The 118,100-nt window shown below is 39.0% G+C and overlaps 2 protein-coding genes across 3 annotated transcripts; one reads left to right on the top strand and one right to left on the bottom strand.

Annotated features, from left to right (window-relative positions):
- The first annotated feature begins 9,890 nt into the window (after window positions 1-9,890).
- DNM1L (dynamin 1 like) lies at window positions 9,891-48,044 on the top strand. 2 transcript variants are annotated; one of them, XM_062590061.1, is made up of 19 exons: window positions 9,891-10,118; window positions 21,963-22,110; window positions 29,219-29,265; window positions 29,896-29,967; window positions 30,532-30,618; window positions 31,475-31,637; window positions 33,420-33,540; window positions 34,188-34,319; window positions 34,617-34,823; window positions 35,039-35,159; window positions 36,441-36,596; window positions 36,784-36,873; window positions 37,910-38,002; window positions 39,577-39,633; window positions 40,693-40,770; window positions 42,628-42,795; window positions 43,456-43,565; window positions 46,014-46,173; window positions 47,166-48,044. In XM_062590061.1, the coding sequence occupies exons 1-19, from the start codon at window positions 10,017-10,019 to the stop codon at window positions 47,220-47,222; spliced, it is 2,169 nt and encodes a 722-aa protein (XP_062446045.1). In that variant the 5' UTR covers window positions 9,891-10,016; the 3' UTR covers window positions 47,223-48,044. The 2 variants fall into 2 exon arrangements, with proteins under 2 accessions (XP_062446045.1, XP_062446054.1); XM_062590070.1 differs by lacking the exon at window positions 40,693-40,770.
- A 760-nt stretch (window positions 48,045-48,804) lies between these two features.
- YARS2 (tyrosyl-tRNA synthetase 2) lies at window positions 48,805-60,372 on the bottom strand. The gene is made up of 6 exons (XM_062590085.1): window positions 59,599-60,372; window positions 57,901-58,068; window positions 55,750-55,905; window positions 55,236-55,406; window positions 54,614-54,798; window positions 48,805-51,526 (listed from the first exon to the last, which is right to left on the bottom strand). The coding sequence occupies exons 1-5, from the start codon at window positions 60,366-60,368 to the stop codon at window positions 54,639-54,641; spliced, it is 1,425 nt and encodes a 474-aa protein (XP_062446069.1). The 5' UTR covers window positions 60,369-60,372; the 3' UTR covers window positions 48,805-51,526; window positions 54,614-54,638.
- Window positions 60,373-118,100: the final 57,728 nt, after the last annotated feature.

Genomic DNA, 118,100 nt, shown 5'->3' with positions numbered 1-118,100 from the left:
AGCAATAGGTCTGTAGGGAAGTATTCTTTGGATAGGATTTTTAATCTGCTAGTCAAATTGTTGCCTAAATCTTTCTCCTGTAATAGAACATAATGGTAACTTAATGCATATGTATATATTTTTGAGACTATTATAATATAGAAATGACTTGTTTTGGGCAGTACAGCAGTATTTTACAATCAGAAATACACTGTGATGCATTTAAAATATAATCTATATTGACAATGTTGAGTATACTTTTCAGGAGTAAAAAATCAACAGAAGTGGACCTACTTTTGTAGCATGTTTACTATTTCCAACTAATTTTTAAAAATAAGCTAAAATTCATAAGGCATTCAGTCTGCTTTCTATAAAACCTCTTGATTAAATTTATCCCCCAACTTACCCATAGCATTTCACTTTCTTCCCTTCTTCCTAGCACAAGTGAATGTAGACTGTGTTTTTCTCTACTAAAATCTTCAAGCAGATTTCTATGAATAAAACATGTTTTTCAGCTAGTGTGTAACACCAACCTACTTCAGTTTATAGTTCAGTCTTGTAGATTCATTAACTATTTATGGTGAATATTTACAGAAAAGGAGGTAACTGTGTCAAAGCGTTTTTGCATGTATGTGCCCTAGTATTATTCAGAAACGCAAATTTGTTACGTACAGGGAATTTGCAATAGAAATTTCATATTTTTTACTTGTATATTCTCCATTCAGCAGCCTTCAAGGAGGATTAATACTTTAATTGTAGCGGGAGCTGAATCAGATGTAGTATGTGACATCAGAATTGTAGGCTATGCACTGTAATTCCTCTTCATTATGAAAGCATTATTTCTGGTTTTAATTTGAGAAAACATATTTTTTGTTTGTAAAAGTACTAATATTTTGAAGAGGTGTAAATTTGTTCTGGTTTTGCAATAAACTGAAGAATATTAAAAACGTGAAATTTAAACGCCATTGTAACTTGTGCAAATGTAAGTGGTAATTTTTATGGTCAAGAAATATGAATGTAAAATATTTGCAGATATTGTATATATTTTCTGTAATATATGTATATGTGGACATAAAGTGGGAGTTGGAGAATTGTAAAAATTAAGCACTTTAATTTCTGTTGAGTACTTAAAAAAAAATTTGTATCCTGTAAAATAAAAGCATCATTAAATAGGTATTGCTGGCTAACTTTTTTGTCTGTTATTTACTTTCCACATTCATGAACTTTTTAGAATGTATTTTTAATTGTGTAAGTGACTGCAAGGACCTATCTGTCTTGGAACTCAGGTATCAAATTTGCTGAAGTGCTGGCTACTCACAGGTGTAGGATATAGTCTGAATATATGAAGGCTTACATGTAATGCCATGAGGTACATATAGTGCTGTATACCCTGAAGATTAAAGTTTGAGACATCTCAAATTGGGCAGATAAAACATGGGGCTACTATAATCCTTCACAATTTAGATCCAGATTTCTGTAATGGGAATAATAATGTGCTGTCACCTGAATATGAAAGTATTTTTGAAACAAATTGACTGCTACATTGCAAGCATTATAGGAAAGCCTGTAAGGAAATATATGTTTTCAGTGTAGCACCGCATCTTTCTTACTGTTACTCAAGCCCTTCTCTGAACAAAAGGATAAAACAAAGCATTGAGCAGTTGCTCAGTCTAAGTAAGCTCTTGTGTACTGAATTAAAGTGGTGCTGTAAGGCAAAAATGATCAGGTATTTAGCTGTATCATAATCATAGGGACAGGCAGCTTTGATTCTTTAAATCTGTTCACTAGCAAAACACATGCTGTCTGTAGAAGTACCATTTAAACTTCAGCTACTCCTTTTATAAGTATCATTTAACAGACAGAACCATCTGTAGTAGCCTTCAATTACTATCCTATATGTACAAAGTAAACCTGTTTTGTTTCTGAATTATTCTTTGTATTCTGCAGGAAGAGACAATGTTACAAAAAAGACTTCCCTAAAAATGGAAAAATTAATGTATTATTTATTAATATCTGTCTGGAAGGAGCTGAGTACAAGAAGTTTGTTTGGTTTCTATTTTTTCCTCCCTTTGCAGAGAAAATGAATTAGTCTTTCTTTGAAATACTTAAAAAAACACTTGTGTGTTTTTACTTTCTAGTAATGTTTCTCCCTCCATTTACACAAATTATCCACTAATTTTTTGTGTTTTTTTTTCTCCTCCTGAGATTAACTGTTCCAAAGCCATGACTTTCCTGTGGTTAAACACATGCAATGCCTTCCACATGAAGATGAAAATAATAGATTTTCCCTAACATGTTTTATTAAGAAAACACAATTATAAAACTCTGCTGGAAGTCCATAATCCATTAATTTCATTATATCAGCAGGTTTAATAAGCACAGACATTCCTACTTGGTAGTGAATTGTTCAGGAACTATCAGACAGATAAGCGGTAGGCATACTATCCTCTAGTCTGGATCTCCCTAAGAGCCAGATTCACACTGCCTTGTTACCACAGAATTGTTCTTGGCATTGTGTGAGCTTTCTGACATGAGAGGAATTTTATGTCTGCCTTTGGCTAATAGAATCCTATGAGCTTTAAAAAACAGTTGCAGGGATCTGTGGTGTCTAATGAACAAGAGGAAGGCTCCTTGTGATTGTGGCTTTTGTCCTGCCTCTGCCTCCTTGGCTGTATGCACCAAGTAACTAAGATGACGTTAAGCCCCATCAGGCCTGGCTGATGTGATAAACCAGGATACATCGAGCAGCCTTTATTTGCTTGGTATCTTCCCTGTAACTGTGTTGCTATTTGCTGTTTCTATCTTAGAAACACAGCACTCTGATATCACGAACAGGATATGCATGAATTTTTTTAATTACCTTAAACTATTACATTTCTTTTTGTTACAGCATATTTTTCAAGTGACTTCTGTCCTGATTTAAAGTCTTAAAGTTATGCAGAATCCATCATGAGCCCAGATAAGTTTCCAGTTGTTAGTTACCCTGACTGTTTGGGCTGGGTTTTTTTTAATGATTGTCTTATCACTATCAAGATCTCATCAAGAGAATTCATCAAGGATTTCAACTGTTATATCTCAATATATCTGTGTTTGCTCAATGTAGTAAATGTCCACTATTAAAAGCATCTTGTTATGTATGGAATATAGCCTTAGCTAAGAAGCTAGTGGTTTGTAGATGGATATCTGGATACTATACTGCTGAACCTGAAGATTCTGTAGGTGTCTAGGCTTTGGTTTAAGCATTTGTAATATTAAAGCAGCAAGAAACAGAAATCGTCTTGGGAGCAGAATCCAAGATTCTCCTCTCTCCTTTCTCTAGCCTCTTCTAGCCTTACGTTCCCTTCTGCCCCCTCCTAATCTTGTCTTAAGACTGAGTAGTCTCAGCACGTTCTTTTGTGGGGAACATATGGATATGAACTCTGTCTTGGGTCTGCTGGGTATCAAATTCGTCCTTCAACTTCATCAACTAGTGTTCTAAAGTAAGGCTGTATGTTTGAGGATTCTTCTGGGCATGTTTCATAATAGTCCAACTCGTTATTCCCATCTCAAGATATGGGTCTCTGCTTGAGGAAAATGGTTTTGGATCCTGATTCCTACTGGATAGAGGAGCAATCCCACTCTATGAAGTTAAACTACACAGTGATAGAGGAAGATGAGATTTCAGCCATAATTCCATTTAGAGCTATTGCCTATATAACTACATATTTAGCATGTTCTGCAGTACTGAAGTGTCATAAAAGAGAACCTAAATCTCTTAACTCAAGGCTTTGGGAAACGAGGATTTACAGAAGGCCTACCTTACCTATACTGTATTTTGGCATTTTATTTCAGGCTAGTACTAATAGTCTAGTCTCATTAACTGAATTCTCCCTAGTGGCTGATGTGCATCTTTCATTTCATATGAAAAGGCTGCAGTCGATGCACTTCACAATAGCTTCATGAGGCTAACTAAAGCATGGTAGGTAAGACAAATCAAATCTTTACTTCTAAAGTGCAATGCTGACATTAATTAAAATGCTAATGTAGACATACTTTGAAGTATCCATTAGTTTTATACAGTTTGTGACTGTATTGAATTTGAACTTAAAATAGTGCCAATCCTAATGCAAAAAGCAATGTGCACAAGAAAACAAGTATTACAAAAAGAAGTAATAGTCTCAATGTAGTATTTTATCTTACAACATGGTCAAAAGAGACCACAAGTAGATAAACTTAGTCAGAACACTAGATCTAGAAGCAGAAGATAAAAGTTCAATTGCTATTGAACTGCTAGTGAGTTCACTGCTTCTTCCTTTCCAGTTGGAGAAAATGCATTCCAACTGTGTATTTTGTTTTCTAAAAGAAAAAAAAAGGGGGGAAGGAGGGGATTTCCTTGATAGCAGCCATGCATGCTACTGCTTTTATTCCCCAAACTCTGGTTCTTTAAAGTAAAAGCTCTTCACCTTAAAACTGAGCTACAGACCATTCCTTATGCAAGCAGCAATGATTTGATATTTTCTTTCAAATTTACTGTTGCTGATTGGCATTGCTTTAAGAACACATCTGACTGACTCTGTGAGAAATTTCCCCAATGCATACTTCCATACTTAATATTACTTTTTAAGGTCTATTAGGCAATATGTGATCCACAAGACTGCTAGAGCTAAGTGAGTAAATCTCCCAGGGAAGAAATCCTCATGTTTAACACCACCCTCTGTTAATTCCTCTGGTTGTTCAGTGGTACGTGGTGTATACAAGGAACAAAAGATAAAACTGAAGCATTTACGAAGATTGCAGAAATATTGAGAAATTTTCTGAATTTAAATTTTCTACACTTGACTGTCTTATCAGGCTGTGAAAGGGCTTATTTGTAATATCTTTTGTTTGACTAATGAAGCCCTGTAGCATGTTCAGGTCTATTGCTGGTGAGTTCACCAAAATACGTATGGAAAACAGAAATTTGTTGTGTAGAAATTAGAGGTGATAGACTAACTACTATGCTTCAGACTATATCATCAGTCAAAACCCAAGCTGATTCAAATAATCTCAGTAATGTACCTTCCCTAGAGAAGAAGTGAGCTATCTAGCTGAGATGCATCTAGCTGTTCCGTTACCACTGGAGGTGCGAAAATCAGTCATTGAAGCAACTGCTACTATTCTCTGCTATTCCAAGAAGTCTGGCCATCCCAAATGAGGCAATGGGGAGAAGCATTATTGTACAACAGTACAGACTGATATAAAGATTATTTTCATCTCCAGGGAAAGCTTTTACCTCTACTGGCCTTTTCAGAATGCTTATGTCTTACAAACACCTTCCAGAAGGCTGTGTTACTGACTGATGAACTTAGAAGGCTCTGCTTGTCCTGCATCTGTTACCTTCTATGCCCTGCCCCTTCATTAACCTGAAATCAGCCTTCAGTTCTGCCAACATGCTTTATGAGAGGCTATCTGACATCCCAGACATTCATTCAACTAATTTAATTGGCTAACTTCCCAGTGGATACCATGAGAGAATATAAGTTTGGTACTACAGTTTAGTACTACAATTAAGTCTAGCGTGGTTGAATCCCTGCCCCAGAATGAGTTTATTTTGCCAGGGACTGGGTCTCAGTACAGGTAATGCATAACCCAGGACTACTATCAGCACTGTGACCTTCTTACAGCCAGCTGATACATTCAGGAGAGCTCACTCACTTCATCAAGTCAGTAGGCCCCTCAGACTATGGATTTGAAACCTCCGATTTCTGTTTCTTCTGGAATAAGGCCAAGGTTTAGGATCTAGCAGCTTGGAAAATTCATGTACAACATCCAAACCAATGGTCATTTTTTTAAGGGATTTGAAGAATTTATTTATCTTAGCTTCTAATGATGTTTGCTGAGCAGATGTCTGATAGATGTGCAATGAGTGTTGTAGTTACATCTGTGATGATATTGCTCTAGGGGATACAAAAACACTATTCAATTTGACTTCACATAAAAATCAGGCTCTGACAGACCACCCATATGATGTCTGTATTACATGGTTCCAACAGGTGACATTGTAATTAAGGAATAATTTACAGAAATATTTTGCCAGTACTTTTTGTGCAGTATACAGAAGTATGACTTGTATACAATGCAAATATTAAGTTTGTTATACACTTGATAAATTGAAGTGTGCTGGTCAAATATTTTTCTTTAGATAAGTATGACGGCACAGAAATATCCTTTATTGAGGTCATGGCTTGTGCTCTCATTGTCTAGCATGAATTCATTATATGGTAAGTGACTTACCTACTATGATCAGACTCCACATGTCTAAGTAAATGGAAGATGAAGATGATGCAAAACCATATAAATTCATCCCACAGAGAAGAAATACTGGCAATTTTGTTCTTCTGCCTTCAAACTTGTTTTCCTACAAAAGAGGGTTATAATGAAATTAAAAGATGACAAATTCAAAACTGAAACTAAATTAGTTTTTTGCACTGCGCATGATTAGATCATGAAACTTGTTAGCATGGGAAGTCATTACGGCCAAGAATTTAGCTTGGTGGATGAAAAATTGTTATATGGTATCTGAAACAATCTAGTTTCAAGTAATGTTGATAAAATGGACAGAATATTGAACTATTTCAGAGCTTTTAGTAATATCAAAATTACTTAATAAATAGTACTGAGATCAGAAGATCTTATTACTGCATTTTTGTATTTTTCTTGGCGCATTGGTGCTGTACATTCTTAGAGATGAGATTCTCAGATAGATTGATACCAGGTTAGATTCAGTGTGCCAGTTGCTGTTTTCTTATGTCAATTGCTTTTAGTAAATAATCAACCTGACTACTACTTTTATCACATTATTGAGTTTCTTGCTCAGTACGAGTCTGAAATAGAAAGTGGACAGTTAAAGCTACAGATGATCCTTGCCCATTAAAACGATTATTACTTTGGCACAGTACTCTAACTGGGATAAGGTGAGCACTGCATTTCATAAGTTGAAATGCAAAGGTATTTCCAGCTCCCACTTTTTAGCCAGAAATGTTAAAATTTGCATCCTGATGTTTCCTAATCTTGTATTTTCTTTAGTCCTTTCCTCATGCTTCACTTCATTAAATCACTTCCTCCATTTGAATTGTGCTGCTCTGTTTTGGTATCCTTCCCTCCTTCCCTTGATAGTCTTTTTGACATCTCTACTGGGTAGGGCAGGGTAGCTTAGCTCAGTTCAGCAACTGATATTTTTTATGTGTGCTTCTTCAAAAATTATACTGTTAAAATGTCAAGAATGGCCATACTGGGACAGATTAATGGGTAGGCATACATAGTATTTCTCTTTGATACTCTCCCAGCCTTCAAACATTGTCGGCTCAGAAACTTCCAGAGCTAGATGCAATTTATACCCAGGTATTTATTTAGAGCTAGATGCAATTTATACCTAGGTATTTATTTATATGCAATGCATTTCTCTTCCTTAAACTTGTTTGGTCTCCATTTCAATCCATGTAAACTTTTACTGTCCGCAGCATCCTTTGGCCAGGACTTCAACAGGTTAGCAACCCACTCATGAGGGCCCACTATCGTTGTTCTGTTCTGACCTGGCACCTTCTTGTTTCATTAGATGCTCTCATCATTCCTATATTGGAGGAGAGAGAAAACAAATTGATCCTTTCCACCCACTCCAGGCCATTAATGATTATACAGATCTTAAATCCTTCCTTCCTCATTATTTCTTGTGTAGAGTGATGACTCCTAGCTTTCTTAGTAGTTTTCCATGTCGAAGCAGTTTCACGCCTTTCATTGTTCTTGTTTTCCTCCTCTGAACCTTTTCCAATTCTATATCCTTTTCTGAGATGTCCCACTTTAAGTCTAAATTAATACATGAAATGGACTGTACTTGCTCCATTTCACAGTGGTGTCTATTAGGTCATGTGACAAAATGAAAGCAGCAAAGACAACGACACAGAGAAATTTGTCATCTACCCACTTTGGATGTCAGCAGCTTCCATTCCCATGCAGTGGAATGGGATGTCTTCTCTTCCTTCCTTCCTTCCTTTCTCTCTTCCCTCTCTCTCTCTCCCTTCCCCCTCTCTCTGTCCTTCTCCTCTGCCCTCTCTTTCTCTTCCCTCTCTCTTCCCTCCCTCTTCTCCCTCCCCTCTCCCATCCTTCTCCCTCTCTTCCCTCTCCCTCTCTCTCCTTCTCCTTCCAGAGCCTGAGGAAGGACATGAGATAAGGTTCCATGATGGAACTCAAATCAGGGCACTGCAAATGCTTTAGAAAGTGTATCACTGTGTCAGCGTATACAACACAGGAAACATTCACTATTGTCCTGGAAGCAGGAGAGACAGCTCCTGAAAGGCATCCTGGTATTGACAATCCTAATGTCTCTTAGACCAGTCACTTTCATCGCACTGAAAGCTAATAGATGAAATCACTGGAAAATCATGGCAGATCACTACATCACTATGATAACAACTCCTCCTACTTTCTTTCTCATCAACAAGTTATTTAGGCTCTTCTTCACTTATTTTTCCAAGTTTAACTAGTTGTTTCTCCCTATGCTGCATACAATAATTTGACTGTTTAAATTTGCTTAACCATCTTTATGCCTTTGTCAATGACATATCAGTTCTCTAAGAAGCAGTGTGACATTCACTGGGTAAGAATGATAAGGTGTGTTGAAAAGATACATAGGCAAGGACATATTCCCCTTGTATGTTCTCCCCTTCATCATTTGATAATTTCAAGAAAGGAAGAGCAGAAAAGACTTGACTAATTTGGACTGAATAAGAATAAAGAGTCTTATGTTATCCAGAGATTAGAATTTTCAGAAGCACTTATGTTCAGCTTGCTAACAGGAAGGGACATAGCCAGAATTCAATTCAGCACCTCTACATATTCAGAATTTATCTTCAAGAAAATGCATTCAAGGGAAAGATATTTAAACGCCAGACATCATATTTAAAGATCTTGCATAACAAGTCATTCTCAGGTTTTAATCTCTCTTTTTCTAAGACACAGGTGAACACTAGATCTCAGTTTTCTGCTTCCCCAGCCTCACCAGAGACCTTACCCCTACTATCATGCATCTGAGCTGGAAAATTTCAAATGGCGAGATCAGGTGAAAGACTGACATTTAAAGCAAAACCATAAACAAAAAAGCAACTAGAATAAATGTAACAGAATAATGATTACTCACTAAGAAAGATCTTGAAAGAGATGAGATTTTGAAACAGAAGTAAAGCATCCTATCTGGAGACTTTCTGAACATGCTCCCAAGCCAGAATATTGAGCAAGATGGGTTCAGCGCATTTAGGTACTCAGAGAGAGCAGACAATTGCAAATCGACCCTTTTCTGAACGTAGCTGAGTATCTAGGTATGTAGCTACCTCACCTACACTAACAGGTTTTCAGAATGTTGCTGGCGAGGTCAAGGCTTCTTGGGCTGCGTATAAACAACAGGGGAAACATGAAGCGCTTGAGGAGGCACCACAACGGCTGAACTGCTTAGAAAATGTAAAAGGCTGTGTCTTGACAAAGCTCCTCTCTACTTTTCTTTCCTTCAGTTCCCGCTGCCCTGTCAAAAGCAGTTCTCGGTTCGCCCGTGCCTCGAACCAACGCGGCCTGTCCGCTGGAGGGGGTCCTGCCTCCCCCAGGGAGGCCCGCGTTGCCTCTGAGGATCCCTTAGCAGCTGGGAAGCTGCGACTCTGCGCTCCCAGCGCGGAGTGGGACACGCAGACGGCCGTCGGGAGAGTACGCGAGTCCCCCCCGCGCCTCGCGACGGGCCGTTGCCGGCCCCCAACGGCCGCACCCGCCGCGCGGGCAGCCCCGCCCCGCCCCGCCCCGCCCCGCCCTGCCCGCCGCGCCCGGCCGGCACTACAGCTCCCGTGGTGCCGCGCGGCGGCGGCGCCGCGCCCGCGGGCGCGCGGAGCCTGCTGGGGGCCGGGCCGTGCGCGGGGGCTGGCGCCAATGGCGGCAGGCGGAGGGGGCGGCTGACAGGAGCCGTTGCCCGTCGCGCCCATTCATTGCCGGCGCCCGCTGCCCCCCGGCCCCGCTCGCCCCGCCCGGCCCGGCTCCCCGCCGCTATGGAGGCGCTGATCCCCGTGATCAACAAGCTGCAGGACGTGTTCAACACGGTGGGCGCCGACATCATCCAGCTGCCGCAGATCGTCGTGGTGGGCACGCAGGTGAGGCGGGGGCGGCGCGGGCGGCGGCGCCGGCCGTCCGTCGGCGCCCCGCGGCGGGAGGCGCCGGCCAGGCCGCTGGGGGCAAAGTCGAGGCGTCCGCCGGCGCCGCGGCTCCCGTGCCGCCGGCCCGCGGCTGCCTCCATCAAGGGCACGGGGGGACACGGAGGGCGGCGCGGCGGGCCGGGCCGGGCCAGGCCGGCCGCGGCGGCAGCGCTTCTTCCCCTTCCGCCGCCCTCCTCTCCTCCCCGCCCCGCTCCTCGGCAGCGGCGGGGTGAGGGGAGCGGCCGAGGGGGCTGCCGGCAGGCGCGGCCCCCCGGCGCGGCCCCGCGCCGCTTGAAGGCCGTCGCTGGTCGCAGGCGGTGGTTTCTCCGCTCTGTGCTGCGGGCGCGGGGCGCTTCTCCCTCCCGCGGCGTCGCCTCGCGATTCCGCCGCTGTTCGCCCGTCTGTGTCCAGCAGCGCTCTGGAGCGAAAGCAGAAAGTGGCACCAAGCAAACCTTTCCGGCTGAAGCGGTGGCGCCGTGTGCATCCCAACCGGGTTATAGGCCAGTCCGGGCTCTTCCAAAAAACGTGCAAATGCAGCGTGGTTTTGGGACTGAACTCCCCACAGCAAAGTGTGCGCAACCAAAGCTGTCACAGTTGCATGCTGAAAATGAAGCATTAAGCAGAACTACAGCAGCCCAGGAGGGAGTGCTTTTTTCATTTTTAATTTGGAGTTAATGGGTCTTGTCTTTCTTTCTGTGAAATTAACAGTGCACATGAATATTTGATGTTACTTGACAATAGCGCGGCTGCATAAGAGAGAGCAGTATTAACTCTTCTGCGGTCAGTTTGAGATGTCACTGTATGGCTTAAAACAGGTACCACGTGTTTAAGGCTTATACAGTCCTGAAGCATAGACCAGGTTTGTACAAAGCTAATTACAGTGTAGAAGTGATTGTAACACAACCAGCTGTCATTCTATTTTACCAGTATAAAACAGATAGATTCCCTGACTTTGTATTGGTTGCTTCATAAAACAGATCTGAAATACTTGCATGGTGTGGGAGAGATTTTGCACTGACAAGTTACTTTGGGTTTTTTGCTTTCCTTATAGCTAAAAGGAGTCCATCACCTTGTGAAGACATTTAGTCTCTTACATTAAAAATCATACAAGCAAGTTGTATTTTTCTTTAACTTCTATAACACAAATAGATGCAAGGTAGAAATGTTCCATTTTTCTGTATAATGTTAATGAAAGCATTCTTTTATGTTTCACTTTACAAAACACACTGAAGTGACCTTTTATTTTTTGGATTATCACTGTTCTGTAACAACTTTATCCCAGTTAACTGTCCATAAGTACATAGAGTAGGTGATGCGTGTTAAAATTATACTGACATGCATTTGACTTGAACAGTCTACCCTTGAGTATTAACATCCATTCAATTCCATATTCAGTTTACTCATTAAAAATTATGGAATAGGTAAATTAGTATATTAGTATGCCTTTTAGCACGCCAAGACTAAAGGCTTTATAGACTCTAGGAAAAATACAGCAAAATGTCTGTGAAATTATATTCTCTCTCTCTTTTTTTTTTTTTTTAAGTCAGGATTGTTAGAAGAAAAATGTCCTCACTGAAACAGTAAATACTTAGATGTTTATTTTACTTAACTAATTTATTTTCAAAACAATTTTATTATTTTACTCATTTGAATTTAGTTTATTGGTTTATCAGACTTCTGCAGATGTCTTATAGGGACTTACAGAGAATTGCATTACTGCTGGTGCTTTGCTTCTGTGTGTGTTTGTGTTTTTTTTGTGCTGCCTTAACAATATCCTTTGGTCAGTTCCTTGAGTTGTTTTTGGTTAAGTACTGTGTAGCCCCTAAATTTGTTCAGATGGTTAATTTATCTGTAGCCTACTGACATTTGCAGTCTTTGTTTGTTTTCTTGTGTAATATTCACAGCTGTTTCTGAATTCAGTACCTTCATTTTACTTTGTGGAAAATAAATGTTGTTAATATTTCTGTAACTCTCTAGTCTTTTTTTCTAGTTTGCCTGTTGCTTTTCTTAAATGGCCTTTTTTATATTCAGTGTGGAGATGAAAACTTTTTTTAAAAATGGTTTCACTGTTCATTTTTTTTTCACCTACATTCTGTATCTGTTCTGTACCTTTTACTTTATTTTTTGTATATATGTCTGTCTTCAGTTCTCATTTATTTCTGCTTCTGTGTGCCAAATCATTTTTTAACTCTTTTAGGGTATGTAGAATTAGAAACTGCTTATAATCCTTAAGGTATCGTTAGATATTTTCTGTTTCTCCATGTGCCTCTTTTTCTTCTCTGTTGTTTTGAGATTTGTTCCCTACCTTGAAAACGCGCTCTGACCAACTAATATGTCCTAATCTTTTGCTTTTGTAGATGGATTTTGGTGCTAATTACAAAATATATCTTGGTAGATTTTTAAATGGCCTCTTGCTCTTTTTCTAGTCGCTTTCTTGTGACTCAGTTATATGAGAACACTTTCTCATTTTCTACTTAAACACTGTGTAAGTTATTTCTGTATCCTACTAGAGTCTATTAAGAAAATTGTCTCGGTTTCCTATTAAACTCAGAACTTGGAGAATGCCCTTGGAGTGCTAACTCTACATCATTATTATAGATTTTTTTTTTCTTGACATTCTACAGTAGGTTTTCTTTCTCCCCCCCCTCAAATTCTGTATTTCAGTTCCCTTTTTTACAATTTTACAGAAGTATAAAAGAAGGTACTAGCTGAGAATACTATATAAACAATGTATATGTGATAAAGCTGTAATACCCAACCTTCTGAAGCATTTTATACAAGTGTTTTGTTTTGTGATCAGTATTTGTAAGGGATAGCAAGACAGTATTGAATTGCCTCAAATAAACCACATAAAACACCATAGTAAAAGGAAGGGAGGGGAAGGAAATAAGTGTGATTAGTTATGACCTTCTTAACGTTTTCAGGGTATGCAGATATTATCACAAGAATGAAATACCACACTATGAAAGTGTGCATGAGTTTGCGAATAAAGTAAAAAAGCTTCAACAGAATCTTTGTGCCTAGAGAAGTTATATGGAAATGAATTAGCTGTATTTTCCCAGGTTATTAATACTTGGAATCTGTTTTGGGTTTTTAGAAATGGTTGATCTCGGTAAGTACAAACTCTAGGGTTGGGTTTGTAGCAAAAGAGTTCTTCCAGCCATGTCATTCAAAAGAAGTTGTGGGTTTTATTTGCATTTTGTGTTGTCAATTCTTGCAGAGATCTTACTGTGAAGTTGATTTAGCAACAAATTAAATTTATGAAGAGATCTTAAATTACTGTCCAGATGTGCATGTGTGTACTTAGCTTGTTTGGTCTTCAGTTGCTGCTATTTTAGGTCATAAAATGGGAAAGTATGTAAGTGTAATTTACAGTATTTAACATAGAGATCTATTGGATTCCTCTGAAAGAGCTGTTTTGTAAGGATCTGTCATTGGCTCACAGATTTGCATTACATTTATTTCTTTTCCTGTTGTTTGGAGTAAGTGTCATGTTGAATAGCTCAACACAACCTGTTTTTGTTGTCAAGGAGGAAGGTTTCTAGATCTGAGGTAACAAGTAGGCTGCACATTTCAATATGTATGACTAATATATATATATATATAGCTGTATGTTTTATATGTATAGTCATACATATTCAACTATATATGGTTAGACAAAACAGTTGGGATGGTAATTTTCACATGAAGAAGCTGAAACAATAGAAGCTGATGTATAGTCCTGTCTAGTGGAGAAAAAGCTAGCAGATACTGTAACAAGACATCCCGTTAGAGGGACCTGCCTCAATGTCTTAAACTTGAGATGCTCCACAGAGCTCTTGTGACCTTCATTGTGGAAATGGAAATTTAAGCCACTTCAGCCCTCACTTAGTCACCAGTGTGCCCACACTAAGGTCAAAAACCAGTTTTTGGTGAGAGGAAACTTCAGTTTGTACCAGGTGACTAGGAAAACTGCATGCCAGGGTCACTTCAGGAATGCCCTTCGTCCTTTTCACTTCATTTTTCAGTCCAGTGGTGTCTCCTGGGATTTCAAGTGGAAGTAAAATACCTCGGTGATTACACCTGCTGTCATACTTGTGTTAGGAGTTTGCCCAAGCCCAGCTAAAGGAATGGATGGCAGAAATAGGATGAAACTGGAGCATACCTTCAGTGTGGATGATACCTGCTGGGGAAGAGTGTGTTTTTCTGCCTACTTGTTTAGCAAACTTCCTGGTTTTTATTTTGATATCTGACATTCAGTGTATCTGTTTTCAGGCATAATTGTTTTCCTTTTTGCCATCCCTTCCTCCTGTCAAATCATACCCTGACTGTTCTGGTGTCTGTTTTGAATAAGAGCAGCAAAATGAGGCTGACATTAATTAGCTGTTTACATTTACCAGGCATAATATAAGCTTTGCTGCTAAAGTTAGAATGTGGAAATAGCATTTGGTGTTATGCTGTTTCATTGTAGCGCTGATAGGCCCTGTCAGTATCTGTACAGATATAGGGTTGTAGGTCTTGAAGCCTTCTCTGATTGGAAAGACAGTCTTTTTGCTGTGTTCATCTACAGACTTGGTATGGTTTAAAATAAAATCAAAGGTGTAATAACGGTGAGGCCTCCTCATTCTACCTTTAATCTGTACAGATTTTTATGATGAAAGCAACCATTTAACTGAAGATACCTTGTTGTTTGCTGTTTGAGCAAGTGCCTAGCTAGTTTGGAAGTGAATACACAATTGTAGAATGATGTGAATGAAATAGTACTTTCCCTCGCCCCCACTCTAGTTTTGTATGCGTGCTGCCCGAGCTCGTTTTGTCTTGTGATTGGAAACTACAATATAATTCTTAGGGAAGATTTGCTCATATAATAACCAGCAGGTTCACTGGCTTTCCCTTATCAAAGTATCTCTGTTGTTTAGGACTTCTTGAATTTGAAGATGCAGATTAGTTTAATTTTGCTTTACTTCACTGAACAAGTAATGAATATAGTAGTTTAAGCAATACTATGTAAGGTCATTCTGTACTGCTTTGAAACATGGATCTTCAAGCATCACAATTCAATGAAGGAGCTTGGAAATGTTCAGTACTGGTTGTTTCTAGTTATATAAGATAATTGTGGCTCAGGTGAAGTATTGGAGGACACTGAGAATTGATACGTTGAGAAAAAACATGCAAATCTTATCTCTTTGCTATTGTTTGACTAATGTTTAAATTCAAATTTGGTTTAAATAGAGGATTTCTGAAGTATTTTTATTGAGCTGTTTAAATTTTGCCTTTCATTACTACTTGGACATAAACCCTTTTTCATGGAGGGAGATCTGTGGATCCAGGTTTCTTCCTAATGATTTAGGAAAGCTCTGTATTTTGAGGACTAGCCTGCAGGAATAACAGATCTATAATTCAGACAAGATCTTTCACAGAGGAAACGTGTTTTGGAACCAGTAATGTAATTTGTTGGTTGCACTGCTTTCTCAAATTAGGAGCCTGTTAACTTCTGAATCTTTCTTAAGCATAATTTCATTGTAAAGAATGTTTTACAATAATTCATTAGGCCTGCTAACAACTTCAAAATTATCTTCTAATTAGTAAATACATTTTTAAATTTAACTATTTTGAACCAGCCTAGCATGGAGTTAATTCACACAGGAAAGTTCTCCCACAATAGCTATTATAGCCAAAGACGTTGTGTTGTCATTGCTCTGCAGCTACATCTGAGTTGACCTCAGCTGTCTTGCTCCTAGATAGTTACTACATGCTGAACACTTTCAGGATAGCTACTGCAGAATGCTTCTTTTCAAACTACTTATCTAGGTAATATCCCTATGAGTGAGGCCTCAGCAAAGATGCATTAGCTTATGTTTCCCAATAATAGAATTAGAATTTACTAACTCATGTACATATGTCTTACTAAGAGCATAATTTAGCCAGCAGGACCTTCACTATTGATTTTTTTTGTGTGACAGAATTTGCAGAATGGCTGCTGTTCCATCTCAGATCCCAAAGTAGAAGCTTTGATTTTCTTAAGAGAATTCTTCAGAAACTACTACATCTTATTGTGAACTCTCTCATACCTCACAGTTCCATACTGTCATTCTCAAATGTTCAGGATCATTGTGCCACTGAAAATGCTATCAGAAACCCCGACATTGCTGCCTTCATCTTGTCTTGTGCTGTCCTGCAGCAAATCTATACTATGTTCCAGCTCTTTGCTGCTTTTTCCACTTTGAGCAGATAATGGAAAAATTTATCCTTTGGTCTATCAAAAGCAATGAATGAAGATTGCACTCATTTCAAGCAATATTTCTTGTATTGGAAGTTCCTCAGTAGTTTGTTTGACATGTTTCCTTTTTTCCATATATTTTTTTTATTCACATTGGCTCCATAGAATGATCATAGAAGCTAAAAGTAGACTTGAAAAATGGCAACAGATTCTTATAAAATGACTTGAAATTTGTTGCAGCCAGTACAAGCCTATTATCATTTTAATAACACATGAAATAAAAATTGCAACAATCTGAACAAATGACCATAAAATCTCACGGCTCTTCTGCATCAGTGAGTCTTTAACTGAGTCTCTGTGTTCACTCCCTTCTTGCTGCCTGGACTTCATGAGAGCAGACTTTGACTCATTCATTGAACTGATTGGTGGGATCTTTTGAGAGGCAGGGCAGAGTCCTGGCATGTTTATAATGACAGCCTCCTCCAAGCACAAAAGAGTCCATACGAACATGCAGGAAACTGAGTAGTTATGTAAGGGGAATGGTGTGGCTAAACAGGGGGCTTGTGACTCTGCGTCAGTGCAGAAAACATACAGGACATGGGAGTAAGGGCATGCTTCGAAGGACATAAAAATACTACCTGCATATGCAGGGATGATATTAGGAAAGCCTAATAAAAGCCTAACTGAAATTGAAACTGGCAATGGACATCAAAAGACAGGATGCAACCCTGACTAACATGCTCTAGGTGACCCTGCTGAGCAGGGAGGTTGGACTAGATGATCTCCAGAGGTCCCTTCCAACCTTACTGATTCTGTGATTCTATGATCAAAAGGTAGTGGGAGGAGCTTCTACTACTGCATTAGCAGTAAAAGAAGAAAAAAAGAAACAAGGGAAATGGGAGCTTGCTGCCAAATGGGCACATGATTTAGTGACAGTGGATATGGACAAGGGTAAGTCGGTCAGTGCTTTCTTTGCCTTGGTCTTCACCAACAGAGTCTTCTAAGCCTTTGTGCCTACAAGCAGGACTCAAAGAGGAGGGGAATGATGGGTAGTGGAAAAGGATTGAGTTGGCATCTCTTATGGATCTGAGAACATAAATGGAGAAAGCATCTTTGCACTCTGTTGTGTATAGAGCACAGGCCTCCTAAAACTAGGAGTGCTAATGAGGCACTATGGACGTGGAAATTGAATAAGAAAGCCAATTTGTGATGAACATGAATAGTTGTTTATAGTGATACTTCAGAATTTTCAATATGGGGCGTTTTCCATTTGGCTTGTGAACAACCCTAAAGCATTTTAAAAATAATGTCTCCTGTTTTTAACAGAGCCAAACAGTTATAAAGCTGTATCTTGGTATCTGCTGCTGCTGAATTCCTGAAAAGTCTGGCTACAGGTCATGAAACAAATTTTTCTGTAAGAATTAATGTAATGGGTGGGAGCAGCTTTTTGGAATGGATTACAGTTCTGACAGATCTTGAGTGCTTAATTTGTGAAACTAATCACTCAATCATTTCCTGATTTTTCTGTCCTTCATCCTGGGTTGTTCTAGAATTGCTGAAGATGACAGCAATGAAGAGAATGTAGCTCTTTAGGAGACAGCGAGACAGCAAGACAGCTGCTAAGATTTACGTTGTATATACTGTCGATATGTATTTAAATAATGTATTTCCTAATCCCTGTGTGCATTTCCTCCTCTTACCATAGTACTTCTGGAAGAAACTATTTTGCTCTCTGTCAAACTCAGGTGCTCATCTGAGAGACTGATTATGGCTAATAGAGCAGAGCAATGGAAGTTTGAAACAACAGCTAAAAATGCAGCAGATTGATCAGAGATAAGGGCAGATATAACATTGTTCTGTCTACATAAAATTCTTTAGTCATTACATCTAATTAATATTTCAAATTAGAGTCAGGTCAAGGTCCAGAGGAAGAGCTGGCTGACATATCACAGAAGATGAGAATTTATTGATACTTTTCTGGATCATCATGAAATGACCTTATGCATTTCAATCCTTGCTTTTAACTGAGAGAGTAGTTCCAGTGCGATGACAAAACAAGCATCATGCTGCAGTGAGCTTGTTTCTAAGAATTATGAAGTACATGTAGTTAGTGGTGTTAGTCCCTGCCTACATTTGTTGTATGCAGGTCTGGCTGAACTGAACTTAAATTATCATAGAATCGGTAAGGCTGGAAGGGACCTCTGGAGATCATCTAGTCCAACCTCCCTGCTTAGTGGGGTCACCTACAGCATGTTAGACAGGATTGCATCCAAGCGGGCCTTGAAGATCTCCAGAGAAGGAGACTCCACAACCTCTCTGGGCAACCTCTTCCAGTGCTCCATCACTCTCACAGGGAAGAAATTCCCCTCACGTTCAGGCAGAACTTCCTGTGCTTCAATTTCTGCCCATTGCCTCTTGTCCTGTCACACGGGACAACTGAAAAGAGTTTGTCCCCATCCCCTTGACACCCTCCCTTCAGGTACTTGTACACATTGATAAGATCCCCCCTCAGTCTTCTCTTCCCCAGGCTGAAGAGGCCCAGCTCTAACAGCCGCTCCTCATAGGGCAGGTGCTCCAGCCCTCTGATCATCCTGGTAGCCCTACGCTGGACTCTCTCCAGTAGTTCCATGTCTCTCTTGTCCTGGGGAGCCCAGAAGTGGACACAGGACTCGAGATGAGGCCTCCCCAGGGCTGAGTAGAGGGGCGGGATCACCTCCCTTGAGCTGCTGGCAACACTCTTCCTAATGCACCCCAGGAGACCACTGGCCTTCCTGTCCACAAGGGCACGTTGCTGGCTCATGGTCGATCTGTCATCCAGCAGCACTCCCAGGTCCTTCTCTGCAGAGCTGCTCTCCAGAAGGTCAGCCCCCAGCTTGTACTGATGCATGGGGTTATTTTTCCCTAGGTGCAGGACTCTGCACTTGCCCTTGTTGAACCTCATGAGGTTCCTCTCCGCCCAGCTCTCCAGCCTGTCCAGGTCTCTCTGTATGGCAGCACAGCCCTCAGGTGTGTCAGCCACTCCTCTCTTTCCCCATTGGCTGAAAATGATCATCTTTGAGTTTACTGCTTTTCATATTGTATTCTCAGATAATTCTTGATTATGGATGTGTATGTGGCCCAGATTAGGGAGTGCATCAATAAGATGTTGTATTGTGTTCCAAGAACAGATTGGTTTAATCAGAAAAATCATTTCAGATTGCATTATATTTTCTTATGTGCAGAGTATTGTAACGTCCAACCTAATGAATGATGGCTGACTTCACAATTGTCATTTACTAAACTACTGCAAAGAATCCAGGTCATTCCTTGTACATCTGAAAGTAACTGGACTCTGGGGACCTATGCAGGACGTTGTGCTTTGGTCCCGTAGTTTCATATGTACCAATTGTGGCTTCCTGCGATTCCATTATTTTTGAGAAACAAAACAGTGAGCAGTAAAGTGCAACAACTTGTGCAATGCTTTATTGTTTTCTAGTCTTCATGAGGTTCTTGGTAAGGACCTGATCTGTTTATTACTATCCCTTTTCTTCTACTTGAATTGTGTTCAAGAGGCGCCACTTCATGTCAGCCTTGTCTCCAACATTTTTAGACTGAATGATCATTGTACCAATTTATAAGAAATCTTACTCAGAGATGTTCAAAATATTTTTGATAAAGGAAACCCTATTTTTCAGTGTAACTAATGAACCTTTATCACGTTTCACTTTTATGGATATTCCACTTGTTTTAAATTATCAAGTTTGTCAGAAGTGGTCTGTTGCTTGTTTGTTCCTGTATTTTCACGTTCTCTGATATGTAGGCTGCTGAAGCGTGCTGTGACAGAACTCTCTAAGGGAGGCTTGCAGAGCTTTAGCCAAATGGTTCTTCAGTTATTACTGGATAAGATTTCAGTGCTCCATATTCTGTCATAGGTTGCTTGCATGAAACCGAACTGATGAAAGAAGATGAGTTGTAGATGAAAATTATTAATTACTTTTTAGGGAGAGCATGTTGAAGCAAAAATCTTACTATGGCTATCTTTCAGTTTCCTCTGCTCTTCTTCTCCTCACTCTTTCTGTTTGGTTCATGTCACTGCCACAGATGTTGACTGTGTGTATTTTCGAAAATGTATCTGTATTGCTTTGCTGTGCATATATTGAGACAAATGACATTGTAGATAAATCGGCATTTTTCTGTGCCATGAAGCATAGCTATTGCAAAGTGTTAGAGGGCTTTTATCTAATCAAGATCTCTAGGGTTTGGGCCTTGTTTTTTTAACATTTATTTTGTGCTTCTGCGTACAAGTCCCATTTTGACAGTTTCTAATGCTGTCATGTAATACGCTCCTGTCTTGTACTACTGCAGTAGAACATGGGATACCTAACTGCGATGTGTTGCTTGATACCTACTCATCTATTTTTTTCATTTTTAGAAAAACCATGTAATTTGTCACTATGTGGGTGATAATTCAGAGTATTCAACACTTTTTTTTTGTGTTATGCTAGGCTATGTATTCATTTAATGGCTTATGTGAAATCTCTGATTTGTACTTTCAGAACTGTTATGAAGCCAAATTGAGGTTGTATCATAGTAAATACACATTCTAGCAGTCAGAAGCATGTATTCATTTTTTTTAATTGCTTGGTGATAGATAGCATCCATGTAGAAAGAGTTACTAACATACTATGATTGCCAGAGCAGTCTTTCTCGTGTTGAGTGCATGTTGACTTCCAGCTTCAGAAAAATGAGAGTTTAATACAGCTCTGTTTAAAAAAAAAAAAAAAAAAAAAAAAAAGAAGAAGAAAGAGCACCCTATCAGTCAGACTTTCAAAGCATTGTGTTGATATATCTAGTCTGTTGTTTGGTTTCTAATTTTTAACATGGCACTAATCCTGAACCACTCGCTTATAACCCACGTGTTCAGTTATTTGACCGACCATCTAAGGAAAACTCTGCTTTTTATATCAAAGAGCTACAGGAAAATGTTTTAAATGTAGTCTCCTGAAGGGAATTCTGGATTTTACAGCCTTTAAGTGTTTCACAGCTTCTAACAGTTTGCTATTGTGTAGACAGATGTTTGCAGTCAATTCAGTTACATATTCTTTTAGAATGTAAGATGGTGTTCGTGTGTAATTGAATTTGAGGTAGCATTTTTCCTGCTCATCTATGAAGCTGATGCAATATGTTATACAAAAAATATAAACTGGAAAGAAATTTAAGAATACTTCCTTACACATATCCAAATGTACATGTTTAATATCTCTTTGTGTGACCACATTGTGGTCCCATGTTACCACTAACAAGAAGTTAAATCCCATAGTGTAAACATTTAGAGTAGAAAATGCTGGAACTCATTAGATTTTTACTTGTTTATTTTAACCTTAAGAAATGCAAAATACATCTGTCTCCATGCCCTTTAACTGTCAAGGTTTGGACAGTTACTGGATTATAGCAGAATTGTGTTCTATATTGTAGTGGTTATATGGTGTGATGTTGGTCTGTTAGACACTTAGAAACTATATAGCAGAAAATGGACTAGAGCGTTGTTTACAGGAAAGCTGAAACTAAAATATTACAGCATTGTGATGTTTAAGAAAATCATGTAGCTCTATTCCAATTTTCAGAGCAGTGGAAAGAGTTCTGTGTTGGAAAGTCTTGTGGGGAGGGATCTGCTCCCACGAGGTACTGGAGTTGTCACCCGGAGACCCCTTATTCTGCAGCTGGTGCATGTTTCCCCAGAGGATGGTCGGAAAACAGCTGGAGATGAAAATGGTAAGTGTGATCCAAGACTTGGTATGTTTTGCCTAGTAGGAAAATCTTTCCTGTGTGTTTAAGACGACTGAAAAGCAAGTTGTCATAGTCCTAAAATTCAAATATGCTATCTCTTTTTATTTACTTTGGGGGAGGGGAGGGACAACCCCACAGCTGTTGTCACAGCTGTTCTGTCCAAGTAGCAGATGTTGTGAAGCCAAAATCTTTTGGTTATTCGAAGTGTCTTTAATATTTTAAGCTTTCCTGTTTGTTCTTGGTAAATACTCTTGAGAAAAGCAGGCTGAAGAAACATTTTAGTTATGATAATGATTATTTATGATGTTGAGAGCAGAGTTTTCTTGTATGTGTTTTCTTTTCCTCCTTTTCTGATTTAAATAAGACCTTTCCTTGAGAGGATGAGGATGTAACTTTGCAGGAGGAGGTTAAGAAATAGATAAGCTCTGGACAAAGTGCAAGGAAGAGAAATTAAACTAAGCAAAGGACCCCCTGATAGATGCAAAAAGAATTTTTGAACATGTTCTGTAGCTTACACCACCTTACTGAGCTAAAATACAATAGTTTAGATGTTCTAAAGCTCTCTAGTTTGAAGCTTTTGCGTTCTGTAATGTTTCTATATTATCTTTCACCAAATCAATGTTACCTCACTTGTCCTTTGGGAGTTTGAATGCTCATTTTATGCTAACGAATGATCTTGATCTTATGAAAGAGCAGTAGGGTTATGTCCACCTTCTGATCATAAGATATATCTCTTAGCTTTTTGATTTAGACCATAAAAGTATACAGGCTTTTGATGACATGATAAACATGCAGCTATAATTATTAATTCACATTGTGTTTTAAATTCTTCAGAATTTATTTGTAGAACTAGTAAGTCAAGGTTCTGGAAGTTCTTTACAGTTCTTCATGTAATATTTGTAGCCTTTGATTACTAAAGAAGTTGTTAATATTGTGCAGTTTGAAAGATTAAAGCTCCAAATATCATTACTGCTGCAAGCAGAAAACACAATTCCAGTTCATAACAATTACAAGTTTAGTATGCAGTACGCAGTCTGCCATCCAGGCTGTGCTGCATTATGAGAGATCGTGGGATAGATAATTCAGGTTGAAAATGACCTTGTGAGGTCTCTAGTCCAACTTCCTCCTCAAAGGAGGGTCAACTTTGAGATCAAACAAGGTTGTGCAGGCCTTTATCCAGTTGAGTCTTAAAAACTTCCAAGAATGGAGAATGCACAGCTTCTCTGGACAACCTGTTATGAAGGCCACTTTTTTTTTTCTTTTAGTAATGTACTTTCATGTTACTTGCATTATACTGTGCTCTTCAAAATGCTTTGATTCTGAGTTGTAGGATAATTGCTTTGTTGTTTTAATCTGCAGTTTTACAGAAATAAAAGTTGATTTTGTAAATAGAGTATTGAGCCAAAACAATGGAAGCTTTCTACCATTCGTTGCATTTGATCTGTGAATTTAGTTTTTAAACTTTGAAATGGGATAATGATACCTATTGTAAAGGATGTTGGGCTAAATTAATATTTATAAGATTCATTAAGATATTCAGAGAAAAAAATGAGATGTATATGTTATAATCGCTTTCATGTTGCTGTAAAAGAAGGGTGGGCTTGTTTAGTAAAAACAGACAAACTTCTATGGCTTTTTTCATTTGTGCTGGAAATTCCTCTCTCTTCCTTCCAAAATAAGACAAATCAGTCTAAATGATTTTCATTGACCTGGTTTAGCATACAACCCTGTGTACAGATTGTGTTGTTTCAGCTGAGAAGATGGGATCAAGTGGCTTGGAAAGAAAAGGAGGGGGAATCTTTTACTTTGCCTTTGCTGTCTGAAATTTTAACAGGGTGACACACTGTTCCTGGTCGTATTTTTGTTTGTTACGAGTTGGATGCTGAGGTAGGGTTGGGTGTGTGCTTGGCATTTCCCAAACAGAAAGTAGTTATACATAATATCGCATGAAGGGATTCTCCAGGTTTCTTCTATACATATTGAATCTTAGAAAAAGAACATCAGTTTCTGCACCCATATAGCATACTGCTTTTCCAATGTGCTGGTAATGAACTCTTTGTGCCAGATGCTTTTATTCATAAAAGTATCTCCTTATTTTGTGATTCTGTTGACCTAAAACTTTATTACCTTTATCCATCCTAATGTTCGCTACAGAGGTGTACTAGAGTCACATATGAATATATCCATTGAAAAGTAGTACTATTCTATGCGGTTTTTTTTAAGCTTTACTTTTAGATCAAGATGAGTGTTTACATCCAGAAAGCTTCACTATTTTTAACACAAAGCCCTTTGGATTGCTTTGGTGTTTGTTTAAATGTAGAAAATTGCCTTGCCTTTGTGACTATAAAGGGAAAAGATAGTTTTTCCAATAGTTTCACTTGGACATCTGAAGCATATCCACACAACCTGCCAAGGAACATCAATTCTTACTAGTTTAGAGTGTTTTTTTTGTTGTTTTGTTGTGTTTTTTTTTTTGATTCATGAGAGCGCATTGTTGTGTGAGATTTGCAGCCAGCCATTTGAACTAACTTCTGATTTCCTAACCTGCAACAATAAGGATCTTCCTTCCTGCTCCTTGGGGTTACTGATGATCTCCAAGTGATCCCCTTATACAGTGGCCACTGAAATAGATCAAAATAATCAGAAAATAGAGAGGAGAAAGAAGGAGGGACAGAGAAAGAGAGAGGAGAGAGATTAGTTTTCCATTAAATATGAAGAAGTACTGTGTTTTCGTAACGCCACTATTCCACACTGATACGTATATTCCCTGGAGGTGTGCGTGCTTTGGTCTGAAGGAAATGTTCTCATTATGCCTTTGCTGTCTGCTGTTGTCTGGACTGGATTCAGCACACGGTACACTTGATGCGGTGATACCATGCTGCGGTGTCCTCTTATCAAATTGCAAGAGAAACGGCGTTTGAGAGAGCTGTGCATGGATTCATTAATTATTAAATTGGTCTTGTGGCTATGACTTACTCTGATAGCTTATCCATTTATTAGGGCACAGAAAAGAGGAGGGAACGTAAGAATGGCCAGTTTGCAAGTGTTCATAGGTGCTTTCTGAACTGGGACAGGAAGCTAAGCATTGTTTAGATCCCAAGCAGTGAAAATTGGTTTGGAGGACAGGAATGGTTAGTGCAGATCTGTTGCTTGCTCCAACAGCATCATTTTGTGAGCTTTTTGCCCTGTACTTCAGGTATAGGGCTGTTATCCGTAGCTCCCAAACAGTAACAGCTGCCCCCTTGTACTTAGCTTTGTACGAGCACAAGAGAAAAGAACTTTCACCCAAAAGAGTTTCTCATCTAGTTAGGATCAAGGATGGAAAAAATGGTGCAACATACAGAAGGGATTAGACAAAGTGGGCATGTATTTTCGTCAGTTGGATTTGTTTTTATTCAGAGGGAGCTTGGAAAGGATGAAATGATGAAAAAACAGGGTTCAGATGGTAGTCTGCTGAGCTGTGAAAGGTGTGGGAAGTAGAAACATGTAGGAAAACAGGTAAGGGATTTTGTGTTTTTTGGTATATGGGAAGTTCTTGTTGCCTTGTTGCTAGAAATTTTCCATGGTGGTAGCCTTTTATGACTGTTTTTTCTGTGCTCCTGTAGTGTATGAAGAACATTTTTAATGCTTAGGGATGGAGAAGAGATGCAAGAATAATTCAAGTGAATTAGTGTTGTTCAACACTAATGTTGAACCAACAGTGAACCAACAGTTCAACTAATGTTGAACCAACCAACAGTGTTGTTGGACTTTTTTTTTTTTTTTTTTTTTTTTTTTTTTTTTAAGAAGCATTGCAGTATAGGTAACACAAAGCAATAATTTGGTAGAGAACAGTCCTGAGAGAAATAATACAAGCAGGTTCAGTTTTCCAGTATGTTAAAGTTTTCAGCTCTTGCTCCAAGATATGAAAAAACAGAAAAGCAAGGAGATAGTTACTTTTTCTGGGAAAAGTGTTTTTTTGTAAGACTGGATCAGTTTGCTCTTAAGAGTGGTTATTTTAATAATTTCTTTTCATCCTCTCTAAGAATGAATTTTGTAGTGACTGAGATGTCACTTCTGGGCTCTTCTCTTTAACATTGAACCTGGAATGTAATCAAGTGATTAATTCATCTGAAAGTTTTGCCTGAGAAGCTTACAGGAAGTAATATAACTGGAGGAAGACTGATTTTTACATCACTAGTTTCACTGGTAAAATGTTGTAGGTGTAAACCGGAAAATATTGGGTTGTTAAAAATGTAGATTGGTCACAGTATTTCTCCTTGCAGTCTGAAAAATGATGCAAACCCTTCCTTTCTTAAAAACTTCTTTGCATTAAATTAGAGCTATTGGAAATTTATCTTCTCAAGTCTTACGTGTGTGTCAGTATCGACTCCCTTAGAAGAATAAAGGAAGAGTTTCCTGCTTTATAAAAAAAATAATCCTGAAAGGAAAAAAAACTTTTTTTTTTTTTTTTTTTAATATACCTAGATATAAGCTTAATACCTAGCTGCTGGTTACTGTCCTGCATATAATTTAAGACTAAACCAGCATGTCTCAGGAGGACATCATCTTTCTAGGTAGGAGAGTATTTGGTATTTGGTCCATGTCTTTCAAATGTAACATTGCAAGTATTCTGCTCTGTCTTCCTGGCTTTATGCCTGTTTCCTGTCTCAGTTCCATTTCTGAAAAGAGGCAATGAGTAATATAATTCTGCAGATACTGTAGTTTCTTCATAATGAGTCTGTATTTTGCTTTATTTTCTTTGAACTGTAAATAAGCAATCTGTTTAATAACCTGGCGTTAATGAACTTCTTCACATAGCACATTTTTTCTGAGACTTTTATGTAACTTTGCTTGTTTATCACCTGATAAAGCAACGACTGCCTCCTGATAAGAATTTTTTCATAGCTCTGAAGTGCCTGTAGTTGTTTGTGCATTCTCAAAGAACAGTAAGGATAAAGTCGTCTTTTTTTTTTTTTTTTTTTTTGGTAATGTATCCAGTCTATATTTCCACTGAGGATAAAGCTTTGACTTACCCACCAGAGCAAAATACTAAAATTAACTATCCAGTTTTATTAGACTTTTCAAACTGATAAATTGATTCTTACTGTACTACTTCCATTTTGTGCTGAATAGGTAAGTGCAGCAAAAAACACTTTACAAGCTTGTTTGGATTCTTACCCCTGCATCGTGCTGTACTGGCATCACAGGAGAATATGGAGCTCTAAACTTGTGATCCTTTAATAAAATATTTTCTTTTTTTTTTCTTTTATTTATTTTTTTTTGTAATAGGGTTTTCATAAGCTTTTTTTGAGAAAATCAAAAAGTGAGGATAGTGTTAGTTGGTGCTGTCTCTTCTTAAATCTGTCTCAGAATTACTGTAATTTCTTTTTTCTTTTTTTGTCTGTGCAATTTTTTTGTGTTAGAAAGACTGATGCAGAAACTTAGGTTTCTTTCCAGTGCAGTAATATTACCTTTAGTGATGTTAAAAATGCATTTGGTTTAAGACTTGTTCTTGCCATATATAAACTATGAGAAACATGTTTCGTCAAGGAAGTTCAGCTTTACAGAACCTAATGGTGCTATTTTCTGTGCTCAGGTAAAAATATTGTAAGCTGATGGAGTGAGGTGAACAGCAATAATAAAGTCATCATCAAGTAAACTTCGTAGTATAGGATATCTGATTAACTTGCATCATTATTAGTGTTCAGTTAAGATTTTATTGCTGTGTATATTGTTAGTATGTTACATACTCTCATTAATCGTAGAATAGCATGCACATCTGTCTGCATGCATTTGTGATCTTTGTAGTATGATCTAGTACTGAAGGGTAAAGTATATGCTTTGTTATGTATGACAAATTTTAAACATCGTTCAATGCTGTTTCTCTTTAACTGCAGACCCTGCTACATGGAAAAATCCAAGACACCTTTCTAAAGGTTGCCTTTATCCACTTGCTTTTTCTCCCTGTTCATAAAGTGCATGCTTATATACACTAACCATATACATTTCATGCCACTTTATTGTTGATTATACTTTTACTTTTATACATTGACTACTGTGTTGATTGATTATTTTTCTGAGTCTTGTGATTTTGTTTTTTTTTTTTTTATTTTTCTGAGTTTGTTGTATTAGAATGAGATAATTTTTGCTTTTCTTCTGTGTTGTTGCTGCTTCATATACCTTTCAGCATTTTTAATTCCAAAATCTCTTAAAAATCTGTATTGATAATTATCTTTTGGAAATTCAGTGATAGTGGAAGTAAGTTTTGAATGATGACTTAATTTTAGATAAATGGTGTGGTTGTCAAATAGCCGGATTTCTTGTAGACTATTTTTCTAGAGTAGATTGCTGTATTGGGCAGTGGAGGAGAAGCGATCATAGAATAAAAATTTGGAACTCAATATATTGCTAAATACTTGGAAACCTAGTTATGGAAGTGTGTATCTTGCAGCCTGACTCAAACTGCCCTCTGCTCTATTGGAAAAATTGGAATTGACAAAAGCTCCTTTACTGTTTCTGGGTCTGCTCAAGCAGTCCCAAGTATTTCCCAGACATCAGTGGTGACTGACAAGAGTTAAGATGTTTGGTCCTTGACAGATTTGGGAAGAGACATGTTTTCCTAAGACTTTACTGTTAAGTTTTCCATTTTCTTGTTTTTGGTTTTACAGGTTTTTCTAACTTTTTCTTTCAGCTGCAGTTTGATCTCACTTGCATGGGAAAAGAAAAGATGATAAAAGCTGATCTATTTTTGCCTTTTTTTTTTACTGTTGCTAATAATTCTTTTATTTTCTGTTGCAATATGATGTTTAAATGGACTAGATGGTTTCTGAAATATGGTAGGATAGCTGACTGGCGCAGCTCACTATTCGGGCAGTGGGCATTGCCTAAGAGAATGACAAATTAGAAGGAGTAACGAGATATATAAGTTTCATGATAAGTATGAATGATAAATATATTTGTACTGAACTGCTTAACATCTAGCAGTAGAAAGCGGACTGTTTTATCTTGCTGCTTAAAAAAAAACACCCTATAGTTTTCAACAAACAGATTCTTGGGAAGGTGCAATTGAAACATGTTTCCATTTCATCATATATCAATCTTTTGTTTTCAGAGATTGATGCTGAAGAGTGGGGTAAATTTCTTCACACCAAAAATAAGGTATGTTTACTCTTGTGGTGGAGTAGTGGTGTCATAAACTCTTTATCACACATAATTAATTCCCGATCTCTCTTCTATACAGTGCTAGAAATTGAAGGAGATCCAAAGAGGATGGTGCAGAGAATCTGTGGATGGGTAGCTCTGTGCTAATTTATTTTGGCTTGGTAGAAGGAGAACAGACTAGACAAGAATGGAAAAAATTTGAAAGAGGATATTGTCCAAGTTCATTGTCCTCCTGATGAGAAAGGGTTTAGGCTACATTATGTATGTTAACTTCAAAGTGCTACAACTTGATTAGAAATGGAATTAAGGATTTGAAATTCTCTTATGGTGTGTTTTTTGTTTTTTTTTTAAACCTTGTCTGACTTTGAGATGATTATAAAGGCTAGTAACTACCATCTTGCACTGCAGTGGATTAAATAGCAAGATTTATGTTTCTTTAATTCATTGCACTGATGCTTGCCATTAGCATTAGGTTCAGTGTTATTAGTCATTTTTACTTTTTTTCACCTTCTATATGCATAGTTACAGAATTTTCCACTGTCTCTTGGAGAAAATAGCATTCTTTTGCCGTTTTAATAAGTGTATGTGATCTTTGATTTAAAATTTTTTTTTTCTATTGTACTTCAGGTCTATACAGATTTTGATGAAATTCGTCAGGAAATAGAAAATGAAACGGAGAGGATTTCAGGAAATAATAAGGTAGATGTTGAACTGTCTAACTTGACCCTATTGTAGATTCTCTTGTTGTTTGGAACCTTCTTAAATAGTCTTAGCAACTGGAAATGAAAAGCATTGAAGAATTCTACTGAAGAATATAATGGAGCTGCTTATCACTGAGGTTTTTCACTGTGTTCTTGAGAAAGCGTTATAGATTAAGCAAGAAGAAAATGAAGACATTTGGTGGTGTTTTACTCCAAAATTTCTAGAATAATCCTACAAGAAGTAAACTGAGTTGAACTTGCATAATTTCTACATACATCACTTCTGTGTAAATTATAAAATCAAGTGTAGTATTCTTGCACATGTATGTAATGCTGAAGTGTAAGAGCTTTTGTGCATTTTATTGACAGGAATGCAGGGCTACTTCCAGAGACAAAATAATTATTTAACAGATGTGATTGACTTTGTTTCTCACAAAGCAGGTGTAAAGGCATATGATGGAAGAAAGGATTTTTTATGTTAGACTTAAGATTTTGGCTTTCTAAAGGGTGCAGTTAACTAATCCAGAACTGTAATTAATTTTTATTATTAACATATTCCTAGGGAATCAGTCCTGAACCTATTCATCTTAAGATTTTTTCATCTAATGTTGTAAATCTGACGCTTGTGGATTTACCAGGAATGACAAAGGTAAGATATGGAATGGTTCTGTTCTGGTTTAATGCAAATAGTGTTTTGAAACAAGGAGTGTATGTTCACTTTTTGGCATTATCCTGTATTGTTAGATAAACAGTCTTTAAGAAATGAAGCTATACGCTGTTTCTCAGGTTGAGTAGCTGGTTATATGAATTTGAGATGTCACTGTCTTCTGATAAAAACTTTGAATCTCTGATGCTATTCACTATTAAAAGAGAATTAGATTTGCTCAAGTTCTCCCCCTTCCAATATACAACAGAGGAATGAGAACTGTTGAGAAAACAGCTTTTTTTCTTTTTTTTTCTTTTTTATTTTTACTTCAATAGAAGAGGTAGTACTCAGTTTCACAGCAGTACCTGCAAATGAATGGTCACTGACAAACTGGAAAATACTTTTCTCATTGCTTCTCTTAACAGAAGTTGCTATGCATATTTTCCTTGAGAAGCTGTATAAATTGAGGATACAGTAGAAGAAATGCTTAGGTTCTGTTCAGGTTTTATGCTGAATAATTTTCTGTGGCAAGATGATGACGAGATTTTCTTCTGCATGCCCTTATACACGTGCACATGCATGTGCACATACATACTCTACCAGTTGTACAGGTGGTTTTTAGATGCTAAGCAGCATCAAAACAAATAATTTGACTTGATTCTCACTTTACAAGAATGTTTTTTGACTGATACCTTTCAAGATCTTCCTTAATTCTCTCATGCTTATTCACAAAGTGGCAACAGAAAGACTGGAAGCTTTTATCTTGCCCTGTGGTACAATGAATAAACTTTCAATGAGTGGTATTGCATTGGTGGGGGGAATGTGTGATTTTAAACAGCTCTGCGCTGTTTTTCTCTAGGTGCCTGTTGGTGATCAGCCTAAGGACATTGAACTTCAAATCAGAGAACTAATCCTTCAATTCATCAGTAACCCAAATTCAATTATTCTGGCAGTCACAGCTGCTAACACAGACATGGCCACTTCAGAAGCACTTAAAATTGCACGGGAAGTGGATCCAGATGGTAAGCAGAAAATAAAACTGGAACCTGTAATTCAAGTTGTTGAGTTTCTTTCCTAAATTAAATCCTAAAATAAAACTGAAGTTGTCTGGGAAAAAGGTGGGGGACCAAAAATGTCACTGCATTTCCTAGAAAATAAAAATGTTTTATCTGGGTAAAGATTTCCTGCTGCACTCTGTACAATTCAGAAGCTATTGAATATGCTGTGATACCTTAATATCTAAGGGCTTTCTGACTTACAAATAGACCAGACCAGATAACTATTTTAATAGTCACGTGAGCCACTTCTGTTTCCAGAGCATGGCATTATAGAATGCTGGGATTTTTTTGAGATTTTAAATGACTTAAAGTAGTCTGTTAGGGTGACTTCATGCTTTATTCCTTCAGTATTGTTTCTTTTAGTAGAGGAAGTACGCAGCCCTGCAAATAGTAATTGCCTGTTTAGCGGTTAGTTTAGTGACTTTTAGCAAGAGAAAGTAAAATCAATGTCTTCAGTCAGGATCTGTTGTGCTTATGCTGCATTTGTTTGGAAGAGCTTACTGGTTTAAATTTAATATAAAAAGAGGATTATCATTTTATGTTTACCTAATGACTTTGAAACAGATTCTAAGCTATTTGAAAGAATATGGAAATATATACTCTGAACATAGTTATCCTGAAATTAGACTAAAATATGGCCCTCAAATTGTTCTTCCCTTAAGGTGTAACATTTTTTGCCTGTTTTCAGACTCCTAGTCTCTGGCTAAGCCTTCAGGGGCTCTACAGCCATGTAACCTCGAGAGAGAACCTCTTCTCCTGGCAGTCTCTTCAATCAGATTGTTCTGTTTCAAGGCAGCAGACTCTCTCCTAATTTGCTCTTGTAAAATGATCAGATGTGACTGAAAAGGTCTAAACCTCAAAGGTCTGGAGTCACAGCTCATGTTACAGGTTTTGTAGAAATAATCAGGAAATTTCAGGAGACAGTTCTCTACTGACTTTACTGAGATATCAGTTTATTTTAGACTTGAAAGGCCTGTTATATTTTGAAGAAAACATCTTTGCCATTTTTTTCAGACCGGTCCCAAGGAAATCTTATGCATGTTAATCTATCTGTTTAGATATCCGGTATTTACCTATTTAATCAAATTTTGAGTCCCTTTTTCTCCACAGTCTCTGATACAAAGTTTTTGTTTTCATTTGGAAAACATCATGTACTCAGGTAAAATTTTACCTCGTTAGCAAAATGAATCCCTTACTGCTTTTACAGGGGATGGCTTTCAAGCATTTCAGGCTCTCGGGACTGTTTCAGCTATGTATTTGATGGTCTGGTTGACTCCTCTGGCAGCTTCTTTTGTACTGATTATATTTCACATATACTTCCAAACATGTTGCCCTTATGCCTAGTCCTACGTATATCCTATGAATATGTTCAGTCTGCTCACACTTATGGGTTGCCTGCTTTCCTGCCTTGGTCTTCTCTGTGAGTACTTTGTAACTCCTGTAACCTCATATAATGTGCCAAAATGGTTGTTGCATTGAGAAACGGTTATGATTTTGAACTGAATGGTAGCTAAACCCTTTTTCTTTCCCCAGACCTGTGTGGGGATGGTACCTGCCAAATATCTTATATTTTTGTTAATAAATGGCTCCATATAGACTAATACCACATGCTCTTGCACTGTTTTTTGCTGGTTTACCCTGTTGCCCTTTGTGCAGTTGTTCGAGGAACTTCTTGAGTGATGAGCTTTAGCTACCCTGATCAGGGTAAAATACTGCCCTATGTGAGTTTTCCTTTTGTTCTAATAGGTCGAAGAACACTTGCTGTTATTACAAAGCTGGATCTCATGGATGCTGGCACGGATGCTATGGATGTGCTCATGGGAAGAGTGATTCCAGTAAAACTTGGCATCATTGGAGTGGTGAACAGGTTTGTCTGGGCATATTATTTCTGTTTTTGAGATTCTCTGTTAATCTAAAGTAATGCTTTGTGCTCTTCTAACCATGGATATGGGCTTAAGAATAAGGTGGTTTGATATTGAAATAAACTTCTGAAATAAGCAAGCAAGAAGCTTGCTGCTCACTTTTGACAAGCTTGAGTGTTCTTCTTCCAGTCAGCTAAATGCTAGTTTAGAAAGGAATAGGGACAGTTGAGGTAAAAATTGTAGTGTCATTTCATCTTTCCATTACCATTTTTTGGTTTGGAAGCTTCTGGTCAGCTGTTCACATTAACACTATTCCAGTAGGGATCTTGCAGGGGTCTTGTACCTGAGTGCTAATCTAGCACTAACTGCCTGTGGCTTTAGTAATATTCACTTTGCTTCTTGCATCAGGTAGGTCAAATCTCATGCGTTTTTTTTATAGAAGTGTTTGCTTAGTCTATTGATGACTGCTACCGTATTGCTTTGATGGCTGAAGTCCATGGAACAACAACCAATACCATGGTTGTTGCCTGATGGAGATATGTGTGTAAAGCAAAAGCAAGCTATTCACATATCTTGTCAGGAAAAACAGAAATGTAGATTATTTTTACTTTGCATCTATTAACTAGCATATAACTCTGCTTTTTAACTTCAGGAGTCAGTTGGATATTAACAATAAGAAGAGCGTAGTTGATTCTATCCGTGATGAGTATGGCTTTCTTCAGAAGAAGTATCCTTCCCTAGCCAATCGAAATGGAACCAAGTATCTTGCTAGAACGCTGAATAGGTATTGTTTGCAAAACAAAATAAATGCATGCTTTTAAAGATACTTTAAGAAATAAATCGGTGTGTTGGAAACGTGTACTAACACTTATTTTTACCTTCCCTTTTCCTTTTAGTGTGGTGCAGTGGAATGTTAGGAAAGCACTATTTAGTTCCAAATTCAATTTCTGAATCTATGGTAGTTTTCTTGAGTAAATATTTTCCTTTGTGATTATTTTGTTTCTTCTCAGTTTTGATTGAGATGATAAAGCTGAAAGCTTTCTTCCCTTCTCACAAAGGACTATTTTCTCTCTATTTTTAGACTACTCATGCATCATATCAGAGACTGCTTGCCAGAACTGAAAACTAGAATAAATGTTTTAGCTGCTCAATATCAATCCCTACTAAACAGCTACGGGGAACCTGTTGAGGACAAAAGTGCCACTTTATTACAGCTTATTACCAAATTTGCCACAGAATATTGTAACACTATTGAAGGAACAGCAAAATACATTGAGACTTCGGAGCTGTAAGTACCAAACGGTTTTCTAGAATATTGACTATGTACCTAGATGGACCCTGTGGCTCTTGCTGGCTTATATTGACAATAGTACTACAGCAGAGAATAAGATGTTCTGAAAGTCCAGCTTTCCTGAGGAGTATTTGAATCCAAGTGACTATAAAAGTGTTTACAGTGAGGGTTTGTTTCTTGTTTGATATTCAGTTAGTATTTTATTCTTTCAGATGTGGTGGAGCCAGAATCTGTTACATTTTTCATGAGACCTTTGGACGAACCTTGGAATCTGTTGATCCATTAGGTGGCCTTAACACTATTGATATTCTGACTGCCATTAGAAATGCTACTGTGAGTCTTACTTTGTATTTCTAAGTGTCATTCCTGTATATTGGATATGAAATGAGGCTTCAACAGATTTGTGCTGCTTCAGATCAGTATTAATGACTTCAGCTGAATGAATATCAAATAGGCTAAAACCTACTTTTCAGTGTTTTAAGTGGAAAAATGTGAACTCCAAATTTGCAGCCATTATCAGATATGGAATGATTTAAAAGTGAACACTTGTATTTAATTACTAGTATTTATAGGTTGAAATGAAGCTTGGGTCCTGTTCTGGTAACCCTATTCTAGAGCTATTATACATTAGAGAAAAGGTGATGAAAGACAGCCTCTGCACTTATTATGCATTAAGCACTTCTATTAGTTATGACGATTCAGTTTGAGGTGGATGGGCTAGGACACATTCAGATAATTTCATTTAATGTAACAGACACAACTGTAAAGGTTCAGTGTTTACATGACAGATTGGGTTTTTTGTGAATATAGGAATTGGTGTAGCTAAGTTAACAGAGCAAGTTCTCTTTTAAAATTTGCAGTATATAGAATGTTCATTTGTTAGAGCCTCACCTTGGACCTCAAATGTACAAGTCTGTGTTTGTTCCCTGTTCCACTGGATACAGACAGACAAGCAGATTTCTGCATGATCAATGAATGTGTCATATCTTTGTGTTTCTAAAGCTCATGTGGGAGCTTTATTTTATTTTATCTTTTATTCCGTTTTTTTTTTTTTTTTAAAAAAAAGCTAAGCATCAGTCTGTAGGTCAGAAATGAAATTCTGCCAAACACCATAAATTAGAGCTACTGTATTATGATTATGTTTAACAGAAAGCCACTACCTTGCAGTAAGAAATGTAGGCCCAGGATTGCCAAATGATAACTTTCCTCTATCTGAAGTTAGGAGGAGAATGTCTTTGTCTTTATAATAAAATCTGTTTAAACTTGGATCTGCAAACCTGAGAAGTTTAAAAGAATTTTGAGTTCATAATTGTAAGCCTAGATTGACATTAGTCCGTGGAAAACTTACAGATTCTACAAGCACACTGATTAATCATTGCTTAACACAGCGTCTTTTAAGAGTAATAACTTCTGAATTTTAGTCTGTAAAGCTTTGTATATTTAAATATTCCTGTAACAACTTTTAGTCTTAAATTGACAAGACCTGTTCTGAGTTTTCTTTTGTGTGCAGACATTGCAAATTGATTTATTGTGGGCTTCATGAGTCACTGCTTCTTAAAAATGTATGTTGTTTTAATACACACTGTAACAGCCTTTTCCCTCCATTTGAACTAGGGTCCCCGTCCTGCCTTGTTTGTTCCTGAAGTTTCATTTGAATTGCTGGTAAAAAGGCAAATCAAACGTTTAGAAGAGCCTAGCTTGCGCTGTGTGGAGCTGGTTCATGAAGAAATGCAGAGGATTATCCAGCATTGTAGCAATTACAGTACACAGGTAAAAAAAAGGATGCTTAAAAATGCTACAGGAATTTTAAATTAGTATCTTTTTTTTTTTAATAAATTTGAACTTACTGAAAGCTGAACTAAAGAAATCTGGCTACTGCTTGTCAGATTCTACTTGGTAGTTTCCCTTTCTTCAAAATTTCTTGAAGTCTCATCAGTAAACTTTTGCTTTGTTTTAGGAATTATTAAGATTTCCTAAATTACATGATGCCATAGTTGAAGTAGTGACCTGTCTTCTGCGTAGAAGACTTCCAGTCACAAATGAAATGGTAATTTCCCATTTACTGTAATTTTGCTGGAAAATGTTTGTGTCTGTTCTGTAGTCTTCCTTGATGCTTTTGTTTGCTATGTAATGTGGGGAACCCAAAATATTAAAGGAGTCTTAATGCATATTTTTTAAATAGCTAGCTATTTGATATCTGCAATACTTGAAGTTTCTGATATCTGTAGTATTTGAAGATAGATACTTAAAGGGGTTGAGAGGAACCATCTTCACCTTGGTTTTTTCCCCCTATGTTTCAATTTCCAAGCAAGATCTTACTAACAACTTGTATTTAAAACCTGCTAGTCTCCTGCTGTATGTGTATTTTCCTCTCCCTGTAATTAAAGCTATGTATTTTCTATAGAGTTAGGGATGCAATGAAGAAAATGAAATTACAGTCCTCACTCTGTGTTCCAGAGATATTACGTTATATAAAATGCTGATTTCATTTATAATGCCCTTCAGCTGATGGGAACAAAAAAAAATCAGCTTTCTATCTTTGTGTAAAAATGTTTTAATGTGAAAAACTGGTGTCTGCTTTGGGCGACTTATTAGAGAGAGAGCAAAGAGTTTGAGTCAGAGTCTGTACATGTCTATATGTCTGTGTGAAAAGTAAACAAAAATTGATCTGTCTCTGCTCACCATCTGAGATGTCTTCACTGATGAAGCCATGTCTCACTAGTTCAAATGTGGCCAGTGGCTTGTGATTAAAGATTGATTATATAGCTTACTTGATATGGAAGAGCCATAAAATTGCTGAATTTTGTTCATTTGTTGTTGGAGGCTGGTTAGTTTGATAAATCTAATAAGTTAACTTGATATAACATCCAGGAGAACTGAAATTTTAAATGCATCACAATAAATGAATTTCCTTCTTGCCTCCAGAGATCATCTGGATCAGACATTTAATGTCTTTGGGGCAATAAGACCAGAGCCTTTGGTATGGATAGTTACATTACGCTTTCTAGCTTTGTCAGTTCATTGTTTTTCATTAGTGTTAGGTTTACTCACTAAATTCAAAACTGAATGGCATTGCGTTGCAGGTTCATAATTTGGTCGCCATTGAGTTAGCCTATATCAATACAAAACATCCAGACTTCGCTGATGCCTGCGGGTTAATGAATAACAACATAGAGGTAAGACAATACATCCTCTTAAAAGTGAATTCCATATGCATAGCTAAAATGTGAATACATTGAAAGGTTTTGCATGATTGTGGATCGCATCTTTGTTACATCTGTCTTGTCTTTTGATTACTTCAAATGACAGCCAAAATAATCGGTAAAAGAAAAATGTGTGTCTCTTTTTCCTTAAAGCATAATTCTGCATTCTGAAGTACAAAAACATGATATATTACAAATTTGGTGCATACTCATGTCTTGTAATCAATCTATTTGTTAAACATAGTATGTGAGTTTTAATTTAGGACCAATGGCAGATACTTCACTGAAAACAATTCTGCCTGTATTTCTCTCTGGAAAGTAAGATAGGCACCTAAATGAGAACTGGCTATTAAATGAAATTTCTGGAGGAGAAACTTTAGGTAGTTGTGAAGTACTGTTTAATGTTTACTGCATGTTGTCTCTGGCAAAACCTATGAATAGCTATGATGTTTCTCTCATTCGTGAAGTGATAATATGATTTGTTTTTCCTCTGTTTAGCTTCTAATTTCTGCTTCTCTCTGGTACTGTTCTTACCACGCCTCAACCTCCCCAAATCCATTTTCTCTATCATTTTCCCATTAGCCTTTTACAGTTTCAGTAGCCTGCTTTTCAATCTCAGTTTCGATTTACTGATCTCTGTTGCTGTCGTCGCCCTATAAAGGCAGTTGTTCCAGCAATGTGCTGCTCAGTCTATCTTAATCTGGCTAAGAGCTTGGTAATATTCTTGTGTTCCTTTGGTTATCTAGCATGTTTTTTCATAGTAGCACGCTTTTAAAAATGCTTATGTTCTCATTTCTGCTTTTTAGTTCTATCCTCTTTCTTTATATAAAATTTTTGTATTGACTGGTTATGTGATTTAATTTGCCTTGGTAGACTGTTTGGGAGCAATGTCTGCCCAAGCTGTTATGGATGCAAAAAATAAGACTTTTTGAAGCTGAACAAATGAGATTATTGTTTTATGTGCTACATATATTAGTTATTTCCTAACATCTTCCTGAACAGGACACTGGATTTTTGAAGCTATAAAGCATGTAGAACATCCTAGCCTTATTAATTTAAAGGAAAAAAAACCCTATCTTTGTTTATCCTGATTGCTTCAAATTCTGTTTTGTTATGTAGTGAATGCCTGCACCTTCCTTCTGCTGTTTGGGCAGAAGTTAACCTGGTTGTATATGGAATCAAGTCCTTAGAGATTACTTCATAAATGTTATGCTGTATGACAGCTGTAGGGAATTTACCCTCAGCCAAACTGTGTAGTTTTTTTATCTTGGCTTTTAAAGGCTCTAGTATGAATCTGGAGTGCGTTGCAAAAAGCTTTGTAGAAGGCTTTATGCTGCAAATTTACTTTTGACCAGGTAGTCCTTCAGAGTAGGTACATCCAAGTAACTGAGGCTTTCATAGCGTCATAGTATAGCTACGTGACACTGGATGAGATGAGATTATTAGTTTTGGCTCTAAAGTGCAAGTTATCTGTAAAATACAAATGTTGCGTGTGTGCTGATACAGAATAATGTGTAAATGAAGTTTTGCGGGCTTTTTTTTTAAAGGAACAAAGGCGTAACAGGTTAGCCCGAGAATTGCCTTCTGGTGTACAACGAGACAAGGTGAGTGAAAGTTGATTTTTATGTATTTATTCATTTTAAGTTTAATGCATTCTCTTTTACCTGATACAAATATGGGGAGCTATGCTGCTCTAGTAACTGTCTTGGCAGCTTCCAGGTATTGACTTTTTTTTTCTTCCAGTTTCATAGAAAGAAGTGGAATGTTATTTTCCTTCCTCTAAAGATGCAGGTTTCAGCAGGTTTTAAATTGAGAATTTTGGAAGACTTCCCTATAAAGTTTTTTTAATGTTATACTAATTACTTGAATGTCATCTTAGGTGAGGCTTGAAATGCTTTCAGGTGTTAAAGATGGAGTGCAGACTTGCTTTCTTTGGGAGATGATGGAGCTGAAATTTTTTTAATCCAATTGTGTATTTTGTCTCTTGAACTTGATTTGATTTACGTAGTGTTAGGGATTAGTTCAGTGACAAATAAATACATAGGCAGAAGAATTAATTGTAATAAAAAGTTGCCTCTTTGTGGAAAAAAACAGTCTGACAATCTGTTGGAATTTTAGACAGTTAAGTATTTGATATTTTGTGAAGTATGTCAAATCCAATCTACAGGATATAGCTTAAGCTTATCACAGGTTGTAATGGCAGTTATTGTAGCTGGTATAAATCAGTTCATTAAGTTTGCAAGCTAAATAGTGAGATGAAGTGTCAGAATGGATCTGATACTATTGCCTCTAATTGGTAGAAGCTAGGTGATGGTGAACTGGGAATGTAAGGTAGCTATCCAGAGATTGCTTTCTGTGCTGTTTGATCCTTCTTTTTACTGATTTTGTGGGAAGAAAAGTTTACATCATCAGTGTAAGAGCTGAAATGAAACTGAAGGCCAGATAAGGCAAAAGTCCTTTTAAAAGTCTTTTAAGTGTTGTTGAAATGTGTTTTTTTTTTTTTTTTTTTTTTTTTCCGCTCGTATTACTATGTTGCTTGTAAATCCAAAAATCTTTTTTCTAGACTTTGAAAGATGCTAGTAGGCAAAAGTGCATGTAATTGCTTGGTAGATTTGGAGGTCTTCAGTTGATTATTTTTTTTCCTGCATTTTTACCTTCCTTAGTCTACTAAAGCTCCAGGTGCATTGACACCTGCCTCCCAGGAGACTGTTACTGCTGCTTCTGCAGAGGCTGATGGCAAGGTCTGTTTTGATCTTTTTTTTTTTTTCCTATAAGCACGGCATGCACATTTATGTTGTGGTGCACCTTAGATGCTATGGAAAACAGTTTGTGTTTGTTGATGTGCTTTGTCCCTGACACAGCATGTTCTGTGTCCTTTGAACTGTATGTCCTATATGGTATAGGCTACCTGGCATCATTCACCTTGGTATGTACAGTGGCAGGTAAAGATCTATGTACCCTTCAGTGTCAAAGTCATTACTTTGAACTCTTGGTTGCAATATATTATCGTACAAGTGTGCAGGGGCATAATTTGCCTCAAATCGTAGTCAGTAGGGGTTTTTTGGTGAAACAGTATTGTAATCAAGTTTTCAGCATGGTTGTTAAACTGCATGTTTTTAATGTGTTGACAGTTAAAGAAGGAGAGCAGACGATAACCTAAAAATGTGAGTTTCCTGCTTACTGCAGGGAATCTTTACAGGCTTTGTTCAGACTGAATCTCCCTTTTGTTGTCTCGCATAATCCATACAATCCCTGGTTTACTGCAATTTTAAATGAGTTTTTGATGTGCACAGTTCAGCTGAGTTTCCTCTTTATATGTAAACCATTGTATTCTATTTGCCATTTTTTTGTGTCTTACTCTTTTTAGACCCAAGATCGGTTTATAGTGGTCATTTAATTATAAGCACAATAGATAAGTTTGGCTTCTTTCCCCATGTTCCTGAAATAAGATATGAGTTTTAGTAGTAGTTCAGAGCCTTTAATGGCCAGCAGTGAGTTTACACTGTTTCTTTTTAAACAGCAAGAGGTTTTAAATACAATAATAAATAGAAAAGATACTAGATTTGTTGAGAGGTACAAAATAAAAATTGATGTTCCACATCAAAATAATCAGTCTCTTATACTAATATGGCATATGTTGAATACCACTTATTAATATTTCTTTTGTCCTGTGATTCCTAATGCGGAAGAGTCAAGTACTATGTCCTCTTCTTGGTAGAACAACTGAATCATTCTTTCCCTGGAATGGAAAATTGCACTTTCCAGAAACTCTGCTTTTTTCTTCACTTCTAGAGGATTGAGTGTTTTTTTTTTTTTTTTTAATTTTTCTTTCAATTTGGAACAAAAAAATTCCACTTTAATTTGAGAATCTGCAGCACAAATGTGTTTGTAGCTTTGGTACCTAAAAAATAATGTATGTATTTTTGAGCTGTTATTTCAATAGAAACCAAAGTTTCTTATAATAAAATAATGAAGAATTTAAGTGAATTCAAGTCTTCCAAGAGCTGTGGTGTTCTTTAAAATATGCTCGCAGAATGATTCTGATTGTGAAGGGTGCATTGCTCCGGGAACAAAGTGGTAAAAGTGGCAAAAGCCAAATGATTTAGGAACACCACTCTATTTCAGAAATGACCTAGATCCTTCTGAGGAGAGCTTGTCTCTCTGAGGAATTTCTTACCGTTATTGGGAAGATTGAGTTTAAAAAGCTTTCATTTTACTGGTACTTTCTGTCTGTTCCTGTTTGTGTATACAAATTCATTTAATGGATTACGTTATATTGTTTTAGAAATAGGATAAGCAGAGGCCAAAAAGGAGACTGGTGCGGTAATGGAATAATAGCATTTGAACCCCACTAACATTACATGATTTTGATGGGATTTGTTTTGTGAAGTGTCAGGTTCGTTCTTGAGAATTGGAACAAAAAAAATCTGTAAGCTTGCACTGTTTAATGGATTGAAGGTGACCCTCTAAGCTGTTTCCCAAAGGGAGAACAAACGTAGGAATGTGAAGAATCAAATGAAGAGAGGGAATATATGTGTGTATATATATGTGCCTGAGTTTTAACTTTCCAATGTCTCTTCATTGTGCTGTTTATGCAGGCTGCCCCTGGCGTGGGAGATGCATCCCAAGAGCCTGGAACAGGTAACTGGAGAGGAATGCTGAAACCCTCAAAAGCAGAAGAGGTGTCAGCAGAGGAAAAATCCAAATCAGCTGCAGCCCTACCTGCTAGTCCTCAAAAAGGACATGCTGTAAACCTATTAGATGTGGTGAGTCATGAAGGACAGATGCCGCCTCTTTGGAGTTTGGGCTTAAAGAAATCTGTGAATTTTGGATCTTGTGACTTCACTACTAATGTATGATATCTCTGTAAATAATTAGCATTATATGGACAAAAAGCTTTAGCCCCTCTCCTCCTCTTGCCTCCTGCTGCCCAATCCCCCCCACCCCCCCCGCCACAGTTTCAGCCTATGACTTGGGTAACTGGCTTCCTTTCACAAATCCCTACACAAGTGAACTCCTTGTCTAGATTGCTCTTTCTACACTAGTAAATCTCAGCTCATGCCTCAACTCAAATGCCTGCTTGTTTTTGCTGAAATTGGAATTTTTGATCTTTAAACGAAAAGAATCATTAAAACCAAAAGCAAGTTAATTAAAAATAGAATTTTTTTAAAAACTCTGCAGACCTTACTTCCTCTAGTGACCTTTTAAAAAAAACTTGTTGGTAATGCCCTCTGAACTCTCAGATTTTGACATGTTCTTGTCTCTAATTTGATTTCTGGAGAATAGAGATTTGCTGCAGGACAGGTTACATCAATTGAATTATTAGACTAAAAGAGAAATAGATTGTATTAGTCTCTACAGTTGGAGTTTTATTTACCTATGTGAATGAGTAAATTGCTAAATTGAGGTATTTATTCTTTACATAGCCTGTGCCTGTTGCACGCAAGCTTTCTGCCCGTGAACAACGAGATTGTGAAGTGATTGAACGGCTTATTAAGTCTTACTTCCTTATTGTCAGGAAGAACATTCAGGACAGGTAATATAAAATTTCCTAGACGATACAAGGGTTGTGTATATAATCTTGGCTTTGTGGGACTGTTTTTGTTGGTTTGTTTGTTTTTTACTTTTCTAAGCAGAGAGAAAATGGATTTCTTTTTCTTTGAAGAAAGCTGAAAAAGCATATTTTTCCTCCAGTGGTTTGAGTTCTGTATTATATTGAAGTACAACCTTGAATTAGTTAATTAGGACATGTCTGCCTTCCAGAAGAATACCATAATTCAGATGAATGATTTGAGGCAAATAACTGGAATGAACTCTAGGTGTACTCAAAGAACTTAAATTGCCACCCTGTTCTTTCAAATGCAGAAATTGAATTGTAGACCTTAGCTATAAGAATGGCAGTAGCAATATAAGTGGTATTTCTGCTGTACACAGCTATGGAAAATGCCTTTAAATTCTACTTTAAAAATTGCCATACTTTTTTTTTTTCCTATGAAGAATAACACAAAACTTTGTTTCACTTAAGTCTTTGTGAAAAAGCATAACTTATTTTGTTATGCAAGGAAAATTTGGGGGAATAGGAGAATCTGAAAACTGGAGGTTAGAGCAGATTAGCTCATATCTACTGTGGTCATAGAAGTTTTATTCCACCTGGTGTACTATCTAATGTGCTCCACAATACAACTACTAGTATTTCATGGCAGGGAATTTCTTCATTGCTTTGTTTACCTTAATTTTACTGCAATGTTAGTAATAGTAGTGTTACATCCTTGTGTGCATTAAACAACTCCTTAATGCTCTTTGCAGTAAACATGCATGTGTTATTCAGAAAACAAAATGCTATATCAAGCATTGTAATTTTGATGTATAAGATCTACAACTTATATGAGAAATATTTTGGGAAATTCTTTTTGAAAACAGCACCATGCCATATTATACTTGCAGATCTAATATGGGCTTTTGGATGATTCTTCTGTCCTTATCTATCCCTACACAGCTTTGGTCCTGATTTTTTGGATTGCTTTCACTCTTAGCCAGGAGACTTCCAAAATATTCTAGGCTTCGTTCACAAGTTCTTCTTTCAATAGCATTTGCAATGTATTAGCTTGGAAGGAGGATATCAATTAAATTACTTGAGTACTAATAGACCAATACTGTCTTACCATGATTTCTCCAAAATCTTCCCATAATCCTCGTGTAAAGAACCATAAAGCAGCAGAACGTAGTGGAAAATTCCCAGCCAAAAGCTCAAATGTTTTGATGGGTTGTTCTGGGTTGACCATGAGTCTGGCTGTTTAGACTTGCATGTACCTTGTCAAGTTCATGCTGCAGTGGTAATTGCAGCACTCTGAAAGAAGTGCATTCTCTTGAGCAAAAACTTACTTTGTCCAGGATACCGATTTTGGATTTAGAATTAGGGCTGTGTGGGCATGTGAGAAGAGTGATGTGGTCCTTACTTAATGAATCAGTACTGATTATGTCAGCTCAGTCCACTCTAGGGGCAAAATACTGCTGTTGAAGAGTAAGCCAACAAGGTGGTTTAAACTAATGCATTTTGTTTTTCAGTTAGGAAAGACTGTGTTTCCCTGGTCACTTACTGCCATTCTGCTCATGAAATAACCTGAGATGCAGTAACTTGATTTTTGATCCTGTGTTTATATTCCTCAGATTCTTGTACTGTGATAGGATAATACTTTGTTTTTTGTCCATACTCTATACCCCACACTTTTTCAGAAGAGAACTGCTACCCATATCTTGGATTTCATAAAACCAAGTTCAGTTTGACTCAGAACTTGGATTTTTTTTTCAAAAATTCTAGTGGCACAGAAATTGAAACTAAACCAGTTCTTTGGGGTATTTTAGCCTGACTTAAAAAAAAAAAAAAAAAAAAAAAAAAAAAAAATTCTGTGCTGTTCTTCTGATGGATTATTCTTGATCCTCATTGATTCCTTCCTCCTTCCATTATAGGCAAATATATTTTGCACATTTAAAGCTTATTTGCAGTTTTACATTGCCCTCATTTTACATTGTCCAATGTCAGAGAGAACTTGGCCCAGGGTTTGGACAGTGATCCTGTTTTCAGTTCATCTGCTAAATAAGATTGGATAAATCAGTTTTCTTTGCCACACTCTCTTCTCACTTACCTATGAAAAGAGATTCTAGGCTGATTTTCCCCCTTCTACCACCATGGGTAGCACAGTGGAGATGCAGGTTCTGGCCTCTAGGAAAAAAGTGATTTTTATTCCTGATATGTTTTGTACAGTTAATATGTACACTTCCTTTACATGCAGCCATCCCACTTGCAAGGAATTCAACAGTAAATCGCTGGATTTATTTGAGATAGAAAGTTGTAATTCATAGTAGTGGTAGATACTTGGTAGTCTGAGTCTAATTCTATGTAGCTGCATGATCACACCATACATTTTTCAATCTAGAGCAGAGCTGCTTTTTAGTTTTTGAAGAAACAATCTTGATATGCTTGCAGTGTGCCAAAGGCAGTGATGCATTTTCTGGTGAACCATGTGAAAGACACTCTCCAGAGTGAGCTGGTAGGACAGCTATATAAATCCTTGTTGTTGGATGACCTTCTGACCGAATCGGAGGACATGGCACAGCGCAGAAAAGAGGCAGCTGACATGCTAAAGGTATTAAAAAATCAAGAGCTCATAAAACCAGTTAATTAAATCGAAACCATGATATAAATGTTGGATTTTGACAGACTTGCATTCCTTCTATGCTGTGTGTGTGTGTGGGGGGGGAGAGTGTTTTGTTTTAATGCTTGTATATTATTTCTCTATACTGGAGGAAATAAAAACAGTATGTGAGCAGAAAGTATTGAATGATGTGCATTTGTGTCAGGAAGGGAAGGGTTAACTATTTTGGGAGTAAAGCAGAAGCTCTAATCTGACATTCTTTTCACTGACACATTTGGTTTTAATCATTAGCTCTTACCTAGCTTCCCTCTAAGTATTCTGCAGTTCTCTTTTGGGTGATTCAGATTGGGTGCCTTAAATGCAATATAAGGGCCAACTGGCCTATAGCTGATGTTTCTGTTCAATACTATAGTCCAAATACCGGGAATTTTGGGGTTCTGTTGTGCAGACTGCTGTATACATCTGTATAGTTTTGAGGTATGTCAGAACCTGCCACAGCCGCTGAAGTATGTGCTTTGGATTGAAGCACACAGAAAAGACTGCCTGTGAAAGGCCAGTTCAGTTCACTGAAAAAGTAGTCATAGATACAGAATGTTGAGACAAACATACATGTGATTGGAAACACGGAATATGTAAAAATTGCTGAAAATAATGAGTTGAGCTCTTTTTGCTTTTAACCAGAAGTTCTGTTTTCAATTTATTTCTGGTTCTTCTCTCTCTAGACAAGTGATTTAATAGCAGGTATGCTACAGTTTTACCACCACTTTTTGTCTTGTAGTATTTTTAACTTGCATAATTTTCTGCAGAAGGAAGATTTCAGAATTGTTTATCAGTGTTGTTGCTGGTTGTAGCCACTCATTTCACAATGAAAAAGATAAGCTTTGCTTTAAATTTTAACATTGCAATTCCTAGGGTGCTGATCTTATTTCTTGAGAAATCCCTTTGGAAAGGTCAGATAACCTTTTCTGACTTTCTGTGTGCAGGCCCTGCAGCGAGCCAGTCAGATCATTGCAGAGATTCGTGAGACACATCTTTGGTGAAGTCTGTACCAGTCACACTATTTATCTGGATTGGAGGATACATTGACTTGAAAATTGCGAGGCATGGTATACGGAGTAGAATTTTTATTTATGAACTCTTATCTGTGTACTGCAGCTATATAAATCTGTTCATGTAAGGACGGTTTGATTTGCAAACAGAAAAATATGCTGTATTTTGCAAAATAAGTAATATTTAATCCACATAATAAATGGCTCTAAATGTTTCCTTACCAGCTTTCTGGTGCAAATTAAAGCAGACCAAGTCTACTGTCTCACTGACAGTCTCATTTGAACTTGGGAAAAAAACATTAAATTTCCAGTGCCTGACTTGCTAAACAGATTGCCTGTGGTTAAGATGGACAGTGTAGTCTTGTGGCATAGTTTAAGCTGCTTTTACAATAGAAGTTTAAATACTGTGAAGAGAAGAGAGCACCACGTATTTTCCTTCCTGAATATATTGCATGCACTATGGCAGATGGAGATCTCAATTTTATAGCACAGTAGAGATGTCTACCATATTACTATATATGTGTGTCCCCATTTTTTGCAGAATGTTTAAACTATGGACAAAACTTTGAACTTCATTTAATGGGGTTTCAGCTAGGATAAAATGGCCTGGAGGTTGCAGAGAAGTAAGAGCCTACTACAGAGTGGGTACAAAGTTATTAACGTGCACTGGAGCTTGTGTATAAATGTTGGGGAAGATAATCAGGTGCAAGAACACCTTCCCCTCCCTCTCTCCCGGGACCAAGCGCCTGGACCATCCACTAGTAAATTTGTTCTGGTAGAATTGAAAAATAAAAATGAATTTCAAAACCGTTACGGGATAGTGTTTCTTTAAAAAACAGATGAAGTTGACCTGGCAAAAGGTGCTCCCCATAACTTTTTTTTCTGATTTTGGGGTGTATGACAGAGTCTGTGGGGCTGGAATTTTTACCAGTGATTACAGTTACTTTTTAGCAAATTTTATAGTGCTGTCTGCTTTTCTTTCTTTTTTGAAGACAATCCATTTTGTTTATAATTAGGAAATGTTAGGTTGGAAATTAAGTTGATGAATTCATTATTTTCTTACGATTTTAATTCATACAGGTAAATAGTGATCACAGTAATCTTTAAAGCGTAAACATTTAAATTTTTATGAATTAAAATTTATTCAAATTCCAGCACACTTGCATGTATTTTTCACACACACTTATTTTTTTTGTATGAAGTAAAAATGTTATGGTGTTGCTGATATTCTAACTTTTAACACAACTTGCATGAAAAATAAAACACTGCTGTTAACATCCATGGCTTGCTCTTAGTAAATCAGGCCAGTATAGTGAGGTTTTTATTCCCATATTCAATTCCTTCCCCATTTCATCAGTTAACAGAAATGGAATGCCTTTTCTAAGCTGCTAAAGACTAAAAATTTAAAAGCTGTTAAGGTTCCAGTTTCCAAGAACGTCTGTTTCAGAATCTGTTCTTGCCACAGTAATCTTCAGTTTGGCACCAGTATATGCCCTGGGAGTTAAGTTTCACAGATGTGATTTTTGGTTAGTTTATACATTATTTGAAAGAATTTATGCAAGACAGAAATACCTGTTTTTTTATTTATTTATTTATTTAAAGTCTAAAAATTCACAGGGTATGAATCACATACAATGACTGTAACGGAAGTAATTTTAAGTTCTCGCATCTTGTCCAGAGATACTACCCTCTGAAATTTAGGAAATGTGACAGTAGCAAAGTCAGAAGTGCAAGCCAGTTTTCAAATCAATTTTGATCAACAGCAAAAGTTTTTAGTTTTTTGTCAAAAGCATTTAATTTCTAGCTGGAATCCACCTAACATCTTTACTGCGCTTTTGACATCTAAGAAAATGTTTTTAACATGGCAGAACTCTCAATAAGTGAACTGCTGCCTAAGTTTTTAATTTCCAAATGTCAGTCAACAAACAGTATTGTCAAGGAATGTGGTGACTTGTAAAGTTATAAAATGCTTCTTCATAATGCACAAGTTCCCTTTAAACTCTTGCAAGTAGTGACCAACTGTGTAATGTCACGTGAAATTTCCAAAATATTAATTTGTTTTTTGAAATGTTACTTTTGTTTCACCAAAATTTTAAATTTGATGTGTAAGTGCCAAGAAATTAATTTGTCATCCTCAATGCAAATCTTTAAAAATACATGCTGTAACAATCCTTTTATTAAATAAATATATAATATGCAAAATTAATTATCCCAGAAATAGAGCTTTGAAATGACTTGTAGTTCAGGTGGCAGGAATATACACTCTTAAAAGTTTATGGAATAATTAACTGTATTTCTACAGCCTTACATTTGCACTTGCCCCTCCTGTGATTCTACACAGTTCTTTTATGGTGGAGTAAGTAATAGTGCAGACAGGCTGCTGGTGGCTATTAACAGTTTTTAAACAGTGCGTAGTCTAGAATTCGACTAAAATCCTTAATACTACTGTTGCTGCCATCATTAGAAGAAATGATGGAGGAACGATGGGAAAAAAAGTGTAATGAAGACAGCAACTGAGTAAATTCTGGTAGATTAGCTTGCTTGCTTACAAATCTCTCCTAGTCCACCTGATTAATTTCAACCTAGTACTTTTGTCATCAATGAACAACTTTCAGCTAATCTGAAGAAAAAACTTGCTATCTTGTGAAACATACAGCTATGGGGGAGAATAACCTCTGTAGCCAAATGTTTAGATTAATAAATGTTTGACATTACCTGAAGTGTGTGTGGTACACCTGTAAATAAAAAGTAATACTGAGCGCTCAAACATAGCTTGCCAATAAATTTCTTGGGTGTTTTAGTAGTTAATCTCAAATTTCACTTTTACAGTGGAATATATGGGATTTGGAAGTGTCTGTGCTTCAACACTATATTCTCAAATAGATTTCTAAAGCAGACATAAAAAACGTAAGTAAAACTTGCTTTTTATTTTGGGGAGGACTGGCTTTGAGAGATCCTAGATCAGATATACTGCAAGCTCAAGTTCCTGCTTTATGGAATACAGCAAGGAGAACAAGCTACCTCTCTGCTGTGACCCTGCTGGTAACAGGGATTGAATTCTCGAATAATTTTTCTTTCTCACTGTTAACATCCTAGCTATGAGAACAAGCTGCTATCTAGTGTTTTCAGTAGATACTTAAGTTCTCAAATGCGTATACTTTTGTAACTTGTAGACAGTCAAACTCTTTGTTTTGAAAGCAGAGTTGGGCGATTCTTCCTTGAAAGTATAAGAGCAAGACAGAGTAGGCCAACTGAATATGGTTTTATGCCAAAGTAGTTAGTTACACTTTTGAACTAGTGAAGGTGTTTTATGCTCAGATAGCTTACTTGCTGCATGCCCATTTACCTCTTCATTGTGATAGCTTTATGAAGTTAATCACTGCTTGAAAGCAGCCTTGAGAGCAGCTTCTGTTAGCTACAACAATTGTGTTCATGTTCACGTCCTCTAGTTTGAACTCTCCCTAGACACTGTACAAACATTAAAAAGAACAATCTCTGGCACAAAATAATTGTTTTGCACTTCTGAACCACACTTCTAGCCATATTAAATACTGAAATAGTAATATTAATTTCTGCTTGTTTACATTTGAATGGGTTATGTCTTTCAATGATCATCAACCATACTGGTTTTGGGGGTATACTAGCCTAAGAAATAATATTAGATTTTCAATCAGCCTTGATTCTGGCTTAACTGTTCTATCACTTAGGCATAATGCCTTGTAGAGACAGCCTATAGACAGTCCATGAAAAATGGTGGTTGTGTCCAGTTTTCCCTTTGGAAAGAGTCAGGAAAAGGTTTGTATTGCTAAGGGTTGGTCAGAAGGATGCACAGAGTAAATTTCTTGGAGTTGAATCTTATTAAAAACCTTGTATAAAGAACTTACTTAATACCCTGTGTGTGTGTCTGTGTGTATTTGTAAAAATAAAATAAATAAAATCATTTTAATACTTTATTGAAATGGGTACTAATGCTTTAACAAAACTGAAGTTTCTTGTGGATATTTTGTGGGTATATGTTGGCTCCATAGAATGATCATAAAGCTAAAAGTAGATTTGAGAAATGGCAACAGATTCTTATAAAATGACTTGAAATTTGTTGCAGCCAGTACAAGTCTATTATCATTTTAATAACACATGAAATATAAGAATTGCAACAATTAACAATCTGAACAAATGACTCAAATCTCACGGCTCTTCTGCATCAGTGAGTCTGAGTTTCTGTGTTCACTCCCTTCTTGCTGCATGGACTTCATGAGAGCAGACTTTGTCTCATTCATTGAGCTGACTGGTGGGATCTTTTGGAGAGGAAAAAGGCAGGAGAGATCAGACATGAAAAATAAGGCTTCTACTCATAAGCATGTACTTCCTGCAACTGGAAAGTAACTGGCAAATCTGATTTGTTGTATTTTCTTAATGCTTAACATGGTTGTGTGCTGGTGTATTTTGTTCTCCCTTGGCATGCTTTAACAAACGCTTCTATCATTGAAGGAGCAAGGCGATAAAACAGTTGAAGTGGATTAACTTCTGGGAAAAGAGATTTCTTGAATTAGTTTTATTTCTGCCCTTCTCCCATTAAGGTTGTGATTTTTCTCTGCATGCTTTCTCTAGGATAACTGATTGTTAATGCAGGACCATAAGGCAAAATAACAAGTAACACAACTGGTCTTGAAAGCTGACAAGATACATAGTGGAGTTTTTTCTTGTTTGTTTTTTTAAGGTAAGATTGACTTGAGTACTTTATATATAAAGTTAAATAAAAGCAGAGAATAAGAGGTATCTCACTATCCTTAGTGTTGAGCAGGTAAGTAAGTCTAAAGACTGAAATTAATACTATTAGCTCCATACAGTGAGCTACTGAAACATAATGCCTATAATGGAAGGAGGAAGAAACGATACATAAAGAGCTACTATAACTTATTACCACTGAAATCTTCAAGATAAAGCTAGCATCAAGTTATCCTAAGTAAACAGATGAAAAAACAAACTCTGAAACAAATTCCCTCCAAATTTAGATGTGCATTCTTGAGTTGCTAATTTTTTCCTTTTTTTTCATAGTTAGGTTGGTTTTAAACCAGCTGAAATATGATGACTAATTCTAACATGAGATTAGGGCCTCTCCCACTACTGTGGGAGATTTCACTACTGTGAAATTTTTACTGTCCTAGATTTCAGGAACCAGGTAATCATTCTCATTGGCCTATGATGAGTGAGGATTACCTTAGGCCTTGAAAACAACACTGCAGCCAAGGCCCAAAGCAATTCTCTCAAATCAGATAAGTGTTTCACTCCTGCTTGCCCTGGGGCAGGGAGACTGATAAAACAAACATGCTGAGGGAGCTGGGCCACTGCTATGTTATTGTGCTATTAATGTAGCAGTCATATAACAAGCCTTGTTATAAGTAAGTGGAGCTTGGGCTTGTACTCAGAACAAGTTTTGGTAACCACAGGGAGGGGATTTTTTCTTGTTCGGGTGACCTGGCTGTAAGCAACCCAACCCTGTCTAAGCAACCCAACCCCATCTTAATATTTATCATGGGATTAGAGCCCAGGAGTGTACTGTACTCCCTGCTCACTTGATTTCAGGGGGTGTAAGCAGCTCTACAGGCTGGTAATGAAGGGTGTTTCAGAGCAAAACAATAAAGCAACAGGGCCTTTAAATGTAGACATTATTCCACTGGCTCTTGAAGTACTACCACCTTCTCAAGTGCATGCTCTCTTTACCAGAAAAATCAGGCCAATGATCAGAAATGTTAGATATGCCTTAAGCATTAGGCACATTTTCTCTGCTCTTTTCTGAAGAGATACTGATTTTACATATTGGCCTATCTGAAGGGGCTGACTTTTTAGTTGCAAAAACACTATATAGCTCCCCTCCTATATTTTCTGGCCACAATTCCCTTCCATTGTTCTTTACCCATAGCATACCTACTCCTAAACACTGAAAATCATAAAAGCTTTCATGTACTTGCTTCAAATCTTTGGGTGTAACACTATCATCTTGCAACTTACTGTAGAGCCTACAGAGCCAATGCTAGGATGCACCTTTTTTAATTATTTCAGATAGTACAGTTTGCAGGACTGAAGAAGCAGAGCAAACAGCACCCATACTGTAAGTAAGTCACAGTAAGCACACAGAAGGCATAAAAGGAGTTCAACGAGGCTGATTTAAGCTTTGAAAGTCTCGGCAGCCTTGATGTAAATCTATATACTCCTTACATTTCAAAAATTGGTCTTGCTCTGTACTACTCTACCAAGGCTGGAAAGCTTTTATGCCCCATACATAGCCAGTCAGAAACTCACTTATTAGGGCTTAACCAATCTACCCATACACTGTGAATCTTTCACAACTTGCTCAAAGCCAAACCTATTCAGAAAATTATGTTGATTATCCTTATCCACAGGTTTCTCTGTTAGGATGAAGTCCAAGTGGAAGTGGCACATATAGCATCTGTAAGAAATACTGGTTTCTAGTATGCTTTTGCTCATCTTGCTGTGGATTATGGGATTATTGTTTTTTTTTTTTTTTTTTTTCTTGCAAGGCAGAGAGTTTTTTAAGATAGGAAGAAAGTCTACATCTTTGACTTTAAATTAAATCTTTTCATTTTCTTGTGCATACTCTCTTATGAATGGTGCTTTGAATAACACAGAGCATCTGGAGTCTCTTCAGTGGCATAACTTCCATGCAAGATAAAAAGATCCAAGAGTTGCACATGACAACATTCCAGTTCTGCATTTTAGTTGTGCCTATTACCATAACAATTCCAGCTGCTCCTTTTTGCTTTTAGATAGTTCTGTACCTTACCATTTCCTAGTGGACAGAACAAAACTGTCACTCAAGTCTGGCTATTCTTCACAGGTAACAGCTGACATTCATAGCCACTGGACTGACTTTAAATGTTTTCAATAAAAAAAACTGAATTGTTAAAATAATAATTCTAATAGAAAAATGCAAATGCAGATGCAACAGCCATCATGTAGATTGTGCAGCTTTTAATGATGATTGCAGTTTGAGGGCTACACGAATGAAGCACGATCTATACTGGAGGAATCTTGAGGTGCAGCAGATGGAAAAATCTGGTAAGAACTTCTATTTATTACTAACTTTCTAATTCAGTATTTAGAAAGTCTGATAATTTACTTGCTGTCACAATTAAAACATGAAGTCATACATCTTCAGAATCTTAGCTGCCTTTATTTGAACCCCTTCAGTCTATTTTGGTTCTTGCATTTTAAGAAAAACTACCATATGGTATTAGGCAGTTTTTGTGAGTTGTACACTGTATGCAGCACACTGTACGCAGTACACAGTACGCCGCTGTATACAGTACACTGTATAGAAACATCTGCAAGTACATCTTCAGGCAATAGAGCTGAAATGATACCTCATTTTAAGGAGATATCCTGTTGTCACAACTGGAGCCATTTTATAATGTAGTAATTTTTCTTTCCAATCCTAAGCAATGATACTCCATTCTTGAGAATATGCTGTCCAACAATAAGAACAGTCTCAGGATTAGTTTCTCGAATCCCATTTATTGAAACTCCACCATCTGTAATTTTCTGGTACCTTAAAAAAAAGAACAAAAACACACACAATAGTAACTGTAGTAACTGCAAGAGGAAACTGTATTGCTGCAAGGTATCCAAAGTTCAGTTAAGAGTTATTTCAACGTTTTTTGGTTGGATCCTAATTCAGTCCATGTAAAAAGTGACTGGAATCAACCTTAGCCTCTGCCACTCCCATTCTTCTGAGAGGCAGAGAATACAAGGAAACTTATACTATTACTGCCTGTACCTTCATCAACTGTAGATTTTACAACTAAGGTACAAGTGACTACCATATCCTACCCTTCCACTTCAAAATGGAATGAGGCCTAGACCTACTGCCTCCTCTTCTTTAGCACTAGTTAACTGGTTGTTCTGTTTTTTTTTTTTAAAAAAAACTTTTGACAACACACCACTCCATAAGTGAAATATAAGTAAAAATCACAAGTGACAGCATACCCACTAGGTCCATTTGGAATAGCATTTGCTTTGCGACACAAGTCGAGCACATTCATTCCAGGTTCAAGCATCAGTTCAGCAAAAGGAGCTTGTCTAAAAAGTTCCTGTAACTCTTGGTCAGACATAGCTTCTAATGCCTCCACACTGCTGTAATAAAGGGCTTTAGTACACCTGTGGAAACAAGAAGTATAATCATTCAAAATACAGTTCTAGTCTTACCTTCACACAAAATGCAGTTCAACTAGTCAGATGAAACAAAGGATTTTCCCTCCCCAACTTCTTTGAAAGGTACATGCAGTGCCAAGGGTACTTAAGCGTTACACATACCACCCAGTGAACATTTTATTATATGCAAATTTTACTCATTAATATTCCTTTAAGTCTATGGAATTATTACATTTTTCTCTTGTAACAGCTGAAAACCAATTAACTCCATGAAAACGCTCCCCCCAAAGCTATGGATAATTACCATAAAAAAATTTGAAATAAAAGTGCTCGGTAAATCAAACTTCACCTTTTAGCAGATTCCAGCCCCTCTCTACCATGAACAAGCTTAGTTACTTCTGCAGCAAGTCGTTTCTGAGGGCCCCATTTTTCAGGTTCTTTAGCATGCATTTCCATGATGTGGTCAATCTCCTCGAGAGGAAGGAAGGTGAAGAGTTTCAAGTATCTACAAGCAGGGAAGAAATTATTTTGTCTATACAACTGTCATACCTATCTTTACAGACATATACCTTAGATTTAATTGTCATTCAAACTTCATTAACTAGACTAAAATGATTCTTAAACACTTCATGAAATCTGTACTGCAGGTATTCTAGTTTCTAACAACTCTCTGTTCCCAAGTACTTCAGCTTAATACGTACCTTGTGTTTTATTTAATATTCTCTCAAGCATAATGTCTTTGAAAATAATGTAGAAGTGCCAAACACTTTCATGAAGTGCCAAATGCCACTTACCTTGCAATCAAGAGCTTGCTTTTCTCATTGAATTGCTTACTTTTCAGATCTTACTGCAACTCTCGTCCATTAATGGAGTTCTGTATTATATAGTATTTATACAATATGCTAAAGCAAAGTACCACTGCCATTCTGTGGTGATTATGGTACAGAAGCACACTACGTAATGACAATGAGTATCTCAACAGGCAGATTATTCAGGATAACCAAGCATTTAGATGTGCATATCACAAGCATACTTTTTACGACGGAGCCCACTTTAATGGTCTAGTAACAAGTGTGCAGTCATTAATGCAGTTTATTATAAAAAAAAAAAAAAAAGTACCTTTACTATTATAAAATCTGAAAGCTTTTAATGGAACATTTCAGTGTAAAGTACCCATATACCTCTGCTGAAAGGTGCTACGGATGCAGAATTTAAGTTTTAAATTTTGGGGAATAAGCCTTGGAGAAAGTTAACTGAATTATGAAAGAGATCACAGTGTGAAAGGCAAGTATATATGTTTGAGGATTATGAATACTCAAATTTGACTTGATATTAAACATTTTTTTTTAAGAAAACACTAACATACTACCTTGAATAAAGCTATTAGTTGTTTATTTTCAGCCCTGTTGCTGGCATTCCAGCATGGAGATTAGCCATCAATGAAGGTAATGCATCACATGGTATTTCTCATATTTTTGCTAGCCCTTCATGTTTTCATGATACAATTTTAGTATTTTTAGATTGCTCAGTGAGAATACAAGTGTTGTGTCTGGCTGACTTGGATTCAGAGACAGTAAAATGAATCCAAAGCATTTCTGGACCTGTCCTACCCTGAGAAATGGCTATTTAGGATTTTTTTTTTTCATATGTATTACAACATGTCCTAAAAAATAAGTGTGGTTCAGCTACAGCTGAACATCCTTCAAGTTTTGCCGCACTTCAGTCTCATGCTATTTGCTTTGCAAATCAATCCACTTGCCATTATAATAGCAAGTGGCAGATAAGAATGTGAAAAAGCCTTTGCTTCCATGTGCCAAGATTAGGTATAGGTACAGATCACTTCAATAAAACCCTCAAATATCAAGTATAGTCAAGATGTTGCAAATCATTTCTATTTTGAAAAGAACTTACACAGCCCTAAGGTTTTACTGCGTTAGTACTTTTGGTCATTTACGTAATAAGTGCTCCCATCATCTATTTTTTTTTTTCTATTGATACTTAACTGTGCGACTTACATTGCATTATTATCTGAGGAAAGAGAAAAAAATAGAAATAGGTGGTATGTTTGTCCACAGTTGGGCACAATTACTTAAGAAGTTTTCATATGCAAATACTACAGTTACACTACTAAACTACAGCCCAGGGTGCCAATTCAAACTATCTTTGAAGAGGTGCAGGTGATTACTGATTTGACCAGCTATATGAATTTCAGTCACTAGCAGACTAAGATTTATTATGCTTTACTCATACCTGAATACTAATTTGATGCATATGCCTGCATGGAAACAGGTTCTACTACTCTCTGTATTTCTGAATATACCAGTCATGCTTGTTTATTTAACAAGAACGTTAAATATAATTATTGTTAACATTTACTTCTGCATGGTGCTGTTGGAAATGATACTAATTACATGACCTCATGTTGCACATATCTGCATGGAACAGTTACAAGCAAGTTTTATACAAACAACAAAAAGCAAGATGAAGAGCAACTACTTACTTTTCAACTATGTTATCTTGTTGTCTGACAAAAAACTGATACAGCTCAAATGGGGAAGTCTTATCTCTGTTCAGCCAAACTGCATTACCAGCAGTCTTTCCCAGTTTATCTCCAGTGGTACTGGTAATAAGAGGTACGGTAATTCCAAACACATCTTCTCCTGTCACCCTGAGAAGAATCACATGTTAACCCAGGTCTTGGTAAGCTTAAGTAAAACTTAAGCATTCTGTAAGAGTATTCTATTCTTTATATAAAGCAATGAAATAACACCAGTAAAAAAATAAAAAAAGCCAAAATACTGTCTTGAGAAGGGAAAGCTTTTTTAGGGAAAGGGAATGGAGAAGGGAAGCTTTTTCAGGAAAAAAGCTTCAACTTAAAAATTTAGGTTCTTTTGTGTGTAACAAAGATGTATAAATACTTCAAGTAGTTTCACAAGCACTAGCAAAAGCAAGTGTCTTTTCTTCTTGGGCTCTGAGCACTAACGGAAGCTGCTTGTGTGGTTGGGATACTTGTAATGTTTTCCTTCTGTGCTGATTCTCTTAACATCTTGCAAGAACCAAGTGAAGTAGAAGCATTCCCATGTACTCTCTCCTTGGTTTGTTTCCCTCTGTGAATGCTGTAAAACTTCTACCAAATTTGGGCAAAAGCTTGTCATCAGCAGGTTCCATTAGCGTCTTTACTTATACACAACTACCTTTACTTAGATGTGATTACACTAGAATGCTTTTACCAATAGAAAATATGGTGTTTGATTAAAAAAATCCAAATTGTTAACTCCTAATGGAAAAAAACTTAAAGCATGGCCAAAATGCATGCATAAAGTTCACAAACAAAACACCAAATGCTCTTTTTCCCCACAAATCCCACAATTTAAGCTAATACTAACTCTCTGCAGGGCAACTTCTGCTCTTGCCGTTTTAAGGACTGTCAATATAAGGTCCCACAGAGTTAGCAACTCCGATGTCCAGACTACATTTACAGAGCGCAGTCAGCACTCTCTTGTCTCTGAGATAGGCTCACAAAGCCCTGAGCGCTCCCAGGTGACACGTCCCCACCTGAGCCCAACAGCTAGCAGCAGCGCAGCTCTACAGCACATCAGTGACGTGCGGCAAGTAGGAAGCTCACTGTTGTTTGAGAGCTGCTCATACTCGTTACAGAAATGCCAGCAGCTACACCAGGGACAGCTTCGTTCGAGCCCGGCCACTTTCCAACAGGGCAGGCTTGGGTACACCCGCAGTTGCAGCAGGGCCAGCATCAGGCCGGCATCTGGCGCCTGCACACTGACAGGCCCTCGTTCTGCAGGTGTACTGCAGGGCGAGCCCGGGAAAGCGGCCAACTCGAGGCCGCCAACTCGAGGCCGCCAACTCGAGGCCGCCAACTCGAGGCCGCCAACTCGAGGCCGCCAACTCGAGGCCGCCAACTCGAGGCCGCCAACTCGAGGCCGCCAACTCGACGCCGCCAACTCGACGCCGCCAACTCGACGCCGCCAACTCGACGCCGCCAACTCGACGCCGCCAACTCGACGCCGCCAACTCGACGCCGCCAACTCGACGCCGCCAACTCGACGCCGCCAACTCGACGCCGCCAACTCGACGCCGCTCTGGGGGTCCCAGGGCTGCTTCCCCACACGGCAACGGCTTCTCCCAGGCCACAGCCCCCCCCCGGGCCGGCCCGTCCCGCGCTCCCCGCCGCCCCTACCTGGTGATGAGCTCGTAGCCGGACATGATGTTGCCCATCTGGTCGGCGCCGCCCAGCTGGACGCGGCAGCCGTGGTGGCGGTGGAGGTGGAGGAAGTCGTAGGCCTGCAGCGCCGGGTAGAGGAACTCGGCGAGGCTCATGCCCTCGGCGCTGCGCAGCCGCGCCTGGCAGCCCTGCCGGCTCAGCAGCGTGCCCATGCGGAGCCGCCCGCCGGCGCCGCACACGAAGTCGAGCAGCGGCTGCCGGCCCAGCCACTCGGCGTTGTCGAGCAGCTCGGCGCGGCCCAGCGCCGCGCCGCCCGCCCAGAACAGCTGCCGGTGGTTGTCGAAGAGGCGCTGCAGGCCGGCGCGCAGCGCCCGCGCATGCGCGCGCACCCGCGCCGCCGCCAGCGGCTCCCGCGCCTTGGCGCGCCCGCTGGGGTCGCCGAGCAGCGCCGTGGCTCCGCCCACCACGGCGATGACGTTGTGGCCGGCGCGCTGGAAGTGCAGCAGCGCCATGACGGCCAGCAGGTGGCCCACGTGCAGCGAGTCCGCCGTGGGGTCGAAGCCGCAGTAGGCCGTCAGCGGCGGCCGGCCCGGCGCCAGCAGGCCCGGCAGCTGCTCCTCCGCGCTCTGCGCCGGGAACACTTCCTGGAAGAGGCCGCGCTCGCACTGCTCCGCCAGCAGGCCCTTGGCGCTCCCCGCCCGCTGCGCCTCCTGGTGCAACCGCCGCAAGCCGCCCCACAGCCCCGCCGCCCGGCCGCAGCGCCACCGCAGCCTGGGCGCCGCCATCTTGGCTGAGGGGCGCCGCGCGCCGGGGACGCCGGGATAGCGGCGGACGGGGCCCACCCCAGGGGGCGGGGCGGCGCGGGGGCGGGGCGGTGGTGTGCGGGGAGCCGTTAGGAGGTGGCGGCGGCGAAGCCGTTACGGGCGCGGGGGCGCTCGGCAGAGCTGCCGTGAGGCGATCGCGGGTCTGCGTGGCCGGCGAGCGGCAGGAGGGCAGCGCCTGGAGGCGAGAGAGGGGCCTCGATGGAGCCGTTCTCGGGGCCCTTCTCCTTCCTCCGGCCCTCCACTGGATCACTGGATTTCATTTACTTAAGCACAAGGACTGAAGTTACAAAATGCAGCTTTGCCTAAAAGGCTTTGTGTCGTTAGGGAACGAGATTGTAAAAAACCTCGTGCTAGTGCTGGTGGATGACAAATTGACCGTGAGTCAATAATGTGCCCTTGTGGCCAAGAAGGCTGATGGTCTCCTGCGGTGCATTACGAAGACTGTTGCCAGCAGGTGGAGGGAGGTGATCCTGCCCCTCTACTCAGCCCTGGGGAGGCCTCATCTCGAGTGCTGTGTCCAGTTCTGGGCTCCCCAGGACAAGAGAGACATGGAACTACTGGAGAGAGTCCAGCATAGGGCTACCAGGATGATCAGAGGGCTGGAGCACCTGCCCTATGAGGAACAGCTGTGAGAGCTGGGCCTGTTTAGACTGGGGGGCCAAACTGAGGGGGGACCTTATCAATGTGTACAAGTACTTGAAGGAAGAGTGTCAAGGGGACGGGGACAAATTCTTTTCAGTTGTCCCATGCAACAGGACAAGAGGCAATGGGCAGAAATTGAAGCACAGGAAGTTCTGCCTGAAGGTGAGGAGGAATTTCATCCCTGTGAGAGCGACAGAGCACTGGCACAGGTTGCCCAGAGAGGCTGTGGAGTCTCCTTCTCTGGAGATCTTCAAGGCCCGTGTGGATGCAACCCTGTCTAACATGCTGTAGGTGACCCTGCTTGAGCAGGGAGGTTGGACTAGATGATCTCTGGAGGTCCCTTCCAACCTTACTGATTCTGTGGTGTGTGCATGTGTGTGTGTATGCGCCCTCTGTGGTGGGGCTTGATGTTTTTTAGTAATACGCTAAAGTCAGTGAAAGGTTGAGTTGAGGTGCCATGATTACCAATTTAAAAGAATGTTTGGGAAGACTTCAATAATCTGCAGTAAAAAAAAGTTACCAGTTTACGTACTGGATGATTCTTACCTTTCAGGAAATTAAAGCAATAGCAGGTAGAAATATAACATGTTGCTTCCTCCTTCAGTTTTTTTCAACCTGTCAACCTAATATACTAGGTTTTCAAGATACTTTCAGCCAAAAAGAACTTGCATTGGAAACTGAAATCTTCAGCTTTCAGTAATTCTTGTGGCAGAACTTATACCAGTAGTTAAATTAGTAAAATTATGGCTCTACACCTCTGGCACTCTACAAATCTGACCCTGCTTTAAAAAGAATGCTATCTTTGGCATGAATGAAGGAAATTTGATGCAGCATCTTTTCATGTGTTTTATTTGCCTATTAACTTCCTTGTTCTTCCCTGTTTTATTGTTTGTTGAAATAAGTTACTTCTGCCTGCCAGTATGGTATTAGGAAGAAAAGAGTTTGCACAGGTCACATGTTACATCAAGGAAATGCTAACCCCCCCAAAAAAATCAATGTTCCTGTTTTTCTAGTGTTGTCTAGACCTGTTCACTCCTTCATTTGATTGACTTCTTGGTTCAGTTTAACAAAACAATGTGTCTAATTTGATGAGCATAGTAAAAGCATAGTAAAAGATACTATAAATATTTTGGAAATTCCATATTTGGGGAGCATCGCATTAGAGATCATTTAGGCAAGCTTAAATCCCACAAATCCATGGGCCCCGATGTGATGAAACCACCAATGATGAGGGAGCTGGCAGATGTTATTGCTAGGCCACTGTCCATCATCTTTGAGAGGTCATTGAGAACTGGAGAGGTGCCTGAGGACTGGAAGAAAGCCAGGGTCACTCCAGTCTTCAAGAAGGGCAGGAAGGAGTACCCAGGAAACTGCAGGTCAGTTAACCTCGCCTCCATCCTTGGAAAGGTGGTGGAACAACTCATCCTGGATGTCATCTCTAAGCATGTGGAGAAAAATGAGGTCATCAGGAGTATTCGACATGGATTCACGAAGGGGAAATTGTGCCTAACCAATCTGATGGTCTTCTGTGATGGAGTGACTGGCTGGATAGATGAGGGAAGATCAGTGGACGTTGTCTACCTTGACTTCAGTAAGGCTTTTGACACTGTCTCTGGTAACATCATCCTGGGCAAGCTCAGGAAGTGTGGGTTAGATGAGTGGACAGTGAGGCAGATTAAGAGCTGGCTGAATGGTAGAGCTCAGAGGGTTGTCATCGGTGGTGCAGAGTCTAATTGGAGGTCTGTAGCTAGCGGTGTTCCCCAGGGGTCAGTACTGGGCCTGGTCTTGTTCAGCTTACTCAGCAATGACCTGGCTGAAGCAACAAGAGTGTCTCCTCAACAAGTTTGCATACAAACTTGCATACAACCATACAAAACTGGGAGGAGTGGCTGATACACGTGAGGGCTGTGCTGCCATTCAGAGAGGCCTGGACAGGCTGGAGAGTTGGGCAGAGAGGAACCTCGTGAAGTTCAGCAAAGGCAAGTGCAGGGTCCTGCACCTGGGGAGGAATAACCTCATGCACCAGTACATGTTGGGGGCTGACCTGCTGGAAAGCAGCTCTGCAGAGAAGGACCTGGGAATTCTGGTGGGCAAGCTGGCTATTTTGCTGGCTATTAAAGCCAGCAACTTTAATGTGTGGGTGACAGAGCACTGGAACAGGTTGCCCAAAGAGGCTCTGGAGTCTCTTCTAGAGATATTCAAATACTGCCTGGACGCAGCCCTACTGAACGTGCTGTAGGTGGCCCTGCTTGAGCAGGAGGGTTGGACTAGATTATCTCCAGAGGTCTCATGCAACCTCAGCCACTCTGTGATTCTGTGATATGCTTGGTATAGTTTGATAAGAAAACAAAGCAAAGCACTGTAGTAGGAAGAAATTCGTAATCAATAGGAAGAAATTAGTAGTCAAAAATGGAGTGAATACCGTAAAAAAGTGTGGAAAAATATCATTAGTACTTCTAGAGAACTTAACGTAGTTGTTACAACAAGCCCTTCCAATCTTGGACAGTCCTGCTTTATGTGTTGATTACATAGATCAGTATTAGCAGATTATGTATTTGAAAAGAAGATAGGAGGTATTTAGGTTGTCTGATTGCTCCAGAGTTAACACAATCAGGAGATATTTTGTTAGAGTTTGGTACAGTACTAGATAAAGATCTTGATATAAATCTTCCAATTCATCATTTCAATATGGGGGGAGAGTATTTACCTGTATATAGTAGTGATGGCCTGGTCAACTTCCCTCCGCAAAACTGACCTCTGTGTGACACACTAATATTGACAGGGTGGAGCAAAGATAGTGTCAACGAGAAAAGAAGAGCATATCTGACTCACTGGTTTCATTTTAGATGCCTTTTAAAGGCATCATTTTGTCGTTTTAAAACCATTATCACTGAAGACTTCTTGCTAACAGACTTGCAGGTAAGCAAATATAGATTTATTCTGTGATATCACATTGGGGATACACGTGATGGAAAAAAATCAGATTTGGGTGAAAAATAATGCAAAAAAAAAAGAAATAGTCAATTTAACATGAGTGATCTAATGAAAGAAATAAACTGATGAAGTGCCTGTGAAATATGGTGTGCTAGTGGTATTTTATGGTGAAGATGCTGTGAAATACTTCGTTCTATGTCTTTGAATTGATATGTACTTACTTCACATATATATGAAGTGTTTTTGTTGATGAAGATTTATTGTGCTTGTCAAAGAGAAACTGGATTGGCAATACGGCATACCAGATTTTCCTTTATATTTTGTTTGCATTAGTATGGAGTGAGGAGCTTACAGTATTTTGAAAACATGATTAAATACAACTAAATTATTTGTTGATTATATATATATATATTCTCTTCACTGCAGCATTTTGCTTGAAAAGCAATTGGAAAGGAAGAATTTTTAAAATATTTTCTTCTCAGAAGAGACCTTCTGGAGTCTAAGATATGGAGGATGGTTTGTATCTCTTTACTCAGTTAATTGTCTCAATGTAGTAAACAGACTGACATATCTCTAGCTTCAGGAAATAATGTAAAAACAAGACATGATCCAAACTTTGACCATTTCTTTGTAAGATACAGTGAAAAGCAGGAGGTTAATCACACACAGACCTTTTATTTGAGTATTATTGGGTCATGGGGGTTTATTATTTTATTATTTGTATGATGGCATTGCATTATGGCTGTTTACTGTTTCTGAGCAGTTTTGCTTAGAAGTAAGTTGCGCTTGTTACAGAACACAAGTGCTAATTTTGCTCCACCACACTTCTGTATTTTCCACCACAACACTGTATTTTCTGACAGTTAATCTATATGTGCACTATATAAACACACAGATATGTGTGTATTTCTCTTTTCCCTTTACCTAGATAGTCTGCCCTCACTCACCATTATACCTAAATTACTGCAATCAGCATTGTCTTTTCCATAGCATGGTCCTATTTGAATATTCCTACTAATTATGACCTCTTTATTTGGACCTATTCAGATCCATCCATACGCTTAGAAAAGAAAAGAGATTTGTCTATGTTTCTAGCTCTTCATATGGAAAAGTCTCCATACTGCGTTGCCCCATCTAAGAAGGTACGTAATATCATTGCTGGAAAGTATTTTAGTCATTTAAAGGGATTTACCCTTTAAAATATCTAACGAGATCAGACTACATATTAATAATGTAAACGTCTATTACATGATTGGCTATTGTTGTGGAGGAGTGAATCTGATGATTCACAGAATTGCTGAGGTTGGAAGAGACCTCTGGAGAGATTGTCCAGTCCACCCTCCCTTGCTCAAGCATAGTCACACAGACCAGATTGCCTAGGACCGTGTTCAGTAGAATTTTGAATATTTCCCAGGAGAGCCCTCCCCAGTACATCATCTCTGGGCAACCTGTAATAGCGATCACCCTCTTGGTGAAAAAGTGTTTTGTTGTGTTCAAGTGGAATCTCCTGTATTTCAGTTTGTGCCCATTACTTCTTGTCTTATCCCTGGGCACAACTGAGAAGAGTCTGGCCCCATGTTCTTTGCGCCCTTCCCTCAGGTATTTATGTGCATTGATAAGATCCCCCCTGAGCCTTCACTTCTGCAGGCTAAGCAGTCTCAGCTCTCTCAACCTCTCCTCATAGGACAAGCGCTCCAGTCCCTTACTTATCTTCCTGGCCTTTGCTGGACTCATTCCTGTAGCTCCATGTCTCTCTTGTTCTGGGGAGCCCAGAACAGGACACTGCACTCCAGGTGTGGCCTCACAAGTGCTGGAGGTGGTGGCTGAGTGAAGGGGAAGAATCACCTCCTTTGACCTGCTGTCAGTGCTTTGCCTATGCACCCCAGGATACTATTGGCTGCCTTTGCTGCAAGGGCACATTGCTGGCTCTTGTTCAACTTCTTGCTCACCAGGAGCCCCATGGCCTTCTCTACAAAGCTGCTTGTCAAGTAGAAATCTCTTGTCCTTTCCTCACAGAACAAGAGTAGTAGGCTTTGCATTTTGGGCTATAAATTTGCTATAGGTGCCTTAGTGGTAGCTGAATCAGTCTCAAGCACACCAAGCCATAGTGTTTTTTTGGAAGAAATAACTGCAACTTCCATTTTGTCATTTATTTATGCTCGTTTCCATGGTTAAAATACATCCTGTCTTAATTTTAGCTGTGAATGTGAAAACTTTGTTTTTCTCACTTCTCTTAACAATTCTTCAGCTCCATACACTGTTTTGCTTTTGTAGAAAGCCTTTCATGCTCCAGATTATCTGAGAATGTTTTATAAAACTTTAAGTTAAATATTAATAATAATCAAATTAGCAGATAAGAGCAGCTGTGATGATTACACTTTTTAAAACTTTAAGAACTACTTCTTAAATATTATTGAATTTATAAACAGTTGACCTGATATGAAACCTAATAATAAGAAACACCTTTAAATATGAAATGATAGAATCATACAAATGAGCTGAACAAAAGTAGTCTAATCCATTTTCCTACACTGAAGCAGATTAAATCTAATTAGGTCATTCTTGACTAATCCACTCTTCAAAATATTTGAAAAATTTCATACTTCAGCCTTTCTCCTAGATCTTAGGTTTTAAACCTCGTATTTTTTCTTCTCTAGATTCTTGAGTTTGCTTGTATTCTTCTTAAAGTAGTATGAAAACCTAAAATGACACTCTTTCAGATGGAGCAACTACGGTCTTTAACATACACAGTGTCTGTAAATTTGTATTGTATCAAAAGGTCAATAGCACCATTGTGTTGTGGCCTTTTTAAACAGTAATTCACAATAGTCTGCTGATTCTTCTCTGGCTAGTCCAGGTTTCATTTTTGTATTTGTTCATTTAATTTCCTTTTCAGAAGTAGGATCTTGTTTTGCTTGTTTTCAGTTTCATCTTGTTGGCATGCCACCTTTGCTGTATTGTTGTTTGCTGTCTTTTTGTTATGTAATGTAACTATGCTTTCTTTGACTTTCTTTCTGCAGTTTTGTATATAAACTTTTCTTTTTGCCTTTTGTATCCTTTCCTACTGGAAACATCAGATTATTTCAGTAAAATAGCATTTCTGAATTAATCTTCACATGTTAACGCTATTCCTTTTTGCTCAACTTTAATATTGCCTTTAGTTCCTTTCCTGATTTTGGTTCTTATTTTCAGACTAATACGGATCAGTTGGTACAACTGAAACAGTCTCATGTTGCTGCTCACTTTTTCTTTACATCAGAATAAAATATTTTCTGTAGTCTCTTCCAGTAAATCAGACTCTCTTATTCCTTAGATTATTTTTCCAAAGGACTTCCTATCAATTCCTTAAATTTACTGAAATATGCCATGCTCGCGTAGTTATCATTATTCTGTTCTTATCTTTTCTTATGTAGCATATTGTAATCATTTTTGCTGGAATTACTTTCTATTTTCAAGTTCCTAGTGAATTCATCTGAGTTAAACAGAGTCAAGTGTAGAATATCTGTCAAAATGAAAATTGGCTACAGCATATTTTCAGAGCTTCACATGTATCCTTAATGTGTTGTTTTTCTAATGACTATCTGTATACAGTAGTTAGTTTATCATTATCATATGGTATTGGACACATCTAGTAGTTGCCTAAAGGAGAAAAAAGGAAAGTACATTCTTTGACCTGCTGGTCAGATGGTCTCTAATGAAGATGGTCTCTGTGAAGAGATCACCAATATAGTAATAGTTTCTTCACACTTGCTCTGCTTATCACTCTTATTCCTTCAAGAAAGCTACAGAAATATGGGTTTACATATGTTTTTGAATGATGTTAGTTTATCTCAAAGCTGTTATTCTTTTCTGTAAAATGGCATTAGGTATTTATCCGTGGCATTGATGGCATGAGATCTGTCAGAGACGGGCAGAGTGGACCTGCACTTAGTGAAATATTTTGATTAGCAGTTACTTAACTTTAGAACAGCTGTATTTATAGATATCATCTAAAATAGATTATTCCAACTACTTCTTTGATAGCGAGGGCAAAAATTGTTTTCCAAGAAAAAAATGAATAAGATCTAATTTTGAAGTTGGCCTTGCTTTGAGCAGGGAGTTGGATTAGGTAACAACCAGATTTCCATTTCAATATAAATTACTCTATGATTCTTATTTGTTACAGTGTATTCCATCTACCAATTTTGTAGGAGAGCTATATCCAATGATAATATTATTGTCTGTTTGTACTGTTGTACCTTCATTGGGTATCCTAACATTAGGCAATACCTGAATATATAGAAGACAGAAATAAAATCTTTTCCGTACTTCTTCAAAAAGCTTGCACAGTAATCATTAACTTTAATGCTACTGTCTTATTCTATCCATCACAGCTAATATAGTGTTGATAATATAAACTCAGGTTTATATATATTCTTGCAGAACTTTAATAAAAGAAACATTGCTTTCTAGTCTTACAGATTCTTCCAAAAGTGTTTTATAAATCTACAGTTTGATCTTTCTGATTGATTTCAATTTTGATTTGATGTATTGCTTCAAAAGGAAGAGCACTGGATTTCTTAAGAACTGATGTACACAAAAAGTAAAGTAATACTAAATTTACACTAAATTTACACAAAGAGAAATTGATATCTAGAGATTCTGGGACTAAAGAGCAATTATATGTAATAATATGTAGCAAAACCTATAATGTATTTTTGCACCTGTGTAAAACATGCACGCTTGTAAAATAAACTCTGCTACCAAAAAAAAAACTGTTTTTTTTTTTCCTTTTCAGTTCAAGAAGACTGGGATTGTAGTGTGTGAGTCAGATAGAGTACACAAAGTGGTAGCTATGACTTGCTCCAAAGCTGGCTTTCATGCTGTACAACACATGATTCTGGATCCTCCTCCTTCTTTAAGTAACTGCACTGTGTATCTGTCCAGGAAACCATGCACAACTTGTACTACATTCCTCATTCAAGGTATAGAAGATATTTTAAATCTATTTATGTTAACTGCAGTTCTATTTGAATAAGAAGCTCATAAATGACCCTGCTAAACATTATGCCTAGGAAAACATTATGGCATGTAGCTCAGTCCAGCAAATCCTTTTTTTCACAAATAATCCTTTTTTTCTGCAAATAGTCTCTTAGAATTAAGTAAGTCCACTTGCCTGGGCAAGGATTACAAGCTGTAGGAGGTCGTTTATGAAAATGCAGTGATTAAGCACTTAATGCAGTTGTTAAAATAGTTCTGTATTCACTGCAGATCCCATTGCAATGTGAGTGGATCTCTGTGGATAACAATATTGGGATTTGTATTCTAATGTGTCCACAGAATTGCAGTGCAACAGAACGTTGATACACCATTTTAATCAAAAAAGCATGAATTGAATGTCCTGCCTAATTATATTGTACTGTAAGTCACTTTCAGTGTCTCCCTCTAGGTTCAGTTTCTTCAGTCTATTACTGGCCAAGGGCTCCTGAAAGATCAGATGAAAACGATTCAGAAATTATGAAAGATATTCAGCAAGCTGACCGTATGTTTCTTAGGAGCCATATCAGTAGCAGTGTGCTCTTACCCATGACAACTTTTGAAATGGTGAAAAAGATTGCAAAAAAAATAAAATGCAATGGGAACCCCAACAGGAGTGTTGAGAAACACAAAAAATCTCAAAAATATTTTTCATGGTTTAACATGAATATCTGTGAAGATACATGTCTCAAACGGATGGAAAATGCTTTACGTTGCTATTATTTTTTACGGGGAACTCTCCAACCTGAGAGAAAAAGTCATACTGATGTTATTCATGAACATGCATTGCAGCTTTGTTATTTTCTAGCGGCAAGATCTGGTAAGTTATGCTGATAGCGTTTGAAGAATAATAACAAAATATGAAGATGTATTTTTTTATTTTATTGATTTTTTATTATTATTTTATTGATTCTGTTATAGCAAAGAGCATATACTTCACAGTATACATGAGTATCAAAGAAATTGGCATGCCTTCCTAACATAAGTGCTGAAATATTTTTCATTAGTATATTTATTACATTGTTGTTGGACATTATTGTTCATAATGTCTGTTGCAATAATGAACTTACTTAACCCTAAAGCAAACGGTAGAAAAACAAATCATTACAGGCAGTAATTGTAAAAGTACTTTTTGAAGTATACTGTTATATTTCAAGCTCAAAATGTTACTTAAAGAAAATAAAATATTTTACATATATATGTGTATCTAATACATACAAAATAGAACAGCACTAAATGACAGATCTGTTTACACTGTGACATTTATGAAAACTAAGGAACCAGGAGAAAATGGAAGTGCATAGCTTTATATTTATTTGTGGGGACATGGAAAGCATTAATGAAGGGAAAATCTTTTCAATTTCTCCCTTCACGACTCTTACTGGATATGAATTCTATATAAATAAAATATTATCTATATATAATTTTATCATGTAATGCTTTGGAGGGGGAAGGGAGCAGCATTATATATGTAATGTAAGCATTATCAGTATATAATTAATGTAAATAGGTGGGCTTATAGTGAATCCCATCAACAAAAGATCTTGATGTTTGTATAAAATTCTGTAGTACGTTAACAGGAATTTGTATCAAGCTAATATACTTCATACACTTGTGATTGCTAATCAAAGAATAACTTTATCTAAAGCTACAGTTTAACTTATGTTCTTATGAAATCTAGCTTTTGCTGAACTTGGTGGTAGTTTTGCCTTTTTGTAATAATGTGTATAGGTATCTGTAATTCATTAGAGGATATGCATGGAGGTATGCTGTTTCAGCATATAAGCAGTCTATTTATGCATTCTGTTTCTGTATCATTAAAGCACTACATGCTAGTCTGTAAAACATGTTTTAAAGTATGTAAAAGTATGTTTTTAAGTGAAGTGAAAATCTTTATCTGTTTTAAAAGATGATCCAAACCGAGGTGTGGGGTGTGCACTGTACAGTCAGAATGGATATTTTGTGAGTAAATCGAATTCTTCAATACTTGCAATGTTTCTATTCAGTGCCCCCAGCAGTGTAGATGACCTAATGTAGGCACCTGCAGTGTAGATGCCTACCTGGCTCCATTTTATAGTCAATGGTGCTGTAATATGCTAATAGTAATGGTAATGTTTGATTATTTAGTGTTACAAAAACACTCACTGAGATTCCCTAAAGAAGGAGGATCCTAAGTTTGTTGCCAGGCTAGGGAGACAAAGAGGTGATGGTGACTGTGATGGAGAAGAATGACCTCACTGAATGCAAAAGGAGAAATAACTGTATTAAAAAGGATAGCAATGGTAAGGTGCTCTTTAGTGAAGTGGTAAAGGTGATTCAAAAGCCTGGAAAATATATCAAAATATTCACAAAATTCTCAGCAATATGTTATTTTCAGAGCTCTCTCTTGTGAGAATATAAGTAATGGCTGCTTTTGATTTAAAAATATCAAATAAGTATCTATAAAGATTTCTTAGACATAGAAGTTATATGTATCTGGAAATATATGGACCACATATATTAGTTTTGAAGTGATATTAGTATGTGGCTAAAATATAATTGTGTTTGGAAGGATCTATTAGATTTTGATTGTTTTATTTCGTTTACTTTTTAACAGTTTGGGGCAGGCTATAATGGATACCCCATTGGCATATTATATGGAAACTTGCCATGGCAAGGGAGAAGAAAGCAAAAGACTGGATTTGCAAAACGGGAATTTGTTGTCCATGCTGAAACAAATGCTCTCCTGTACAGGTTATTATTACAAATATAGTAATAGGTTGACTTCACAGTCATTCTTTATAGCAGTTGATGTCAGCTGAGTGTGAGTATTTCAGGGAGTATTGTGGAGCTACGATTCATCAACATCTTTGACATTTTCATCTGTTTTTGCTGATTAATCTATTTTCAGAATCTTAATATTTTACATCTCTGAGTTTAGAGTCAGTATTTTAATATATTCGTTTCCTCCCCTCTGCCCCCTGAAAAGACATGATAACATCTTATATTTCCACACTTCCAAAATAATTGTCTAATTTCATTACGACATGATGCTCTAAACATTTTTTGAAAGATCTAGTCTGCAGCATTCTGCCTGGCAGCCTGTTTGGCTGGTCCTCAGACTAGCAGGATTAGCATCAAGACACCTGGATCACTTCGGATTATAGCTAGCAAGAGCTGGAGAATCATTAGTCTGTGAAACTGTGTGGCTCGTTAGCAGTAACACTTCTGTATGCACGTAAACAGAGCACTACCAATATTGGAGTGAGAGGCATTCTTCCACTGCTTGGGTACAGAAAATTTTTATGGCTAGGCACTTAACTACAAAAGACAGACAGACAGATGATGTGTTTCTGGGCATCACTGGTGCCTAACCAACAGCAAAATAGCTGTGCTCTGCTTGGATCAAGACCAGCTAGTGAGATTCAATGTCACTGGTGGTGTACAGTCTTTGTCTGAAGTATGTACTTGATTTTGAATTGACACCTATTTTACACATTGTTATGTGTCATTTAAAATGCTCAAATTATTTGTAATTTAGTTGTTCAATAACCTTTAAAAATCCTTTATGAACATAAATGTGACTTACAACAGAGGGGCTAGTACTGAGACTCTGATTCCTGGACCACCAAAATTCATAGCTCTCCAGTGTAATTTTGGATTGATACTATAGCAAAATCATGATGAGATTAGGCTTGTCTTCTGCTTGTCTTAGTGAATATAGCGGTATTTGTAAATGCCTACCTGTGGAAAAGAAGGAGCACTTGAGTTATGCAAATACTGCTATAGGCAACATAGTGAAAAACTTAAGCAGAGAAGATCATATATTTAAAAGGAAAATCAGGATGAAATAAGAGATCTGAAAAAGAAGGGAAGAGATAGAGAGCAGTCTAATTAGGAATAATGATCTTCAATGAAAATACTACATTTATTTTAAAGAAATGTAAATACTATGTTTGATTTTAGCTTTGCAGAAAATGAATTGTGCAAATATATATATTTTCAGATCAAAACCCAAAGTAGAAGAGACTGATGTTCTTTACTGTACCAAACTTCCCTGTCCTGACTGTCAGAACCTTATAAAGGAGGTGGGAATAAGGAAAATTTGTTATGTAAAAGAATCATCAAAACAGGATAAAAAAGTATGTTTACATAATATTATTTATGTATTGTCATAATTTAATTGTATGTTCATTGGGGGATAAGTTTATTTATAGCTGACTTACAGACAAAAACATCTGTTCTTGCCCTCACGTATAGGACAAATACTATATTTGACAATCTCCTGTAAAATGGTTCATTCTTCATGATCATAGACTGCTAAAATTTTATGGCTTGCTCTCTGTCTTGAAAATGCTTACCTTCAGATAATCGCAGAGCAAGGAAAGGAAAAAGTTACATATTTTAGGATCTTGCACTGGGAAAGTCCAGCCTTGTGTTTAGCTATATCTGTACAGTAGGGCCTTGGAGTACTGCCTGATTTTGGATCCAAATGGTTATTCTGGCCATGTTACAACTCTCACGATGAGACCTGGATATAGGCTGCCTACTTTGTGCCCTGGTTAGCACGTGCAGGGAACCTGGGCACGGGTGCTATGTGTGGCATGCTCTACTGAGTCCCCTGTCTGAAGGAGTAGCTCTGTCCTTCATTGCACACACTTAACTTTTGAATCCTGGAACCTAGGTAAATGAACCCATCTTCTTTCTAAATCACACATTCTCATGTATGAAATTTGCTGCACATACTTTAGTCTGATGAGTTCAACTGTGATTTTTTTAGCCTGGGAAAAAGAAGACTCAGGGAGATCTTGTGTATAAATGCCTGGTAAAGGGAGTAGAGAGAATGGAGCTGGCTCCATTCACTGTTCTCAGTGGCACCCAGTGAAAGGATGAGAAGCAACAGGAACAAACTGAAATACAGGAAATTTCACTTAAATGTATGAAAAGCTTTCTTTGCTGTGGGGGTGACTGAACACTAGAACAGGTTACCCAGAGAGGTTTGGAGGCTCCAGCCTTGGAGGTATTGGAAACCTGACTGAACGACCTCTTCTAGCTGATCCTGTCTGGAGCAGAGGCATAGGACTGGAGAGCTCCAGATGTCCCTTCCAACCTCAGTCATTCTGGGAGTACCTGGTTTATTTGTTTGATCCTAAGTTTTTTGTTTTGTTTTGTTTTTTTTCAGGATCCCTCGGTTGATGCAAAGAAAGGCTTTGACTGTATTGAGGTAGGTTTGCATATTAAAGATTAAATTCAGGATTATGTTACTAAGAAGTATTTTTGGATGTGCATTTAATAGAATTGTAGAATAGTTTGCCTTGATACATGTCATCCATTTAGTTTGTTTTGTTTCGTGGGGTTTTTTGGAAAACATTTTCATTAGCTGGAAAGTTCACTAAATACATCAAGTGTTCATAGACCACTTGATGAACATGTAAGTATGTATTCACCTGACCATATACATCACAGCTGTTTGATTATTATTTTGAAAGCCATCAGTAGGTTTATTGTGGAATAAAGGAGTGGAATAAAAATAATTCACCAACTAAAAGGCTTGTCAGAAGTGAAATCAGAAAATGTAGATAAGTATTGCTTCATTTTCAACATTCATCAAATATATTTGAATCTGAGTTGGGAAAAGGAAGGGAAATGGGACACATAAGACTACAGATGAATTGGATAAATGCTTACAGGAAAGTAGCTTATGTAGTTGACTTCTATGTTGCTCTGTAGAATAAAAGCTTTAGAACTGGAACAGACAAGGATGGTTTAAAGGACCCATGTTTGTTTAATGATCCAAGAAATCCTCATGGTAATTGTATGAGCACAGCTGTATGACATAATAGCAGATTTGAGCAGAAAAATTATGGAAAGTACTAAATAAATGTTTACTTATGCTTTAAATTTATTTCTTTTTTTCCTTTCATTTTCCTTCCTCTGTAACAGTGGACTACTGAAAGTGTGAGAGGTATGGTTACAATGTATTTCCTTCTGCCTTTGCAGTGTTAAGTTTGATTCCTATTAGTATTACTGTTTAGATTTAAAAACAGGAATGTTTCAGAGCAGAAACCTTTTCTCACTCAGATGCTTTTTGCTTGGCTTAAACAAAAATAAGTTAAAACTTGGCTAAAATTTTGAAATTTCAGTGGCTTAAAAGCTGTAGCTCCATTGCCTTTATTGGGGGGGGGTGTAATTGGGATTTGAAATAAAATCAAGAATTGGAATGAGGTTATAATAAGAAGATAGAAACTCCAGAAATAGTTACAGACGACATCTTCCTGCAGTCTGAAGATAGAGTGCACAAATGAGTTAGGGAAAACAACATAAGTGAGAGAGACTATTTTAAGATTCAGGAGACTTATGTGTATTTGCACTAGAAAGAAAACAAACTGATGAGGAGAATAAAAACAAGAATGGTGAAGGTCAGAAGGATTTGGTTAATGAGGACAACATAATGGCAGAGATGAGTAGGCAGAGACTCACTATCAAATAAGAAAAAAGAGGTAGTTCCCAGTGTGAAAGCAGAGGGAGAAGGAAAGAGCAGATAATGGCCACTCTAGGCATGAAGATCCAATATAGATTTGGAGGTTAAACAGCTAAAAAAATCTTTTAAAAAATCACCATTGGGGAGCCATATTTATTTTTACATGATATTCAGTTAATTATTTTTTCCTTGGGCAATTCCTGCTGAGTTTAATACAGTTTCTTTCTGAATAAGGTATCAGAGCCTTGACTTTAATATCCTGATAGTCAAGTATTGTCCTAAACCAATCTTGGCTTCTGAGAGACCCAGATTACAGTGGATAATCTGCTACTGTTGGTGATGACAAAAGAAGACCTGATACACTGCTATACTTCATTAATGAATGTATCTTGTATGTAATATTCCTTTTTTTTCTGTCTTCCAGAATGCAATGAGCAAACTAATGATTCAAAAGACAATGAAACAGGAGGAAGTAATGAAGGCAAAATGGAATTAATTTAGTAAACTTTTCTCTAACTGGCATTGCTTTTGTTTTTTTTTTTATTCATTTCCTTAAAGATGGTTGAATAAATATACTTGTCCTGAAAGCAATGATTTTGATATTGATAGTATGGATAGCTGTACACAGACTTCTGACATATCTCTGTAGCAGCATGTCTGTCTTCAGCTTAATTTTACGAGCTATTTCAACCTTGGTCTTTATTCCCTTAACATAAGAATAGTAAAAAAGTTATTGTTATAATGATTTTTTTAAAACTGATATAGCATTGTTATAATTTCATGATCTGTTAGGTCTAAAACACAAAAATATATTAAATAGTAGCAACAGATTATATCAGGGCAGATCATATTGGGTCAGCAGCAGCAACAAAACTACAACAAAAGCACAAAACAAACTGGTGAGACAAGGGTATAGCTTTTGGGAGTGCTATTTCAAAGAAAAAGGAATTATATCAATTTTTTCAATCTTAGCAAATGTTATACACAGTTTGAGAGAACATGTAACTGAAAAGAGAAGGGTTTATTCTATGATAGCTGAAAGATAATTTTTGAAGAGGAGTATAACATAGGAGAGTAGAGCTGACATCCTGGATACTAGATATCGCTTAGTGAATTCAGTAGACGTCAATAGAAATCACTCCCTATGTCAACAAAAAAGAGTATGTGGCATAAAAATTGGAGAAAATAAATCCAGGATATTTCTGCACATTGTCAAGCAAAAACTCCTAGGAAAGTCGTTAAAATTTGCATCAGACGACCGGCAGGCGTAAATGGATGTGATGACAAGTAAAGTGCAAAGATAAGACTCTGTAGGGAGTAACAAGCCCATCAAATTCTGATATACTTTTAAGAAACAGTTCTTTAGTCCAACATACATAGAAATTATATCTTCTTTTCCACTTTTCAACAAGTAATAGATAGCTGGATAATTATCCTTTCTATCTCATTACCATCAATTACTCACTAATTTTATGACGTTGCCTACATTTTCTCCCAGACTGTTTTGAGTAATTTTTCTTTCTGCTATTTCCCTCTAGGTCTTCTTGCTTCTCTCCTGGAGAAGGAAGAGTTGTGCATTTTCTTAGCATTACATATGGAGAATTTACCAAGTGAATCGCAAAAATCTGTGAGTCAACTCAAATGTATTTATTATTATCAAAGCTGAGGAAGCCATAAGGAACTTGACTTAGAAATCACCAACTTGAAGTCATGATGAAACAATCTTGTCTAGGGGAATTTTTACTTAATATAATTTGTTGCTAATTAACAAAAACCTCTAATTACTGATTTGGGTATTGAGGAAAAAAAAAGAAAATATGAGCAGTTAAACAAACACTTTTCTTCTCCCTTTCCCGGTCTCAACATAAGCCAAACACTTTTCTTCCTGCATTTCTAGTCTCAGCTTCCCTTATTTATACCATGGGTTACACTCAATCCCTCCTAATTCCTTCAGCAAGGCCAGAGGTGGTGCAAGGGGCTGGGGCTGTGGGTCTGTACACCGCTCCTCTCTGCTTCTTACCAGCTTTCTTCTGCTGCTCTGTGTTTCCTGCCATCACTGCCCTGCCGTGGGTCCTACATATCTGCAGTCCCTCTAGGGTGTCCCTGCTGTGATGCAGGTCCCCTGCGGCCATCATCCCTTGATGTCCCTGACCCGGCACAGATTCCCTATAGCTGCAGTCCCTTTGGCATGTCCCTGCCCTGGTGTGTATCCCCCATGGCTGCAGTCCCTTGCAGATGTCCTTGTCCTGGCGTGGGTACCCTGAGGCTGCAGTCCCTTAAGGGTGTCCATGCCCCGGTATGGACTGCTTGCAGTGCCTCAGAAGCACACCCCTTTGGCACAGAGCTTCTCCTCCCAAGAGTGCATCTCCAGTGCTTGCCTCCTCAGCAGCCTATCCCTCCATCTGTCTACTAAAGCATCTCCCCATATGCCTCCTTACATGTCTCTTTACATCTCTTTCATGCCACTTCTTCTTAAATATGTTTGAACCAAGGCATCATGTGTTCCCCTGACTGGCTGAAGTTTTGGGACACGATGGATTGCTCACACTGGTGCCAGAGCTGGCTGCCATGGGGCAATTCCTGGTCTCCTTTACACAGATCCCTGCTCTGAAACCCTGCTGTTTATGCCCAACACAGTGTTAATGTGTGAGCTAACTGGGGGCTCATGCAGGAACTGCTTGGATGTTCACACATGAATTTATTGGTCATTCGTTCAGGAGCACCCAATTTACTTGGATTTTGGCTTGTTAACATTTTAATCTTTGTATTCATAAATCAAAGCTGTTTTACTTTTCCAAGCTAGATAAATGTCTGGTTCCTACTCTGAGAATCCTTTGAGTAGTGTTGCTATTCATTCAAAACCAAGCCTTGTCTCCTTGTCTCCATATTCCTTTCTCCTGGGCTTGGTAATCTATAGTAGACCAACTATCAGGATATTAATTTCCCTATTGTTTTCATTATTTTACAGACTAGCTTTCCAAAGGTCTACTTCTTAGCCCTTTCTGGACTCTAGTCAAAGTGTTTGTACTGTTGATCAAAATATAGCCATTGAATTATGTGCTGTAGACACGTCTACAGTTCTGACTGAAAATCTGTAGGAATCAGCATGTTTTTTAAGTACTTGATCCCTACCCTTTTCCCCCAAGACGCCATACATTTTCTGTGGGATACTTTGATTGCTTGCATCTACTCTCGCAAATTAGTATCACTACATACACATAATCTAGATGGACTGCTGTTCACTGAATGGTTGTACTTTATTTGTGTATGTACATGCAGTATTGCAAAACTGGAATTGTCATCTGTGAAGCAAGTAAGCCAAAAAGGATTATTGCAGTGGACTGCTCTACAGAGGACCTGCATGCTGTGCCCAAAGTGCTGTTAAGGTTTCCTAATGCTCTGAAAGGCTGTGAAGTATACTTATCTCGAATGCCTTGCAACTATTGTGCAAAATTGCTCGTTCAAGGTTAGTATCAGAACTGAAACATTCTGCTAACATTGCACATGTGGAATACTCACAGGCTGGCAAACTCTTCATGCCAGACATTCCTCTTCTTCTTTAATTTCTTCCACTCTGCATTTTTCCTCAGTTGGTTCTGTGTGAATCATTCAGATCATCATCAGAAAAAGTCCCAAATGGTATATAAAATCTCTCTTTGGACTGTGAAAATTAGGTCAAAATAAATAAAAGTATTGTATTAGTGAAACACTGGAGAATGAACTTAACATCGGAAAAGTTACGGCTTGCTTAAATGATTTCTGTATCATTTTACGTTTATTATTGGAGAAGATGTGATCACTAATATATTTCACATTTAGTGTTAATCTTTCATATGTTTTTCTTTATTTAGCACAAGTCTCACAAGTGTGCTACTGGCCTAATTTTGAAAAAAAAAAGGAAGACAAGACCTTTACTGATGAGCTGGTAAAATATACCAATACTATCTTTTCAGAAAGCTATGTCATTGCAGCAGTCTTTGTACCAGCAATAAATGATCAAAGAAAGCAGCAGATACTCGTTTCAAATAAAAGGACATCTTCTGATGATGATTGCATCCCAATTGCATCTATATTTGATGAGGACTATACCCAATGCATGTTAGAACGCCTTAAACTGGGACACCTGAAGGACAAACAAAAGAAAAAATATAAAGAAAATCTTACTACAGTAAAGGATTGTTTTAAAACTCTAGCAGGTACCAGAGATGAAAAAATAAGAATATTAGAAAAGGAGAAACCTACAGATGAAATAAATACTCCCAAATATGCCCATGCATTACAACTCTGTGATTTATTAGCATCCAGAAGTGGTAAGTAAATTAATATAGCTAAATTTAGCTCAGTAACTCGCACAGTGTAGAAAAATTCTACGTAATTGTTAAATGTATTCTTGAAGATATGTTAAAAACACCTTTGATTTAATTGAATTCTGTTAGCTAATTCATGAAACATTTTAGTGCACAACGCTATTTCCCATTTTAAATAAAATTAATTCATATTGCATCATTGTATCTTACAAATCATATTGATTTCATTTGAAGAAGACAGTGCAAACTGGGCAAAAGTATCCCTAAGAAAAAAATGGAGCATATCATTAATACCAAGTCAGGATTTATTTGATAAAGGGGGAGCTGATGCAGAGATAATTAATATCCAAAGAAATGCAATGCAGAAATCTTTAGTGAACTGGAGGCTGGGCTCATACTCTCAGTATAGCTAGCCAAAATGGAGAAAAAGCAGACATAGTCCTCCTGTCTTTCCTGCTGGTGGAGGATTCCTAACTCCTGGTTGCTGATTGCAAGTGTGGTTGGCAGTTTCTCCCACATGATGTGAAACCAAATGGCCTGTGATCAGTTCCAAAGTAGTCAAACTTTTTGGTCAGACTGCGCTATTTTTGCATTTGGCATTTGCAGTGCTGAAGAAGCACTATTATAACACCCCCCCCCAAAAAAAAAAAAAAAAAAAAAAAAAGTCTTGGACATTATTACCTGTTACTATCTTACATTGTCCATTAGGCTGGCTGCTTGTGGTTGGTTACGCTGACAATGTTACATTTTGGTTTTCATTCACTTTTCTGTTTCTTCACTTTTCTGGTTTTGTTTTCCCTTTCCCACAGAAGAAAAAATTTTTCTGGGGGGGAGATTGTTACTTTGTGGGGAGGGAGGGAGGAAGAAGGAAGACGAGATCTTGTGGAATAGTTGTCATTGCATGAGCCTGTGCCTTGAGGTATGTCTAACTGAACTTACTGGTCAGGACAAGAAAGTATTTTTAAATTGTTTCCGAGTTGCAAGAATAGAAAATGTAGTCTCAGCAGCAGGGAAGGTAAAAGGTGTTGGCACTTCCACTCAAGACCACTAGATACACGCTATAGAGGGACTACAGAGGACAGAGAGCTATGAGAACTGGAGGTAAGTGCATTGAAACAACACAACTTTCTTGTTTGTGGTTTACCTATTCAATATTTTTTGGAAAGTAGCATGGTAATAAACACATCCTTTCGTACTGAAAGGTGTGTTTTGCATCTCCTTGGATCAGTAGACACGAGTAAAGAATTTCAGGTCTTTGAACTGGCAAGTTTGTTGTAATATTAGTGTGTTATATGAATTTATAATTGTGATTATTTGATTGTTTCTCTCCAGACAATAATAATGGAGTGGGGACTTTGATTTTCAGTGGAGACAAAATCGTAAGTATGGGTTTGTGTTTATATATGTAAAGGAACAAGTTAATTTTCCTCATTTAAGTAATCATTCATATAGACTCCCTTAAAATGTATGTTACTGGAGCTGCAGTAGTGTAAAACATCTTTTTGTGAAAACAGTATTGCTTCCCTTGAAGCTACCTCATCTAAAAAACCAGGTAAGTATATATTCTTTAACTCTGTCCAGGAACATTATGATGATGAATTGTTTAATATCTACTCAGCAGCTGGAATAAGCAAAGTCTGATATTCAGTAAACTTTAACGTAATGAACCGACTTTTTTGCACAACATTTCTTGCAAGCATTACTATATCAAAATGCCTATCTTATTTTCCTTATTTTTATTTTATGTAATTCCAAAATATGGAACACAATAAACTAACTTATCTAAAAAAATATACAGCTAACATTTTTCTGTTTTTTTCTGTGACTTTTTGTTTAGCAGCCTCCTTTGCATGATTTTTTTCTTATTAATCAACTTCTCCTGTGATGGTTGTGATGATTGTTTACAAGCACTATATTTGATGTTCATAGGAAAATGTATTTCTAAAAATAAAGAGTTTGTTCTGTAGGGTAAAAAAAGACTTCATGAGTGTCTGAAACTTTTGATCAGAAACTACAATCAATCATTTGCAAATGGAAATCTGCATCAGTCAAAATTAAGAATCTCACAAGGACTCTTACTATATTATTATTATTATAATATTACTATTATATATATTATTATTTTATATATTATATATTATTATTATTATTATCTTTTAGGAGTTGGATTAGGATGTGAATAAGTAAAGGTCCTAGCAAACCATTTTGTTTTTTGCTATGTGTTGTCTTAGGTTGCCCTGGGCTATAGTGGATATCCAAAAGGGTCAATGAATAGTCTTTTTGTCAAGAAGGCAGATGCTGATTTTGACAAGCATGCAGTTGTATGTGCAGAAGCTAATTCAATTATTATGAGGTGGGAACTCTTTAAATATTTTTTAAAAATTAGACATAGAAAATCTTTTTGTTGGGTGCTTCAGTAATGAAGAAATAACTTTCTAACTAAACTTTTGTGGGGATTTCCAAAGTGTAGGTGGGAGCCTATTCCATGTTGAATAGCATGGAAGGGTGTATCTTAGTCTTACAAGGTCCTGAGTACAATTGGTTTTTACAGAGATCTGGGTCAATGTATTTTAATACACTCAACAAACATGTGACAGAGTCTCAGATGTTCCTGCTAGTCCCCATCCTCTGACTCATGTAAACCCAGTTCCCATGTGCAGTCGTGGGTAGGGGGCTTCACAGGTTCTGAAGACAGGAACAGCACGTAGTAGAGCAATTGCTTCTACATGTGGGCGCTGATATTACTTAGCCATTGGAAATGCTGGGCATCACTGCTGGGGAGAGTCAACTTAGAATGCCTCCTTTGACAAACACAGACTGAATTGTATGAAGTTCCCTGCCTATGGAAAATTTTCTTGACAACTGACAGTGCTGTTGCAAATGTCTGTGTGTGTCCCTGACTGACATTCCCTCTCCTGACAGCTGCTCAGTGGGCAGTTTGTTAACTGAATGCACTACTGTTACCAGGTGATCATGATTTGCTAGTGAAATTATTCCCAGATACACATTTTGTAACTCAGAGTATTTGCCTGTATAGTGCTGTGAGAATACAAACAGGAGGTACATCTACTTCCCAAGTCCACAGGCTCCTAGTACATGCTGCAAGTGTTTGTCCATTACTTGCTTCCTTTGGCTAATGATAGGGAAAAAAAAAAAAAAAAAAAAGGAAAAAGAAAAAGAGGAACACACTCTAGACTCCAAGGGAAATAACCCCTCAACCTCACCACTACATTGGTAATTGTGGCAATACTACGTTTTTACGTTTTTCAGTTCTGAGAGAGATCTGAGTAATGCTGAACTTATCACTACAAGCGAACCCTGCAATGACTGTCTGAAGATGATCCAAGCAAAGAATATAGCAAAAATCGTTTGGCCTTTGAGAGATAGAAAGGTAGGTGATACCAGTGGCACAGTTAAAAGCCATGCATTGTGGTGCGGGAGAGCTCTCTGTTCCTTTGTGTCTTCCTGAGGACATCTTCCTAAATCTTTGCACTTTCTCTTCTTTGGGGTGGAGTTGCACATTATTCACAATTTCAGGCTGGGCTATGCTCTTTGTTACCACCTTTGTTTGAGCTGAGGAGGTGGGTTAAGTGCCAAGGAGATGAGCCTTCTTGCAGGGGTATAACATGATATAGACTCCTACACTGAAGGGGAAAGGGCCAGAGATGAAGGGTAGTACTCCCACGCTGTCCTTTATCTTGGTCAGCAAGCAGAGTAGGTCCCGCCTACCAAGGCATATAGTCTTTAGATAGAGTTTTGTTTCACCCCTCACCAATATGGTGTACAGTTTCTAGCAAACAAGTGGTGCCCACCTTTTCCCCCTGTCTTCTAGATAAGGCTTGGCTCTCCTATCCAGCTTCAGAGGGAAGACGTTGGCTGTGGCAGTTCCTCCCTCTTTCTGAAGCCAAGTATTCTTTCTAAATAGCTTGTGCTCTGCTAAAGACACACCTGTAGCTCTTTATGAACCCAGGGTCTACAAGCTGGTTTATCTTGCAGTCTAAACATCCTAACAGGGGCAGCCCTTACCTTGGAGATGGTGGTAGGAATTTCATAAACATTGCTACAATCTTCATAATTCTGTCATAGAAGTAATGTATAGAGGTGATATAATGCAATGTAGAGAACAATAAGAGAACAATACTTTACAAAATGAGAACAATTAAGGTTATTCACTAGCAAAATAATACTAACAAGAAGAGAATATTTAGTTGCTTTACACTGGAAAACAAGCAAACAAAAAAGATCATTAAGGTCGTTATCCCGCAAAAGACCTGGTAATATTTTCCTGTGCTCCTTTTTCACACTCAGCCATACTTGCCATTCTGGAGCACATTTAAGTGTTAGTAAAAGCAACAGCTATGGAAAATTATTACATGCTCTGGATCAATGTTAATTCCTGGTTAAAGCAGATAGGTGGATCCTGTTATGCTGGTAGAATTTACTGACTTCAGATAATCTTGACTCTTTCCTCTCTAGGTTCACACTGCCTCTGCCTGAATTAACTTCATAAATTCAGTACAGTTTGCACCAGTATTAAAAACAGAAGACTATTTGTAGACAATTACAAGCAGTTCCTGATTCATCACTGAATCTAAATTGAGAAAATAAATCTTTGGGGGCAGTAAAGACATTTTTTAATAATTTTCTGATGCTGTCAAGACCAGAACAGGATTAAATGTAAAAATATAACATGATATGTATGTCCTCATCACAGATGAAGCCTTTAGTATGTGTTGGTTCAAGAATGGTAACGCTAAACAAGCATTGCTAGGCAGGCAATGTCACAATTTATGCTCTTCTGAATTCTCAGTGGATATCTGCATGTGAATCTCTCTAGAACTGAGACTCTGTAACTGGTTTCTGTTCATACTTTATTGATACGATTATTCCTACGGATAGTGAAGTAGAATTATTTTTTCCCTTATGAAAATGCGACTCACTAGCACAAAATGTTTTTTTGAGCACAATGTTGTAGAGGCATTTTAACATGGAATTATTGTACATCCTAGATGAGTAAATTAAGAAAAACGCCTATCAGATAATACAAAAACTGAAGTATGAAATTAGAAAATTATTTTTAAAAGTCTTCTGAACTATTTAATAGGATGTGTTATACATTTATCACTCATTGTGTTGTTTTCTTTTCTTAACAGTAATTCAGGGGATTCACTGAAGATCCTTCAGGTAGGTGTCCAAATAAGAGCAAGTCATTTTAATTTTTTGCTACAGTTATGACTGGTCCTGAAAGACAATCACCTCACAGTGGAAGTGGAAGAGACTAACCTGAGTGGGCTGAATGGGATGCCAGGACATGAATGTTGTGATTGAACAGGTGGTAGGGAATAGTCTGTTAGAACAGAGCCCAGTTGCCACTGGCTTAGAAGGAGAAAGGATATACTGATTGCTTCAAACTGCTACTTTGAAATCTCTGAGATGCTTCTCCTTGTTAGCCTCCCTCTCTTCACAATGAACTTGTTAATTCAGTTCCAGAACTCACCTTACCAATTGTTCCTTATTCATCTCTCCTGTATTTCTCAATTAATTTCAGAGGAGAAGTTTGTGGCTACTGCAGATTATGAATGAGCATAAAGTTCTAGATCATTAGCAAAAGCTTTAGGATCCAAAAAGATTTATTCTGTGATGTTGGGACCATCACCTCATGATGGCAGCTACTCTGGTTGTGTCTATTCTGTTCACAAAGCACACCTCATGCCAATCTGCCCACCACTCCTTTTTCTTAATATTGTTTCTGCTGTGCTGTGCAGAAATTTCCTTTGTCTGTGGCTCTAGAGTGGAAAAACATTTGTTTTTGTTATGCCGCTAAGGGGTGGTCATGCCTTGCCTAGCTGTGCTGTGTCTGTAGCCATAAAGGCAAGTAGTTATTTTATACAAGCCTCATTTTCTTAGTAGCTTCTCTTTTGTTGGGTGAGTCAGAACATTTCAGTGAAGATTTTTCCTTTTCCTTAATTGCTTTTTCCTACCCCTCTCTCACATATATTTTATTTCATTTATTATTTTGCTTTTTCCTTTTTCATTAGTTATTTTTTCTGTCATCTTTTTCTTGTGAGAATTAAACAGTTACCTAATGCCTGGTTGCATTCAGCACAGGGGTACTTGGTGCTTTTGTGTCTTTTCCCCTTCCTTTCCCTTCTTTTTCCTACTGAAATATATAATTTCGCTTTGTTTCTTATTCATGGGCCTCCGCTATTTCTTCGTGGTGGATGCATACCTGTTTTTAATTGATCTTTGTGTCATGCTGATCATGTTTTGGATATAAATATAAATTTGATTTACCAGTCCTTGAAACATCAGACAAGTTAATGTGGAATATGCTTTCATATTTTTCCAGGTTAAATCATCTGGCTCTAAAAGTCTGGAATCTGGAAACCATGGTGCTGACACCTGTTTTTTCCTTGTTTTTTGATTTCTCAACCGCAGCTTCAATGCTATGATTTTCTAGGATGGCCTCAAACCCAGAATCATCTATGTAAACCTTCTCAATTGTTTTATATTTTTGTGAAAATGCTATTATATGTATGTTGGTAGCTTTCATCAATTACTCCTTTACGTATTCTTTTGAATGAGGAGATGGCAATGTTTTGCCTGGAATAGATTAAAGGTTATATCACTTTTTTAAAAAATAAACTTCTTAGCACTTGTCAACATACGTTATCTGACTGTGTACCCTTTGGAAAATGCTCTTAGCTCCAAAATCCCCAAGCTTTCTCCCTCCACCCTTTCTTGTCCCTGAGTACCGCTGAGCTCTCCTGGTTCTGAGGCAGGTACAAGGGTGCCTCAGGCCCAGTTGAGAGCAGATGGGCTGGGCAGCTGGGGTGGACTCATTGGGAATGGTATGATAACAGAAGGAGGATCTTGTAGGCTGTAGAAGAGACAGCTGTTGCCAGCTATACACAGTGATGAGTCAAGACTGCCACAGTAGTGGCATGAAAATGAAGGCCTGGCCTTGTGGACAGTGCTTCTGTCTACTGTGCCATGAATTAGGGACTGTGCTGGCTAAGAACAGACCATCACAAACCAAACATCAAGGTCCACCTATCATAGCAGCTGATGCTCATGTTGGAATGGATGATGTTATGACTTCCTCTATAGCTGGGCATGTATTTATCCCCCTCACACAAAGTATGCACAAGAGTTTGACAAACCTCTTCCTTTCTTCATTTTACCCTTTCCATCAATTACCTGGTATAAAAATATATAGTGTCTTGTGCATACTTTGTGTGAGGGGGATAAATACAATCAAGCAGCAAGAGCTTGAAGGGTGGCTGTTATCTCCAAGGACATACCACCTTTTATACAGTGTGAGTATGACTGTGCTATAGGGCATGCTATAGGCATCCTAAAAGAGGACCTCAACAGAACTGAAGACTGTATGTGACTGTTTGCAGCTAACCTGCTGCAGAGCACTACAACTTTCCTACCGGCAACTAAGTTTTTAAGTGTAGCATGCTGGCCTTTTTATGTGCATGTGTATAATATTTAATAAAGTATCATAGTATATTAATAATCTTTTAAATTTAAATAATTATACCATGTGTATGCACATAGATTTTTTTCCCCAAAAGCTTAGAGTTTGGTATTATGTTCTAACAAAATATTTGCTTGTAGTATTAGAGAGAGAAATTTGGTGACTATTTTATTCCCCTGTATTGTAACTGTCAAATTATTTGTTCTAAGAACCATCCAATTAACAGTGCAAGACAAAGCCTAAGGTGATATCTCTTGACTCTCTTATGACTTATCACTAATGACGTAGTGAGGGAAAGTGAGAAGTGTTTAGGACTGAATCCTGTTAGAAGACAAGCTTAGCCAAAGTGGAAGAAACGTGGATATGGTCAGATAGAGATAATTAAGGTGCTCGGCCATATTATTATAAATCACCAGTCCTTGTGTGTGATCCTCTTCCTATAAATCAAAAAGCTGTTTGTCTTAACCTACATTTGGCAAATACAGAGTTTTTGCAAGTATCTTGCAAGCACCTGTTTAAAAAGTGCAGAACTAACAGCCAGAGTATAGCCTTCCTTGTGATAAGTTACATAGCCACAAAACGATAGCTATTTTCTCAGTAATATGCTTAAATAAATGGCACAGATTAGAATGAGAACTAACAAGATCCACTAATGATTTGCTTATGTACTTTGGTGTGTATTGGAGAATCAGATCACTATTGGCTCTTGTTAGTTCTTATACAATATTGGAAGTAGTTCAAATGCAAATAAGAAATGTAGAAAGTATGCATAAGACATAGTAGAAGAATTAAGTAAGAGAGGAGATTTGTTGGAGAAGCTCTTTTGATATATTGATTATCTCTTATCATAGTCTGTCATTTATACTAAAATGTGTGTAAGTGTTCTCCAACCTGGCAGCTGAGTTTTGTACTTAGAATATTTTTTTTTCCAGTAGGTTTGTTTAATTAGTATTGCTTTATCCCAGCTTTCTGATTCTGGATTCTGCATGGTGTTGACGCTGAAGGAAAGAAGAAAATCATCCTGCTTTCAGATTAGTGCTATGAATACATAAGTGAAAGCTGAAACTCCCTCTGCTTGCCAACATGTGTATATAAGCACATTGATGGTTTGAAGGAAATTATTTAGAAAATCTAGGGAACTGCTATGTGAAATAAAAGTAACTATAAAAAACTAATATAAAAGGACACTGTTTGATTATTGACACCAGTCAATAATCTCTGTCACTGGCAGTAATATACACCCCCCCCCTCCCTGCCTATGTTTTTCTCCTCTTTCTTCGTGGGATCCATGGATCTTTTACCTTTCCTCATTCTCAAGTGGACATGGACATAATTGGATTCCACCATTGTGAGACCTAATTCTTGAAAGAAGGTAAATTTTGCCATAAAACACAATAGTCTTTGTTTCATCTAGATTTCAGATCACTCAATGGTCTTGGAAATTATTACAGTAATTTCCAAGAAGGATGACTTAATGTGAATAATTTTGAAGCTTTGTTACTTGTTGGTGGCAAAACTATCTTTTTAGGATATATCTCTTGCATGCCACCAACAAGTATGCCAGGCTAACTAAGTGAGGATTGCGTAAGTGACAGATCACCATGGGAGATATTTCAGTTTTCATTTATCACTTGATTTATACTCTTCTTGCAAAGTCTCATTCCATTGCAAAGTGTCATTATTAAATATAACTAAATTTAAAATTCTGTTTGACTTAGGCCAATATTTATTAGGTCATTGCTCAGTACAAGGAATTCCTCATTTCCAGTCCTCCTCACAAATGAAGTTAGCTGTCTTCAGAGGAGATACAATAGTATCATCCAAACACATGAACAGAATATGAGCTTTTGGCTGTTAGTTTGTTAGGTGTGAGTTTGACTAGCCCTGTTAATGACATGGAGGCTTACTAATAACTACATTTCACAATGTTGGGAAAGTTTGTATTTATGAAAAAAAGAGTTTTTACTTTGTGGCAAAAGACACAATAATTTTTGGTGGCTGGAACTCTGGGATTGGTACAACACCCTCAATCTCATAGGAATTAACAGTACACAGCCTAGATCCATAATAATTACCTCCAGATCCGCACATACTGATGTAACACGCAAGTCATGATGCGCAAAGGCACAGATGCTGTAGCAGAAAACAGTAGTCATAAGGCATTTCCCGCAGATACCACCTACTAAACCAAAGTGAAGTTATACCTAAGTTAGTCACTAGGTGGCAATACAAGAGCTTGATAGACTAAATTTTGTTTGCAACGTTCGGCTAGCTTTGCAATATTAGCTAAACGTAAACTTACGTAAAACGTAAGTACAGTGTTCGTGCAGAATTTGACTCTGTTTGCCAGTATTTAATATGTGCTCCACATCCGCATAATTGAGTTCATGCAGAAGCCAAGAAAGTTTTACCTGATTTTTGTGCCTACTCTGTAGCTGGTAGTTAATACCTATATTTAAGAGGCTCAGTAGTCAATAAGAGATGTTGAGCTAGGAACTCAGCTGCTGTTAAAAGCAAAATATCTCCAGAAAATGGATATACTGAGGACATAAAGCTGCCCTGCTATAAGTATGGATAGCTGGAGTCCTCTCCTGTCCCTAACTCCTGGCCTTCCTGAGCTCCAAAGGGTCCTGGACACCCTATATTCATGGGTTTCTCAGAAAACGAATTGCTTTGCTCCCTTAAATTCTGCTTCTGTCATCCAGGTTTTTTATTCGTTTTTCAGCATGGATGATTTGTGTTTTCCTGCATTGTAAGTACATTAAATAGTGTTTTAAAAGTAGTAGTAAATGGGAACAGTTAATTTTCATTCTTTCTTGCAGTTAAAAGTGTTTGTATCATTTTCAGACTTGGGAGACTAGTATTTCTGTCTTCCACACTGATTTTCAAGGACTAGCTTTCCTTCCATTGTAATGCAAAAAGTTTTTTCATGTGATTTCTATTCCAGCATTACTCCTTTCGGTGTAAGTCAAAGCTAAAATGTTAGGTTTTTTTTCTTACTCAAATACAATAGATTTTTAAAAACTCTTGTAGTATGAAGAATGGAATGTGGTCTTGGCCTCTGTCTCATGTCACTATATTAACCATAGTATTTATCTGGACGTGGGGAAATTGTTATGGATGAACATTTTGATATTTTGTACAAGAGAGGTAACAGTCTGTTCTCGTTTTCCCTTGATGTAATATGAAGTTTTTGTGAAATCATCTGGGCATCTCTTCTAGCTAGTTATATTTCACTCATCAGTGTACTTTATGGGAAATCTTTTCAAACAGGTCATACATTGTGAAGTCAGTGTGTAAATCTTTCAATATATACAAATTTGTGCTTTAGTAAATAAATGTCAATATAAAGGAGAGGGACATAACTGCAAGCCCTTACAAAATAAATAACTTTTGAGGTATGAATTTCTATCAGAAGCATTTGAGACAAGATTTGATGTGTGGACCAGGAGTTCAAGCTCTCTGATGTGCTGTGGGCACAGTTGCTGTGACTGTTGTGTACTTCAGATAACATACAACTACAACTACAAGCCCGTTTCCCACCTGCCTGATTTCAAACACGTTACTGTGTGAGAGGCATCGATGCAGAAGTGCCCTTGTCCTCTCAAAATTCAAGTTTTGTAATTCCTAATGCTTGAAGGAAACAGTTGCCTGTTCTGTCCTCTGCATAATACTGACCACTGAGCTCAACAAGTAGCTCCATAGTGCACTCAGGAACTTGCGTTTGACAGGGGCACATACTTTTGCAAGGCACCTGGGCTGTGATACATCTCTAACCTAAACTTTGAGCCGCCTGCTTAGATCATTGCAAAACTCTGTCTTCAAAGCTGATAACAGCAGCTTTCTTCTGGGAAAATACACATGATCCCTCAAGCCACTTCTGTTTCTGGAAGCTGTTTGTGTGCCTAGATCAGCTTTGTTGTTTACGTATTGTACAGCCTGCAGCCACACAAACCTCAGGCCATGCTCCTGGCAGGTTACATAAAATAAGCGTTAAAAGGCTGGCTGACATTCTGAAAATTAAAGTAAACTTTTGGAGATGAATGCTGAAGAACTGGGTGGCAGATGTTCTTCCTTTGCAGCTTTCTCCTACTACATTTATCAGCTCTAGGGTGGAGTGTTAGATATAAATCTGACACGAGCCATTTCTCAGAGAACACATATGGTTGATTTTGTGGGCAGAAGGCTAACTATACTCAGTGTCATGGTCAAAAGACTCTTCAGATAATATTTCTATCTATCTGCCTAAATTTTTCTGTAGTATCAAAGGAAGAAGAATTTCTCTCTTTTATTATGCCGTGGTTCTTGGCCATGACCCTGACCACAGTGACAGTGTAGATTGCTAAGAAGCGTTCTCCCTGGGAAGGAAGAATGGGAAAAAGGACAGAAAAACTTATTAGAAAAACTTTAAAAAATAGTTCTTTTTTTTTTTTTTTTTTTTTTTTAAAAAAAAAGCCAGTCTGAAAGTATAGTGCTAAAGAGAGAGGTTATATACCATATACTTTTATACTTTTCTTTTGGAAAAAGAAATGCCCTTCTTGGAAATACCCAGCGTTCTGTACGGTAAATCCTCCACTGTGGATATGCAATTTTAGTATATTGCTTCCTGTAGCAATCACTTATTTCTTTCCTGAATTTTGGTGCTCATTAGGGTGGAATTTATAAAGGCTATGAGGAAGGCACAGAGGAGGAAAGGATGCATCCATGGAAAGTTGGTACCTTGTTATTACTGAAGTATTTTTTCTAATCTTACCAGGAGGCTGACAACCCAGAATACCTTCCTGAAATCACTTGAAGATCTGCCTGGGCTGTATCAGGGCTTTTCACCAGGAATGGGATGGCTTGTAGCAGTGGTGATGAAATACTTTCTATGCTCTGTTCAGAGCAGCAAATTTAATTCTACCTTTGTGCTGCCAGTCTTCTATCTATCTCTTCTGCATTTGTTAGGCCAGGAATCAGCTTTCCGGAAGTCAGTGAATATGTTTTAATTGACTTTAAATAGCAACATCCAAATGAATCTAGTAAAATTTGGTTTGTGTTTCTCTGATACCAGAAGATGTCATGGTACTTTGACTTGGCACATTAAAACACTCACTGAGAAGGGAGAGTATAATTTTTTAAGGATATAATGTAGACGATAAAATATTCCTTACTCCCTCCAAACTCTTTTCCCAGTCTGCTCAAGCTGTTCATTCCCTATGCCTCTGTATTGCTACACGAAAAGGGAGAAATTATATATTAGGATTCTACCTAAAATCTTTTAGACCAATGGGAGTTCCCTGAACAGATCACAGACTTCTCCATATACTTGATAATAAAAGCTGCAAATACTAACAAAAGGTAGGAAAAATGTTCATTTTCACAATGGAGGTATGTTACCAACTTGAACCCCTTAAGGATCTACCTCAAGCTCTGTGCTGTTTGAAATATTTAACCTGGCTTGTGAGACATCATACAGACATCAGAATGAGGGCTCTCACCTTGAATTGAGGAGGAGAAACCTTAAAATTACTGTGTCTGCTAAGTTTGCAAAAACGTCAGTGTGTCAGAAGCAGGAAAGTGGAAAACGCGTTTTCCTTCTGTTACCAGAGCTGCCCTTTTACAAGGTCCAGTTGTAAACATGGAATATACAGATAGTCTGTGCCCAAATGCATTTGTAATTCAAATACAAAATGAGTCAAACATTGCTACAAATATACTGGGAATGTGAAGAAACTATGGGGAATGAGGGACAGCCACACTCTAAATTGCAGTGTGACAGGAGACGTATTAGGCTAGTGCATTTTTGTGCATCTTTGCAGTGCCAGTTTTGGGGGAGAAAATATCAGTGGTTTTGCTACAATAGCCCAAGAAATGGGGAAGGGTTTTGCAAAATGCAAGAATTTTTTCAGGTACAGATGCAATGTCTAACTGCTGTTATCGACTGAGACTTAAGAATGATTTAAATTCCTGTAATATATCTGTGTGTTTATGTCAGGGAAACTGTACTTAAAACAGAAAGCTCAAACAAGGCAAAGGTGATATCAGTGTAGATTTTTTTACCATCCTCCCAATAAAACAAAGTCCTATGTAACAAACAAACTCACTGTAGTGCATAAGTCTCTATTACAAAAAATTGGCAAAAAGTATCAATTGTTTCCTACACGTTCTTCTAAGATGAACTGTCCCACTTTTGAAAGCTAGCTCTGCAAAATTGCTCTTTGGGGGGGGTGAAACATTGCAGTGGCTAGTTTTTAAGTGCCCAGCCTCCCCCTGCACTGTAGATAGAGACAGCAGTGTAAGTGAAGGGACCACAATACTGGCTTGCTGTGTTGGCAAGCGACCAATAAGCCCTATCCTTGAGGGATTTAGGTGCTACGAGGGAGGAAGGTCTCTACCACCAAATAGCTCAGATGAATCTGAACCTCTCAGACCTTTCACTCTGAACAGAACAGGGAGAGCTGTTTCCCTTTTAGCTAATGATTCATTAATTACCGTTCTCACTTAGGATGTGGAGGTGAGTTTCAAGTTGCTCAGATGAGAGATCAAAATGATATTTGGAAAGCTTGTCAACACTAGGCTTGTGCTGAATCTTGGAGGGCATGAGGCCATGCCTCACTCATCTCATGGAAGGTCTGGGAGTGGTGTCCCACAGGCACTCCCAGTACGATGGGTTGGGGGGGTGCTGAGCCTTTCGTTCCTGGGTTAGATGCTGTGATTCGTAGTGTTGTGGTTTCTGGCAGTCCTGGATCTGTCAAGGAAGATCTTCATGTGCTGGGAAACTTTGCTGGTAAGAGAACATCATCTCCTGACAGGGCCATGGGGCAGCCCTGGGCCTGGCGCACCTCCTGGCAGTGCTGGGGCAGTTGATGGACCCCACTCCCCAGCTCTGCCCCTGCATTCAGTGTTCTGCACAGAGGCAAAGCTCTGGGTAGCCTGAATGCGGCATTACTTTGTGTGAGTGGGAGAGGTAGGTCCTTTAATGAAAAGTAGGATATCTAGGGATGCTAGAGGGTCTAAAAGGGTGCGTTTGATTTTCCTGAAAAGTGCCTATTTTCTTTTGCAGCTCTTGGCATTAGCCCATTGTTAAACCTATCTCCTGGCCCTAAAGTTACAACTATTTCCCTCCTGGCTATACTACAAGATTATTTTTATCATAACTGGTATTGTTAATGCTACAAGGACATTTCATCACTCTTAAGTGATACCGGTAAAAACCAATAATCCAGAACTATGAGATGTCCTAAAATGCAATGAGTTTTGCTGGCTGTGAGTTGCAGTGAGTTTCTAGGCCAAACATCTGTTGGCCTAGAAGCCCTCTCTTGGCTGTTGTTTTACCATGTTGGCCAGACCAGTTTAGCAGAGACTGAAGAGCAGCCAGAAATACTGCTACTTGGCGGTGATACAGTCCAAGTACTAGTACCTCTCCAAGCAACGCCAGAAGTGAGTTACAGCATGCCTTGCCTGTTGAACAGTGTCAGGTCAGTCTAACTCTTGCTCTTGTTACCAGCCAAACTTATGGCCAAGTTTGCATGTGTTCCCAGAGCTGTAACGTGGCGCTTTTTGGCCTCTCATTCGCATTCTCTTTGCCAGTCGTGTATGACACAGCACCTGCAAGCTGGGAGACATCCACAGAAATCAAACTTGCTTAGTCATGATTTTGGTAGTGAAGACTTAAAGATTTCCTTAAACTACTGAAACAGCTCGTGGCAATGGACAACCCTCTTTAGTTCTGTGGGACTCCAGCGATGTGAAAACCAGGTGAACAGTAGCCTTTTACATCCTCTTCTGCAATTACTTAATTTTCTTTACAATTGAATAGAGATACAGTTCCTCGGTATCACATACATCTTAGCATTACAGCCTACTGTAGGGTACTAACAGCTGTTTACATTGCTTAACTTTAAAGTTAAACAGGACAAGCTGTTTCAGAACCCAAGATAACTCCTGACTGCTGAATAGACGGGAAGAAGTCCAGGTGCAGCTGTATAAGCACTTGAATTTTTGTGTGAACTTCAAACAGTTCTACTTGGGGAATTCATTATTCGACACTTCAGCATGAGCGCACTAACAAACATGTTTTCTATAAATAACAGTTTCCTTAAGAGTGATAGGTAAAGGAGTCTTGCATATCTTGCTTTGATACTGAGGTCACACACACAATCAACAGGTCATCTTTAACATTTGTTAGCAATAACCATGATTACTATATAACCTTTTAGGCTATATCTGCATGCATATATAGGAAAGTTTTTTTAAAAAAGTGTATGTATGTGTATATGTGTGTGTGTATTTATAAATACATATTTAGCCCTATAGCTCTCTTAGAAAACACTGAAGTTTCTGGAGCTCACATGAGGAAAAGACTTGTGAACAACAACACACAAAAGGGGAAACCACAGAGAGATTTACCCCATTGTAGGAGACTTTCTCAACTGGCTAAGGCCAGTGCAGCTGGCTATCTGCTCTCCATCTCCCAGAGAAATTGGATTATGGTCTGCTGATAGTTGTTAGGCCAGACACATTTGAGCAAACAAAAAAAACACAGTTAAGTTCAAAAAGTAACCTTTAGCAAAACAAAACAGAAGTGTGGGGCCCACATTTGGCACAACCAGCTTTTGTTAGTTGGTAGAAGAGTCCCTCAAGCACGACCACTAACCTCTGTAAGCCAGAACAACACTTAGCTCTACAATATGCTGAGGAATTTATCATAGTCTGACACATTTTTTAAGTCTCCTTTCTGTCTTACAGGCGATAATTTATTTCTTTTAGTTCTTTGAAGTTCTCCATCATAGCCTTTAGGTATGAGATGGACATCACGGTTACAACAGCCTTGGCAGAGCCTTCTGGACTTGCTTTCCTTTCCCAGCTCCAAGAACTCGGAGATGTTAAGAGCCGTGTTCCCTTGATAAAGTATTTCTTCAGCTTAAAGTGAGGGCAGCTACTGGGAACCAAAAAGATCAAAACCGGGAATGTGAAGAGTGCAGATGAGATAAGTGAGGTGGGGGAAAAACATCAGCTGAGAAAAAGATACTTCAGAGAAACTTACTTTACTGGAGAGATTTAACAAAAGTGGTCTTTGTCTGACCAGGAGCTCTCCAGCCTTTGTCACAGCTGTTCATCTTTTATGTGCTTACTGTCCTACAGTAAAAAACACTGCAGAAGAAAGGGAAACTTTTCTGTTCTCTGATATTCCCTGGCTAGCTACCGAGTTAAGGTAAGGTTTGTGTCCCAGACTAAATAAAGATGACCCCCTGCTTTGCTCTTGAAAGCAAATTTGCTGTTGATTTGAATGATGGATAGCAAAGCAGAATCAAAGAATACATTGATAAATAATTAGGGTAAAAAGGATTCAAATACAGCCACTCAAAGGTAAATGTAGGTCTTCTCATTAAGTATAATCATAATTATTAGACCATAAATCAGTTGTGAAAGCTTTAGTGAGACACCAGCTTAAGATACTATGCAACAGCGACTGGGAGAAAACATGTAGTTAGAAATGCAGGCAGTCATTAGCCAAGACTTGTGCCTGATTGCCCTGTGCTACATGATATAGAAGAGTTTTCTCATAGTGACGTTTCTGCTTCATTTACTTTATTTGAAGTGAATAAGTTACCATATGTTGTAGGCTGCTTTTTTATGGAACGGCACTCTAACACAGTTGAAAGCCTTTCTGCTTTCATTTGTATTCTAGTCGCTCTTTCCAGATTGCAAAGAGATTTCCATGTCAGTACCTTCCCTTCCATTTTTTTATTATTTTTGTTTACCGACTGATACACAATAGCTCAGTCCTTGCATCTTTAACTGCTTACCCAAAGGAAGGATCATTGTTGCATTGTGCAAATGTTCTGGAAAAAAAAAAAAAAAAAAAAAAAAAAAAAAAAAAAAACGATAACCTGCAAGTGAAGACACTGTTACAAATCAAACACAAAAGCAGTTTTAGTCAAAGGCATTTATTAGCATGACATGAGATCATCTTTGGTTTTGATTCTGTAGTCATTCATCTTCAGTATTGTGGGGTGGAAATATGCTTAGGGATCAGAGGGTTTTCCTAGTGAAATGAAGACTTTGTTTACTCTGGCTAGCTCAGGTAACAATAAAATATGAAAAACAAGAGCTGTATAGATCTGGGAGCGCTGGGGAGATCCTGCTCTGCTTGCTGATGCTCGGGTGATGGCTGTAGCCTGTCAAGCTGATCCAGCTGAAAGCCCCTCATGGCTTGCTGTAGGCGCCGACGGCTGGGGACAGCTGTGCTCTGGTGGTGTGGTGTGGTGTGGCTACCCTAATCCTCTCCCTTTGTGATCCGTCATGTGCTACCTGCTGACAATGTGTTGGGCTGCGGTCTGTCCTTCCAGTCAGTTTGTCTTCTCTTCATCTGTCCGTCCTGCTAAGTGATAAGGGAGTGTGTGTGTGTGTGTGTGTGTGTGTGTGTGTGTGAGAGAGTGTGCACTATGCCACGGCTCTGGTCCTTCCTGTGGATTAAAGGAGAATGGGAAGGATGGAGATGTCTGACCAGGCTGGCAGCTTTGGGGTTTGGAAATAGGACTACTAATTTTGCCTTACCACTGGTAAGTGGTGTGGCAAGAGCAAGCAAGGGTTGGGAGAAGCAGTATGGTTCCTGCTGCTCTTGTCCTCCCTTCTGCAGGAGGTCTCTGTCCACTCTTGGTGACACTGTGGCTACTCTGATAGCTGGTCCTTTCCATCCGCTGTGTGACAACTGCTGGTGGGGTGGAAGCAGAAACCTCCTGAGCAGCAGCTGCTTCAGCCAGAGGATTCCTGAGGTCTGCTGGGGAACCAGCACACACGTCCCTGTCCTTCACACACGCTGGTGCATGACCACCCCACTGGAGGAGCGCTGCGGAAGGTGTTTACGGAGTGGGCTGAGGGAAGAAAGAAACAACACACCATCTCACAGGGATACTGGGGTGAGCCCTTGCTGGGTTCATGCTTTTCCCTGTGCACCCCAAGGTACCCTAGTCTGTGATCTCCCACCTCATCTTCATCTCTTGCAAGTGACCATGGGCCCCAACCACCTCTTTCCCTGCTAAAGGGTGATTTGAAAATTCTCTCCTCTGCCTCCCAAAATCTGGTTTACGTAATTAAATACTGCTCTTCCCTCCCCCCCCCCCCCCACGCACACATATGCAGGAGCCTTTTGCTCCGGAGGTGCTTGGTGCCCTTCTCTTGCAGAGCTTCAGCTGCCTGTCAGAGGGTGTCTTACTGCGCTCACAGAAGTCTCCCCACTCCGAAAAGTAGCAACCACTTCCACGCAGGCTGCTGGCGAGCAGCAGCACCTCATGGGCTGGGTGCTTCCAGGGAAAAGGAAACTCCCTGGCTCAGGATTAATGTTAAACACCAACAGTTTGCATCCATGATAAACAGTCTGGAAAGCAACACATAGTAGTACAGCAGCAAGCTTGTCCCTTATGCTGGCCAGGGCTCCTGCCCTCTGCTTCCTTGGCGATCCCTGCTATATTCTCTCTCAGCTCTGCAGGTCTCTTCCCAAAAAGAATGCAGAAATAGAGAACTAAATGTATTTTTGATGTTTTTCCTTTTTTCCCCTTCCTAGTAGTGGATTTATTTCAGCACATATAATTTCCATGGTGTTTATAATGGGTTTCCTTTGTGCTAAGCAGCGTGATTTTTTGTCTGGTTGTTTAATATTGCTTCATCTGTTGCTCTGTGATAGATGATTAATCTTTACCAATCATGTTATTAAGCAGTTCCTACAAAGTATTAATTCAAAAGCCTATAATTCCCCTTCTCCCTAGACAGGAAGCCTGGCAGATGCTACATTTCAGTTCTAATTACAGACGTTAGGATGAGTTACTTGCTATTCCGTGAACTAGATTGATCTTTCATATGAGGCAGCATATAAATGGATGGCTACAGTCCTACCAAGCTGAAACAAATTTGCCTAATCCAAAATAGTTGTGTGCTTTATAACAGAATCAAATCAGCAGCTTTCTGTTGTTTTTCAATTCAACATGACCACTGGGAGAAAAATTTACCCTTTGGAGATTTGAGCCAAAAATTCAAGTGGCATGTGAATGCCATTGGCAGAGGTGGGAGAAAACCACCTAATCTGTGCTGTCTCTGGTTTCTTGAGCTCTTCAAAGGAAGCTGCTGCTGGGGGCTTCACTGCAGTGTTGCTTCAGCTCACCTTACGCTTGTGAATGCGCCGCGCTGGGAATGCAGGTGCTGGTATTTAGCATGAGAAACCTCCAGTCCGGTGTCTTAGCTGTTCTGTGGAGTGACACAGGAGTTGTGGGGGGGTCTCACTCTTTGGTGGGGAGGGGTGCGGGAGAAGGAGGGCACACGTGCTATCTTCAGTCTTTTAAAAATCCCCTGGGTGTTCCTGAGATTGTCCTGGTGATAAGTGTTGATCCTCTGCCACGCTGGAATGCACGGGCAGGGTCCCTCTGGAATAAATCAGGCGGCTTCTCTTAGTGCAGACACAGGAATTTTAGTGTAGACATAGGAATTTTTGTTAAATGAGAGGGATAAACACATTCCTGATGTCAGACCTTAACTTCCAGGAGTCTGGTTAGTTTGGTTAATCTGTAGCGAGTATGCATACTGTGCTGGATGGAGTTTGTGATCAGCTCTAGCTTCATGCAGCTAAGGCTGCATTTAGCATTCACAGTTTTGCTGTCTAGAAGATTGCCTTTTTTACAAGATCATGCCTGTGTTTGCTTCATTTTGGTTTTAATTATCAGTGGTAAATCTACTTAAGGAGTGAAACATGTTTTGTCAGGAGAACTCTGAAAGTGCTTTCTCAAGAGAAAAATAATTAGAAAGGTTAATGCAATCAACTCTGTAAAAAATTTTAAACTCATTTGCTTTGAAAAGTGAAGCAGATGCTTTGTTCACAAAACTGTATTAAATTAGCCTGGTGGGGGGTCCCATTACTATTTCTCAAGTATCGCAAAAATGGCAAATTCATATTACTTTTAAAAAGTGAAGATAAAGTCTGTTTTCAAATGTGTATAATGCCATATGCAAACCAGACTTGCTTTGCTGTGTAACTCTGTTTCACATAAACCCTAGGAGAGTAAAATTGGAATAGTGCCTTTTCTGTATTAAAACTATAGATCTCCTTGGATAGGCTGTGTAGGAATGTGATTTTAACATGAGTACAGAACCAGTACTGAAAGCCCTGATGCACATATCAGTTCTCCGCAATAAACTGAGACCAACGTGGGGATCAATGTTGGGATCAATCTCCCACAGAGGTTAAAGAACGGGTTCAGTGGGTTGTGCCTGTCCGAGAAGGACTTGCTTATTTGCAGAGGGATTTTTCCAGATAGTTTCCATGTTCATACAGGATCGTAAAAGGGTCTCATTCAACCTTTTGGGGCTTTCCCACTACCTGTGCCAGTCAGCAAGAAGCTGAAGGGTGCTGGGAATGTGGCCCAGAAGTAGTCGCTTGGTTGTTTGGTATTGCGAGGGCAACACAGCAACTTCCAGCGAGTTTGTTCTTGTGCAGCGATAGTAGCAGTCACCTGAAGCAAACCGCCTCCGTGACTCTCACTCAGCGCCTGCTCGCGCTTACATGGCTGAAATTGTGGCTGCCGTTCCAGCACGCAGACGTTCCTGCGGGACATTATAACCCAGATGTTTCAAACAGAGCAGACAGAGGCTAGTCCTTAGATGAAACCAAGGAAGCACTTTTCAATTCAGTATTCCAAAGCTAGATGAACCTGTGCTTGTGCTGCATACAAAAGCAGCCCTAGTCTGCCATCAGTTTTAGAAACATTGACTCCATGGATACTGTTTCCTCCCATAATCCAGAAGCACAAGAAAGAGTAAAGCACAAAGAAAGATTGTTCAGGTAGTGGCATTAGTGCGTCTCTAATCTGTTGTGACCCCATTGCCAGCACTGATGTGGGGTGAGCTGCCGCGGTGAGAGATGCACAAAAATGATTCAATGGGAAATCAAGAGGTTTTCCTTCCTTTGATGTTAGCAGTTCCAGCTGTCACTGCAGTTACAATAGGTTTGTTATCTCTGCAAATAATTTTCCAGTGATGAAAGCATAGCCATCCCTCTGTTGGGATTAAGGCAGACGTTTGCATAGAATGGAGCTAATTTGGACTGAAATAAGAAAAGCTGTTTCTCAAAAAAAAAACACTTGACAGGAATTAGTGCTGCTTAGCGTTTCTTGATAGATACTTGAGCTAAAATCCTACATGTTTTCTCAGAGTGATGGGACAACAGCTTAAATCTTCCACATTTTTATTCTGTTCTTCTTTACTCTCAGATTTACTACTTCCCCTCTGGCTAAACCCAAAGATATATGGTAGTGCAGGAAAAACTACTTGGCATAAATACAGAAATGCAGTTCAATCTGAGGCATAATAAGGAAGGACAATTGCAGAAGCGGATTTCTTATTCAAGTGCATAGTTTTCATGTTATCACTTCACTTTAACCCATATCTCCCCTGTACATAGCTCATCTGTCTGGGTGACCTTGATGAGCATATTCTTTAAGCACAACTAATGACTTCTCAGATATGCTGGAAAAGGTTTCCACTTCTGTCTCTTCTGTGAGTATCTAATGAGGCAACTGTCCATTAGCCTTTTCCTGGTATCCATCATCTCCTGCTTGTATTTTTTGTACAGCGTTCCTGGCACCCAAAATATGATTTAGTCATCTGTTGTACATCTAGCTGAAGATATACATTCATGGGAATGGGACTTTTTCCTCTCCAGTCTCTATGTGGACCCTACCATGGTCTCCCTGGCTCTGGGGGCTTCTGCCCAGCTCACGCTAGTTGTTGTTATTTCTTTCCTTTCACTGGCATATTGGGGTAATGGGATTTTACTCTTCTCAGAATCAAAGTGTATACACAGTTAACCAAAATATCCCAAAATTCTGCATAACTGAAATGAAAATGTGGCCTGAGCTATTCATTTGTTATCTCCTTACTCACTAAGAAGCCCTGGGAAAGGGAGTTTTGCCCTAAAGGATTGTTCTCTGTCTGGAGCTCATCAGAGGGTTTCAGAAGCCAGTTTCTTGCTGCCTTCTTTACCTGGCTTGTTTCTAGGGGCTCAGTGTACATGGCCAATTTTAATGCCTCCAGCTCAGCTGCTCATCTACAACTGTCAACAAAAATAAGTGAAAGATGGAGCCAACAGCTGGCTTGAGCCAGACTATTGAATTTGAAATAATTATGTTAAGGTATTTTCCAGGCACCTGGCATAAGAGAAAACCAGCCAAGCACCTAACCAAAACCTCTAGGAAAGAGAAGAAATTACTAGAGTTCAACCCTCTGAAGTGCTTTTGACTGAGGGACCTCAGTAGGCTTTGTGGGATGAGCTACTGTTCTCCAGGGAAGATGCTGAGATGATCCGGACTGCCAGACCTCTGTCTCCTTGCTCTTTGGGCTACCCACACCGCTGCTGGATTGCTATAAACCTGAAATAAAAAGCACTCTTGGTCGAAATGCCCATTGGCTTCGTCTGATTCACCTGATTTTTTGCTTTGTGACCCTTACAAAATTGCTATGAGGCGCTAGAATGACTCCTGTAAAAGTCCAGTTGCTGGTACGAGGAAAGTTTTATTTAAACTGTTTTTCACTTTCTCAGCAGTAATGATGCAAGTTAAATAAAGTGGCAGGGGCAAAAGCTTCTTCTTCTAGCTTAATTCATTTTTCTCTACATTTGTATGTGTCTGTTTCTTAGGAAACAGGAAAATGTTCCAACAAAAACATCTTTGACCCAACTAACTTTTTCATATTCCCCTCAAAGTCTCAGGTGTATAATACCATCTAAAAGGACTGTCAAACTACCACAGAGGAGTTTCAACTTTAAAAGATGTTGTGTAACTAAAAGAAGTAATTATTCGATTAAAAGTATTTTTACCCAATGAGGCTGAATGCAATTTTTCCTTTTTTGTGTTTTTTTTAATGATAGTTTTCAAAATTGGGATAGGGATACTTTCACATGAAACTACAAACAATAGTTGACTTCTTAACATTAGAGCAGTAAACAATGCATTTATTGTCATAGTTTTTCTTGTTTTACTTGGATACCTTGTTATCAGAATCAGAGGCCCCCTGAGATCTCAAAACAATATTTTTGCTTTTTGTGTGGTAGCCTGCCATTTTTAATTTCCTAGATCTGTTTCAAGTTAAATCCACACCCTTAAATGCCTTTAAGAGTAGTCTCAACATAGCAGAATTAAACTACCATTGATGTCAAAATACTCTTGGATCCAGAGGGCATTCAGTAAAATTCCTTTATGTAGCTACATGTCCTGGAATCTAAAATTCCTGGAAAAGAGATAACTACATTGGTGATCAGGAAAGCACACATGAACCACCCTACCGAAGAAACTGTGACCAGTTCAAGGAAGGGTGGGGTGAGTGGGACTTTGTTAACCAAAAGATATCATGAGAAGAAAGCTGTTTTACGTTTGGAAATTGGGTAGGTCAGGAATGCAGATGAATTGCTCCTGGCAGCCTTCCTCAAAGCCTCATGAGAAAGACTCCCTGGAAGAGGACCAGGACTGCCGGTGTCCCAGCTCCTATGGCTCCGGAGCCCTTCTGTCCTTTTTGTTACCTAAGGCCTAAATATTTATGGCAGCCTCAGGGAAAGAGAGCTTGGCTGCAGCGTGGGCAGGCACACTGCTGTGAGCTGGGTGGCTTTGGGGCTACTTGGGCAGGGGAGAAGCTTAACTGCGGCTCTCCCATGCCTGGAGCGTGTTACTGCTGAAAGCAACGGTGACTTCTGGGCACCTCCGGCCCTTTTTGTGCTCCACTTCTTTCGCTTTTGGTAATGCAAAAAGGAAAAGTTAGAAGTAGGAAGGTGTTCTGTTCAGTCCAAAACATAACTTTTTTTTTTTTCACCCCAAATGCATTTTTTATTTCTGGTAAATCTTGATTGAAACCTTTTTCAGGGTTTCTGCGAGGATGGTTTCTTACCTACTGAGATTTGGGCTTTATGAGAAGTCTTTATGAGAAATCTTTATGAAAAATCTATTTCCCTTCTAAGGCAAACAGGAAAGCACAAAAAACAGGGCTAAAAACTCTTCCCACCCCAGTCTGCTTTGCTGTAGCAATGACATTGCAGTGGTGGCGACCCTAGGCAAGGGACAGAACGTCCCAGCGGCGAGGCAGCGTCCTTCAGTCGGTAGCTCTAATAAAAGATACGATCCCTCCTCGTACGCCCTGCTAGGTGCGGCCACGGCCGCAGAGCCAAGTGAGTCAGCCCGAGCTCCCGGCGGGAGGTGCCACCGCGGGGCACCGAGCGGCTGGGGCTGGGCGACGCTGCGGGGCACTGCCGGGAGCCTGGGCAGGCTGGGGGGGGGGGTCCTTGAGGGCACGCGAATGCAGGCGGAGAAGCTGCTTTCTCGTGTGTCAGTAAAAAAAGCCAGGCAGAGCCTGTCCCTGGAAACCAAACTGCAAAATCAGAGTAATCCGTTTTAAACTGGGGCCGCGGACGGGTGCGGCTTTGCCGTCGAGAGTTCAGCTGGGCAGCTGTAAATGACACGGCTCTAACAGCCTTTCCTGCACACTGGTAATCGGATATTGCTCATCGAGTGCAGATACGCCGCAGTTTGCTGTGCTAAACCCTGGCTGTAGGCAAAGGACTCAGCGAACTGAAGCTGCGTTAGGCAATTCCCCTCTCAGCACGCACGGCGCGGTGCTAATGTGTTGGCAAGGTTTCAGCTCCCCTGCGCTCAGGCTGCCACGGTGAGAAGAGCACCCTCGGAGCAGGGGCACTTAGAGACCGGCACCCCGTACTCCCGTTGCCCCACGTCTGGAATTTCCATTGCCTGCAGAGCTGGAGCACGCTCCCTTTGAGCGCTTTTTCTGTTTTCTTCCTCTAAAGCCCGCTCAGGAAGAGCGAGCGAGCACTGAGGAAGTGCGGTAGTGCTAGTTAACGGTACTGTGGTCACGGGAATCACAGCAAGCTGTCCAAGTGAGTCCTGGCAGTAGCTAGTGAGATCCCTTCTTGACAAGTTAAGCTTTTGACTTGGACACCTCCATTCTGCTCAAGCCTTGTTTTTGGTGCAAAGGTGCTTGATTAGCTCCCTCCCTAAATTTTATCGGCTCTTGGGGGATGACTGGTCTGACTAGGAGCTACCAGTGCATGGCTTGCTTGGGGCTGATGTGCAGTACTTTCTTGGAGGCTTGTGACCCATGAATAAACTCCCTCAGTGGAAGAAGGCTCAGAGGAGCTGGGCAAGGGGGATGTGCCCATGAAGCTCAGGGAGTAACATGGGGTGTGACTGACCACAGCTGTTACAAAGGAAGCTGACTTCGTCTCAGCGTAAGGGTGGACCAGCCAGAGGACGGCCTCAGTTTTGGATAAACGCCTATGTCAGTTGAGTGGATCAGCTGGTTTTGTAAATGTTTCTCCCTCTGTTCATCAAAAGAGTATGAACATCTCCCTGAGTTAGACAGACCAGCGTGGGGGGAGACTACATGTAGCTCAGCCCAATGTAGAGTATAAAAACTGAACAACTAACAAAAGGATTTCAAAGAGAGCAATGGGTTTGAGCTGGTTTCAACGCATGTATTCCTCCTCAGCAACTGGGGGTGCCCAGCGTCGCAATGGTGATCATATTATAGAGACTGGTAAAGGGGATCACAATGATATTGTAATTGAACTGTATATTGCAGCTGTTATATTTCGCTAAGTATAACTTACACTAACATTGTGATTCAGTATATTGCTGTATCACTCTGCTAAAACAAAAATCCTGTGTAGCATCAAGTGTCTTCAAATAAGTAAATTGAATATTAAACAATACAGCCTCCAAGCATGGAATATCTAAAAGAACCTAATCAGAGAGGATTGAACGCTGACAGGGGTCTGATGCTGCAACTCACAACTGCACATGTCCTCAGTAATTCCTAACAAGAGGTTCTTGCTTTGGCCAGGGCGAAGAATGAAGATCTCAATTACTGGGTAATATTCCAGTGACTTATGCAACTCTTCCTAGGTTACTTTAATCAAGGGCTATGATGTGTATCTTCATGGCTTAGTGGTTTGTGGTTGCCCTCCAGACTCAATGGGCAACCTAAGAGAATGCTTTGTGAAATTAATTACTTTGGGGGCAATTAACATTATCCGTGATCAAGAGACAATGCAAATAAGAAGTCTTCTGGTTTTTCTTATCTCCTGAAGGAGGAAGTACTGGTCTGGAACCTGAGTCATATAGCTACAAGCAAGAGGGTACGTGAAATGTTATGACTCCTCTGATCCTCTGAAGGTGAAGTGAAGGGAGAAGCTCTTTCCCAACACTAACATGTAAGGTTATGAACCACTTTCCTGGCCTGCTATGTGAAAAGATCGTGATGGCCTGATAAGACACACATGTGTACAAACATTAAGATGTCCTTCTTCTGGGGTGCTGGTCTTCTGACTAACTAGCCCTGTCCTTGGGGAGAGCTGTCTCTCTCTGTCGTCCCTTGAAAGTCTGGACCTGCAGATGCGGCACTGAGAACCAGTCAGCGATAAGACTGGCTGGGGGGCTGTGGTGGGGCTCGGGGGCCTTGCTGAGATGCGCAGAAAATTCAGTTGCATAAAATAATGGGAAAAAAAGACAGCTGAGAATATTGTTTATTGTCACTGTGGTCTTAATTTCTCTGAGGAACTGCAGCAAGATTCTTCCCCCTCCAGTGACTGAGGTGCTACTCAGGAGATGCTTGGCAAAGCTGTAACCAGGGCTGGTGAAATGCCCAACTCAGCTCTGCTGGGGCATCTGTGGGCAGAGCCTCAGCCTGCTCCTGGCTGTGCGTGCCTGCCCTGGCCTAATGCCACATTTGCCTCGTGCCAGCCAGGGCAAGCTGTTTGGAAAGCTAGACTGGTTGAAAACAGCCACAGCAAAGGTGGTGGAAATCAGAGGAGGCGCTGTAGAATAAATGCCAGAAATCATAGAATCAGTAAGGTTGGAAGGGACCTCAGGAGATCATGAAGCAAGAGAAGGTCTAGGGAATGTGTAGTCACGAGGGAAGAAACAGCAGCCATTTAAGTTGGTTTAAATTATTGTGAAACTGTGCTCTGGGCCAGCATTGACATCCAGATCAAAACACAGGATTTCCCCGTACTATATGATGCTGTCACGGCTCCTTGCCTTCACCTTATCGTCTGCTTCTGAACAAGCACAGGGCTTTCAAGTGCTGAACGTTCCTGTGTTGACTGATCTCACTGGGCAAGTGTTGCAGATACTTGCAATTTGCAACTATTGAAAACCAGTCAGCCACCAGATCAGACTGAAGACGTATCCTTTCCAAAGAGACTTAAACTACAATTAGCTGGTGGCTCCTTGCACAATACCTTGAGGCAACCTCTGTTTGGTTTCATGCTTTTTTTCTCTTCTCTTTCAACTCAAAGTCAATTAAGTCTCACCTTAAATCAAAAAAATGCCTTTTTGCTTAATGCCAGTCTTCTTCCTTCGAGCTTGTGTGAAAAATACAGTAATCTTAGATCAGGAGCCCGTTCCTCTGTTACTGCTCCAGCTTAATTTCAACGTGAGATGTGTTTTTCAATATTGAATGACAAAAAGTCATGATGAAATCACCTAGCAAATGCTTAGCAAGCATTACATCAAGCACCCTCAGCCTCCATCCTTATTAAAATGCAGCTTCATATATCTTGCTAGAGACTAGGGTCAGTTTGACTGATCTATAAATTCCCTGCCTGCCTTTTACCCTTTCTAATGATAAGTATTATGTTTATCTTTCTCTGGTCCTTTTGAACCTCACCACTTGTGTTGGAGATAATCACTTATCTTCAGAGATTGTTTCAGTTTAAGCATTCCACGATGGAATTTACTAGATCCTGACAACTGCAATATATATAATTTACTAAATTAGCAATTAACTTCTTTTTGGTCTATTTGGCCTATGTTCCAGCCTCCTTATTGTTAATCTGAGCAAGATTTTGCACGTAGCCCAAAGGTCCTGCCCCCCTAGAGCATTGCATGACCTATTAAAAAGTTGAAAATGAGCTTAGATATTTGGCTTGGCCAATTTTAAAACTGTATGGAGGCTGACGAGAATGCAGTTAGACTACTGAGACTTAATACAGTTCAGGCTGCGTAGATGACTATGTACCTGAACATCCTACATGCCTTGCTGTCACAGCAAGTTTTTTCTTTAGCCTCTTTTCAGTGTAGATCTGGAAAAGAAAGGAACATGAAACACAGGTGATGTAAAAGTATGAGGCTTACTTCTATTAGCACAAACACCAAGGTGAGCCTTCCATGTGAAATGAAGTATATTTTCCCAAGTAAAAATCTGAACAGATCTAAGCTTCTTGGAAGTATTTTCTGCAGAGCTATAGAAAAACAGAGCTGAAATACAAAATACCTTGCAGTATCTGAAAAGCTGATCATTTTAATCAAGCTGTCTTCTCTCATTCTAGTCATGCAAGAAATATAATTGTTCTCGTGCTTAGGACACAGTTTTTAGTATTGCTCTTAAAGGAGCTAGATTGGCTTGTATGTAGTAAAGACCATAAAACCCTTATATGTTCTGAGCATGAAGTGTGAAGATTTTTCAGCTGAGATCTCCATATGGTTCTTTAAAGCAGCTGGATGCTGTCTTTCTTGGCATACAGACCTGGTTTTGTACTCCCTTCGGGATGGCAGCATGACAGCGGTACAGACGAGGTTCTCACAGTTGTGGGTAGTGAAATCTGACATTGATGCTTCAGCCACAGCCTGATTTTCTGCCTTGGGATTTCTACATTAAGGCAGCCTATAATGGAGGTATTGCTTTGGGGCAACCCCTCGCTGCCACACACACATGCACATACACATGCCGTGGAGAAACTGCTCTTAAATGTCTGCAGAGCTTGAAGGTTGTTCTGACAGGTCAATGCACCTCAGCTACATCCAGTGTGAAATGTTTCTCTCTGGAAATGTTCAGATCTAACCCAGATAAGCATTAACTTCTGTAACATTTACAAAAATTACAAAAATTAACTTCTTTAACATTTGACAAAAAGCATGTGTGCTTTTTTCTGATTCTTGCAGAAATGTGTTTCAAAAGGCTGTATTTTAAGTATTATTATTATTATTATCAATCAGACCAGTAGTCTAAAACAAAGTTTTTTTTTCTAACAAGAAGCACCTAGCCCAAACCAGACTAGAAAAACCAGCTGTTCGAGTTTGCCTGAGCTGTTTACTGTTCTAACTCTCGTTCTTCTTTGCAGGGTTTGGACAACAAGAGTTTGCACAAGTACATGCCTGTGTGTGCATTGCATTATTTTTAGGTGCCAGTTCAGTTTGCAGAGTTGGTGGTTAGATAAGTCATTACTTCTCTTGTCTGTGCAAACTGGATTTAAAAGTGCTCACGTAAATATGCCACAGTCTCACTTTCCTACAGTTAACTTTCAGCCTAGGACCTCACTTTATAGCCATAAAATGTGCTACATGCCTGTCTTAAAGGCAACATGCAGAATGTAGCAACAGCTTCTACCTAAATTTGGCACCTAAACGACTCCTTCCAGGATTACAGGGATGGTAGCCAAAGTAAGCTCTCTTAAGCATTTATCTACCCATCTGGCCCTCTCTTGACATGGGATGGGCTGGTGCCGTTTGAGATTCTGAAGTTACAACTTCAGCCTAATGTTGAGATGCGGCAAGGTAAAGCCTCCAGCCAAACGAAACTTGTAATGGCTCAGGCAGATTCAGGGTGCTGCCTGAGTTGCTTAGCCAGCCTTAACTGTCCTGCGTGGTTTTTAATATTGCTGAGAAAAATAAGGTCAACAAATTTTTAGAACTCCAGCCTTAAACCAACGTTCGGCCAGCATGTAAGCATTCAAACCACATGAAGTGTTAGTAAGTGGTGAGGCAAGCTCAAAAATTGCTATTACCAGAGCAGGCTGAGTTGCCTATGAAGTGCTGTGAACCCTTGTGGGCATAAACACTGGGTTATCATTAAGACTACCATTTAATTTTGAGATTAAACTCTTCCTCTCTTCTTCCATTCATAACACATGCTGGAAACATGAGAGGACAGACTGAAAAATGTAATTTTACACCTGGTCTTTCCTAACTTCCAAATACTTGATTCTTCCTCCCCCATACTGAGGACATTCTTTTTTATCACCTATGTACATAAGCATGTATATACAGACACACGTATCTATATGTAAGCAGACTTTTTAATTCAATGTGCCTGAATAGATTTTACACCTTTCTAGAAACAGCCCTGGTGATATAAAAGTTCTCTTGCAAAAGAGTACCCTTGAGCTAACACAGCGAATGAGGAAGCTCCTGCAATAAATGTGCGTAGGAGTTGCTAAGTATATTTCATCTGCCGCTGTCTGTCAGAGGTAATAAATCTTAAAAAGTCGAAGGTAGTTATTTGACCTTGAAGGTGGAGTAAAACCCAGCCCACCAACAAAACTCCCCAGCCAGCTACATGTATAAGCAGTCTGAAGGCTGATAAACACAGATAGCGCTGCTCGGGCTGTTGATGCTTTTAGATATCATGTTTGTTTAATAACTGTTGAAAATAACTTGTCAGGAATGAGCAAAAGAAAGCACATTACTTGAAGCAGGTGTCTTCAGCTCGTGTCACAACGTATTGTAGAATCAACGGTTCCAACAAAATAAGCTGAACTAGCACCCTGGCACTTTTGAAGCACCTCAGAGCTTCACTCTCTTGCAAATGTCTGTGAGTATTCAGCAGCCAAATTCAGGTCAGAGAGCTACAAATCACCAAATCCACCCAAACTGTAAAAAAATTGTGATGTCAATTGGTGGGTTTAGCTAAATCTCTGCGTCCTACCCGACCTCTTGAAAGGATTTCTCCACGTCTTTGGTCTCATGGTAGAGGTGGAATTGTGTAATTTTCCTAGTTTTGCTCTGGCGTTGTGTCTGGACTTCAGGACTGTCTGCACCAACTCTGCTTATACCGCAAAGTTCAGACACATGGAATTGGATTGCTTATCTATCCATTTTGAAAACATAGCACAGATTTTTTTGGAATAGTAATTTATTTTTAAAAATATTAAAACAATATGTGCTTGTCTGCCCATTCCATAGCTGTAACTAATGCTGACCTTTCCTTTCTCAGTCCTGTTTTTCCAATTCATTCACCAAGAGTGGGAAGCTGATGTATGGCCTTGCAGCTACGTGTACTTTACACTCAGGAGTCTTCTACAGAGTCCTTGCTGCTACAGAACATCAGTGAAGAACAGATCCCTCCCAAACTGATGAATCTACTGAAACCAGGCATGATTAAAAAAAAAAAAAAGAAAAGACTAAACCAGCAGATTCGTATACAGTTGTACAAGAATACACTTTTTAATGAAAAGATTTGAACGATATTGCTCTTACTGCCTACAGCTACATAGGTATAAGTGGTTATTGTCAAGACAGAAGACCGTTTTGTTTCTAAACTCATGTACTGCTCTGAAACACTGAGCCGCTATGGATATTCTCATTGCTAAAAAGAACAATTTGGTAAAAATCTATGACCAGTTTTTTTGCTTGATGTAGAACACAACCCTGAACACTAATTTCATGGATTCCCAGAGAGGAGTTCCCAGCAGACAAGGAGAAAATTCCATGCCATGTAACAGTGCTTTTAATATCCTTTTTCGAGGTATTAAAAAGCAACTGCAACAACAACAAACTGCCATATCACATTAATATTTTGCTAAATAATTGATATGGTTCTCACTAGAGGTGATATGACATGGATATTGGAGATATTTCACTAGGTCAGTTGACCCACTGATCTTCTGGATGATGTCAGGAAAGACTGGTTGCTTTGGACAGCACTAAATTCATAGCATGTTTTACTGATGCCAAGAACTTTTCCTTAATTTGACAGGTGAGCAACTGTGACTAGATTATCTTTGGATGTGGGAATCAGTAGTCTTCAAGCACACGTAAAACCTGTTGGTCTTTTTCTACAGTGCATTTTGAAGCATAACACTTACCTGGAGAGAGATTTCAGCACAGTGTTCAGGCTGTAATTTCCTCTGTACTTTTGTGTGTGCTGATAAAACACTAAAGTGTAGTTCTGTCCCCAAATGGAGCTATAAGATTTTTTTTTTTAGTGCCTATGTGCATTAGAAACAAAAATCTCAATATTAAAACAAGACTTACAATAGGAACTAGGCTTCTAAAGGCCTCAAAATGTCTTGAAAGGGAGACTCCAGGGTAAAGTTTTTCTAAAAGATGCTGTCTTTGATGATTCTTAAAATACTTAATTCCACTCACTGGATTACCCTGTACTCTCTGCCTGTCTTTGGACTCTGCAAGGCTTCATGAATCTCAGTTAGTGCTAATTAGTTCATATATCTTCACAGAACGAGAACTGAGACTGGTCACTACAATGTAATCTCTGAGATATGAGGCTTTTAGCAGCTCTTCCTTAAATTTTATGTAAACTAAGAAAGAACCCAGGAGTTATCCTGTGAACAAACTACCTCCGTCTTCATTATTACGCTTAGAATAGCAGTTTGCTGTGGTATTCTGCCCTGGAGGTGTAAGAAGTAAATTATTTCTGTATACAGTTCTTTCATACGATTTCTCAGAACGTATCTGTTCCCTGCTGAGATGTGATATGCGTCCCTTCCTCTTGCTTAGTTCAGCACTTACTAAGTGATAGATGCAGTACAAACTTTATCCATATATGAACTACTACCCATAGGGCCAAATCTCTTTCCATCCTCCTTATCTAGGAATTGAGCTTCTAAATAGTTTTAAAAATGTAAGCTCAGTCCCCAGTGGCACTTCTTAACCCAGAAGTCAGAAGTCACTTACACCTAAGTTCCCAGTGAGCTGGGATTTTTAATTTAAAGCTGTTGAAAAAAAGAAGAGTGAAACTGGTCTCCAAGTTATCCTATTAATTATAAATGGCACTCCAAAATTTCAAATGTGGCAGATTTCTACAGTACGTTATTATCACTCTGCTGTTTCTGCCACCATTTTAACATCTTTCATTAAGAAAACATAACAACAGGAAGAATGAAGGCCCAGAGACCTAAATGAATTTACACATCCAAGTTCTAGTGCTTTAACTAATGATAAGCTGTAGTATCTTTGCCCACTAAACATGATAATTTGCATCCACTGTAACCCTAGTGAGAAAGACAAGGGTCATGCTATGGTGTTGTTTGCACTGAGGGCTCCAAGATCTGAATCCGTCTGGAAGCTGTCTATTGATTATGGCTGGGGAGAACGGCTAATGAGAGCGGTTAGGTTTCCTCCTTATCTGAGACATTTTTCACCATTGACTGTGGTGTTCGTTCATCAGCTATGCAAGACTCTCACTAATTCATTTAACAGATCTGACTACTTCTTAATGTGGGTCTTACGGATAAGCCCCCGATTAGTGAGCTGATTAAAGGGAATTTCCACAGCTGGTGCAGTCTGACTGATGGTGGCTACTGCAGCTGTAATATGAGAGTTACACTGAAAGGAGAGGACAAAAAGATGAAAGTACGGGAAGAGAAGCTGCCAGCACTGTGAAAATTCAAGGCTCAAGCAAAAATACAATAGGTTCTGAAAACAGATAGGGGGAAGCTCTTATGTAGCACTGATTTTAAGACTTGCTTCAGAAAAGTCTGTAAGTTAGTTTTGTTTTCAACATGTATTTTTTCTTTCAAGTAAGACTTGGGTTGTACAAAATTCCTTAAAGGCAGAAATGTTGTTTTGATTTGAACAACAACAGGAAAGAATAGAAGTACTCAAAACATGTGAATGGCAGTCTACAGCATTGTGAAGCCAAGCTCTCTGCCAGGCAATAGAAAAAGAGATTTTCTTTATGCTACTGAAAGATCAAAACATCTTGTTTTAGTTTCTTTGACCAAATTAAATTGATGATAAAGTTAGCTGGAAAAAAAATGTTACTTTGGTTTGGTTTCTATGCCTAAGCAGGGCTACACGGAATCTGAATCCTCAACTAGTGAATGGGAGGGCCTTTAACTGAAAAATATTTTTAGTTTAGAGCTACAGTTAGCTCAAAAGACTTTCTATTCCCCATGAACCTGAACTGATTTCTCATTCTTTCAGTTTATCGGAAGAAGATTTTAAAATCTTGTAGTGATTACATGGAAATAAAGGAGAGTAAACACTGTAAGCATCACTGAAATGTCAGCTACTGTCAGCAACTAACTTGGCGATGCTGGAAATGTCACCATGCACAGAATAGAAACTTCTTAGCTATATTGCAAGCACAGCCAAACCACCCTGTTATTTTTTACTATGACATGCTGGAGCAGAGGAGACTCCAACCATAAAATTACAGAAATGTTGGTTGGGAAGAATTTCTGGTGGTCATTTAGTCCATCACTGCCATTGATGTAGGCCTGAGTTTTCTAGCCAAATCTTCAAAACCTCCAAGGATGGAGAGTGCCTGACCTCTCTGGGTAACTTGTTCCAGCACAACACAACCCTTCTGGTAAGCAAGCTTTACCCTGAACCTCCCAACTTTAGTTAGATGCTGTTGCCCCTTGCTTTATCAGCTGTCACTACTGAGATGAGTTTGGTCTGTTATCTCTGGAGCTCCCTTTTGGGTACTTATATATTGCTGTTAAATCACCCTTTTGCCTCTTCTTCACTAGGCCAAACATGCCCAGGTCCTTCAACCTGTTCTTACAGCTTATGTGCTCTAGGTTTTTCACCATCTTGGTAGTTTTCTGCTGGATCCTCTCCAGTTTCTTGGCATGGCTCTGCTTGAACTGGGGTGTTCAAGACTGTGTTCCAGGTGCAGGGTCACTTTGTGCCAAGTAGAGGGGGATAACAACTTCCCTTGGCTTGCTGCTCAGACTTCCCCTAATGTAGCCCATAATGCAGGTTCCCTTATTCACAATGAAAATGCACAATTGGTTTAAACTTAATTTGGGGTCTGCCGTAACCCTCAGGTCCTTTTCGACAAGGAGGCTACTCCACTGGTTAGTCCCCGACTGCACCCTGATGCAGAGCTTTGTGCTTGCTGAACATTAGGACATCTCTGTTGGCCAAGTACTTGAGTTTGTGTGTCAAGATGAGGGCGTCCTTAATGTAGATCCTAACACAACTTAGTCCCATTTCTGTTCCTGTTCTGAGGAAGGCCAAAGGATTCCTATAAATCTTGTTTTTACAAAGCTTACAGCCTGTGTCTCTTGAATAATATTTCTATCAGAATGTGAAGCTCCTTTTGAGCTTGTTCAGAGTTGCTGGTAATACTCTTGGATAGCAAATCATGGAATTGATTCACTAGTAACTTCATTGGCAAGTCCTGACCACATCCTCATCTAGTGAAGGCCGGAGCAGCAGCCGTGTGGCTGTGAGGGCAGCATGCCTGTGTTTTGCACAGACTGGCAAGAATGCATATCTAAGGAATGAAAAGGTTGTTTAGGATAGCATCAGGCTGGTTTGGTGCCTGCAGAAGAGCTCACCACCTATATTGATGTTTCTCAGTACATGATAACAGGGACAGACACCCTACCCAAATACGTGGGATACTAATGTCCGTGGGATACTAATGGCAGAACAGGAGGTCAAAGCTCCAGAGACCTTAAAACTATTTGTGTTAAGGCCAAGCACTTAAAACTACAGATCAAGGAGCACAAAGGACTTTTAAACAATCTAAACTTTGCTGTTTCATTGCTAAAAATAAAATATAGAGCTTTGGTTATAGAAAGCTTCTAACAGAACTTGAAAATCCAGGGTGTGTTCACTTTCTTTAAAAACGTAGTTTTACTACATTGATGTTGAGTTGCAAGCTGGGCTCTTACAGAACTACTCCCCATGGCCTGAAGCTGTAAAGTGGAAAGCTGCTTATGGGGACAGTGTTTTAAAACATGATGGTGTCTCTCATAAGGGATAATTTTAAAAAAATTATCAGTCACGCGCAAAGTGCTGTGTACTGTGCAATACAGGTGTGAGAAAGTTGTTTTATCTCATTATCTGAAGAATTACAGGGGTCAGTGGTGGACTCACAGATTTGAAAAAGTCAGTGTTAAGAAGCAAGGGGAGAAGAAAATAGCATGTGGTGAAGTATTGGGATGGTAAATTCAACAGTTAGGTGGAAGCTGGTGAAATGAGCTGCATTCAGGAGAGAATATGAGCATCCAAGGTTTTTGAATATCCCTTTCCCCAGAGCAGGGATATTCCCACAAACACCACCTCAGTCACTGTGATACAGTTTCTGAGAAACAGAACAGGTTTGGGGAAATACGAGACCGCTATGACTAGTACAGTCTTTCCGAAGACACGTCCTGGCAAAACTCTTCAGGGAGTAACGAACAGGCATAAGACACTTGCCGTGGCGCTCTTCTGTCCGTTCAGAAATTATGTTGCCTGTAAAGGAAGATGGGTTAGACTTCGTCTCCTGATATATCTATTTCCAGTGAAGCGGCAGGTTGGAAAGTAATATTGAGAGCCTCCAAAACTTCTGACCGCCTGTAATGAGCGGCGGTCCCTTGTTTTAGGTGTGTCCCTTACAGAGCCCAAATTCTTAAATTCCCCCTTGCCATATTGGAGGCTTCAGTTCTTCGTATGGAGGAGTATTGCAAAGTGCTGGTGTGCCTAGGGGCTCTCTTTAAGCCTGCCCACCCGCAGAGCTCTACTGCAGCCTGCTTCCTGTCCCTCCATGCAAGCTTTGCAGTGACGTTACTGCCATTGTAATAAAGATGGACCCCGACAGACCTTTATTACTGTTTTGGCAAGAAAACTCTCAAGCCACACCTGCAACCTTCTTAGTTTTGGGTGCCTCCCTCTCCTCTACCCTGCACCAGCTCTTTTGTGTCTGGGAATGGGCTTTGAATCGTATGTAGTTAAACAATATGTTACTGTAACTTCACTGCAAGGTTTTATGGGAGGTGGGCCCAACTTTGATTGGCAGCAAAGGTGGGGCTGCTGGATTATTTCTGATCTGTGCTTTGCCAGCGAGATGTCACCTTCAGAGAGTGTCCACTCAGCTAGAGTAAAAATGGCTAGCTCTGTATAGCATGTGTGCAGTTTTCAGCTGCCAGTTCTACAAAAATATTCCCCAAAAACTTTAAGAGATTTCTCTTGGTTGGGGGAGGTAACCATGTTTTGTTTATTTTAGGAGATGAATCATTCTTATGGCCCAGGAGAGAGATAAAACACTGGGAGGATCTCCACAGAAACCCTCTTTTTCTATTCCTCCTCGATTTGCTCCTCTCTCCAAGAAGAGCTATCGTTAAATGGCTTGAATGTAAACTGTCCCCAACCAGTAAAGATGCCTCTGCTTAATGGGCGGCAGCACAGGTCAGTATAAGCTATGAATTGTTTGCTCTTGGGAAGATGACACCTTTAGCTGGCAGCATTCAGCTGGGTTGTGCTGGGGCTCTGCTTGCAGCCCATGCTAAATACCCTGGGGATTGCCTGGGGGTGAAGGAATGAAGTAGTCATGCCAGAGGCTGTGTTAGCAGTCAGAAGGATGCCTTCTTCTCCAAGCCACTGGGTAATGAGCAATCATACCTTTAATAAGATAAAAAACAAACAAATAAACTCTGCTTTGAGGTGCTATTCTCATTTATAATTTGGTTGAGCAAAATTTTTTGAGAACAAATCCTAGCCAAGTCCCTACAACTGAACTACACAAGTGGACACTATGTCAGAGGAAAATATTCACCTGCTTGGTATAAAAGCATGAGGAATCAGGAACTGTTGGCCAGGGATACACATTATTTACCTTTATTTTCGCTCCTGGAAGGGAATCAAGTAACTGCTATTTTCTGACTGTAACAAAGAACCTGAGAGCAGACATGCACTTTCCAAGAGTTTTACCAACTACAGCTAACATGACTTTTATATCTAGGCTCCTAAGTGCATTTTTCCCAAGGTGTGCTAGCTCCTGGCCTGCAGGACAAGCAGAAAGAAGTGGTGCACCTCTGCGCTGCTTAAAGCTCTGCTAGGCTGCAAAGCTGTGCTGAGTTG

The sequence above is a fragment of the Rhea pennata genome, chromosome 1 (assembly GCF_028389875.1).
Source record: "Rhea pennata isolate bPtePen1 chromosome 1, bPtePen1.pri, whole genome shotgun sequence".
Classification (NCBI taxonomy): domain Eukaryota; kingdom Metazoa; phylum Chordata; class Aves; order Rheiformes; family Rheidae; genus Rhea; species Rhea pennata.
Note: the sequence above shows the minus strand (reverse complement) of the source record. Positions and strands in the feature narration are given on the sequence as shown.

Excerpts from the sequence above, each read along its gene's own strand:
- DNM1L (XM_062590061.1), top strand. The coding sequence starts at position 10,017 with ATGGAGGCGCTGATCCCCGTGATCAACAAGCTGCAGGACGTGTTCAAC. Across the intron at positions 33,541-34,187 it reads ATCATTGGAGTGGTGAACAG|GAGTCAGTTGGATATTAACA; the intron begins GTTTGTCTGGGC and ends TTTTAACTTCAG. Across the intron at positions 43,566-46,013 it reads AGGAAGAACATTCAGGACAG|TGTGCCAAAGGCAGTGATGC; the intron begins GTAATATAAAAT and ends ATATGCTTGCAG.
- YARS2 (XM_062590085.1), bottom strand. The coding sequence starts at position 60,368 with ATGGCGGCGCCCAGGCTGCGGTGGCGCTGCGGCCGGGCGGCGGGGCTG. Across the intron at positions 55,407-55,749 it reads GGGCTGGAATCTGCTAAAAG|GTGTACTAAAGCCCTTTATT; the intron begins GTGAAGTTTGAT and ends TTGTTTCCACAG. Across the intron at positions 54,799-55,235 it reads ATTCCAAATGGACCTAGTGG|GTACCAGAAAATTACAGATG; the intron begins GTATGCTGTCAC and ends CTTTTTTTTAAG.